The following is a 144,179-nucleotide window of genomic DNA, read 5'->3' as shown; positions in this document are numbered from 1 at the left end:
GTCGAGCTTTTGTTCATATGTTTGTCAGCTGCATAAATGTCTTCTTTTGAAAAGTGTCTGTTCATATCTTTTACCAGTTTTTTGATGGGGCTGTTTGTTTTTTCATTGTAAATATGTTTAAGTTACTTGTAAATTCTGGATACTAGACCTTTGTCAGAGAGGTAGATTGCAAAAATTTTCTCCAGTTCTCCAAAGTATCTGTCCACTCTGATGATAGTTTCTTTGTCTGTGCAGAAGCCCTTTAGTTTAATTAGATCCCATTTGTAAATTTTGGATTTTATTGAAATTGCTTTTGGTGTTTATGCATCTTTCCTTCTATCAATAGCTAATCTTTCCATTTGTGCTCTAGATCTTCTTTCTCTTATCAAGGGATAGTTTTCTTCACCTATCCACTTTCACTTTTACGTTATCAAGCTCTGCCTTTTTCCTGATACATCCTACAAAGAAACACATTAACTCTGAATTCTCCTGTTTGAATAAAACAATCAAACCAAATCAAACTAAAAACAAAAATGAAATGATAATAATTTTTCTTTGATTCCACCTCCGTTTGCCACAATTTCGTGTTCTATTTCTTTGCTTTTTCTAACTGTAAATTTCAAAACTGTTGTCCCCAATTTTTCCATATCAATTCACTTTTAACCCAATATGATCTGGTTTATACATATTCTATTCCAATGAGTCCATAAAAATAGCTTTTGTAAAGGACACGATGGGTTTTCATCTTGAGAAATCCAGTGGACATTTTCCTGAACTCATTTTATTCTACCACTTGGCAGCTTTCCAGAGAATTGAACTTTACCTCCTTTCTAAAATGTTCTCTTGGTTTCTATGAAACTTCAACTATCTATTAGTGTGTCTCCTTTTCATTTTTTTCTCTAACATTTCTTCTTGACTCCAACCTTTCCATTATGCTTCTAAAAGATGCAACACCTCAGGTTATGTGAAAGGAATTTTCTCTACTCCATCGACCTTCTCTTCTTAGGTAATTTTGCCATTTCCCATATCTGTAAATAGCATACATATTCTGATAACTTTCTAACTTAACTCTGTGTTTTAGACCTCTCCTGTGAACTCCCCACTTATTTATTCTATTGCCCATTTGGCATTTCTGATTCAATGCTTCATAGCTGTCTCTAAATTAATATATATAAATGCGATTAGTTAATCTCTCCTAGCCTATCCCAAACTTGTTTTCCCTTCAGTTCTAGTAAAGCTATCAAATTGATTAAACCAGATATAATAACCCATAATAAATCCAATAATTTCCTCACTTTTCTTTCAACCCCTCTGCAAATTCTATCAGTTCTATTCTTAGAATAAATATTGTATGTTTACTTCTCTACCCTCTCTACTACTGTTTTTCCAGGCCAAATTACCACCATGTACTTGCTATGAAATGCATTATGTGAGCCTCCTAATCTGTATTTTTATTTCCAATTTTACCTACTTCCAAATTATTCTACATACACCAGCCAGAATAATGATAAATTACTAAATTAGGTTATACCTCCCTTCTACTTAAATCCCTAAAATAATAATAGGAGTCATTCTTTTTACTATAGACTACAAGGACTCACTGCACTTGTTCAGTTATCCAGAATCATTTCATTCCCCACCTCCTTTGATTACTTTACTCCAGTGGCACTGGCCTGACACCGGAAAGGCTCGTTTACTGGTCTTCTTGAAGCTCTTATATTGTTCCAAGCTCTACTAGAAGTCAGAACCTCTGTACCTACCCTTTCTATGCATGGAATTGTCTTAACATTTCAAATAGCTGGTTCTTTCCAATATTTTTGAAAACCACCGCCCAGTTCTGTTTAGATGAAGGACATGATGTAACTCATATCTTTAATAGATCCTTCTGTCTTCTCTAGGGAAACCGTAGAATTTTATTGTATTGTTTGTCAATGTCTATACGGCAATCAGAAAATTCTGACAGCATTAAGGAGCAGGGTAGAAATAGAGTGCAGAGAGGGATTAATTACTCTTTACTGGAGATTGATAAGTAGACACCCAGTTGTAACTAAATAAAAAAATTTGCCCTAGTACTGCCAAGGACTCTTTTTCTTTTTGTCCTTTTGATTCTCAGCATGACTTTGCCTTTTTATTCATTACTTATATCAGTGGAACAGTGACTTTTTTTTCTACTAGATCGTTTTACATCAATTATAAAAAGTGTTCTCTTTCTGACATTACTCAAAATAGAGCAAGAATATGTTATATCCATTAACTCAATCTTCATTTTTTGTTCACTTCTACAGAAATGTGTAATTTACATATTTAAATTACTCTCTTAAAATAAGCCTCTTGCAATACACCCATTGTCTTTTGCCCATAGAATTGTGTCTCCCTTCATATTCTTGGCACATGTTCTCCAATTCATCTTTTTAATTTTCATTATTCTGTTATGTGAAGTGTGTCTCTTATTTTGTTGGTGGTTGGTAAATGTACATAAAAGCTGGACTTGAAAAAGTCTCTACACTTAAAGAGGTGGAGACTCAAACCAGGCCCACCCCATGGATTTAGGCACTAGGCCAGTTTTCATGCTAGGATGGTTCTGCAGCCTCAAGCTCAAAGCCTGCCCTAGTATAAAGTCAGCCACTATGGATCTAAGCTTTAGCCCCCAAAGACAGACTCAAAGCCCATCTCACAGACTTACGTTCCTAGCATGTCCCTATGAACTCAGTAGACAAACCTACCACACTGGACCCAGATGCAGGCCTGCATGAATAGATTCAAGTTGCAGGCCCATCCCAGTAGACTTAGGGTCCAGGCCCAACCCTGTAGACCCAGCCAGCAGGCTGGCCTTTGTGGACCCAGGTGTCAGGCTCACTGACCTGCTTACACAGGTACCGGGCCAACCCACCTGAAGACTCCAGCTTCAAGCCTTCCCTTGGACCTGACAAATGGTCAGTCCAGAATCTGAGCATGTTGACTTGTAAAGGGTTTTTCTATTAAAGTCAGCCTGTAAAAACTAGAAGAAGTGCCTAATTCTTCAAACATAAAAACACCAATGCAAGACCATAAGGATCAGAAATAATCATAGAAACATGACATTACCAAAACCATAAAATAAAACATGATTAACTAACCCTGAATAGATGGAACTTATGAACTCTCTGACAAACAATGAAAAATAATCATTTTAAATAAGCTCAGTGAGCTACAAGGGAACACGGATATACAACTAAAAGAAACCAGAAAAACAAAACATGAAGAAATGGAAGTTCAATAAAGAGATAGAAATAATAAAAAAAGGTAAACAAATTCTAAGCTGAATCACTCAACAACGGAACTAAGAAATTCCGTAACAACTGCTATGATTTGAATGTCCTCTCCAAAACTCACATTGAAAAATAATTGCTAGTGTCATGTTATTGAGCTGTAGAATCTTTAAGGGGCGATTAGACTATGAGGGTTCTACCCTCATAAATTGATTAATGCCATTATCATGAGATTGGGCTGGTTATTGTGGACATGAGCTCCTAATAAAAAGATGAGTTTGGTCCAATTTGTCTCTCTCATTCAGCATTTTATCCCTTTTTCCATGTTGTGATGCAGCAAGAAGGCCCTCACTGGATGTGGCCCTTTGATCTTGAACATCCCAGCTTTCAGAACCAATTGCCAACTAAACTTCCATTTTCTATAAGCTACCCAGCTTGTGGCATTCTGTTTTAGCACCAGAAAACACACTAAGACAAAAAGCTTAATCAGCAGAATTTATCAAATAAAAGAAAGACTTAGTAAATTCAAAGACAGGTCATTTGAAATGACCTAGTCCAAAGGACAAAACGATAAAAAAAATGACAGTGAAGATAGCCTACAAAACTTACAGAACATCATCAAGAAAGCCAATATATGCATTACAGGAGTCCCTTAAAGATTAGTAAAAAGAATGAAGAAAAAAGCTTATTGAAAGAAATATTAAGAGAAAACTTCCTAGATCTGGTGAGGGAAATAAATATTATAAGCAAATAAACTCCCCCAAACCCCAAATAGATTAAATATTTTTAAAAATTCACCAAGATCATATTATGATCAAATTCTCAAAAGCCAAAACAGAATTCTGAAAGCAGCAAGAGAAAAGCAACCTGTCACAAACAAAAGAACCTCCATAAGACTATCAGGTGTTTATAAGCAGAAACCGTTTAGACCAGGAGAGAATGGGATGACATATTCAAAGCGCAGAAAAAAAAATGCTGCCAATCAAGAATACTATACCTGGCAAGGCTATTTTTCAGAAATGAAAGAGAGAGAAAGATTTTCCCAGACAAACAAAACGTGAGATATCACTAGTAGACCTCCATTAAATGCTAAAGATAATTCCATAACTTGAAATGAAAGGATTTCAAATACAATGTGAAAATATATACAAGTGGACAACTCACAGTAAAGGTAAAAATAATATAAAAATCATAATGGTTTAATACTATAGTGATATACATAAATGATTTTAATTCTAGTACAAACGTGAAAAGACAAAATTATTAAAAATAACTGCAATATTTTTAATGAATACATGATATATAAAAGATGTAAATTGTGACATCCGTAACATAAAATGTGAGGGGAAGGGAATTTAAAAAGCAGAACTTGAAGTTTTTTTTATATAAACAAACAAGTTGTTATAAGCTTAAGACATACTGTTATAACTAAGCTTTTATGTATGCCACCTGGTAACTACACATACAAATTCTTTAGTAGATAGTGAAAAGAATTAAAAAAATAAGTCAAAGCCAACCAGTAAAAAACCATCAAATAATAAAGGAAGATAGTAAGGGTGGAAGGATGGAACAAAGAAACTATAAAACAGTCACAGTAAAAATAACAAAATCGCAATAGTAAATCCTTACTTCTCAATTACTTTAAATATAATTAGATTAAATCGTCCCATCAAAAGACATAGATTTTCTGAATGAATAGAACAACAATCATCATCACAACAAGATACAACTATATGCTAATAAAAGATGTACTTTAGTTTTAAGAACACATAGGCTGAAGTTGATGAATTTAAAGTAAAAAAAATCCCATGCAAATGATAACCAAAACAGAGCATGGTTGGCTATTCTTATATAAGAGAAAGAATAAACCTAAGTCAACAACTGTAAAAGAGACACAGAAGAGTATTATAAAATTTATAAAAGAGTATATTCACAGAGAGGATTATATCATTGGAATAGTCATTCCCTTCAAAAATCATATTGAAATTTAATCTCCAATGTGTTAATATTGAGATGTGAGATCTTTAAATATTGATTGGATTATGAAAGCTTTACCCTCATGTATAGATTTATTCGCTCATTTATTAATGGGTTAATGTGTTAATGGATTAATGGGTTATCATGGAGGGGAACAGGTGGCTTTATAAGAGGAGGAAGAAAGATCTGAGCTAACACATATACAGCCCCTCCATCATGCAATATTCTGCACCACCTTGAGAGTTTTTAGAGTCTCCATCAGAGAGAAGGCTCTTACCAGGTGTGACCCCCTTGATTTCTCTGCTTCAATAACTGTAAAAAATAAATTCATTTTTTTCTGTATGAATTACCCATGTTGAGGCATTCAGGTATAAGCACCAGGAAATGGACTAAAAGACAAGATAGCTATCTATCTATCTGTCTAGATATAGATATATGGAGATATAGATACCTACAGATACATATCCATAGATAGATATCTATATATCTATGCTACCAAAACTATCTACATAGATATATAGATCCATATATAGAGATAGACATATCTATCTATAATTTTATAACATACTTGTTACCATGAGGCATACATTGATAGATAGATAGATAGATAGATAGATACTAGATAGATAGAAAGATAGATATGTCACCAAAATTAAAGCACCTGAATATATAAAGTGAACTGAAAAGATAAATCAAAACTGAAAAGATAAATAAGAATACAATAGTAGAAGACTTTAATATCCCATATTAAACAAAGGATAAATCATATAAATCATCTAGACAAAACGTCATAAGAAATCTGTAGAAATGAATAACTCTATAGACCAAATAGACCTAACACATACAGACTATTCCATCCACCAGCAGCACATTACACACTGTTTTCAAGCACACAGAGGACATTCTCCAGGATAGATTATGTGTTAGGAAAAAAAAAAAAAAAAAAAACAAGTCTCAACATACTTAAAAATATTAAAATCATATGAAGTATTTTTTCATAAATAATTGTATAAAACTAGCCATAAATAACAGAAGAGAAATGGGAAAATTCACAAATATGTGGAAAATAAGCAACGCACTCATGAACAACTAATTGATCAAGAAAGAAATCAATAAGGTAATTAATATCTTGAAACAAAGGAAAATAGAAATATAACACATCAAAAGGTATAAAATGCAGAAAAAATTCTAAGAATTAACTTTATAGAAATAAATGCTTACCTTAAGAAAAGAGAAACTGAGATTGAAAGGGTAATTACAGAATCTAGGAGTGGAGAAATGATTAGAGGGTACAAATTCTTAGGAGGAATATGTTTTATTCTTCTTTTTAGATATATTGCAGAGCATGATTAATAGTGTTGATACAGTATATTTCAAAATTCTAATTAAATTTAAAATGTTCTCACCATAAAACATGTAAGGTATTTGAGGTGAAGTGTCAATTCTTCTACATTACATTCATAAATCATAACTTCACTTTATACTCCATAAATACATACAGCCTCCTGTACATAAATATATAGACAATTATGAATTGTCAATTTCCAATAAAAATTAAAACTAAAATTAAAAGTTTGTCAGAATAAAATTTGGATCTAACTCTTCTTTTATCAATTGGTAAACTTTTATCAGTAAGTTATACTGCCACTTTACTAAGTTCTAAAATGAAAGGTATAAGATCTTTGTATGTGTGCATATGTGTATATATGTGTGTGTGTGTATTTATGTGTGTTTATGCATATGTACACTTATTACATTGTGTGTTGTGTCTACATGTTAGTATCTGGCATAATCATCCAGAAACCCCTTAAGAAATTCTATTCAGATTGGCTTAGATAAGTGAGTGCTCATATAAATTATGAAAATATATAGTGAGTAAGCAAATGCCTTTAGTTCATATGACTTAAGAAAACTTTTCATTAATAAGCTAGTTTTAAATTTGTTGATAAAATAAAAATATTTTCAGAATTCTCACCATAGGTTTTTGCCTGGGTTTACTATTCACACAGATTTACATTTGCCTCTTCTAATTGTTTGAAGGTGACACAACTACAACTGCACTCTAAAAAGAGAATAAGCTTTGTTTTTGTAACTTTGATAAGTAAGACTAGTTTAATATTTTTGGCTTAATGAAAACAGTTGTTTCTTCTAAGATATTGGCAAAATACTAATTTCTATAACTACAAGGAATTTACTTAGGTGAATACCTAATATTCACCAGCTATAAAAAGAGTTAACAGAGAAGTAACTTAGAATGATGACTAGCTTTGTCTCATATCTCAGTTTTAACAAGTGGTATAGTTATAGTTGTTAACAATATATACATTTGGTGAATGAAAATGGGAAAAAATTTGCTAATAAACTTTTTATATAATTTGAATTCTTAAAATTATATTTTATTATGTTAAGTAACCGATATTCATTACATCATTTTCAAATAAGGTGGAATACTAAAACATAAACTAATATATAAATATAAGTATGTTCTCACTTAAATTTTATAGAAAGACTAAATATATTTGGGTCTATTAACACACACAAAATTTTTCTCATAGGGAAATATGTTTCTAATATTTTAAATATGAACATATGTGACAGACAGTTCAAAATTTTTTGCTTCCCTTGTTTTCTTTTTTTTCTTTCTTTCTTTCTTTTTTTTTTTGAGATGGAGTCTTGCTCTGTCGTTCAGGCTGGAGAGCAGTGGCACGATCTCGGCTCACTGCAAGCTCCGCCTCCCAGATTCACGCCATTCTCCTGCCTCAGCCTCCCGAGTAGCTGGGACTACAGGTGCCCGCCACCACGCCTGCCTAATTGTTTTTGTATTTTTAGTATAGACGGGGGCTTCTCTCGTTTTCAACAGAAATTATGGTTACTAAGAGTTAAAAATTCTAATTAATCTATAAAATTTTGTATACAAAGTCTACCAAAAAAGTAAGATGTGTTTTTGAAGAAAAAATTATTACAAAGGTATAAACATGTGGGTTTTTTGGGAATTTTTTTTCTGAAATTCAGATGGTATTTAAAGTTGTTTCAAAGAGTAATTTTAGGAAAGAAATAGAAAAAATATATAAAGAAACAAGGACCACAAACAGTGGCTTACACCTGTATTCTCAACACTTTGGGAGGCTGAGGTAGGAGGATTGCTTGAGGCCAGGAGTTCAAGACCAGCTTAGGCAATGTAGCAAGACCCTGTCTCTAAAAACAACAACAAAAAAAAGTTATAAAAGGAAAAAAGAAGTACATAGGAGATAAGTGATAAAAGTTTTAAATATTAAGATGTATTTTTGATGAGGAGATTTCAAATAAGACCCTAATTTTTCAAAATGATTTTAAAAAAGGGAGTAAATTTTTCAAAAAGCAAAATGACTGGTTATTTTTTTTTTTTTTTAAAAAAAGAAAAAATAGGACCAAATTAAAGGTCTAAGCACATCATAAAAAGTGTGAGTACATCATGAAAAGTAATGAATAACAAATTTATGAGAGAAATTTGTGTCTGATCAAGCCAGCTATAATTAAAAGAGAATTATTTATAAGTCTTTCTAAAGATTGAACTTTGAGATATGTACACACACATACTGATACAGAATTAAAATTGCGGTCCCCTATGTTAGAACAACAAGGTTTTCTTGAATTATTGATATTTCCTTATATAAAATTGCCAAGAGGTTTTGATTTAATACGCAATTGGTTTTCCACCATCATCTGTACTGCAACTTTACAGTGTAGATCAATGTTTTCCACCAGTATAACTTGATTTTGTACTCTTGGCTTTTACTTTTGTATTTGAATTCTTCCATGTAATCAAAAAATCTTCTTTGCTTTTACTAAAAATCATCTGTGCCCCTGCTTAAAGTAATAGTTTTCTGCTTTACATCCCCAATAAATATGGCAAATTGTACATGCATAACCTTAGACATACATTCTTTTTGAGTCTGATTAAATTTAAGTGCCTCTTCAACAGGTTCAACTTTCAAATTATCTAAACGGGCTTCTTATAAGGAGAACCAATCACAGTAGAGGAAATTTTCTTTATCATTTTGGTAACTAGCCTGAGAAACAAAGATTTTTAAATCTTTCCAAGATAATTTCCTGTGTTTCATGTTGGTCTTATTGGGTTTCTTTGATTACTTAGACAAAAATGAGCTTTGAAATGGTTAGGTTTTGTTTTTTTGTTTGTTTTCACATATATATGTAACTTTCTTTATTGTTCTAAAAATCCTTCGTCACTCTGGTTAAGTGAATGACTATTATATCCCAAAAACGTGATTCTATTTGGGAGAAGTGTTTTAAACTTTTTGACATTTTGCAGGCTTCCCAAGATCAAGTTCTAAATTAAGTCATTTTTTATCTCAAACTCATTTCACAGAGCCTAGGAACTTTTCAGATGTATAAAACAGAGTTATAAAACAGATTTATCAACTAAAACAACTTATTTGAGATGTTGAATTGTACATGAATCTTTATCAAATGATGAGTGATGCCAGATCTTTCAGTTATATGAGTATATTATCGAATTAATTTTCCAAAATTGTATAAAGTTTTTAAAGATCTAATATGCCAGTCATAATTCTAGTTACTATGTTGTTTGCCAGAAATAACTGTATTTTCTTATCAGTTTTGAACTCATCAGATTTTTAACCATGGCTAATATAAAATTTTGTCATCTACATTTACTGTTTTAATTTTTCTTTGAAAGCATCTATGATTAGGATCAGAGAAAAGCCTCTAACAATTACTCTTTAATACACATTTCTGATAACTTTAAGAACATACCAATAGATGAAGTAAAAATTTTCAAAACTCTAATGAAGAAACTGATGGGTACATAAAATTGTGAATCAAGATTTAGCAAATATTTTAATTCTACAAGATTGGATAACTGCTGAATATAATGTTTTTACAACTTTTGTTTGTTTTTGAGCCTGAGTCTCGCTCTGTCGCCCACGCTGGAATGCAGTGGCGCGACCTCGGCTTGCTGCAAGCTCCGCCTACCGGGGTCACGCCATTCTCCTGCCTCAGCCTCCGCAGTAGCTGGGACTACAAGCGCCGGCCACCACGCCCGGCTAATTTTTTGTATTTTTAGTAGAGACGGGGTTTCACTGTATTAGCCAGGATGGTGTTGATCTCTCGACCTCGTGATCTGCCCGCCTCAGCCTCCCAAAGTGCTGGGATTACAGGCGCCAGCCACTGCGCCCGGCCTGTTTTTAAACTTTTCTTTGTAACATTCTGTGATCCTTAGTTAAATGTTTTGTTTTCCAGATTTATGACGTTTTGTCTTAAGCTATCTATAATTTACATCAATTTGGTAAAGTTTACTTTTTAAACAAAAGTGATAACATTTACTTCTCCCTACTTGATCTTTCCAACATTCAGAATGTATTCATGAGTATTCTTATTTCTATGGCAATATCAGTTTTTGCATAAGTTCAATAAGAATCTGCTCTCTTTAGTACAGGATATAGTTGAACACACTGGTTATATTACCAAGGTTTTGACCGAAATGCCATAATTTAAATTGTTTATAAGTACTGTGGGCAAAATCTAAAGTCTACATTTATTTCATATCCTAGTCCCAAGAAGTTCTTAAATTTGAGATTTTGATGTAATTAATATCTACCTTGCTGCCCTTATGTAAATAATCTGACCAAAACTGATGAAACTAAACTTATTTTACAAATTTCTTTTACTCATATTGTCTTTGGTAGAAATTGAGATATCTATGGAGAGAAAAGTTATATTTCTAAAGAAAAGCTATAATACATCTGCTATTAGACTGTAGCACTGTGCACTGTTTTCAAGGTTTTATTATCTATCTGTAGAGTAGACTAGATCCTGAATTCTTCTAGGTTGCTGCAATCTAACTTTATTCTATGAAATTAGTAAAAAGAGAAACTACTCTGGTGCTAAAGCCCTATAAGCTGAATGAATTTTAATAAATAAGTCTTGTGCATGATACATGGACCACACAGAGTGCTGACTGAACTGCCTGCTGTCATAACCAGATATATTCAAAATGCAAACCAAAACGAGAAGTTGATGGCTTCACACTGTAGACAGCTCTTCCTAAGATGGCAGAGTAAGACTCCATATCATAATTAGATTCTTATCTGTCTTCCTGCCCACATTTTTTTACTTGGCAAGATAATGGTATAATTGAAATTTTAAAACTAATTGCTTCCACTGGTAACTTTATAGCATCTTATCTAAGAGATTCTTTATTCCACCTAATGAGTAATTTTGGCAACATCCCTAATACAACTATTGCTCTCTCTCTGCTTTAATTCAACCCAGTCATGGGATACTAGATGATAAAATTGCTGCATATTGGTTAAATAAGAAAATGTCTGGACTATTGCTAATACTACATAATGTACCACAATAAATTCCTCTGGGAAAGTCGCGACCTATATACACAAATAAGAAAACAGGCCACATAATGACAATAGGTCTCACCTAATTTCTCATGGTCTTTTGATTAAATTGGTTGTTTTAAAGCCTAGGTTCATGGCTCAGAACTATCATGTAAATGGAGATGATCTTATTACTATTAATTTTACTTTGTGTGTGTGTGTGTGCGCGTGTGTTAATTTTGTACGTTACTTGTAAAATTTCTGCAGAAGTACAACTCCTAACAGAAAGCACTCACCCGGAACCTTAAGATTACAGTCAACTGCTATGGAACAGACAAAATGAAACTTAACAATGGACTCCGGGTAGACCTAGCCCTAACCTGAGAACCACTTCCTCCAGAGGTCCCTTAATACTCAAATGTGGCTAAAAGTGACACTGACCCTTATTTGCCAATTACACCCTCCAATATGAAACAAATCAACAACCTGGGCAAGATCCATCCCCACACCAAGGGACAATCAAAGGCTCACTACAGGATAACTGGTCAGTGATACTTTTAGAAAAAAAAAAATGTTAACCAAAGAAAAAAAAAGAAAGAAAAAGAAATGTCAAAGTTATTAAGAATTAAAATGGTCACTTGTGTTAAAAAAAAATGACGAGTGGAGCCAGGGGAGGCTATAAGGTAAGGTTCTCATAGATGAACACCTGATAAAAAAAAATTATCACAAAAGACTGTAAAAACCACAACCTTGTACCAGGGCAATCAAAACTTTATACACAAAATGATACTTCTGTGAGGACATCTGCTCAGCAACTGCCTGTCTAAACTTGGACTGGTGCCACCCTTGTTATTGATCTTTGTAGCAAGGATAATTACCTCAAAACAGTTATGTAAATCCTCCTCATTTTTTTCTTTAAAAACCTTTGGCTTCCCTTTCCTCCCTCAGTATGTATATAGTTTAATATGGCATGCATATTCACATTGCAATGGCCACTTCTAAATAAATATCATTTTCTTTTAGGGAGCTTTTGTTATTTAGGTTGACATCCACATCATATTTTAGACCTGCTATACAAACATCAGAAGTAGTAGAAACCTTGGAAAATCAGAAATACTAAACAGATTCACATTCATTTACATTGGATTTACTTTTAGCACAATATGCATACACAATATGGGTTAAAAATTTTCTGTAACTATAATTTTGCAAACTCTTGTTCCAAGACAGAGGGACTTTCCTGGCATACGACACTTTAGGTTCTAGGACTAAATCCACCGCTATTAGGTTGTATCATTTAGCCCAACTGGAAGAGTTCATTCACCTGTAAAATTACCTGGTTTAAGTAGGAAATCTCATTGCAAGTGATTTTTGAGTAGGAAATCTCATTGCACGTGAAGAGCTGAGTAAAAAGAATTTTTATTTAACATAGGCACACACTAAATCAATAATAAATAAACTTTGTCCCTAGAAGGAATAATTTGTGTGTAATAGAAGAAAATAATATGATGTGTGATTATTCAGTCATTGAAAATTCTAACGCCAACGTAATTTGACATTGAAGGAAATTAGTGTCAAATTCTAAGTCTGGCTTTAAAAGTTTATATTCAAACTGACACCTGGACAGAGTGATAGTTTGAGCTGAAGGTTAAACTTTATTTTATCATATTCATTTTGAATATTCATTTGTAATTTATTGAATTAAAATGATATTTGGTATGTTAATGTTATATAAATGTACCAGATTGGAGTTTTGGGAAAGCAACTTTTCTAGATAGAATTGGATAAGTTCGTTTTATTTTTTAATGCATTTTGTTATATGGGCCTCATTGGTAACAGATTTAAATGTAAAATACAGTGTTTTGATTAAGTTACACCTTAGTTCAAATACGCTATAAATCACTAAGCTTTGCTAAATGTTCACCATTTTTTCAATGAATTTGTTATTCAAATATTTTAATTCAGATCTCCCAAGTGTTTATGTAATGACTTAGAATTGTGTTAAATATTGCTCTCCAAAGTATTCATTTCGAATTTTCCCAAATGTATTCTGACTGTCATGAAAATTCAGTGAATTGATATCTGCATAATTTACTTTGCCACCTAAACCCTACCATATAAACTTAACACCTGCTATTATAAAAAGTGGAGCTACTGAAAACATTCTTAAAATCTTACTGTCACAGTCTGGTATATTTTCAGTAGATGCGAAAGTTTACAAACTGGGAACTCTCATTAGGTTAGTCCAAAATCTGCATTCTGTATTTTTCCTTCTGTGCTTACCAAACCTTTAGAAAATCATTTGTGTGATCCACTTAAGTATCATCTCTGCTATACTGTTAGGTCTTGGAGGATAGAATTTATATTATCAACATTTTTTACTATAGCAGCTACTTATGATTAGCAGAATGATTTGCACAGTCTTATTTTAGTCAATATTTATAAATGTATATAAATAAATGTGAATGCATGAATAAATGAATCCCAATCCCTTATATTTAGAATGCAACATTCACACTACTGCAACATGTTGACACAGGTCTGGTTGGCAACATTTAATGCAGGCAGGTTCTGCTGTAAGAGTGTATAGAACTTCATCTGAGGGCTCTCAAGAGTTTCGTTTTAGACTTCAAATTGTAAAAACCATAAGGTTTCTATGGGCAATGATGAGCTCACTCAATAAAGCACAGCTTGTCTATTTGATTTATTTAGGCCATCGGATTCTTAATTCCAGGTGTTTTACAGTATTATATTGGCTATCACTACTCTTCTCCCTCTTTATTCTGTTTTAGTATAACATGTAAGGTTGCAAAAGGAACCATTATGAGATGAACTTTGGTAAAATCCTATGGCCTTTTGGAAATTTCTCTCAGACTCTCAATTTGGATTTGAATTGATGATTAGATAACCATTGACCGTGATTACGTATCTCAGAGCTTCTGAGTGTAGGTTCAAAATTGGTGCTACTGTTGACTACAAGGAATAAAGAGAAGGGATATCTATAGCACAGTAATATTTTCCTGAATTGGAGTGGAGGAAAAGGAATCAATGAAAGTGTGGTAAACAGTGGCAAAGAAGAGTGTGAACAGTCTATGTTGAAAATTCCATGACCCTAGGAATCATTTTCCTCAGAACTACAGGAAAACAGCAGTGAGAAGTAGGAAGACTCAGTCTGTTATGTTCACAACAGACAGAATTTGGTTAAAAGGAAACACCAGCAATACAAGGAAAAATGTGATAAACTTAAAGACACTTTTTGTCTCTTAGGAAAGTGAATTAAAAAATAATCCAAAATGCTAAAATTCAGCATCCAATATTTGTCCTTAATATGTTAGTGAGGGAATAATGCTAATATTTGAAAAGTTTATCTTACATCTGACAGATAGAAGAGAAAAATAGGGAAGAAAGTAGAATATAACAAGAATTTCAGTCAAGTTGTTTTACTGCACGGAAAGAGAGGTGACCCTTTTATTACAATATAAGAGGTCAAAGCTTTTCATGGTTAAAAAAAAGTAAAAAACTGAGAGGTTTGAGAAAGAACACACATTGGAGGATAGAGGCTGAAGAAAGACAAAACAAAGGCTAAACAAAAACAATTTTAGTTTGACAGTCTTTTCGAGGACATTTTCTAATTTCAGGAAATGGAAGAACATGTGGGACCCACTTCTGGGATACAAGAGAAAAACTGCTGGAGTCTATCTTCTACCATTGAAAATCTCCATTTAATTCAACATTAAAGTACCAGAAGCACAGCAGTAAATATGTACATACATATATTCATTAATTAATTTTAAAAAGGAAAGAAAGACCCAGACAATTACTCAAGAATAAACATATTTCAGATATCACGGCCTGAAGGGGAACCTTTGACTTTCCCAGGAAATGAGAAGACAGTACCCCAATTAATCACCTGATAGAAAAGTTCCATCAATTGAAATTTCTGTTCATGTATTTTACATTCTAAATAGTGCCACAAAGAGGCACTAGTAGTGATTATGCATCCAAAAATGTTTTTACTGTTTTTGTTTACGTTTGTTACTTTACTCCTTTTCCTGAAACAAGTTTCTCCTGTAGTTGGTGGCTGAGAAGCATAGGCAAGCATTTCGCAGTAGGAGTTGGATGTCTAAGAATCACTTGTGGAGCTCTTAAAAAGTACAAAATACCAAGTTCAACTTGGAATCAAATATGTTGGAATAAGCTGTGTACATGTGCATATTTAAATAGCTACAAAGGTGACAGCTAGGTGAGGCTCGGACTTAATACCTTATAACTAGTTGCCTTAAACATTGTTTTTGAGTGTTTCAATTTTGCACCAGAAATATTATTTTCTATGGGAATTTGTGTCTAGATCATAAAAAGCAGTAGCTGTTTGCATTTGTTTCTAGAGAATTGATTTTTTTTTTTCCTAAATATTGTGGAACTTATATTGGTGCTAAAATGCCCTTATGTGTCTTGACCAGCTGCGACGTCAGCAAAGCAGACACACAAGACTGACTGAAGCTAGACTAACCGACTTTGCAGATGTTAAATGAAGATATGAGTCTAATTACGATAGAGGATGACTCAAGTGGCTACAGCTGGGGATAAAATCCAGGCTCTCCTTAGCCACATGAGTGTGTCATTATAGCAAGGACTGAGTTGAATAAAGACATAATAGTGGAGAAATTATTTTTGAAAATAAATTTGAAAGGAAGAAGAATGTTTATTTAGGAGGCTCTAATTCCCCTGTAGAAATAAAATGTTTACTTAGGAATATGTTTTGAAATTTACTTTTCTCACATTGCTTAGTTGCTGACAAGGCATGACAGTCAAAGCTTTTAAAATTTACTTTTATGTAACAATGTGATAGATTAACCAATGTTTTATATTCTTTTTAATAGTCATGACAATTGGGCTACTTTTTTGTTTGTATGCTTATCAAGATTATGTTGTATTATTCCCATGACTGTTTGTGTCAGTTTTAGCATGTATTTGATTATACAGTTAAGTAGTATGCAAAAGAATGATGCATGAGTGTGGGGAAAAAGGATTTATTTTGTTCTATATGCACTAAGTGAAATACTTTGCAGATATTCCCTTTAGGCAAATCATTAAGAAGAAATCTCTGTCAAAGTGGTTGTGACAAAGAGTTTTAAAAGACTCAGGAGTGGTGGGAGAGTAAAGTGTATAGAAGGATTCTATATTAAGAATTATTTTCCAGTTATCTGTAATGTCTCTTTATATAAGTAGCAAACTGAAAATAGATGTATTATGGGAGTCATATACAAGAAATATTTTATTAAGATACATTATCACTGATGAATTATGTTTTTAAAGTTAAAATATAGAAATGGCATGTGTATCATCTTAATTTATGAATTAATGTATTTGTTCAATTTCTGCACCAATACATCCATTAAATGAGAGAAGGATTCTATTTTCTGGAGGCAATGTTAAGGGGCATTTAGATAAGCCCTTGATCAATGTGATGTACTGCTTATTTCATTGGTCCCAGAATGATCAATAGAAGACATGGCAAAGAGCAGGGAAGTGGCCTCACCACAGTGTTTGCAGAAATTCTCTAATTCTCTGCCTATCTCTTCCTCAGAGTGGAAATTAATGTTCCTAATTGATAACAGGTTTTACCAACACAATAATAAATTGGAGGGAAGGTTGAAATAAAATGTGCCCTCTAAAGTAGAAGATAAGATATTTATGGGTAGCATCCTACTCTTTCTCCAAAGAGAAGTGTTTCTTTGAATGGCTCACATCCAAGACACTGATAACGTGCATTTTATAGTGAAGTTTAAAGTTTAGCATGCATGAGCATGACTCCTTTCTCTCCTTTTAGTTGAATGAGTTCATGAGTGCTAAAGAACACTCTCATATGGGAGGTTTTTGGCCATCAACATTTCTGGGTTTCAATCATGGAAGTCAAACTACTAAAGTCACTTGGGGATTGTCCCTTGACGTAGTCCTGCATTAGCTCCTGCTCTCCTCAAGGACAATTTGGAGTTAAATATTTTACCATTTTACATGCAAAACTTTCTACTATATTGTGACTGCGAAAGATTTGAAAAGATCGTCATTAGAAAAGTTTTTAACAAGAAATGTGTATACTTCTTAAATCATAGAAACATGTATAAAGTTATAAAAGAAGCTTGTAATTAATAGTTTTGAAATAAAAATTGAATCAACATTTAACATCTTTCCTTATACCTCGCTTTAATAAAAAATAATTTCATAATACAAGAAATCTAATAAATATAATTATTTTTAACAAATCAAGATTTGTATAGGTGCCTGCAAATTCTCTCCAGAGTACATTCTCCTCTCCCCAGCTTAAATATAATATTATTATTTTCTTAGTGTGAAGACACTGCTAAAATTGTTAGATGACCTCGGGCCAAGTAGAACTTATACTCAAGTTTCTTTCCTTAAGAAGTTATAACGTGAAACAAGAACCCATGAAGATTCCAGAACGGAGGTTTGGAGCTTTACTTTGGAGTAGCAGACACTATTCATTCCTCTGATTACACTGCGTTATTGTTTTCAGGCTGATTCTTTAATTTATGCCTTTGTTGTTGGTATGGTAATAGGAGCATGCAAATATCCACCAATTGAGAAGTGTGCTAACTCATATATTTGCAAGGACAAATGAGGCTCCAAAAATTTAAAACATGTATTGACCACTCAGTCCAACTTTTAAAGCAATGATTTTTTTTTTACTGAAGTTAGAATACTAAGGATATAAATCATCCAAAGCTTCACAAAACGAGTCATTCATCTTGTTTCTTTTTCTAGTCTTGACATTAAAAATTCAGATGTGAGTTTGGTTTAACTCATTTTCATATGGCAAAAGAATATGAGGAATGTTTTAGGAAAATCACAAATTTTGATTTTTTTTTTCTTCCTGGAATACTCCAATAGTATCTGTTAATTGTTCAAGTGTTGAGTGTATAATTACTGAGCTTTCTGGGAATTTCAAATCAGGGATCTGACCTTGCTTTCTTAGGAGGTACAAATTTATGAATACCCACTGAAGATAATGATTTCAATTGTATTTGTATTAGATGGTGCAAAAGTAATGGCAAAAACTGCAATTACTTTTGTAGCAACCTAGTACCTCCGACCTTACTCCCCTTTGGGGCAATTTTCTTCTTTTTTCCAATGACAATGAGCCCATTCCAAAAGGATCCTTCATCAGCTGTCTTGTCCTAGCGTTATTTTGGTAACTTCAAAAATTTTGAACTACATTTTGGAGAACTGACTACTTTTATAAAATAACATAACTTTTGCCGTATGATTTAATTTTGTCTGATGTTTTTCTAGGTCATTCAATACTCACAATAAAAATAACCATAACTACCTCTCTTTGGCTTAACCCTACCCACTGCATTTTGGACACTGGAGTCAATTTAAATTCTTCAGGTGATGGCTCACATGTGATCAGTCACATGGACTATATCCCAGTATCTGTCATTTCCTCCTCTCTGTTGTCCACAGACATTATTTTATGAAACCATTGAGTCCTGCTTGCTATATAAATTTTCTCCATCATTCCAAAGTGAAACAGGTTGCTATACAGAGATAAAACAAAACAATAAAATTTCAGGCCAATATCCCTGATGAACATTGATGTGAAAATCCTCAATAAAATACTGTCAAACCGAATCCAGCAGCACATCAAAAAGCTTATCCACCACGATCAAGTTGGCTTCATCCCTGAGATGCAAGGCTCATTCAACATATGCAAATCAATAAACATATTCCATCACATAAACAGAACCAATGACAAAAACCACATGATATCTCAATAGATGCAGAAAAGTCTTTCGATAAAATTCAACATCGCTTTATGTTAAAAACTCTCAATAAACTAGGTATTGATGGAACGTACCACAAAATAATAGGAGCTATTTATGACAAGCCCATAGCCAATATCACACTGAATGGGCAAAAGCTGGAAGCAGTCCCTTCGAAAGCCAGCACAAGACAAAGATGCCGTCTCTCACCACTGCTATTCAACAGAGTATTGGAAGTTCTCACCAGGGCAATCAGGCAAGAGAAAGAAATAAAGGTATTCAAACAGGAAGCGAGGAAGTCGAGTTGTCTCTTTTTGCAGATGACATGATTGTGTATTTAGTAAACCCCATTGTCTCAACCCCAAAACTCCTTAAGCTGATAAGCAATTTCAGCAAAGTCTCAGGATACAAAATCAAGGCGAAAAAAATCACAAACATTTCTATACGCCAATAATAGACAAACAGAGAGCCAAATCATGAATGAATTCCCACTCACAATTACCACAAAGAAAATAAAATACCTAGGAATATAGCTAAAAAAGGACATGAAGGACCTCTTCGATGAGAACTAAAACCACACAGGGTGGGGAAGGACAAATACCATGGCCTTTCAGGGGGTGGAGGCTAAGGGGAGGGAGAGCATTGGAACAAATACCTAATGAATGCAGGATTTAAAACCCAGATGACGGGTTGATAGGTGCAGCAAACCACCATGGCACATGTATACCTATGTAACAAACCTGAACGTTCTGCACATGTATCCCGGAATTTAAAGTAAAATAAAATTTAAAAAAAAACAAACAAACAAAAACACGCTGCCATGTATTTCAACCAATAAAAAGTCATTATGCTTAACTGGGAAAAATATATTTCTTCCAAAATTTTAAAGCAAATTTATCAAGCTGACAAGTCTTATGTTTTCAGTTGTTTATAGAGACTTCAGCGATGATAGACCTTTATTAATTTAGAAATGCTTCCAGGCTAGTGTCATGTCCTTGGAATCTTGGCAGGAATCTGAAAAGTGTAGTATAAGAGTAATGCACAACTTGCGACAGGCTGCAATTGTAAGTGACCCTACCCTTTCATAGTTGCCTTTGATCCTTGCACCAAGTTTAATCTCAACTTTCTCTTTCATTAAGAAGAGGTTTTTACTAACAAAATTCCAAGTCCTTCATACACATAGGACCTTAGTAGGTTCACCAAGATAATTTCCGAGGTGAAGATATTCCTTTTTTTTTTTTTTTTTTTGAGACTGAGTCTCGCTCTGTCGCCAGCAGTGGTGCGATATTGGCGGACTGCAAGCTCCGCCTCCCGGGTTCACGCCATTCTCCTGCCTCAGCCTCCGGAGTAGCTGGGACTACAGGTGCCCGCCATCACGCTCAGCTAACTTTTTGTATTTTTAGTAGAGACGGGGTCTCACCGTGTTAGCCAGGATGGTCTCAATCTCCTGACCTCGTGATCCGCCCGCCTTGGCCTTCCAAAGTGCTGGCATTACAGGCGTGAGCCACCGCGCCCTGCAGAGGATATTTCTTATTTACAAGATACTCAATTCTTAGTCTTTCTCTCTGGAACCCCCAATACACTGTCAATACTGTGAGATTGCTAGTTTCGTATGATAGTACATTCTGTTTTATCTCACTTTACTCAAAATATAAATATCTTATTTAAGACAATTACTTATATTTATTTTGGAGTGTATGGAGTTGTGAAAGAAATTCCAGCTGAGATCCAAAGGTATTTGTTGACCTTTTAATAATATGTTTAATCCCCATTAATTTTTATGATAATTATATAGAGAGAGCTTTTGAAGTTACTAGTTATTAAACTCAAGAATTTCTAAGCTCTTATACATTAAAAGTAAAGCACTATTATTTACCGAACTTCAAATCCCTGATGTAGAAATTATGTACGATTTATTTTATTTTAATGTGTTTTATTTTTTTGAGACGGAGTCTCGCTCTGTCGCCCAGGCTGGAGTGCAGTGGAGCGATCTCAGCTCACTGCAACCTCTGCCTCCCAGGTTCAAGCGATTCTCCTGCCTCAGCCTCCTGAGTAGCTGGGATTACAGGCGCACGCCACCATGCCTGGCTAATTTTTGTATTTTTAGTAGAGACGGGGTGTCACCATGTTGGTCAGGCTTGTCTCAAACTCCTGACTTTGTGATCTGCCCGCCTTGGCCTCCCAAAGTGCTGGGATTGCAGGCGTAAGCCACCGCTCCCGGCCCATGTACGTTTTGTATGTGGGACAGACACCTATGTCATTGGGAGTATATAACAAAAACTAGTGCAGGTGCATCAAAATGTGTCCCTGTTGCAATATTAAGTGAGAAAAGTGTATTCTACAATATTTTGGTTATTTGAATTACATAAACTAAAGTCATAAGCATTTAAAATCCTGTTCTATTATAATGAATTGTTTCATTCTTCATTCTCATTTTGTTTCAATACACTCCATATTCCCATTAGTTGAATCTACTTGGGAAGTTGTCATTTGGGGATTCAAGAGTGAATGAATAATACTTGAAGGGCAAGAAATCTGGACAAGGATATTATCTCATGTTTAAAACAATGTCTTACTGCAATTTTACACAGATAATGGAGAGGTATCATGATTCTTAAAATCCCAATCCCCCAAAGAAGAGTGAATTATAAGTTCTTTAAAAGACCTTTACAACATAGGTTACATAAAATTAGCATTAATATTAGAGTGGCTATGAACATTTACATTGTGTTATAAAATATTGTCTACAACCAAAACCAGTATATCTTTTCTGACATATTTAAGATTCATATGTATATTTGATATGTTTACATGCAAGGTTAGTCTTATTCATGTGCAAAATATCAAGATTCAGATACTTTACAATCTTTATAAGCTCAGTGAAATATATATGCACCCCATATTTCCAAAAACAGAGAAGAAGAAAGGAATGAAAAATAGGCAAAAGGAAAAGAAATAAAGCAAATTGCCCCAAACACAATGATTAGTCATGTCCCTTCCCAAAGCCTTGATGTTTCTTATAGAAGAAAGGTCAATGATTTTTAGTGTATAAGCAAAATTAACAATTATAATTTATCAGAATTCTAAGTGAGTTAGAACACTGCTGAAAATGTTTGACTGGATTTTAGATTCAGAGCAAGTTCTGATTATGGAATATGAGATTTTGGGTGATAAGGGACATCATGATTCAGCTTCCTTATGGCTCAGGGGAATCTGGTACCAAAGGAGAAGAGAGGTCTATATTTCACAATTGTAAATCCAAGATATGCTTGCTCACTTCACATAATGTCTGATCATTCCTGATAATGTAGATATACTTGTATAATGTCCATATGTTTAATTTTGAGCTTTAACAAAAATAATTCTGCTACTTTTGATAACAAACCTATATATATAGAAATTCAGAATATTAAACTAGTAAAATGTTAGAAAAATGTGTTTTGCCATTATTTTGCACGAAATATTGGAAATGTTTTATTGCTGAGTTATCAATTTCTACAGTTATAAAAATAATCACTTAATTAACTTCCTACTAAATATATGTTCCCATTGCAGTGCGTTCTATTTTGCGGGGCAGGAGGGGGAGATTGGCTTTATTTGTATCACTGACACACAAATGGCTACATCTGGAGAAAATTTTGAGACCTACTATATTATCTAGAAAATCTTTGTATACATAAAATGAATTCCAAGCAATTGTAAAAGAATTCTAGTGTTAGAAACACTACTTAAATATGAGTAGTAAAATATAGGGCAAGCTACCAAGAAATATCATTAATAATAAACACTTTTTGGAAGAGAGGGACATTTTTCCAAAAGAAAAAAAAAGTCACTTATGTATTAAATCCAGAAGGTGGCAATCTTGTACTATTCATTGTATTATGTACACTTTTGTCATTTTTCTCTTCTCTCTTCTGTACACACATACACACACACACTTAGATGTACATATACATATTTAGAAGTCTAAACACATAAAACTGCATGCATGCATTTATACAGTGGACACTTGTTCACATGGCAACTTTGTAATATAATGTATATCATTGTCCTATTTTGCCAGGTATATGGAGTTAACAATATATTTTAGTACTTAATTTGGAATATTTTCATAAATATATCAAGAAATAGTTTTTGATGCAAAGTTAGTGCATACATGCATTATTGAATAATCATTTTATGTTTCATCAATTATGCAATACAGTATTAAGGCAAAAATAATTTTGTTATGGAAAATTCATTTTCAAAATTGAAATATAAGATGTAAATGCACCCACAAACTGGTATGTACGATTAAGTATAAGTGAAACATTTCAAAAGCTGAATTAGATACAGATTCTCCCAAACTACTAAGTGGTATAATTGTTCTGGATAGGTTTCTTGCATTAATAACCCAGTCAATAGAAACATTTAATTTCCCAGAATGAAAACCTGATGAAAAAGAAAAAAGTGGTGGTTGGAGGTGGGGGGATTGTGAAAAGAACTGTGAGCCACAGTAATTGACAATAGCAGGATACCTTTAAACTTCAATTTCTGAGGTTTTTCTGAGAAGGAAGAAAAATAAAGTTAAACAGCATCCAGTTCTCTAGCCCTATATAGTAGCATAGACATTTTTAATTACTATTAAATAAATTCAATTATGTTACTTTGAAGTTTAAATGCCACTTCCAACTTTTAGTAATTATTGCAGGTAGAATTGCATGATAATTTTATATATTTAATTAGGTATTTTTTTGGCTATTAGTACAACTTATTTGCCCATGAAGAATTAATGAAAATTAATTTTGATTTAATTTGTCCCAATAAAATAATATAACTTTATTTTAAGCTATTTTCTTTTTATGTAGCATATAAAATTATACTGAATTCTAAATAGCTTGAGCTTGACATAATTTTTAAAAATATGAATTTGATGCCTCATAAATTAGTAAAGATTTACTGTAACAACCAGTATCAAGCTTTTTTAGCCATAAAATATAATGCTATAGCAGAATTTTTAGATAGTAGAATCTATTAATAATATTTGATGATATTTCTTAAACTGTAGTTCATATATAATATATTTGAACTAGTATACAGGTAATTTTTGATCAAGGTGACCCCAATCTTCTTTTTTTCTTAATAAGAAATGTACTCTGGGTATACCTTACTATTAACATGGGAAAGTGAAACAAAACATTATGCCATCATTTTTAAATTTTCACTAAATAATAATGTACACAAGCACTAACTTCAGTACAGTCTCTTTGAAAACTCTGCAGATTTATGTGAACTCTATTATTTGGTAAAATAATGCAACACCTAGATAGATATGCTAAAGAAAAATTTACAAAGGCTATATATATATATATTCATTCAGTATTCTCTCTTTTCATAATTTTTATATAATATTTTTTGTAATAGATGAAGTGTCACTATGCTCCCCTGGCTAGAGTGCGAGTGCAGTGGCTCTTCACAGGTGCCATGATAGTGCACTGCAACTTTGAACTCCTGGGCTCAAGCAATCCTCCTGCCTCAGCCTCCCGAGTAGCTGGGACTCCAGGTGCATGTCACTATGCCCAGCTTTGCAGCATTATTTCTAGATGCAAGGAATTGGAAATAATAGTCAACAATATTGGAGTGATGCTTAGTATGACAAAATGAGATGACAATCCCTTAAGAAGCCATTCAAAATCATAATTTTGAAAAATATTTGAGTGTATAGAAAATACTTGTAATAATCATTCAGTCATAATTTTACAAATGTTTGTTAAACATCCCCATGGGCTGAGCCCCTTACTGAGCTCTGAGTTTGGTGTCTTGCACATTGCTGACACTCAGTAATGTGAAGACCAAAACAGAGTCCTTTAGGCAGTCCTTCAGTTTGGTGTGCATAGAAAAAAAGACATGTAATTTCATTTACACAATAAATTTATTAGTGGGGTGAATTTGGGTGATTGTAATATTTTCATTTACAGAAACTTTCAAGTCTCAATAATAGGCATATATTAATTAATGTGATAAACATAAGAAAATAAATATAGACATACATACAGACAGGCAGACACACACACACACACACACACACAGTGCTTATACCTTAAGCCACAGATTTTATCAGAGTTTAGATTCCAAACAAGGAAAGTAAATAATCCTCCTATATCAACTGTAGAGCTATAACACTAAAAGTCAAACATCATTAACAAAATAGACACAAGCCCTACTACCAAATTGCTCTCATGATGTTAGAAAAAAATTATATTACAAAAAACCCACACATAAAAAAACAAAAAAAACCCCTAAACCCAGAAATCCTGTTACTCATGTAGTTCTTACTGCTTTTTATTTGAATTGTTATTTTTCTTGATAACTTTCTCCTCTCTGAATCGGCACTGATATGTTCTTTATTAATATTTTCATTTCCTTCCCCATTAAACTCTTTGCTGTATTAGGCTCTAAAAATATTTTATATCTAGTTTGAATGAATACAGACAATTTTATATCACCTCTTACAGTATCATCTGTGTTAAATCATATAATATTTGCAAAACTTATTTGGCAAGGGATTTTATTAGAACAATGGCACACAAACCAGCATAAAGCAGTGTTTATTTACAATGTTATGTGATTTTTTAAAATTTAAAATCAATTTGCTAAATATCATGACATCCACATAATGTGAATGTTGCTGTTTAGGTTAATTCATTTTTTCCTTTAAACTTCTTAATATCTTAACTTTTTTTCTATTCAGAACTCACCTTATTGCTTCTAGAATAATGCAAAAGTATGTTAGATAACTTTTTACACAATTTCCAATGTAGCTTTCATATTCAAGTTTTAAAACTGATTATGTAGTAACAACTTTTGATGTACTCTGTTGGAATGTCAAATCCAGGTCCATCTGAATCGAAGATTTAAAAAAAAATAAATCTGAGGATCACAAGTTCAGAAACTTAGAACCGTATTTAGAAATTGCAAAGCATCTTTATTTAGCCACGATTTCTGCTGCTTTCAGATCAGTAGATGAGTAATACTAGTATGCAACTGAAATTCTGTGCATGGGGTGTTCTGAAAACCACGACATCTCACTTAGAGAAGGAATGGCTCATGATTTCTCAATCAGATGTTGCTACCAATTGTACTGGTACACCATCTAAAAAATAAATGCTTCTTGCCATTGCTACTCTCTATTAGTATTATTGCTTTTATATTATTATTATTATTATTGCTGTTATTGTTCATATATTTACAACCTGTGCTGATGGGACTCTGCTAGTCCTGGCACACACATGTTCATGATCTTCATGGAAACGGCTATACAGAGGAGAAATAGATGCTAAAAACATTTGGGCTTGCATGGTACCCAGAAATCAATTGGTAGATATATAATAATGAAGAGATATTTGCACACATTCAATACATATACATTTTAGAAGGTATACAAATTCACAAAGAAGTCACTCTTCATTTTGATATACTTCACAATACACATAATTACCCATGGTGTATGCTGGCTGCAATGATTAATTTTATAATTGCGATTATTAGCTCTCATGAAAACAAGACCTTCTCACAATGTCATAATAATAAGTCTTAAAGAAAGTTCTTCTTTAACCATTCTTCTTAATAAGTCTATGGCACTGTTACTTCAAACTATTTGACTTTTTGTATTTTTTAAAAATACCATTGTCCTCCATTTCCCTTACTCTATCTTAGTATTTATTCATTTATTCATGTATTTAACAAATATTTTTGTGTGTCTATGTGTGACAGACCACCTTCTGGCAAAGATAATATAGCTATGAACAAAATATATAAAAGCCCTAGCTTTCAGAAAGATTTAACTGGGGCAAGACAAAGAAAGAAAATGAACAAGGTATACAACACTTATAATGTGGGTACAGGGGAGGAAGATCATAAAAATGGAAAGATGGATTCAAAAGGAATGGAGGTCAGGGGACTGATCTGTGAAAATGTGATATTCCTACAGAAACCTGAAGGAGGTGAGAGAGTGAACCTTGTCAAAGATACTGGGAGAAGGATATTCTTGGGAGAAGGAACAGAGAGCGCAAAGGTATCACAGTTTATTGTTTCTCCAACAAGAACTTCAAAGTAATAAATATGTTCAAAGTAAAATATATAGCAATACAGCTTTATTTACATAAACTATAATCTGAAAAGCCAAAGCAATTATCTAGATTATTAACACATTAATATCCCTATAGGTTGATTAGATGGGTTTTGCTAAAGTAACCTGGGAGAACATAATACATTTTAATGTTACCTTCTGATACGCTAATACTTCATAAAATTAGCAAATGTGTACAGAGAACCTTTGTTTTTCCAGTAATTCTTTTGGGCCTCCAAACTCTCAAGGTAAATAAGTCCCAGGTTTTGCTCCCTGAAGAGTCATTCTTGTAGGAGAGAGAGACACAAGTATAATTCATGGTAATATAATTTAAGTATCACTATGGAAATGTATACAGAATGCTACTGCGAGATGGATAGTTAATTTAGCTTAGAGAAGGATAGAAAGTGCTTCATAAAGAAAGATATGTTCTAGTGTGACCTTGTAAGAGGCTGGACATATTCAACGCCAAGTAAAGCAGAGGTAAGAAAATTCATAAAGCAAACAAACAAGATAATTCAACATAATTGTAACATAACTCTTTTGAGGAGAGTAATTAAAGATACTTTATAGGAATTGATTATTATGAGTTAATGAGTGGTCTTGTTTCCACATCAGCTAATGAAAACAATCATTATAATTAATTATAAAAGCTTATATTGACTGAGTGCTTTGTATGTGCAAATTGAGTTTCATTAATCCTCAGAGCAACTCTGCAAAATGGGCACATTTGTAACTCCATTTTGGAGAACAGAATATTTAAATCAAGTAATCATTTAAAGGTCAAGAGAGTACCTGGTTGAAACAGGAATAAACTACTTGTTCTTTACTATAAGGTCAAATTCTTAAGCTTTGCTTACTATAAGCAGTGGGGAAGGCTCTGAAGGTGACTCACTGAGCTGAAGGACATTATAGATGACTGCGTCCTATTCGTTTTACAAACAAAGAAAATGGAGTAAAATGAATTGGCTCCTTCTCCATATTTACAAATTCAAAGGCAAAACTGGAAAACGACTCTAGTCTCTTTATTTGGTATTTCATATTTGGCAAGATTTTCTAAAATAGTATTGTGCCCATTTGGAAACAGATCTCATCTCCTTCCTTCCTGTCAGCACATTTTCAGAACATATCTGCTTAGTAAATCCTGAATGATTTATTTTTGAAAAAAAAAAAAAATACAGACCAGATTCAAGAAACTTTACCCCAAATCTCTATTTTTGAGACCTTGGATACATTTATCTCTTTGGCAGTGAGTTCTTCATTTTTATAAAATAAAAAGTTGAATCGAATGTAATATCTTATACCTCTCAAAATCAATTGTAAATGCTGCTACTTTTCATTCTTCTAATTGTGCCCTTGGGTATTGCTGAAATGTCAGTTACCATTGAAAATAATATTTTACACTTGTCCAACTGAAAGGATCATGCAAATTTTAACATATTCGCTTTTTTAAAAATAAGATATCTGCAGATTTTGTTATTTTAAAATTCCCTGTACAGTGGAGAAAGCAGCTATTCAAAAGGTTAATTTTAACACTACTCATTCAGTAAGTGGTAAATGGAAATTCAACCACAGTTCTTCTGATTCAATGTCCATTAACTACTCTGCTAAGTTCAGTGGTCTTTTGAATGTAGCACAGTTTTACGACCTATGATGTGACTAAATGAGAAATCAGAGCCATGAAACATGAACAAAAATCAAAAAGAGCAGAATCTGTAATCAATTTGGGAAAGATGTTAAAAGTAAAATAACTACTGATGGAAGGATTTGAAATTGCTTGGAAAAAATGGAAGCCAGCATTTCTTAATCAATCTTGGGATAGTTGGTCACCTGATTTAAAAGGACGACTGATTGACTTCAGAATCTGGAAAGCTGTCGGTGAAATTTAGTCATTAGAGTGTTATTATTTTATTCAAGGTTATTAATTCACCTTTTAACATAACTTTAATGCCTTCTCTTCATTTGTCAGTTATTAGCTTTTGCCCTAGGTTGGATTTTAATTACATTTACTTTCTTTGTCATTAGATGTGATTTGCTGGGTCATTCTGCCACTTCAAAAATCAGTTGATGAGACAGCTGATGATGTACTTAATGAAACTTAGAGATGATTTTGTGTGAAATGATTCTCTCATTGTTATTTCAGTTCAAAATATGTTATAGTTTCTTTCTTGTCATATTCAGGATTAAAAAATTAATATGTGTGTCTGCAAGAAAGAATGTATAGTCTACAACAATATTTTGACTGTGATAATGCCATTCTGCTAAGATAGTTTATTATGGTGAGAGTATTACCACAGAGAAAATCTTTTTTGTCATTGCCACTCAATACTATTGAGAAACCTTTTAACCCAAATAATTAGTGATAGGCAACTTAAGCCAAAGACAATATATACTTTGTCCTATAATTTTTTCTTATAAAAGTTTTTGAGTGTTTATCCAGTTATGAGTTAGATCATTTGATACGTATGTGCATAATACTTATGTACATATAAAACAGTGCTTAGGGATATACCCTTTAGGATTCTTATGACATTTTATGTGTGTATATAAATATAGATATATGTATGGCTGTTTGCAGCATACTAAAAGAAATACCAGTGTAAAAAGTAGTGGAATGTAGCATGAGAACTGAATTGCTTTGTCTAGTGTCACTAGCCACATAAGCATTAGACAACATGGGATAAGATGGCATAGCGATGCAATGAGACAGTGGTGCACGCTCCTGAAGCAAAATATTTGAATTCAATTTCAAACTTTTGTACTTATATAAAAATGAATTGACAGAATTTCTTCTCTTTGTCTTAGTTTCCTAATCTGCAAAATAGGGATTATTTTATAGACTAGGAGATATTTTTACGAAGCTAATACAAACATGAATTTTGATGAAGCTAATACAAACATGAATTTTTTTCCTATGTAGATACATTGCTTATAATATTTCCTGGAAAAAATAATCACTCCCTGAATGTTATCTATTACTGTTATTACTATCACATAGCAACATTTTAAATTTTAATGTCAATTTTTCCTCATAGATTACATGCATAAGTTATAAGCCAAGGTTGCTTGCTAAAATATCTGCAATCTGTAAAGCATTTTTTTCTGATTTGTCTCTGCCTCCAATCTCTAGTCTACCTTGGGATGGTCTTAGGACACAGCTGTAGCACTAATGACCTGGAGGTCAATGACACAGTTCCTATCTCTCTTAATCTGTGAGAGGCACCAAAATGAGGGAGAACTATCATGATCTAAGAATATATCCTTTTTGTATTGTTCAGTAGCAAAACTTTGTAAGGAGCACAATATGGGAATGTGATCATTCAGTTTATGGTAGTAATTATTCAGAGACCAAAGTAGATATTTTTTTCAACAGTTCAGGATTAGTAAACTCTGGTTCTCAGAGTGAGAGATGGATTCTCAGCAACACTCAGTCCTCTGTTTTGTACCTGGATATTGATTCTCATAATGTCATTGATGGACATTAAAATAGTATTCTTTTTTCTCCTTCTTGGCTCTGAGTCAGCTCTTCAAATGACCGTGAATTTATACTGAGCCAGAAGTGCTGAAGAAAGCTTCATTACTGGTGGATAAAGTGCAACACCATCATTCATTTTTTAATTTAGGCTCTGCTTAAAGTGTTGGAGGTTGTAATCAATTACATTAACACATGATGCAATTTGACTCATTTGAGCAATTTTAATCAGGATTTCATCCTCATCATAGTGCTGAGACTGCTGTATTGAAAGAAAATAATGACCTTTTGATTGCAACAAGGGATGTTGTCTTTCATGATTTTGTTGGACCTTTTGGCAGCATTTGATGCAGTTAATCATGACATTTTATTGGCTGGTTTATAGATTTTGGTAGAATTTTCTCAAATAAAATTAAAACCAATTCAAATGTTATCTCTCAGTGATCTATTTAAATGTCTGTTCAGTAAGGTTCTTTGATCTCTACTGTAGGATTCTGTAAGAAAAGACCACCTTGCTTTCCTATTTATATTTTGTACAAATGCACTTTCTTACAGATGAGTATTTTGGACTTTTATAACATCATAGAATGCTTTGGATAGTATTTAACATCTCTGGTTGAAAAATTAGTGAACCGTGTTTGCTGATGAAATACCTTATGTTGGCCAATTGTATTGCTGTATTAGGTATGTCTAGTTACATATCTCTAGCTCCTAATTTGGTTTTTTAGAGGGAGAGTGAGATTATATAGCATAGACATGCAATAAATAGGAAACACAGTATTCTTCTCTAAGTCCAGATATTTTCAGAGGGGGTCTTAGAGGTCACAGTGACCAAACTATCAATAAGGTAGCTCTTGACATCATGTAATACTTTATTTACCTTGGATGCTTAACCGTACTGACATTATATTTGCAATTATGCAGAAAGCAGCTAGAAGCTACTTGATATTGTTTGGCTCAGAGGCACAGGGAAAATACTAATGTCTTTCTTCTTTCATAATTTCATTGATGAGAAACTTAAAATTTAAATGAATATTAAAGGATCACCAGTTGTCAAATATAAATGTGTTTCTGGAAGAAAATGGTTAGCAGTAGGCCTATAGATGATTCCCTCAATTCAATGGAGGGGTGGCCCCACGAAACAAAGAAGATAGCCTGGTCAAATACTCTCATAAATAGTGTAATGACAAACCTGTTGCAAACATGTTACTGGTATTTGCTGGTGAAAAAGCACTTATCTATAAAATGTTCTTCACATGTTGTGCTTGTTTTTATTGCTTAGTATAAGCACATGTGGAGCATAGGGATTTAAGAGCATGGCTCCTTGGTAAAGGTCCTGTATGTTATGTAAATATCAGAGTATAAAATGGGATGTATTACAACTAAAACAACTCACTTTTTATTTTAATCAATGTAGTTGCGAACATTGTTTAGAGACTTGATATGCTATTCTGTTCTGCTCTTATGTAGCAAAAAAAAAAAAAAAAAGCCTCAAAACAAACAACAACAAACGAGACAACTGCAGTGGCAGTCCCTGGACTTCTCTGCTTTGCTTGTACATTGTGATCATTTCTATGGCTCAGATTTTTCATAAACCTCAAGCTCTGAGTGAGTCTGATTAGACAATGCAGTTCTTCTTTCTATTTCAGTATCTCAGAGGATTGCCAAAGAAATTATGTTTTTACTTATTTTCTATGTCTTTTCTGGAAATAATATAGTATGTATTCCTTAAGATAATGAAATTAAATACTAAATATGATTCATGGATAATTATTTTAAATTGTATTTTAAATGAATTTGGAATTTTGTGTGAATAAGGATCCTTATATAAGTGGTCCTTTTCATTATAGTGGCACTAGTGTTAAACTGCTAATTATATTAACATATTATAGCTAAGCATTATCTTTTGATAATATTTCTGAATATGTACCTAGGGATTTGTAATTTTCAGAACATATTTTTCATTATATTTATTCTAAACAATCCTTTCCTAATAGTAATTTTTTTCACTTATTATTTACAGTATTCTGTCGCCCAAACATTAACACTTTCTTCCTTGGTTGTCTGCCTCTTCAACTCCCTAAGCCTGCATATTGTTTTAATCAACCTATTGCTTTTCCCAATCTTACTTCTGAATTTAATGAGACAAAACCACGTGACAATGAGCTCTAAATTCACAAAAAATTTCAATTTTATACAGCAATTCTTCAATATCCTTTAATCAAAACCCTCCTTGATTCTCAAAGCTTGCACTTCACAGACTACATCTTAAACAGCAGATATCCTTATTTACAATTAAATAGCTTTAATGAGATACAGACTCCATCAATATTTTACCCTTTCAAACTAGAAAATTACTTGCATTGTAATACCACTTTCTCCTTAACCTTCTATCTGAAATGAAGGTGTTTTTGTTATTCTGAAGTGTAATTTCTCCATTTAAAAAAATCTGAAACACATACCTTCTTCCCAATGGGAGTCTTATTCCATCAGTTGTCTTGTCTTCAGCTTGTCCTTTTTTTCCCTGTGTAATTATTCTGGCCCCCACCTCCGTTTTTTAAATACAGTAGAACTTAGATATAAATACAAGTACTGTCGTCTTATCATAATGCATCTTGTGTAGCTACTGAAGTATTTGTCTTTTCCTCCAAATCGTACAAGTTCTTAAAAGAGTAGCCTATGGTCTATAATCTCCAATCTTATATTTATTTAATTTTTTAGTACCTTGCCTATTACCCAGCTAGCACTGTTCTTCCCGGTGTTACCAAGGACTTTTCAGTTTCTGATTTCAATAGTTGTGGTGGTGGTGGTAGTTATTGTTGTTGCTCTGTATTACCTCATTTTTCTGAAGCATTTACTATTGGTGACCATCCATGTTTTATCTAATTTCTCTAGTAAAATGTCTGGTCTCCTCTAACTTCTTTGTATGTTTATTGATTGTGGTCTTTCTTAGATCCTCATCTCAATTTGACCACTGAAACTTTAGTGCTTTCTAGGTTCTTTCACTGACCTACTCAATTCACTTCTTTCCTTTGTTATCTTAAGAAGGCTCATGGCTTTTTGCCAGTGCCTAAATGTTGATAACCTCAAATCTCTCTCTTCTACTGCTGTCTTCTGAAATGTAGAACAAAACTTGTAATAACATGCAGGATATCTGTACTTGGATTTATTTAGCTTGTCCAAAACTTTACTCATTAGTTGTTACTGTCCTCAAAACATGCACTTGAAGGTGCTAACTTTAATCCACTTACTTACATAAGCAGAAGCCCAGAAGTAATCTAGAGAGGTTTCCATTATAGTGTGTCCCAAATTGGTTGCAGGTATAGATTGATATTGCTCATCTCTGCCCTTTTGTCAGATGATTATCTCTCATTAAATGTAAGTTTATCTGTATATTCCAAAATATTTTGAAATATTATTATTTTGTTTGTATTTTATGGTGTAAAAAATGCTTAGATTCTTCTTATATTCTCATTTATGATATCTTAACAAGTCATTCAACTTGGTCACATCAATATATTAAATACCTCTCAAAACTGCTCCATATTTCCTATTACCTCCACCCCCAATTCTTTTGTTAAGAGCTTTTTCATATCAACCCTGGATTATGGCCAGAGCCATTTAATTAGCCTCCGTGAATCTAATGTACCTCCAAACTCAATCCAATCTCTGTAGTGCTACCAGAGAGCTCTTCAAAACCTAGCATTCAATTTATTTGTTTAAAAATATCTCCAGATCATTATCCACTTTTAAAAGAGAAAATCAGTAAGCCACATAAGAAACACCTTCATATTACAGCAGCTGGCTGTACTGGCAGTCTGGTCCTTTTACCCAAATATTCTAATGGTTCACAACACTTTTCTTCAGGAAGACCTTCACTGATTTCCCTAAGTTGGGAGAGGCATCATGGTGTTTTTGTATAATCCTAATTACAATAATATTTACCCTGTAATGTTTCAGTTTGCTTGTGATCCAATTAGTCCATGGTCCTTTCAGAAACTGTGAATCTGTATGAATTAACAAATATATCAGCATTAAAATGATCCTGTATTTATAAGTTAGTAATAGAAAAGCTTAAATATATAGACCATTTGTTTTAGAATGTCATTTTCTTTTCTACCACTTGACTATACTAGCTGATATATCAATTTATTCTCTTTCAAGCAATGTCCATGCACACTCATCTCTAACATTTTGTATTTTGTTTCTGTGTTTTTTGCTTTAGAAACCACTATAGAAACCACCAGATTTCTAAGCAAAGAGAAACATAGTTTTGAAAGTAAAATTTGAGCATAGACTTTGACGTGAAACTTGTGATGAATCATTTTAATTTGTGTATACTTGTGGAGTAAAATGTCATGTTTATATATATATATATATATATAAATAAAATATAAAGATTCAGTCAAGCTAATTACTATATCCATCACCTCATCAACTTAACTATTTTTATAGTGACATCATTAAAAATATTATTTTAACAAGTTTGAAAGATGTAATACATTATTATTAACTGTGGTCACCATGCAGTGCAGATCACTAAAACTTATTTTTTCAGTCTAAATGAAACTATGTACCTTGTGATTAACATCATCCCTATCCCCACCACTTTCCAGGCCCTCCATCCCAACCCAGACTGTCTTTCTACTCCCTTTCCAAGAAATAAACCGTTTTAGATTCCACATATAAGGTAAGATCATGCAATATTTGTCTTTCTGTGCCTGGCTTATTTTACTTAGCAAGATGTCCTCACATTCCATCCATGTTGTCATTAATGATAAAATTTCTCATTTTTAAAGGAGAGATGAGTTTTTGTTAGAAAGGAGTAAAATCAATTGAGGTCATGTCTCAGGGGAGGAAGAAGATTGGCATGGCATGGAAAAAGTCGAAGTCTGAGCAGAAATAAAGAAGAAATATATTTCAGACAGGAAGAACAGAGTACAGAATGTATACAGAAACAGGAATTAAAATATGATTTATTAAAATATTTCCTAAACCCTTATGTTAAAAATCTTTCATCTTTCAGTTACAGTTCATCTTAGACTTACCTACACCTTCTCATTTAATTATAAAATATTGTTTGCTATTTCTCACATGATAACAGAATTAAATCTTTTAAAGTTTAGCTGATTATTTTTGTTATTAAAAATAGCAAATGCTCACTATAGGAAATTGAGAAAATATAAACAATAACTGTATTTCTTTTCAGTTTTCCTAAACAATTTTTGACATTGATACATTAAATGTTTTAGAGTTCATTTGGGCCTCTACTGAAGCTCCCTGCTTAATTTTATAATCAGCAAATCTCAAGATATAAAAATTTGGTAGAAAAAGAGACTAATTTTATTAACATTTATGTGATAAATAAGTGATATAACTCATTTTATTTTGGAAATTAGGAATAACGGTATGCTGACGTAAATTTCTCAAGGCTTTAAATGATTTACCATTGTGAAGTTATTGGTAATTAAAATTATGACCATAAAATTTACTAATATTTAATGTGTTCTAATTATATTTTAATACCTTGGGGAAATAAGACTATATACAATATAAATAACCTCAAGCAAAATTTGAATCAGAATTTATTTCATTTCAATTTGAAATAAAAATCTACTAATCCTAAAGGAATACCTACCTTCGTATCTATTTGAGATTTAAAAAAAAATCCTAATTAAAACAGTATTTATCACATAAACAGTTGTTCAGGCTTAATAATAATTTATCAGTAGCCTTATGACATTTTAACAACTTGATTCTCTAAATACTTAATATGTGAATCCAATCATTCTTTACACAAACATAGAATCAGAATTTGTTGGGCTCAATGTTTCCAGTGTTGAATCCTTTGAAAAGCCTTTGGTATGCTTTTACTAACTTATGCTATCTTGGACAAGTTATTCAAACTTTTTGAGATTTAATATACTTATCTATGAAATGCAAACATTTGCTAAATTAATATAATAAAGAAATCAGTTAATGAATATAAAGCTTCATTACCAGGAGAAGACATTAAAAGAAGAAATGTATTAAATGTAAATTTCTTCTTTCCAAAGTACCTATTATAATCACACTTTATTATGCTCATATGTATGTCAGTATGTCCAGCTACTATCTATCTATCATCTATCTATATCTCTATAATCTATCAAGAGAGTTTCAATGTTCAGACTCCCATCATGTGTTTCTTCCTTTATTGTTATATTTTTTTGCCAGCTTCTTTTCCTGAATGATAGACTCATATCTAAAGCTCCAACTTGATTTTGAAGAGACCAGATAAGGACCAAATTAGTAAAAATAATAATCAATAAAATGATAAAGCAGAAAAAAATGAAACAAAGGAAAGCTAATTCCGAAGGGTGTACTTTTCCTGCAGGCAAAAAAATAGCCAAGTACCGTATCTTGGTATTGACAGATTAATCAACAGTTTATAATATATTATACTATCTTTTTAGTACCATCTCCCTCTGCTCCAGCAAAAATAAAATATTCACTCTCTTCTTAACTCTCATGGGATAAGAAACATACAATTCTTGCCACATGATCATTTTTTTCTTATTGTTCTTTTCCTCTAATGCATTTGAAGTCTTATGGAAGCCCATCTTTTCCATCGCATTTTTTTCTCTAATAATATCAATCTATTTTTTCCAATCACAATGTAACAGCTTCCCAGGACCACTGTATTGTCCCACCATATTCTGCTTTTTATTGTCAGTTTGTTTTAATGCACTTTATTAAATCCCACTTACTTATAGATAGAAAATATACCTTATGCATTTGGTAACTAAGACATGAAGATTTTCCTATTATATACACTAAATACCAAGAAAAACTATATTGTCATTCATGGAAAAGGTATATGTAGTTAATGATAATTTTATGAGCTAGATGTAATTTACTTACTGTATAATAGTGTAATTATTTACTTCTGTTTATATTTGTAAATTACATTATTACATGGAATCAAGTATTATTTTACCAAGGATATGGCTATAAATAAGATTTATAATGTAGTTAACAATAACTCAATTAGTCAGATATACAATAATGCCTATAAAACTATTCTGGAAACATGTTTTAATTTAAATTGAAAGCAAAAATATGGCTAGCTCATAGAATAAGCATCCCCTAATTAACACCTTGAATAGGTGAAATGTACTAGAGATGATGACCAACAGTCAGAGAATTGCCTATTGGCAGAAGACATTCAAAAAAGAACGAATTCATACTTTTGCCTTAAGAAGTGTAATAGTGTACATTTTTTTAAAAAGAAGGCTTTGCCACACAAAATAACCTTATGTTTTATTGAAGATTTGATGAGATACTTTGTGACAGTATCTCATAATCATATGTTTATGATAGATTAAGTGAGCTTAAGTAAATGTATAAGATGAGCATGTCGTCATTGAAATAAAATTTTCTGAAAATCTGTGTGGAATGTTTATTACTATTGTTTATATTTAATCATTTAAACAATTTATTTTAATTTCAGCATACTCAATATTTTAAAAGAAATTTTTAAAGAAAATGTACAGAAATAGATATTTCTTGAAATTATTATTTCAAGAAGATAGTGTATTTGGTACTTTCATAAAAATAGCTAGTTTAGGAGAAAATATTTCTAGTAAGATCAAAAGTTTTATATAGATATGTTCAGTTAGTTTCAATATATTTTATAGTCACAAAATATCCCATTATGTGTCATATTCCATAGGCAGCTATGATAAGACAGACATTTAACTGAAGTTCTGTTGCTAGGACTGAGTAAAGAACATAAAATCTGTGCCTGCAAACAGGCTGACAACATTGCAATTTTGATATATTAGCTGCTCTTTAAATTATATCATTAATACATATTTTTAAGACAAATATGATAGTAAAGCATTTTTAGTGAATTATATTCTATAGAAAATTTGCCCATTTTAAATGTTGTGTTTCATGCATGATGAATTCAAAAGTACTAAGGAAATATATATTAATGTGTAACTACTGTTTAAAAAGAAAAGCAATAGACATACACACAGAGTAGTACTGCTAAAATTATCTTGAAGACTTTTAGAGTTAACTCATGAAATAAAAATTTTCATTTTCTGTCCAAAATTATAATAATGTTGGGATCCCAAAGTACAATTTATCTAGAAAGATTGCCTCTCACTCAGCTGCATAGATCAACGAAAGCTTAATATTTTTTTTTAATTATATATTATACATACCTCAGAGACATATGTTAAATAATGTCATTGAGTAAGCTAAGAGATAGTATATAAACAATAGAAAATAAGTATGCATCTATACTATTCACATTAGTAGGACTTTCTGCCATCACAAAATTCCCCAGAAGATGTCAATGCAAGGCTGTAAGATATTACATTCTAAACAGAAAAGTGAACTAAATCAATGAAAGTCACTGGGGACATCAAGAGTATAGCTACAATGTCAACACCAAATGACAAGATGCCAGTAAATTTGTTTGGAGAAAATTTGTTAGGTAAAGCAAAATAATTTTAAAAGATAGTTACATACTAAAGATATACTTTAAAAAGTAACATCACTATAAAACTGTAAAATGTACTATATATGAAGGTCTTTTAAAATATAATTTTTCTTTTAAATATACTAGTGACCAAAATCATCCAAATTAGAGAAATGTTGGGAAAATTATTTGAGAAATGGGTAGCTGAAAATTTCTACTTTCAAGATTAAATATTATAACACTTCAAATTTCCTTTTGAGCATCTATGTGTCTGTGTGTGTGTGTGTGTGTGTGTGTGTGTGTATTTAAAAGACACAAAACTCCATTTTATGAGAGAGAAGGAGATAGAGTGAGAGAGAGAGATGGCTGTACAACATGACAATTTATACAGCCATCCAGGGACCACACAGGGCTATTTCTACAAATCCTTCTCTACAGGGAGAACTTTGTATCTCTTCAGTACTTGTTCTCCCTTGCCTTTCTAAAATCTTTTCTAGACCTTACTAACCTATTTACTGCAACATAAATTAATTGTGACAGAAAGAATGGAACTCTATATTTTTTTCTGTAAGAAAAACCATGTTATAAACTTAGTAGCCAATGACAAGTTTATAACTAGATGATATCCTAATATATAAACAAAACAAAAAAATGGAAAAATTCACATGTCTCTTAGCTATGCACTTTAGAAAAAGCTCCAAAGAAGCATATAAATAAATCTCCAAATAAAACCAAGAATAGACATATATCTGGAAGACAGCCAGTAGTAATAAAGCTTCTCAAATAGAACTCCAGTGCATGTCACATTAGAGAAATGAGGCCATGCAATGTGTTACTTATAGTCCTCTATAAATAGTTTAGTTTACGTGTTGTGTGTGAGTGTGTGTAACAAAAGATCATTTTAATTTTTGTTAGTAAAATAGGAATTTTACCTGATAATGTATATTTTAGTTAGGTTTCTGGTTATATGTGAGGTTGAACTTACATTTCTGAGTTATAGATATCATAGAACTGCCAAAGTTAAAAGACAATGGTGACCATTCAAAAATCGTTCTCATAGCAGTTTATACTAAATGTGCATACATACTGCTGAAACTAAAATCAACACAAGAAGACATTTGGTCAGTGCAGAATGTGTAAATATTTTGATTACTGAATTCTTAATAATCTTAGCAAAACTACAAAATCACAAAATATAAAGAATCGTACTTGGAAAAATAAATTGAGTTTACACTGGGAAAATTTCTTCAAAACCTGCATGCTTTTCAATTTCTCATTTATTTCAGTGTTACTCGGGACATTGGTTAACCGTTTAATTCTATAGGTCTACCAGATTTGCTAGATCTTCAGAACCTCAACAATATCTGGTACAAACTGAACAACATCAATGCATACTTATTGAATGGAGTATGTAATAGTTAACCATAATTAATCTTTAGATACTTTTGAAGATTTTACTAGATTTTTCTTACCTTTGTATAATACAAATTGTGATATAATGTATTGATTTTAATGATCATCATAGTACATATTTTATTCACAAGTTGTTTGATATTGAACTTTTTTCATATTTTATTTTGGGAACAATTACTTTATTTGATAAAAATTTGGTATTCCCTATAACACATGTTATTTGAGGTAGTGATGAATATTTAGAAGCTGAGTTTTAGAATCTAGTATCCTTGCCTCTGTGTGTATCTTTCAACTTCTGAGATAACCTGAGCTTCTAAACTCTTTCATTTAAAGAAATGACTTCTTGGTATCAAATATATGTGATGACCAACACATTGAATTAAGGTTTTTGAACACTATGGTTTGCAAAGCTAGATAATGTTGACAATATAAAAACTGCAATAAAACCTTATGAATAGACAAACTCCAGTAACACCTTGTCAATAGACAAACTCCAATGAAACCTTGTTTAGTTGGCAATCATTCTCAATGAAAAATGTGTTCATAAAAAACAATGAAATACTTTCATAAATAACAATGAAATAACTATATATTCTCAAAGCATTTCACAGTATTGATATTTATTACAGTCATGCGCCGCTTAATGGGATATGTTCTGAGAAATACATCAATAGGCAAATTTGTTCTTGTGTGAACATCATAGAGTGTACTTACTCAAACTTAAGTAGTGTGACCTACTACACACCCTGGCTACATGGTATAACCTATTGCTCCTAGGATACATACCCATATAGCATGTTACTGTACTGAATACTGTAGGCAATTGTAACACAATTTTAAGTATTTGTGTACATAAATATATCTAAAGATAGAAAAGTGACAGTAAATTATGGCATAGAAGATAAAAATTGGCGCAACTAAATAGTACACTTACTGAATGAAGGTTGCAACATTGTCAGTTGTTCTGGGTAAGTCAGTGAGTGGGTGAACGTGAAGCCTAGGGCATAACTGTACATTACCGTATTCTTTATAAAGACTGTACACTTAGACTATGCTAAATTCATAAGACATTTTTCAAGTTATTTATTTTCTAATAATTAATCTTAGCTTACTGTAAGTTTTCCACTTTATAAGCTTTTTCCTATTTAAAATGTTTTACTCTTCTGTAATAACATTTAGCTTAAAACAAAAACACATTTACAGATGTACCAAAATATTTTCTCTATATTCTTATCCTATAAGCTTCTTTTCTTGTTTTTTTTTCTTTGTTTTACATTTTAAAATTTTTGTTAAAAATGAAGACACAAAGACACACATTAGCCTAGGCCTACACAGGGTCAGAATCATCAAGATATCACTAGGCAACAGGAATTTTTCAGCTTCACTAAACTATTATGGGATCACCATTGTATATGAGGTCTGTCATTAACCAAAACATTATTATTGCAGTTCCTGATTGTATTTCAAATGTATTATTATTTGTTATCACTACATCCTTACCTATAGAAAGTCACCCAAAATAGAATTAAAACTGATAAAGATCAAGTTAACAACAATAAAAAGCAAAATAATAGAATAGCAATGCTTGTGTAGTAGTTTACTTATGAGAGAGTATGTTTGTTATCATGGTCAATTTTCCCCTTCTTCTTCTTCATCTTGTTATTGAGCATATTTTGGTATCAAATACACATTTGTTAATATCACACATGCTCATATAAAATAATTTTAGGCAATTTATATTGACAGTTATATAAAACCACCAAACATACTAACAAGAAGCCAATTGTTGACTGAAGCTCTATTTTGTATCAGGCAATGTATACACAGTTTTTTATTTAATTAGCAAAATGGAATAAAACAAGGAAGAGAAAACTCTGTGATATATACATTCTTCCATTTCACAGAAAAAAGAAACGGATCACACTTGGATAAGTAACTTGATCAATTGTAAAGTGTCAAAGACCACTCGCATTCAAATTCAGAGTTCTGCAATGTAAAATTCCATGCTTTTATAAATGCATATTAGTCCATCTATAATGTATTGCCAAAAATTAATTACTAAAGACATAAGAGGAGGAAGAAATCCTATAGAGGACTCATTTTATTAATGATAAAATCCAAAATTTAGCTCTGAACATCTGATGACCTAAAACTATTATCTACCAAAATTGTTTGCATAGCTGTTACTTTTTATATTCTTTAGGTTAAGATATATCTTCTGGAACATTCATTTTTTTTTCAACTAAACTTTTGATAAGAGCAACTTATTGCACAAAGCATTTTAAATCTTTGGCAAAATATATACAAGAAGTATTTTCTTGATTTTACTTCAAAAAGATCTGTATCTTCTGAATACCAAGTGTATATGCAGACAATACTAGTGATGCTTTATTGAAAAGGTGAGCGCATTTGAACTCTATTCTGGTCTTGAAGGGAAATGGAGGGTGTCAGAGATACACATGCTTAAGAATATTAACAATATGAATCTGACCTCTTCTTGTCAAGCAGGGGTCAAATAAGCTCAAGTATCCGAATGGGTGATGGGTTAACACACTGTGCTGTGGGCCTTATTCTGGAATCTCCAAAGGGCTGTACTGTGATGGTGCTCCAGTATGTTTCTTTCTCTATTTGATGTTAAAGGGATCAGAAATAGAGTTTCAAAGAGCAATATGAAAGTGATATAAGGTGTTCAATCCAAAGGTTATGAAAGATGATTTTATGAAGAAAATCAAAGGTGCTCTATTTGCAACCAAGGCTATTTCAAAACTATTGAAAGTATTTCTTTGGAATCAGAAGATATATATATATATGTAATCTGCTATAATGAATAGTAGTTACAGGTGAAATCTAATTAAATAAAATATAATTGCAATGAAAACATGTAAAATATATAAAACTTCACAGGTACATAGTGTTTCACAGTTTGTAAACACTTTTCTGTACAAGATCTAGTTCAAAATAAAAATCACTTACAAAACTTAGAAACAATAATAATAATGCTCAAAGATGGGGAAAAGGTTTAAACTTTTAGGTTGATTGATGCTTATGTTTTTAAAACCTCCTCACAGATAGTATTTTTTTAGATTTAAAAAGTATGACTTGCCTGAAATCATAGGGAGCAAAAGTGTCACTCTTTAAAATCGGATCGGAGTCACCAATTTCCCTCTGTAAAACCTACTGTTGCTAATCATAACAGGAACCACCCTGTGTATGTTCAAATGCCTTTTTAAAAAACACATATTCATGAATTTAATATTTGTAATAGATTTTTTTCAGGTAGATACTACTAGTATCCTAACTCTATGTTAAGAATACTAAAAGTCAAAGAAGTTTAACACTTCCCTGCAATACTATTTGCCAAAATCAGCCCTGAAATCCAGGTCTTTATTTGAGATCATATGTTTTTTGTACTATGCTGGATTGCTAGACTGTACTTCACAGTCAAATCACTCCATTAATTTCAGCACAGTATAGGAAATTTGTAGGTTCTTTGAAGTTTCCTGTATTTAATTTGATAGAAATAATACACAGAAATAAAGAATTCCAAAGTTAGAAGAAACTCTTCTTGTAATAAACTGTATTTTTAAAATGATCAAACAAACTTTAGCTTTCTTTATCCATTTACCACAAAAAAATCCTCAATACTAACCTTCCTTCGTCATCCTCACTTTCACGTATTCCACAGACCACTGTGATCTGTCTCTGCTTCTATTAATCTACTAAAAGAGCTCCTATTTAAGTCACTACAAACTTGTTAATTGCCAAACATAACGACCTCCTCTCAGTTTTTACCTACGTGACTTCTCTGAATCATTTTCAGCGTCATTCACGTCATTCACAATCTTCTACTGAAAATTCTATTTTTGATGTTGACTCAGCCTTTCCCTTTTAATTTTTGGAAGAATGTTTTTCAAACTTGTTAGATGGGTCCTCTTATTCCGTATCTCCAATCTGCCTACTGAGCTGAAGTCATACCTTCATTGACTTAGTGGATGTTTCTCTGATGTTTTACTCAGGAAACTAAAATCTTTCCAAAATCCAACTCATAATCTACTCACAGAGTAAGGATTTACTTCTGATTCTGCAAGTAAATTAAAGACAATACTGGCCTGTAGGTATCTCTACTCTCTGACTTTACTTCTCTCTACACTCCTCCTCATCCACTCTGCTCCATCTAAATAATAACTTTTTATTTACCTTTCCCACTAGCTGGAATGCTCTTCCCCGGGTTTCTGCATGACTCTGTCTCCCAACTTCAAGTCCTCACATTTACAATTCCTAGTATTCTTTTGTTCCCATCTCCTTTCTTGCCTAATTTTCTTCACAGACCTTATCATCATTTTTCAGATTATATATTTTTTGCATATCTGTTTAATGCCTGTCTCCCCTACCAAAACTTAAGCACCTTCTGATCAAGGGCTGTTGTCAGTTTTCTTTGTTGCTCTAGCCATCTGATATGACTTGCCCGTGTCCCCACCCAAATCTCATCTTGAATTGTAGTTCCCATAATCCCCACATGTGGTGGGAGAGACCAGGTGGAGATAATTGAGTCATGGGGGTGGTTTCCTCCATCATGTTCTCATGATAGTGAGTGAGTTCTCATGAGACCTGATGGTTTTATAAGGGGCTTTTCCCTCTTTTGCTCTGCACTTCTTCCTGGCGCCATGTAAGACATGTCTTTGCTCTCCTTCATCTTCCACCATGATTGTGAGGCCTCCCCAGCCATGTGGAACTATGAGTCCATTAAACCTCTTTTTCTTTATAAATTACCCAGTCTCAAGTATGTCTTTATTAGCAGCATGAGGACAGACTAATACAGCATTTATAGCACTTTGCTTGGTAAATTCAACTCATTGTTGAATAAATTGATGAAAGAATATTTGACCCCTTTCTTTTACATACTTTCCACATAAAAATAAATATTATTTGTGTCATATCATTTTGCAACATAACCTAATTCAGGCCCACAGCATCGTATTTTGTTCTTTGTCAGTGTCCCTGTCTAAGTGGTATTAGTGACTCTGCTTTTTTCTCAGATCTAGTATCACAGAAACATGAGTGGCATATTTCTAAAACACAGATCTGATCCTTTTAATCTCTCATAATAAAAGCATTTACCAAAGGACAAAGTTCAAATCTGTTTTCATTTTGTAACAGGTTCTTCACAGTCTTAGCCTAATACACAGTTCCAACTCCTCACACTCTCCAGAATTATTTCCACATTGTAACTATACCAAACTAATTATTGTAACCTGATCATAGTCTTTTTTCACATGTGTCTGAGAGTTTTTCCTTAGAGCAAAGTTAACTATCCTTGTGCTATACAACTGGAAAATGCCCTCTCAAGCTTTCAAAACATCTTTTTTATGATATCTTCTCTGACCTCTTCAGGAATAATTATCACACGTTATGCTGTTCTAAAATGTCCATTCTTCCTGGAATTATTAGCGTCACAATATTGTGCTCATGTAATTCCCTGGTGAAGCTATAATATTAATGAGAGACATTCAAGTGTTTATAGAAAGAGAACAAGTTGAGAGTTGCAAAAAGGTAAAATGACATATATTACGTAGATAGAGAAACCAGAAAAAACTGGAAGAAGATAAAGTATAGAAAATGAAAACGAGTATGTATAGGAAGTATGCTTGTCAGCATGTAACAATATACTTCTGAGGTCTGGACAGACAGCACAGACAATGAGAGAAAAGACAAAAATGAATAATTGAAAGGTTTAGTTTATGTTAACAATTTAATAAAAAAAATTTGGATTGTTATGCTTTTCTAGGACCTATGCTAAATTTCAGTGATACAAAGAATAGTAAGAAAGACTAGCATTCTTCCCTGAGGCCCCAGGTTGGCAGGAAAGTGACTCCTAATTGGGAGATCAGTGAGTTTAAGTAGGGTCCCAGCAACAGGACAAGGTAAGGAAGCAAAACTCTAGCACACCGATAAGGGAAAGGTTAGAACATCTGTTGTAGGAGTCTGGGGTAAAAGGAGGTTATCGAGCATGGAATTCATTAAATAGTGTCAAGTTAGAGCTCCCAGTCAATAGCCAAGATACATCAGGGGTACAATCCGGGAGCAAAGTGTGAGCTCAGTCACTAAAATCGGACTGCTAGGTTCAATTCTGACTAACAGCAAGAGTGATATCATAAGGAGCAACAGAATATGAGCCTTCAGCTAGTTAAATGCCTTGTAATTCACCTCTGGATTACTTCTAAGAACAAACACACTGCAGGGAGTTATCAAGGACTCCCATAATGAAGAAAAGATGAATGAAAGTGTCAGGAAGAAGTACAATCCTATTTCATTTCCCCTTTAGGCTGTGACGTCCTCTGTGTTAGGAACAATGTTTTATTTATCTTTATATCAGGATTTAGAATAACCCAAGAGTACCTATTAAGTACACAACAAATACCTATTGCAGGGATTAAACAGAATTATACCTTCAGTTACTGTGTTTTGTTTAATTTTACCATAGGGACACGGTGATGTGCTATCAAACATTACAATAGAGGCTATAAAGACAGAGTATATCAAAGTAAGGAATGGAAAAAGAAAACAAAACACTTAAACCATATATTCATTTTTCTTGATCTTCTGTGCTATATCCTAAAGCTAAATTTTTGACTGCATAATTGCATGATGACAACATTTTCACGTGATAGGAGAAAAAAAGGGAGATGGAGATAAAAGATAAATCTGAAAATAATATATGAAATAAATTCATGTATCCTACTTTGATCATATGAATTATTTTGAAATCTATGTTTTACATGTAAGAAGGGAAAAAATATGATATTTGTCTAATTAACAACTTGTATATACTTAATGATATGGTGAGGGATAAGGACAATATATTTTGGGGTACTGTGATTATGGCAACACACTGAAATTTGACTGCTAAAATTATTTTCAACAAAATTTGGACTATGAAGGGGATTCTATTGTTTATAAAAAGTTATCTACCGGGCGTGGTGGTTTATGTCTGTAATCCCAGCACTTTGGGAGGCCGAGGTGGGCAGATCACTTGAGGCCAGGAGTTTGAGACCAGCCTGGCCAACATGGTGAAACCCCATCTCTATTAAAAATAACAAAAATTAGCCCAGCGTGGTGGCATCCACCTGTGATCCCAGCTACTTGGGAGGCTGAAGCAGGAGAATCGCTTGAACCTGGGAGGCAGAGGTTGCAGTGAGGTGAGATCATGCCACTGCACTCCAGCCTGGGTGACCGAGGGAGATTGTTTCAAAAAAAAAAAAAAAATATGTCTCTAAGTAGGTGAGTTTCCACAGTCCAAAATTTAAATACTAATAATGTATTTAAAAATAGTCACTGTGTTTCGGAGATAAATGTGCACTTTTACTCCCCCCATGTAGAAGTAGATTTTCTCTGTACTTATTTTGTTCCTATATTATCTATCTTCATCTGACTTCTCTCCCTAAGAACTAGGTATAGGGCAAATATGATCTTTCTGTACTTTCTTTACAACTCTTCTGTTAACATAGATATATTTTAAAATGTAAATATTTATTAAAAAGCAAAAAAAAAAAGGTGTGCTTTCTTACAGTTTTGTTTTACTCTGCCCGTTATTTATCCATGTTTAATTTACCACTAAACTGTGAAAAGCTTCAGATATCATTAAATCAGAAAATATTTCTAATTTGCATATATTTTTTATGTAATGGCTGTATCATATGTTATCTATTTAATATTTTCTATTTTGGGGCACATTGATTTCTTCTATTTTTTTTAAATAAATAACTCTATAGTGAATATCATTCTACATAAATTTTTCTCCTTTCTGGTTTTTGTATGTTTTTGACTTCAATTTCTTTCCTTTTCTTCCTTTCTTTTCAGTCAATTTATCTGAATAGGGTTGTTTATATGTTATAATGGATTTTTTTGAATTAACATTTCTAGGTTATTGGATTACAATTTTTAAGACTGATGCAACTGAAGATTAAAATGGGTGACATAAGTTAAAATAGCCCAAATTAGAATTTTCTTACTTTATCCATGATTCATAAAAATTAAGCATTCTTAATACAAAAACCGTTAAAACAAGAAAAGGATCAAATTTGTTGACTGGCTGATGAAATCAACTGCTTCTTATTTTCTCCTACCCTCCTCAGGGTTGCATCTTCTCTCAGCCCAAGAATTTTCCACCACATAGTTGTATGTGACTAGACACATACGATTGCAATGGATTCTCCTGAAGTATTACTTGAATGTTCACATATGAGGAACAAGTTGAGTCTCAAGATGTTATTACTTATGTATGATATTTGTTTTATTCCCTAATCAGGTTATAGACATTTCTGGTGCCTCATTTTGTCCATCAGAAGCAGGCCTATGACTCATTCATTTATTTTCATTGAGAATTTGACAATATTTTCTTCATTTTCTTCTAAAATTCTCTTCAAACATATGCAGAAGACATATTTACATATGCTTCATCTCAGCTGGGGTAAAAATGTTTAGTAATACTCCAAATTAAAAGAGTTTACTCTACATATACATTATATGACCAACTTATTCAGACCAGTGAAAATTATTTTGACTTTACATAGTACATGAACATATTTACCATAAATTTAACTTTTATCCTACATGTGCATGACAAATAGTTTGTGTAAGAAATGTCCATTCAGAAACTGAAACTTGTTTTTATTTCCCCTTCACTTCAGTAGGTAATTATTAGCGAACATTAAGAAATGGCTTATATTACTCTAAAATAATACTTCTTATCTAGCAAATCAGGTTTCTTGGAGATAGATGCAGCTAACAATAACATCATAAAAATACAATATTATAGAGCATTATTAGGAAAAAATTACACTAAATTCCTTAACAAGTATTCAATACCTGCTAAAATATTTCAATTGAGTAAAACAAATATATGTGCCTATACTCAAAATTTCCAAAAGAAGATGAATTTATGCTGGATAAAAAATAAATTGTTCTCCTTCTTACTTTTAGCATTTCTGGATGTGTCTTTAAATAAATAAACAAATAATGGTCTCCAGATTGTGATGGTCATTTTCTATTTTATCAATTATGAGAGAACAGAATAAAATCACTTTAAGCTATTCATTTCCATCAAAGAAAATGAAATGCCTCCAATAAAAGGCATCTCCAGAATGTTGACAGTCAGGTTTGAGAGCAAACAATAGGCAAAGTGAAATAAAAAAGCAATGTAGAGTGAACACAGTAATTTATTCAGGTAATTAGAAAGAAAATTGCGTTCAACTGAGTACCATAATTGTTTTGAGGTCAGTAAGTAAAATTTGCAATTAAACACACTTTATTTAGTACATGAATAATCATGACATCACTCTTGAGCATCAGAAAAATGTTGAGTAAGGTGAAATTAAAGCAAACTATCAAACAAGATTTTTTAAAGTTTGAAAATCAACCTTACTGAAAATTCCTTAAAAATTCACCAATATTAGAAATTTCTGTTTTATCATCTAGCATTACATATCCAAGAAAGTGGCATTGACATATTTAAATTATTTTCAGAGGTGAAGAAAAGCTATTTATCTTATGTACACGATTTGGTAATTTAGTATCCCTCTCATGTGTTATATTTCTTATAACATTTCTATAATAAAATTCTATAAATCCTGACTTTGCCTGAACGCTGTTCGTCTGAAATATTTAGAACTGTATAAAACCTAAAAAATATGGAAGGGAGAATTTAGCGATTATTATATTCCATTCACTACAATAAAAGTATGCATCACTCCCCTACTGATGTTATAGCAAACTGGCTTATAAATATAGATGACTCATTATTAAACCCAGAAAACGCGTGCCTAATGTTTTCTAATCTCTTAGCTTCCACATTTAAGAATCACCTTTAACTTATACCCTTTCGTTTTTAGATAATTGTAGAGCCATTTCAGTTGATTAAAAGGATATCAGTCTTAGAGGACCAAAGATAATTAAAGCTGCCCCTGATACATGGATGCAAGACTATTTTAGATACCTGAAAAACTCTAAAGTAGATTATAGGATTAGTAACAGATCTTTTCTCTTACAGTGGGAGAAACTTAAGAGTCTGTAATCCAAAAGTGGAGCGTATCAAAAGCAGCACTTTTTACAAGTTGGATATACAACTGCAAAAATTATTTTGCTTTTTCATTCTTTCTCAAAACTTATCTGTTAAATGGCAATAGCTTTAATATTGGTAAGCCTCTTTCGGCTTTCAAAGAGTACAGAGTCTTATGCAGAAGATAGATAAGAAACTAGCACTGAGTCTGAATTCATCACTGCTGGGATCCCAAGTCCTGCATAAAGCTTGGTACTTTGCAGACATTCAATTCATATGTCAAATCAATTCAATATGTTTTATTTTACTTACTTGTTCTTCCATCATATAATCTTTCTCTTAGGTCATGAAATTGACTCAAATATTAACAATATGAAATCTCTTTTCAAGACATTGAGAACCAAGTAATATCCAGAAACTAGTAATAAAATTTACTAAATATTATAATGAATTATGAACAAAATTCTATGGAAGAGCAACTATCAGCCTGAGGTTCAAGTAAGGCTAAGATGCTTTCTAAGGGAAGGTAATTCCTGACCTGAGGTACTGGTAGGGAACATGGGTTTAGGTATAGAAAGAAGGCAAGAAGGGACAAAATCAGGAGGCAGCATGTGTGGAAGCCACAGCATGAATCGTTTGAGTGACTAGAGTTCCAAAGTGTAAGTCATGCAAAAGAAAATAAGAAGGAAGAAAAGGAAAAAGGGAAAGTCAAAGTCCCTCCCATGATACTCTTAGGGCTAATTAATTTGAATTTCATATCAAATGGTTTCTATAGCTAATGGAGTAAGATAATCATGGTAATGATCAGTTGTATTTATGTTTCACAAATATTATTCAAGTTAACATAGCAAAAAGGCATTAAAGGAAGAGAAGACAATGCAGGGAGACTATGTAAAACAGAATGAAGTAATCCATAGGACAAAGTAAGCTATCAGCATTAGGAATGCTAACAAATTTATAGCTTTGCTAAATATTAAGTGATGAAATTAACAAGATTCAGTTATCGATTGGGGTGGATAATAGAAGCCACAAAGCTGTCCATAAAGTTCATGTATTCAGAGCTAAGAGAGTGGTGGTGCTGTTCATTTAGAAATGATACATGTTTGGACAGGAAGATTTGAAGAGATTTAATCGCAAGCTCTCTTTTAACTTACTGTGTTGAGTAATATCTCTGTGACATGCAGGTTATTTATATGCCCAAAACGATTTGATACATGAGTTTGAAGCTCCCCAACCAGACATATAGCTTTATGCCTCTCTGACATAGACTAGTTCAAGTCACAAAATGAGACAAAATTTCTTTGAAGAATATTCAGTGGGAAATACTTATGGCATGGGCGGAATCCAGAGGCAAACATGAGAAGAATCAGCAAACAGAGAAAGAGTACCAGCAGAGTGATTTTTTTTTTGAGAACACAGAAGAAATTTGCAAAAGCGAGAAAGTGGGCCATAGAACCAACAGCTATGGTAATACACTTCGCAATCTGCAAAACATTAAGGAAATGAGGTTATTGGTGGACCTCCTTCCTAAAGTAGTTTCAATGCAGCAGTGGATGTAAATACTTAACCAAACTGATTGGAGGAATGAAAATAAGCAAGAGGAGAATGTGAGCTTATGCAACACTTTCAACAAGCACATTTGAATGGAAATAAGGAAGAGTATAACTAATTTGACATCTTGGGTCAAACATTAATTTTTAAGGTGCCAGAAAATTTAAAGTGTAGAAAGGAACCAAAAAATGAGAGAAAGATTAATGTGATTATATGGGCAGTGGATAATTGAAAATCTTTGGATAAAGTGAGGTCCTGAGAAGAACAAGATTATGAGATACAGAGCAGAGGTGATGGACTTAATCCTAGACAAGAGGAGGAACATGCTTTTCATAGAAATTATGTTCAAAGTTGATTCCTTTGCTTCCTCAATGACAATTTTCAGTTTTTTCATTTGGTTTTGGCTTAATAGGCAAGTATATCTGTTGAGATTCATGGGGAAAAGTCAGATCTATAGGAGGCTATAGGAATATGATAAAGCTTAGAAATAAGCAAAGGTCAAACTGCTATATGTTTGCATACATTTGCATGGGAAACCTGAAAAAATGTTTCTATTAGAAGAAACTTCAATGTTACAAATTATTGTCTACTGTTATATCTCTTAGGTGTCTGTAGGCTTTCAGCTCACTTCCTGTTTCTCTGAACTTGCCTGTGTATTGTGTTTGAAAGGGAAGACTCAAAAGCACATTTTCTAACACTCTTTGCACCTAGAGAATTCCAATGGGAACATAGAGGTAGGATAGGGATTGAATGCAATAGAAAACGGTTTCAGTGCAGCCCTCAGGAGTTCAAATTGCTGTTTGCAACTCCTGGCAGCATGGTGTCAGGCAGAAGCTGCACCTGCAAGAGTCACATCCTTCCCTCCCAGGGCTGAGCCAACCCCCTAATTGCTCATAAATCCTTTTCTCTTTTGCTTCTACAGCACATCTAACAACTTTGCAACTGCATTAAATTTCTCAGTATCTGAAGTTCTAGAGTGATTTCTGCATTCTAGACTTGACACTGACTGAAACAATTGCCAAGAAACAAATCAGAACTACATAAAACATATTAATTGTCCGAATACAGGGTAGAAACAAAGATAATTGATATATATTTTTACTTAGTAATTAAACAATTACTTAAAAAATCTAAATTCCAAGTTCTAAGTTTAACTGAACCAAACACAAATATGCAGTGAACACCTTGCCTTATGAATTAAGTCAGCAGAATTTCACTATTTTTTAAAAAAAATTAAATGTTTAATGAGTCTCATAAAATAATACACCATCCAAATTTAATGAAAGACAAGCTGTATTTTTGAATATATTACATTCTCTGAAATTGTGATAGGTAGTTAATGTTATCACCTATGCTGTTAATAACAAGTTGCATTGGCACTTTTGTAATGATTCCACCTATTTTTTAAGATTCAATATATTTCTAAGTCTAGCTCAGTGAAGGTTTTATTTTATTATCATATTAATAGCATAATAATGAAATGGTAATATCTAAATACAATTATCTCAGCTGTTTAAAGCACTGGGATTGGGAAGACATTGGTCAAAGAATACGATATTTCAGTTAGACAGGAGGAATGAGTTCTGCCAATCTATTGTACAACATGGTGACTATAGTTAATAGCAATGTATGGTATACTTGAAAACGCTGAGAGTAGATTTTAAGTGTCCTCATCACAACAAACTATGTGGTACAATGCATATGCTAATTAGCTTAATTTAGCCATTCCACAGTTTATACCTATATCAAATCATCATGCTTTACACCATAAACAAATATAATTTTTAATTTGTCAATTAAAAATAAATAAATACAAATGTACTTTAAAGCATTGCTGCTGAGAATCTGATTGCACGTGTAATTTTTCATATGGGTGAGGTACATTTCTACGGGGAAAATTCTTTTTGTTGTTTCAACCTGCACTCTTCGCCCCAGCCAGCTGTTTGTTTAAAACTTAACTGTATTGGTTATCCAGTTCTGGGTTATAAATTGCCCCTAAACAAGCCTTTATTATATTACATAGTTTCTAAGGCTCAGGTATCTGGAAGGGGCTTATTTAGGTGGTTCTGGTTCAGAGTCTTTCACGCAGCACTAGTTACGTTGCCAGTTAGTGCTGAAGTTCCTCTTCCAAGCTCACTTGTGTGGATCTTGGGGGAGGGGGAGGCTTCAGGTCCTGGCCTCTTCTGTGCCTCTGTAAAGGCTTCTCAGGACATAGCCTCCCTTACTGAAAGCTATCTGAGACAGAGAAAGGGAATGTGTCAAGGAGATTTTTATAACTGTAGACTCTCCCAAGTGAAAACCTGCAGGATTTTGTAACTTATCATTAGAGGTCACATGCCATCACTTCTTGCATGTGTTTTTGGTCACATGGACCTACCTAGGTCCAATGGGGGAGGAGTTACAAGAGTATAAACACCAGGAAGCAGAGATCATTGTGAACCATATTGAAGGCTGTCTTCCACAATGCCCTTTCTTTAGAATTGTTCCAATGTGAATACAATGATTTGGGGGATGGGAATTGATTAAATGTATATTTTAGGTTGGGAAAATGTAAAACATTTTCTATGTAAATTGCCTGCCATCATTCAATCTTCAGTACCATCTTTGCTTTTGAAAAATGGAGTATTATATATGCACTAAAAATTGTACCCAGAAGTTGGAGAAAACTTTTAATGTGAGAGAGAAATATTTCAAATTGTTTAACAAGAAAAATTATAAAATAATTTGACTCATAAGTATAGTTTTTAGACAAAAATCACTAGCAGTGTATAAGTGCAAAATTTTCTTTCTATAGCTGTTTTGTTATATATTTAGAAGCTTATTTAATTCAGTAACATTTAAATATACTTCCAAACACATATAATCTATGCTTTTAAAAACATTTTTATTCAATATACGAAACTAATCAACACAAAAGATAAATTGTGTTTTGAGATAACAGGATTTTTCTATTTTCTTTGGGTTTCTTAAAATGGAATTCAAATAAAGCATGAACTAAAGATGTCATGTCTTATTAATCATTCCATAAGAATCATAGGTATTCTTCACATCTCCAGTAGAATAGAATATCATATTTTTTATTCCTTTTTTTATGTTGGCAACTAAATACTTAAGTCATTTACTTTCCCCTCTTTGTTAAGTGTCTTTAAGACTGCAAGTTTAGAAGAAGTCCCGCTATGCCATAAAAAAAGAGTTTTTGTTGTTCAATTTTGTAACTTCCACTGTGAATGTATTTGCACAGAGGATATTTAGGGGAAATTTATGTTTTAAAATATATGAAGGTTTTTCTTTTCTTTTATGGCTTATTTGAAAGTTAATTTCAGTAAAAACATATAATAGTATTTGAGAAAAATAAAATATTCTTATGATCAAAAAAGTGACTAAATTGTTATATATTTCATGTATTCTTAAAAAATATAGTCTCTATTTTTGAGAATGAAAGATGCACTATATAGTTATTAGATCTAGCTTGGGATATTACTATTTCAATCTTCTCTATACTACTAATTATTTTGTGTACAGTGAATTATTACCTTCTAATAGAGTTGTGGGTGTCTCAAATTTATCACCATAGATTGACATTTATTTGGTAGTCCTATTAGTTTTGCTTTGTATAGTGGGAAGTTATTTTTAAAATATATTCAAGTTTTATTATTTTTATATTTTCTGAATTATTGTATTATTTGATACCATCTGTGTTTATTTTTATTTGTGTTTTACTGTTAATATTTGACACTTTTTTTTATTTCCTCCCTGGTAGCCCATTCTCTTTTTATTTTTAGCATTAAAGTATTGTCATTTGATTTAGGCGGGTATGCTTAGGTGGGTATCTTCTTGTTTACTATTTTCTAGAAGGTATTTTCTCTATTTTATTTTCTTATAGTTGTGTTTTAGTTTAGTCTCTTTAGAAACCCGTAACTGTCTAGTTCAAATCTAATCTGATCATAAATGACTTACAAAGCTTAAATTGAATTCATTTACATTTGTTTAATTACTGATATATTTAAATTTATTGATTCCATTTTAATCTGTGCTTTTCATGTGACAACTTTTGTTTAGTTCTTTTCCCTTTTTTGTTACATTCTCTTAAAGTGATGGGTTTCTGTCTTTCCATTTTGTTACAGCAAAGGGGTCCTGATCCAGGCCCCTAGAAAGCGTTCTTGGAACTCACGCAAGAAAGAATTCAGGGTGAGTATGTAAAGTGAAAGCAAGTTTATTAAGAAAGTAAAGGAATAAAGAATGGCTACTCCACAGGCAGAGCAGCCCCAAGGGCTGCTGGTTGCCCATTTTTATGGTTATTTCTTGGTGATATGCTAAACAAGTAGTGGATCATTCATGCCTGCCCTTTGTAGACCATATGGGGTAACTTCCTGACGTTGCCATGGCATTAGTAAATTGTCATGGTCCTGGTGGGAGTGTAGCCGTGAGAACAACCAGAGGTCACTCACATCGCCGTCTTGATTTTGGTGGGATTTGGCTGGCTTCTTTACTGCAATCTGTTTTATCAGGAAGGTCTTTATGACCTGCATTTTGTGCTGACTTCCCATCTCATCCTGTGACTTAGAATGCCTTAACTGTCTGGGAATGCAGCCCAGTAAGTCTCAGCCTCATTTTACCCAGCTCCTATTCAAGATGGAGTTACTCTGGTTCCAATGACTCTGGCAATGTTTCCACTCCTAAAGTGAAAAATATAGATCATATTCCCCCCTACGTTTTTCTGATTATCTGCACTTAATATACATATATAATTGTCAATTTCTCCAACAAAAATAAAGTTTGCTGTTTTTCTCTTTCTCCTGAATTATTTTACATGATCTAATTTTTACTTCACATAAAGTTGTCCTGTGAAAATTTTAAAATTGTCTATTAAATTTTTATCATACTTATTAAAGTATCTGCTCATTATTTTTTATTACATCTCACACAATTTGCTTGTGTTCACTTTTCTTTGCAGTACATGCTTTTACAGGTCTTTTGATTGGGGGTCTAAATTTATAGCTAGTATTACTTCACTTTTGAGTGATCTTTAAACCAAGTAGATATTCATTCATTCATAAAAATGTTTACGGTTTCTACTTTACACAGGCACTCTTTTAAGCACTTGGGGATTGGGCAATTGACCAAACATATAAAGGCTGAACCTTGATGTGGCTGCTCTTCATACACGGGGGGGATTAATGATAATGAACACAAAAATAGAACAAAATAAAATAGAATATGAGATAGAATATCAGGTATAAAATCTTTAAAAGCTAAAAAGGAAAGTAAAGACTCAAAGTCTATTTTATTTTAGATACAGCGTCAGGAATGATTTTGTGAGGAAATTGCTTTTGGGAAAACTCACTGAAAAGTGGGAGAAGAAATCTGGGTGCAGAATGTATCAGATCGAAGGAAGATATCCTCAAATACCAGTTTTCCCCTTTGTTGAATAGAAATAAACACTAATAGGCCTGTCATAGTAATCAAATTAGAATAATGATGTTAAAGTATTTTGTAAAACATAGAGTCTCATACAAATAAAAGATAATACTTAAATATCATGCAATTTAAGTCAGAGGCTCTCAAATCTCAGAGTGTAACAAAACAATCTGGCTGGTTTTTATTTCATTTCACTTCATTATCTTTCTGTTTCATTTTGACACAGAAGTTCTATTCACATGGTACAAAAATCAAAATAATAATTTCGAGTGTATAGTGAAAGGTCCAGCTACCCCAACCTCCTCACCCTGACATGTCCTCCTAAGTAATCACTGTTTTTAGTTTTGTGTGTATTTTACTGATATCTTATTTAAATCCAGCAACTAAAAGTTTTTACCCCACTTTCTTACATGAAATACGGTACTTAATATACACTGCTATACACTCCCTTAGCCTTTGGCAACCAACATTTTAATGATTTAATAAATCCGAATCTCTAGGAACAGACTGAGATCAAAAACCAGTGATCAGATATGAATTAGGTACAGATGATCTGCATATCACACTTTGAGGGGTTATGAATTATCAATATCTTTCAAAAGGTCCCCAATATATCAGCATTTGAGTCATTCCAGTATCACGGAAAACACAAACCACTGAGAGTGTCCTGCAAAACAGCAAAAGAATAAGACTGGCCAACACACACACACACACACACACACACACCTTAACTGTATAGCACGAACAGTAAATCATTTTAATTTCTAGAACTATATTAGTCAGGCTTCATCAAATAAGTATATTAAGAATAATATAAACTAAAGGATTTGTTGTAAGGATTTAGCTTTATTCATTTATGAAAGCTCTTCTGTGTTTGGCTGTGTAGTAGCAGGGCAGGCAGCGAGGAGAGCGAAGGGAAGAGAATTTGAATGTGAAGAAGAAAGTGAAGAGGAGCATAAACAAACTGAAATCTGCGAGAACAAGCTGGAAACTGCTTTACTGGTTCCCTTTATTACATACCTGACCCAGGAGCAGAAGAAGCTGAAAGAATATGCACCCAACAGCTGCCCCAGGAGTGGAACATGCTGGCCCAGGATTCAGAAACCCTGAGCTGGAGTTGCTGAGGGCCTGGTGAGGCAGTAGACCAACATGTAGTAGAACAACATGGCTGTGCTGTGCAGCTGGTGCTCTGTGCCCACTGAGCTTTCGTTTTTAAGCATAAAAAGGATATGGCTGCTGCTTCTTGGATGCTTAAGCTCTGTTTTGAGGATTTTGTACAAAATATTTTCTATGGCTGAAACTAACTTGAAGCTGTTTACTGTTCTGATAACTTTAGTCCTACCCTATTTAAACTGACATAGTACAAATCCACTGGGGTTTACTCTTTGTCAATTTGACATCAATATACACCACTTTACCATGCTTCATTTCAAATTAAGGCAACAACAAAATTATGCTCCTGCCTAACATAATGCAATCATTCTTGCACAACTGAAAATATACCAAGTCTTGCCTCAAAGGAGGATATATTATTTTTATCTGTCTTTATAGATGTTAATTATTCTTGCTGAATTATATTTCCCCTTTAATATTCTCAGTAACTTATTTACTGAGATATACAATTAACTATTATGCCACATTATGTTAGATGGCGGGAGATTGAGAGAAGAGAAAAAAAGTGCCAGTTACACACAAAATACTCATATCAAAATAAAGAATAAATACACAGAACTTTTAGGGGCTGTATCAGTTCATTTTCATGCTGCTGATAAAGACATACCCAAGACTGGCTAATTTATATATGGAAAAGAGTTTAATGGACTTACAGTTCCATGTGGCTGGGGAAGCCTCACAATCATAGCAAAAGGCTAGGAGGAGCAAGTCACATCTTACATGGATGGCAGCAAGCAAAAGGAGAGCTTGTGCAGGGAAATTCCCCCTTGTAGAACCATCAGATCTCATGAGACTTGCTGGTATTAATAACTATTTTATTCTACTACCAGTTCTGTAGTCACTTGGACATAAACAAGCTTCTCTGCTGTTCATGGATTTCTGCCTGGTAGTGAGACTCAAACTTTCAATATGCAGATGTTTCAGGTGCAGGTAATTTAAAGGCTATATTTTAAGACTAACTGATTTATGGATTTCCTCCACTACAGTCACAAATAAATTGGATTTATAACTGCAAGGAATATACTACCTCTTGGGAGAGTCCAGCAAATTAACAAAACAACAGAACAAGAATATGCCATATATATATATATATGTACACATATTTATATGTTCCATGATATGTAGAAAGTATAGCACAACCTTGGCATTTCTTTATATGCCTACTAATTTGGGAGATAACTCTTCAAAGCAAGTTGTCATCTACCACTAAAGCATAAGCAAGGGCAACTCAAGAACAGCTAGGCTGTAATATTGACAGATAGATGTCACTCACTATCTTAAAGTTTCACATGTAAATATTGCTCTCCTTTCAACGGTCATATTTATGCCTCACAAAATTACAAATTCAATGCCATTGTTGTTTTCAAATAGTTGAAACTGAATTTTATACATAGTACGTATTTACTAGGTAAACAAAAAATCTCATGTGTTCAATGCTAAGAAAGTAAGAAATTCATGGGGCAGAAAGAGTCAGAGCAGAGGTTTTCCCCCAACAAATGGATACAACTCTATTGTTCCTGACATATGCTGCTATTATTAAGACTATACTCTGCTAAATATTATAATTAGTAAATAATCTGCTGTTTTCTACTGGTAGTCTTTAAGATTTTCTTTTTATTTTTGATCTTTCATAGTTATTATATATTTGATCATATGTATATTTATTTTTAGTTTTTGGTATTTGATCTGTGCTTTTTGGATCTAAGGCATCCTCTGGGAAATTAAAGCAATGATTTCTACAACTTCACCATTGTTTCTTATGTTTACTTCCAGAATTATTGACTCTTGTTGAGATCTCTCAATCTAGTCTAAATATCTGTGGACAGAAAGTCTTTTTGTTCCCCTTTTGTCCTTGGGAATACACTTTTGAAGTGGAACATTTTTAGTGCCCTCTGACTTGTAAGAATCAAAATCCAATCATCGTTGTCAGCCTCAAACACCAAAGAAAATCATACTGGTATTCTCGAACTTATGTATTATTTCAAGTTTATGTTTAATTTTCTGATCAAAGATCAAACAAGATCAAATGATCTTGTTTTTCAGAGAATTCATGACTTCTTGTTACTGCTATTTTAACTCTTATATTTTCTTATCACTATTATGTGTTGGGAACAGAGAGAATGTATCAGAGTGATCTTACTCCACAATCTGAGCCAGAATTCCATTAAATCAACTTCTAACCCTGTATTTATTATTTTCTGTTAGACACATTTCTTATTTTTGAGGTTTTTTTCACTTTCCTTTTCTGTTTCCTTCCTCTTCTTCCCTTGAAAACTTTCTTATTAAAGTGTAAGACTTCAATTATATATCTTTTTTTTTTTTTTTTTTTTAGGTGGAGTCTCACTCTGTTGCCAGGCTGGAGTGCAGTAGCACAATCTCGGATCACTGCAATCTCCACCTCCTAGGTTCAAGCGATTCTCCTCCCTCAGCCTCCCAAGCTGGGATTACAGGTGCATGCCACCACACCCAGCTAATTTTTGTATTTTGAGTAGAAACAGCGTTTCACCATGTTGGCCAGGCTGGTCTTTAACACCTGACCTTGTGGTCCACCTTCTTTGACCTCCCAAAGTGTTGGGATTACAGATGTGAGCCACTGTGTCTGGCCCAATTATATATGTTAAACTTGCATTTATATGTATATATCCTGTTCAGAGGCATTTCCTGTTTGTTCATGTAGCAAATCTCATGTTGGATTAATATGTATTATATTTGATGACAGCTGCATAGTTGCATTTGCTTAGAGTAGAAATGAGAGTTGAGAGTGTTTGGAAAAAAATAGACAAGTTTTAAATGTTAAGGGTAATAAACATGCTATATGAAATAGAGCAGAGAGAATATGTAAGTCTTAAAATATTTAAAAAAGCACAGCATGTCATGGTCAAATCCTACCCATATTCTCTCTGAGGAGTTAAACCCAAAGTAAAAACATTAAAAAAAATCAGAGAAAATGCTACTTTGAACAATTAAATAGGTAATGACAGAATTATATAAACATAAATTTTAAAAGAATCAAAAATAGAGTGAAAAGTGGAGCAAACAGAAAGACCTGTGTAAAATTAATTCCCAGGACAAGAATGTTCAAACATGATAATAGTATTAGGCAGGCAAAGAGAAATGTGTGTCATCCTGGACAAGAAAAGAAATATGCAAATGTAATCTTCACTCAAGGGTCTGCATGTTAACAAGCAAGCATAGCAACTAATCATTCTCCAATATCCTAGTGCGTTGTCTCATGATGTATCAGTAATGACCTACATTGTGCTGTTTTACTGAGATATAAATATGTAACTGGAGAAATTTTGCACAATTATTTTAGGACACCAGGTTATTTAAAAGGTGTAAAAATACTAAATAACGGGTAAGAATGGCTCTGGGTTCTAATGTGTTTTCTTGTTCCTTAAGAAATTAATGATCCCTTTAACCTTTTGCAGTTTTCCTCCCACAAAAACAATAGAAAAAGTAAGGCTGTAATGTCTTTTTAGGAAATTCATCTTTCTGCAGGGAGAAGGAACAGCAAACAAAGAAACAAGAATATGTTTAGCCACAGATCATGCCAACCCAGATGGTAGATAAAAATTGCCACCTTTTCCATATAAACTAGTAAAAAAAAAGTACACTAAATTGTCTTGAAAATAAAATAAATGAAGTGAAAACTAAATTACTAAAGTTAACAAATATGTATCGAGTATCTAGTTTTGTCAGAGATTTGGTATAAATCAGTAGGCAAAGCAAACACAGATGTCTTTCTTCGGGGAACACACATTTTGGTAAGACAGGACAAAAAGTTAACAAGAAGCACCGTAGCTGTATGTTAAGTATATAGTATGCTAGAAGGTGTTAAAGGCTATATAAAAATAAACAAGTAGTTCATACAGACTGGCACCACTGGGGCTGAGGGGTAGGTTTATATTCTAAGGAAGATGCAGGGTCAGCCTTACTGAGAAGACAGTGTTTGAACAGAGATTTGAAGATGAAAGTATAGGGTACTTAGATTTTTGAGTAATAGGAGTTCCAGGCAGAGGCCAAAACTGGTACAAAGGTGTAGATGCAAGAGTGTTCCTGGTGTGTTTGGGGAAAGAGAAGAACTCTGGGGACCAAGTGGATTGAATGAGCGGTAAGTTGAGGAATTAGTGGAAAGTGAAGTTGGAAAAGTAATGTTATTTGTATCATTTGGATAGGGTTTTTCATACTAGGTCATTCTTTGTTGTGGGAAAATTTTTGAAAAAGATTCTTTGCTTGGGCAAACTTGAATCAGGTTTCTGAATCCTCTGGCAGGCCAGCCCATCTGTGCACTTCCTTGTAAAATCTAGTTTTAGCAAAGAACCCTGCTAATTTAGCTTAGCAAGAACCACTCATCCTCAAGAACTGATCATCTTCAATATTGGATTAGGTTCTTCATTTACCACCATCCCTCAGTTGATGTCATCACTGTGGCCTGGCTTCAGCAAGAATGTTGTTGAGTTGATTCAGCCAGAATCCTCCTTACCCCTGATTTTTCTTTTTAGCAATTTTTCATCCACCAATCCCCACCCTGCTCCTTGACTATAAATTCCCACTTGTCCATGCTGTATTCAGAGTTGAGCTCAATGTCCCTTCCCCACTGCGAGATCCCATTGCAGTGGTCCCAGTGCCTATTGCAATAGTCCTGGATAAGCTCTTAGTGACTAAGCTTTAACAAGTGTCATTGAATAATTTGCTTAACAGTTACGGTATACCCCAACATGGATTCATATTGTGAATCACCAAGTAAGGTATAGATTATAACTTTTCTCAAACCAATTTGTGTTTGGATTTATTCATTTATAATCTATGTGTAACATCTTATGAGTCTAATATTTTAGGGAAAATGCTTTGAAATAAATTAGTGGGTCCCAAAATCTACTGTAACTTCAAACTTAGAAAATTCAAATTTTTATACCTTCATATTATTTGACCTTTTGAGAAAAACAAATGTCTTGCTTCATAAAATCCTTACTGTTTTGGTTCTGAGTACTCATGATTTTTTTTTCATTTAATCATATTTTCCTAAGTTTTATATATCTATATATATCTATCTATATATATATAGATAGATATATATATATATCTCACCCTTAAAACAGAAATTTCATAAAATTATATTTTTGGCATGTTTTCAATATGATCCACATAACATCTTTCTTCATTCCCACCACCATCATTATTTTCTCTATATGCATGACTTCAAGTCTAGTTTTACTTCTGACCTCCTGATTTTGAGTTTAATGAATTTTGACCTATTTGCATATTTCCATCTGCAAATTGAAATGTCTTGAATTGTATTTTCTTCTACCTCTTATTTTTCCTTCTGTTGTTACTATCAGCATCAAAATACTTTGTCTTCCAGATTAAAAATATAAAAATAATTTTAGTTTCCCTTTTCATGTATACATAATAATCAGTTGGACTCCAAATTTTGCTGCTCTTAGCTTTAGTGTTTCTTCAAAGTTTTATTTTTGTTACAATTTTTATTTCTGTCCTGGTTTTCCTTAATCATTCTTCTTATGAACTATTAACAGAATTTTGGCTAGATTTTCTGTTTCCAGCCTTCTCTGAATAAATCCTTCAATTCTATTTAGGTATCTCAAATTTTAGAGTTTTAACTTTCTGCTTAACAACTTCCATAACAATGTTTTGCCTTTAAAAATAATCAATGCTATAGTTAAAAGCATTAAAGTCCTATATGTTTGAGTAATATATATATATATACACACACACACATATTTTAAAATTTTCTTTTTTTCTTTATATATGTCTTGTCTATACACATATCTAATTTCCCATGAATACTGAACTGTCACTATCCTCTTCATCTAGTATGCCTTATCCATCGTTATGGGTTGAATTTCATCCTCCCTAAATTCATGTATTAAAATTCAAACCCCAATATATCAGAATATGTCCATATTTCTAGATATGGTTTTTAAAGAGGTAGTTAAATTATGTCATTATGGTGGGACCTAATCCAGTATAACTGATATCCTCATAAAAGGAGAAAATTTGGACAAAATTGACTATAGATGTACAACCATATGAAGGCACAGGGAGAATACGACCGTTTACAAACCAAAGACAAAGGCCCCAGAAGAAATCAGTCTTGCTGACACCTTGATTCCAGACTTCTAGCTTCCAGAATTATGAGAAAAAATAAATACGTTTTTTAAAGCCACCCAGTGTGTGGTACTTTGTTATGGCAGCCCTAGCAAACTAATTCAAACACATTTCTCAGGTGTCCATGGGCAGCTCTTCCTCTTATCTTTCCACTTTCTTCTACTGGGAACTTAAGTTTTTAAAATGCTGATATAATTTTTGAAAGGTACTGATCCTCTGTTTTCTGCTCTGGTTCTCTGTCTGTTCTACTTGTTTAGAGGTTAAGGTTGGTGGCCTTCCTGCTGCTGTTTCATGAGTTGCTATAATTGAGGCAGTTGTGGTATTTCCCCATCAACAAATATTTGGGTTGTTTACACCAGATCTTTCCATCTGAAGTACCTCACTGACTGGGTTCTTATAGGAAGCTTGGCACAGAAGGATAATATGGCAGATTATGTAGTGTACATTAATGATACTAATGCAGCTACATTCATTCAGCACAGGGTGTACTTTGGTAGGATATGTCAACTCAGCAATTTACTCATCAGCAAAAAAGGCTTTTACTTTAGCTCTTAAGAAAGTAGTTTTGTGTGTTTGGACAGTTGATATGGGCAATTGTGTGTAGCCCTCATCACTGACAATTTGAAACAGAAGTAATATGATCATCTGGGTATAGCTTTACAGAATAAAGAACCATTTTAGTTATCTACACATAGTATATCATCCTAAAATCTTGCAGTCAATGACCCTTACTTGTTAACATACCATTCCTGATAGTGGTCATCTTCTAGTTCAGTTTTTGCCTTATGTTGTTCTAAAAGCTGAGAGTGTCAGTGACTGGAGGAAACATTTGGCTTCAGAGTGTGATAAACACATGTCAAGGGCTTGCTGCTTTATGCAGCCTCTCATCTCTTGCCACTTTTTTAGCACAAGCTGTTATTAGCACTAGCTATTTTAATAATGACTATAGCATAAGCTTGAAAACTGAGTAAACTTAGAAACCTATATAGACATTCTTCCTGTCAATTCAACAACCTGGAGTGCTGGGATTCTGGTTGGGAATCTTATACTAGGACTGCCATCCACAATGATTAACCAACCAAATTCACCAGTGATGTTGCTATCTTTTAGCTCCCCCGGGCAGCCTCTAACAGAAATTCTGTTCCCCTAATTGTGCACTATACCCATATATCATTGTGTCTTTGCATATGTGTTTCTATAAATCTCTACTTATCAAAAGTGATCTGATAATTTTATAATCACCGCTTTCTTTCATACTAAAAAAAATCTTTTCATTAAAAACAGGTCACTTCTCTAGCCATCCAAAATACTTTGTTTCTACTGATGTGTTTATCAATCTAGTCACTATAGTAAAATTTATTACTCAAATGTCTTTTTATCCTTTTAGATTGTAAGCAATATGGTGCTCTCGAAGTATATAGATTTTGAGATAAAATACTCTATATGACTTTGTGACTATATTAACTTTTTTGAGTCTTCACTTCTTCATTTGTGAAATAGTAAACAAAACTTCTCATATATACTATAACTTTGATGGGATTTAATAACAAAGTGTTTGGAAAGTCCACTGTATTTAAACTCCAGAGACATCTACAACTTTCTTTATATACACACCTCAGAATATAAATACCAGCCACATACTTCACATACTAGGTACTTAATAGGTACTGTTCAACAAAAGAGTGAAGTTTCATTTCCTTTTCATTCTGTTTCAGTGAAAATACAGACCAGCATTTATTCCATATGACTGATTGTGTACTTTTCAGCACAATATCCTATGAAGAACAGTCACTCAGTAATTGTCTGTTGAGTTATAAATAACAAACTTTTTCACAACAAAAGTAACAAATTTAGTTGACTTTTCTAATCAGTTATTCCATAATGACTTTTCTTTTTTAAAATCATTTTTTAAGAATTATGTTCATAGCTGTAAGGCCAGATAACAATCATTAGCATTTATTGACCTTTTGCAGTAGTAATTTAATCTTTGGGGGAATAAAGTTGATTAATCACAGCTTGACATATTGAAATTTGGCATAATTCTTTCCCTAAAGTGCTTATAGGGCAGCAAGTTCTAGGGCATTTAGTATAATAACTAAGGCACATATTACAAATAAAATGTGTTCAAAAAAGTCTTTCTGAAATTTAAGGTCATCAATTTTAGTAAAGTCCTTCAATCCTGGAATAGCCTTGCAATAATACAGAGAATTGATCATATGTTTTAATCTCACCTCCATTCAAAAATTTCAGAAAAACTGTGGCTTATAATTTAAGTAAAAGAAAAAGGGTAAATGTATAATAAAAACGAGATTTCAAAAGACTCTATCAGTGGGTGGAAGGAAATTTTTTAAAATATGGCCAATATTAAAGATTATATCACTTGACAAACATTCAACATCCTATCTTAACATGAAGAGGCTGAAACACTAAAAACTATATTTTTGGTGCCAATTAGAGAATCTCATAAGATTTTATCAATAACATATACTCACAGTAAACTTAAATTTGGAACATAGTCAAATGGGGCAAAGGGACAGAACTGGACATTCATTTTGCATACTGAACTAGAGGCAGTAAAATTCTGGTAGATCTCCAATTCAGCAAAAACTTCTTTCTGATTATAGAAGACAGGCTGTCCTAGTCCATTTGTACTGCTATAGCAAAATGCCTCAGACTGGGTAATTTGTAAGCAAGTGAAATGTATCTCTTGTAGTTCGGTAGGCTGGGATGTTCAGGATCAAGACTCCAGCATTCACTGTTTGGCGAGAGCTTTCTTGCAGCATCCTCATATGGTGTAAGGGCAAAAAAGGGCCTAGCTATTTCCTTCTAGCCCTTTTCTAAGGTCCATAATCCCGATATGAGGCCTCCATCCTCATGACTCAATCAGCTCCTAGATGTCTCACTGCTTAACACTATTGCATTGGAAGGTGAGTTCTACTATAAATTTTTGAAGAAGACACAAGCATTCAAACCCTAGAATAAACCATGGATTTGGAAGCAATATTTTTATCAGAAATCTCCAAAGTTGGTAGGGTGATTATTGGTTCTACACTAATAATTCTACAGCTTCTGATTACGATAGGGAACAGCTTCTACGGAAACCCATTGCAGAACTGGCTTTAGAAGTCCAAGTTTTTCAACCACCCAAATAATTTAGTAAGCTACCAAACGCTGAGATAAATTGTCCATCTTTATGCTAGCTGAAATGGATTGTATTCTAACCTGTGTTCTATTTAACTGAATAATTGAATCAGAAATTTCTTTAACAGCATGCAAAATATAGAAAATTGGGTTTCGTTTTCTGGATAGTTAGGTTGAAAGAGATTCAAGAGTACATTATAGATAGGATATTGACTTTTCATATTATACAGTGACAAAACAATTAATTCATTATCTCTACCATCTAAAATGTAGTTTCTGTTGAAGGAGATGCTGTATTAGATATGACAGCTGCTATGATAAAACATTATAGTGAAAATGAAGCTTATCTTGCAGATTGTTAAGTTACAGTGGATTTTCAGTGCTTAGTTTTACCTGGTTACCTACCTAACTTTTATTTGAAAGTTAGTTAAGAAAACACTTGACTCTGGAAAGTGCAATGAGGACATTTGGATGGAATTAAATAATGGTGAATATCACAATCTTCTCAGAGTCTCTGAGACTTCCTTCTCATCATAAGAAGCTTTTCTGTCTTTGCTTTGGAAGGCTGTCTTTGTTTATCTTGTAATGGCCTCACTTAAGGTCGAGCCTTCACCAGACACTCACAGGAGATACCAGGTTTCCCTACTTCCCACTTCCATCACTCCTCATAGCCACTAAACTCCAACCTGCCACTTGATGGCCAAGAAAATATCTGACCAGAAAATAAATAATAATTTTACATAGCAAATAACACAGTATTTTGCTTATCTTCAGAAGTAAAAAAATATATGGGGGAATGTATATGAGACTAGTTGAAAATAAACATAATATTAAATTCAATTACCTTATGGAAATGAGAGTTCGAGAAAAGTTAACAAAGACTATGGATTACATATCCTAGTTTATACCACTGACAATGGTATCATATCTTTTCTTGGTTAGTACATTGAACCAAGAATCAAACTTAATCTATGATTATTGAAATTGTCACACCTGAAATTCTTTGTATTATAAACTGAAAGAAACTCCAAAACTTGGAGAGAGATAAATGTTAAATATAATTCACAATATATGACTTTTTCATAATTATGTACCCAATAGGCCAAGGAATTAATTCACAATGAGATTAAGAAATATATCATTTAAAACACTGTAGTGATTATTCCCTATAGCACAACAATAAATATGTGAGATGATTGAAAGTGGCTAATTTTAGTGAGGATGATGGGATCCTAGAGTGTCAGGAGCTAAGAACCATCATCTGACATCTGCAGGTGATGTAATTTCTCACTTAAAGAAAGATTTGGCCATTTAACTGTGTAAATATGCACTCAAGGAAGAAACACTTCCAGTTATTTGGTTGATACTTCACATTGTATCTGAGCTATCAGTAATCCTTAATGATTCAGAAGATGAACACTGTGGTCCACTAGTCAAAGTCCATGTTGGAACGACTCTATCTCACCATGGGTTTTCTTTTCTTTTCTTTCTTTCTGTTTTGTTTTTTATGGAGTCTCACTCTGTTGCCCAGGCTGGAGTGCAGTGGTGTGATCTTGGCTCACTGCAAACTCCACCTCCTGGGTTCAAGCATTTCTCCTGCCTCAGCCTCCCAAGTAGCTAGGATTACAGGCATGTACCACCATGCCTGGCTAATTTTTCTCTTTTTAGTAGAGACAGGGTTTCACTATGTTGGCCAGGCTGGTCTTGAACTCCTGATCTTAAGTGATCCACCCACCTTGGCCTCCCAAAGTGCCGGGATTATAGGCGTGAGCCACCACACCTGGCCAGGTTTTCTACATTTATCAATTTAACCAATGAGTACTTTCTCAGATCCTGAATATGTTATTCATATACATATATTTGACAGTTAACAGAAATACAATCTTGTTTTCCTGACCTTAGACGTGTTATTATAGTAAAATGAGAGAAATGGAACCTCTAGAACTTAACTTCCTTAACAAAAGAGCAAAGTGATAGCAATACAACATTTCTGGGTGAGCTGCATAAATAAGTGCTACTATCAAACACCTGAAAAGTGTACATACCATACCCGTATTTAGCTTACTTAACTGGTCTGTATAGATGTGTCCTGAAAAATTACTGTGGAGAAAATTAATGCATCCCCTGATATGCAACTCTCCATCTGCTAACGGCTTTTTCTCCATTCTTTAAGAGAAAGCACCAGATGTAATTTGATTAAATCTATCAGGGAACAGCAGTGGACCCTCATTTTCTTACCTCTGTGTTACATCAACTCTCCTATTAAAGGTTTGAATTAATCCAGAGGGACGTTGATAATTTCACTACTCCAAAACATAGCATATTGGTCTATAACATTTATAATGTCAAGACCTGGTGGGGAAAAAAAGAAGGAGATATCCTGAATGAGTTGGCAAGACTTACACATTCTGAATGCTGAGAGAGATAAGTCTCAGAGTCTGCCTCCTAAATAAAGTTTCAAGGAGTCATTGTGTGTATGTGTATGCGTGTGATATTTCTTCCAAAGTTAAAAAAAAAAAATACAGTAGCTCCATTCACCCACTACTGCTGAAATAGAAGCACAGTGATTGTTAGGATATTTTTAATTTTGGAAACAAAATATACCATGTAGTTGTATTGTTCTGACCCATTTTACTAGATAAATTGAAAGACTACTAGTATTTATCAGACCCTAAATCAAGAAGATGCTCTCCACCTTGTCCAGAGTTCACTTCAAGCAGCTCAGTCACCAGTATTAAAGACTCAGTAGACTAAGTTGAAAAGACAGGCAGTAAACATTACAAGCATTAGTTAAGCTGTAAAGCAAACACATAAATGTTTATTAATTGCTTTGTAAAATAAGTTGAAAATTTACTGTTACAATATAACAAATGTGACTATAGAGAAAAAAGGTATAGAAAAGAAATATAATGTGTACAATGTAATCTCATAGATTTAAAATGGATAAAGATTGACGATATTTGAGAAATAAAAAGTATTAAACAAAAGGAAAATATGGATAAAAAACTGCTATAGTGATTACACATAAAACTTTCAAGTATTTGTTTAGAGAATGACATGAAGTACTTATTCTATACTTATGGATTGATTTAGAATACTTATTTGTACTTATATTTGTCAACAACTTGTTGAAGATTTACTTGCCAGAGATCTTTCATTCTCATTTTGCCTCTTTACTTAGCTCAACACAACTACTTGTGCAGAATATTCTCACCATTGTGCTGCAGAGAGAGGCGGAGGTTCTCTGCAGTATATAATATAAAACATATATTTTGATATGTGTTTTATATTATATGTAGATAGTGATGAAGCATAAATGATGTCTTCTACCAAGCAATGAGCAATGATCATGACTTCCAGATGGAGATAGGAAAATTTACTGCTACAAGCCCTGAGCAGAGGTGATAACATAATTTTCACTCAGGTGAAGACTAGATATTTAGCTGGTGTGGACTCTGACCCTTCCTCCCCCCCCACACACACTCCTGTGCTCTGAATCATGACCTTTCCTTAGCCTGATTGCTCAATATTATCTTCCAAAGTAGTCACTCTTAGATCATTCTCTCATCTTAAGGTTTCACTATATTCCAGTCATACTTGTTTCTATCCTTCCACACAAATATTTTTCACTTTATTCATTCATAATAGCTTATGATGGAAAATGTAGTTGAAAAAGTGTATTGCTTAGTTTAACTACAAGTCATATCAATAAAGGAAGATGATTTTTCCTTAAACAAAGGTAAGAAAGTTTCATTCTTCATAACAAAAAAATCAGCAAGGTATCAATTCCTAGAGACAAAATAAGGGAGATACTTCTTTCTATACAGGGTATATGGTTCTTTCTGTAAGAACTACTCAAATAATACTTTCTAATGCACTAACATAAGGCTAAAAATTAAATTTCCCTTGCAAGACTATTTGAATATTCACATTCTGCTGCACAGCTAAATAGTTTGGTTTTGTTCTAGAAAACCTGAAGAGAATTTTTCCAGTCATAAGGAAAACATTCTTTTGGAAATTAAAATGATATATATTTTCTTAATATAACCAAGTAATAACTTGAGAAGGGTGTTTTGATTATTAAAAATGCCTGTTTTATACATAACACATTACTTACATGAACTGGAATTTTTTATGACCTAGGGAATACTGAGTTGTATAAGAATTATGTTGGATTTTTGTTAGATAAATGGCAAGTGAGAGAGGAGCAAGAGAGTTTCATTGGACAGTTCTTGTAGTCACTGAGTGGTTTTGTTGACAGATGAAGGCTAAGTGGTTATAGTTATTTGTGAGTGCAGTATACAACACTTTGAAACAAGAACAGCATAAAATTAAAGTGCTTTCATACAGAAAAAAAAACCTACCAACAGGGTAAACAACTAACAGAATGGTAGAAAATATTCGCCAACTATGCATTTGACAAAGTTCTAATATTCAGAATCTATAATCTACAAGGAACTTAATCCAATGAGCAAAAAATAAACAACACCATTAGAAAGTGGGCAAAGGAAATGAACATGTTTCCCACCATGAGAGGATTCACTGCATCTTGATTAAGGTTAATGGTTAAGGTTAGCCTGTATAATTTTATTTCAGACAATCTATTAATCAAATCCTATTGGGTGGAGCTGCCAATTAGCCATTAACTTTGAACAAAGCATATAAGAAATGGCCGTGAATAAATGATTAACAGCTTTTTGAGACATATAATTTGTGGTAACTTGTCGATGGTTTGCTAATATTTTTATTTTCTTTTTTGTTACTTTAAAATTATTTAACTGTAGTCTTCTTTAAATATTACTTTTTGTATTTCTGAAACAATGCTTCCTCCGTGACATTTGTCTTTGAGCATTGATAATAAGTATCCCTTTTATTATTTATTTTTGTGCATTTAATAAATTATAACTTTTAATACATGCATCTTTATCAATTCTCTAATCTCTAGATTACTTCTTTATATTTGTAATCAAAGTGCACCATTTATTATTAATGAGGTTCCATGAAGAATGAGCAAACTGTCTAAAATGTGTTCTGCTTTTTATATAATAACCTATTTTATTTTCATTAAAATTTGGAAGCATTATATTTCCAGTTTTACAAATGAAGAAAAACTATCTTCCCTTTTTCTTCTCTTCTCATTGCCTCCTCCTGCCCCACTCCCATAGATATAGAGGAATTACCACAACCATTGAAAATCCCATTACATGTAAATACTCAAAAGAGGGCATTCACTGTTGAAGAGAACTAAGGAATCGATTAGACAAAATAACTTGGCCAATTGATGGTCACCAACTACCGTTATTGGCTATCCTAGAGTTAGCACAGAAAGCATAAGAATGAAATAAGTACGATAGCAGTAATGGCAGTATGCAGTATCCTTACAGCATGAATTCCAGTAGTGAAGTTATTACCACTTTTAATGTTCAATCTCTCAGCAACAAAAACACACACTGAGTCTACAATCCTTGAAGAGAGACTCTGGATACTTGGTGGCAAATGGACTATTTTGGATCTCTTCTACCATAGAAGGGGAAGCAGTCCACTTTTGAAAGGAAGAAACACATATTCTAAGAATAGTAATTATGTTCCTGCATTCTGACCCTTAAGTAGCATCTGTCCCCAGAGACTTAGAAATTTATTTACCTGCACAGAATTTCACATGACATGTCAGATCAATGCACTTACTTTACACAAAAAAGATGCATGAATGCATCCATGTCCATGGTATCCATTGAGTATTTCACAGTAATGACATCCAAAATCTAGAGGCCGACGGGAGCAATGGAATACCTAGGCAAATGTACGGCAAAAGCACCAACTTGATACTAATATTTTATAAGAGTGAGATACCACCCTGCAGAATATATCAAAGACTTTTAAATGGTGATGCATCCCAGCAGGAAGAATGCATGGTTCAGAATTCAAGAGCTGGAAGCAAGTATAGGCCTACTTTTTAAAATGATTTTTTTTTATTTTCAGTTTTCATGGGTACATAGTGTGTGTATATATATATGAGGAATTATCCCACTTACCACCATCCTATGTAGTGTTCTTGGGATTAATATAGCTGAAAATTATAGTAAGGAGGCAGGATTAGGCAGAAGGAAAATCTGACTTGTGTTACACATGCAGCAAATAGCTTTAGATGGTGCAATTGAAAGATCCCTTAAGAGTTTTCCCATTTCAGATGGAGAGAGCAATGGACAGCCTAGGGAACAGGCATGAGTGAAGTATTGCAGTGATTCTTGTGGGTTTGGAGATTTTTTATTCTAGAGGGGAAACATTTCTATTGTGGGAAATACAGCAAGAAAAACTACCGCTTTTGTTTAGGTATTTCAAGGACTTAGTGCCAAGGGTCCGGCAGGCAAAAAGGGAATTCTTCATCTTGTCAGAGAGAACTGAACCTGATTATCAAGAGGAGGTAGGGAGGAATGTATTTGACATTCAGGTGGGCAATTTTTGTGCTTTTTGATACTCCTTTACCTAATTTTGATGTTTAGTGAATAAATCCAGCAACAGTGAGCTACAAAGATTATGTGACTTATGGCTCAAGTTTCTCAGGTATGAGGATGCAAGTCATGCCACCAATAAGCCCACAAAGACCATTAGAAGTCTTGTGTGAGCATAAGAGGAATCTGAGACAGAGAAAACTGTGAGTATTGGTTATAGTTCCAAGGGCAGCTGCAATGCCAGGGGCTCTATCTAGTTCAAACCCTAACCTGTCTTACTTCAGTTTCACCCAAGAAGTCATACATGAGAGGGCTGAAAGAAATGTTTCTGGACTCTATATGAAGAGTGTATCTGAGCAGTACAAGAGTGGATTGTGGAGCAAGCTATGATGTACTATGACTCCACTACTGAGGATACTGCCAGAAAATTGCTCTCAGTTGTCAGTCCCCTTTTCACTGATGAAAAAGTACATCACCTAGGGTCAGACCTCTTTCCTTGGACAGTCTTCATTCAGTGACTAATCAACCCAGATTAGTCTTCTTGTACCATATTGGAACAACTCTGAAGGGGGCTCCCTATTGGGCCAGCCACATCATTATTGAGCCTGCACCCATAGCTCTGCCCAATCCTGCTTTTTCACTCTCGTTTCACAGCTACAAAAATCTAATAAAACTCTTGGGTGGTAATTGCCATCTCAATGTCTGCTTTTTGAGCAATCCAACTTAAAGCACTTATAAGAAATTCATTGGGAGGCCGGGCGAGGTGGCTCACATCTGTAATCCCAACACTTTGGGAGGCAGAGGCGGGCAGATCACCTGAGGTCGGGAGTTCGAGACCAGTCTGACCAACATGGAGAAACACTGTCTCTCCTAAAAATACAAAATTAGCCAGGCGTGGAGTTACATGCCTGTAATCCCAGCTACTTGGGAGTCTGAAGCAGGGGAATCACTTGAACCCGGGAGGCTGAGGTTGCGGTGAGCCAAGGTAGCGCCATTGTACTCCAGCCTGGGCAACAAGAGCAAAAGTCCGTTTCAAAAAAAAAAAAAAATTCACTGTGTACCCAGCAATGTTCCAAATATTATATATATGTAATATATATGTACACAAAACTATATATATATTTTATATATGTGTATTATATATGTAAATTCCCTTTGTCAATAGAAACATGTATATGAACATATGATTTAATCAACTAGATAAGAAGTCTATACGATATTATAGAAAAGGTCATCAACATAAACAATGTTTATAAAAACTAAAAATAAACTATTCTATACATCATGTATATAGACACTCATTTAAAAATTACTACATGTGTAGTTCAAAATTTTAAAAATTACTACATGTGTAGTTTAAAAATGTGTATTATTGGATTGTATTATACAGTATTATGTGTATTATTGTAGTCTCTGTAGTCATAATCATTTGATGTATTAATAACTTTTTTGAACATATTTGCCGGGAATTCAGATTTTCTTTGGTGTGACAAGTATATATGAAAGGTAAAATAACCTTATTTTTTCAGTACCTGAAAAAGTTTTTGCAGGCATGAAGGTTATTTGTTGTAATATTGGCTCTATTCTTAATATCTGTGATAGAAAAATAGGAATATGAAGTAGTATTTTCTAAGAACTCAACAGTACTTTCTATTATTTACTCTTCATCATAGTTGCTAATACTAACTCCTTTATTTCCATCAAGGAAACATTATTTTGAGTAAATACTTTTTAACGCAATGCTAATTTATACTAACATGAAAGTGAAAATAAGGTGTGACAGAAACTCAGTAAGGATTCTTCCAGGAGGATAAAGAAACTACAGAAATTAACACAGTTTTATTTTAAAATTAAAATGCATTCAATTTAGAAAAAAAAATTAGAAAAATAACTTTCTTTCAGTAGAAAGTTTTTTTTGGAGTAAACTGTTCCAATTTAGAATTTTCTTTTGTTATGATAGCAAGTAGAGAAAAATGCCAAAGGTGATAAAATGCATAAGCCTTAGATAAAAATCACCGCTTTACTATTTAACCTTTTCTCCTCTCTCCAAGGTGATGTACAATAGTTTTCCTTAAGAAATTGTAGGTAAAAATAACATTTATGCATGCAAGAAATATATGTCTACTCTGATTTTTCCAAATTGACAGATAGCATTGTGTGTTTTTATTGTGTACAACAAGATCCATTAAAGTATTCAGTGTAAATATACATTTTGGAATGTTTAAATCTAGCTAATTTACAAATATATTACCTCAAAAACTTTACTGTTTTTAAGATCAATAACACAATTTATGGTTTCCAAGTAATCAAGTATTATTATTCCTTGGGCCTGAAGAAATTTTCAGTTTTATATTTATAAAATTTTACATAGAAAACAAAGTACTAATGCCTCTGAAAATTTCTTCCAAAGTAAGAAGTGATTGTCCAGAGCTACATCAATAACAGTAACTTAAATGACATAAATTTTAATGAGAAACATCAGTTATCAATTTGTTAAACATTTTAATAAATAAATGTAGTCTCAATATTTTTTTCTTTATAGTATGGAGAAGAAGAAGAAGAAAGAAATGTAAACTCTTCTATTATTTAGCTGAAAAAAGCATGGAATTATGTATAATCACATATGAAAACTTCTTCTTGCTTATTGATATACAGATGAATAAAGGTTTACTTAAATTTATATGAATGTTACCCCTGGGAAAGATTTTTTTGGGGTAAGATATGGTAACAGCCCTGTCATTATGCAACAATCACTATGAAAGTATAAATCTAGGAGAAGCTGTAGTGAATAGCAGACTTCTTCCAGTATTTCATTCCTTTGTGTGTTCAACAAACAGTGCAGAACCTTATCCAGTAGACATTTCAAAAATAACCTACATTTATCTTTTAAAATATGATTCCTTTGTCACATTATATAATTTATTTATATTATTTTTCCTCAGTGAGTAAAATAAAAAATATACTCATTTTGTACTCTGTGAAAACTTAAAAGTAAATGATAAATACATATTTGATGAATTTATTCAAATAAAATACAAATGTCTTGGGAATTCAGAAAAGTATATGTATTCAAATGAGCTAGATTAGCTATATGGAACATAAGTCCTGAGTTCTTACACTTTGACAGGAATTGTACAAGTAACATCACTTATAACAGGCACTTTGAAAGAATAGGTAAGTTGGCCAAGAATGGAAGAGGGAAAGATGAGTATTTAGAGAAAGGTAACAGTACTAACTGATGTGTGTGGTGACAAAGGCCAGTTTTAAATAAAGTGTTAGGACTGAGGAATACAACTGGAAAGGTTTGCTAGGACCAATTGTGGAGGGCTCTGGATATTAGGTGAGTTATGTTTATAAAAGCAGCTATGTTTTAGTAAGTAGTTACTATGTATTTTAATATATATTTCTATAAAAATTGTGTAAACTCTAACAATTTTTTGATATTAAAAATGAAATTAAGAATACATTAATTAACTTTCTTGAGGTCATATGGCTACTAACTCCTACAAATAAAATTTATACCCAAGAAATCTGATGACAGAGCTTCTACTAATAACCACATAATACATGGCCATTGAAATGCATTTTGTCTGGACTTCTAGTTTTGTTATTAATTTTATATAGAATGTCTCTAGTTATTCTACAGGCAGGTTATCTTGGATATTGGTTTTAAATATATGTTATCTATAATTTGAGAAAACATTTTTAGTTTATGGTATTGTTCACAAATATAATTGAATTTTTAAAACAGCATTTATCCATATGATGTTTGCTACTAGAGATTAATGTTATAATTATAATTTTGTTCCTTATTTGATACTTATATTCATTTTCTCATAAAATATGTTATATAAATATATACATGAGATATTTGATTAATATTTATGATTTAAAGGTATTTGTTATTTTAAAAATCAAATAAAAATTCACCGACATTTTACAGTGCTGAGTTTTCTATATGGAAGTCAGCCAAATTAAGCCATATTTTAGTTTACTAATATGTTTATTTTTTACTTATGTTTATATAACAGATATATTCTAGTTATAAAAATGCCATTTATTATGGAAATATTAGAGTGAAAACAGAAAGTTTATTTTCAACACCTTCAATCTCCAAAATCAAGAGCCAACTTCCCTTGCCAGAAGTAGCTATTTCCACCAGTTTGCCATATATCATTCTGGAAGTGTTTGTGTGCATCTATAAATATCCTTCTGTGTATGTATACATATATAAAATAACTTCTATTTTATGAAAAGAGGGTTACATTATGTATATTGATTTCTGTTCAGATTTCTTTTAACTTAATTTTATTGGCCTTAGGTTTTAAATATTTATAGATCTACATAAGTTTTATAAAGAACGCATTGTATTCTACATTATGCATGAAACAACAATTTATCTATTGATGCTCATTTGGATTGCAACCATATGCATATTGTATTTGTATCTGCAACATTGAATAATACAAAAATATTTAGCAAATGTGCATACAATTTAGCTTTTGATGGCTATTGTGATTAAAATTTCCCTTGAAGTAGAATTTATTATACTTCTATCAATATGCATATAACATACACACACGTGTGTGTGTATGCTGTTGTCAAGCTTTAAAATTTTACCGATATTATTTCTCATTTTTTTTAAAAAAAAGCACAGTCAACAAGCAACAAAGGCAAGTAATGATTGTATAAAATTTTACAATACATGTAAATGATGACTGAATAATATCAATCATATATAAAGATCTTGAATCAACAAAAAACAGTTAAATCACCCAGTAGTAAAATTGTCAAATAATACAAAAATACAGTTCAGAAAAGATAAGGACAAATACAAATAAGTATATAAAAACATACTCATGTTGCAAGAAAATAGAAAATATGTAAATGTGTGTGTGCTTGTGTGTGTATGTTTGTGTGTATCTGTGTGCTAACTGGTTTACTATGCTTTCCCTTTACTAAAAAAAAGGGTTTATTGTCTCTGTTATAGTGTCTTCTTCTCCAATTATCTAGTGATTTGTTAACCACTTTCCACAACAACAATAGTGATTACAAACGTGCAAGAAATAACCTAGAAGTTTTGCAAAAATTCTGAGAAGGATATCACAAATGTGATATTACACATAACATTTAAGGTATTTTGAGCATTTATCAAATAGTTGAGAATATGGGAAATGGGATGCATACATATTTTTTCAGAAATTTGTTCAGCAATTGTGTGAATAAAACAAAGAATAAAGGGTGACTACAATGTTATTAATTGGCTGATGTAAAGAGATTCAAATAGTGACAACAATAGAAATGCACCTCCAGAAAAGTTTTTGAACACTACTTGTTAAAATATCTCATAGGTATTTTAAGAATTATATTGTTGCATGAAACATAAATGTTTTCTCCATGCAGGATCTACTTAGTAAATGTGGTATATAGAAAATAAACTGATTTTTATACATTAACTGTACCATTTCAATATGGTATCCAGAAATTTCTCAACTTATTTTATTGGAATATTCATGTATAAAATAACAAATAAAATGATTACTTTGAATTGTACTTGCCAAATTTCACATTATTGCTTCTCTTATTACATTAGTTTCTTAGGTAATCTTTGAGTAATAATAGACTATTCGGGTTACATTCATCCAGTGTTGCATTTTTAAGCTAGTTTCTAATTAGTTATTTGACATAGATCTATATATCTAAATATCTATCTGTCTATATTTTATCAAAGGACATTCTGCCATCATTATAGATTGTTTTTTCTATTTCTATTATATTTTTCTAATAGACTGTATTTTCCATTAGCTTAATATCTTGAAATATAGAAATGTATTTCCTATGACTGAACTATGAAATAAAGCCCAATTTACTATGTTGCATAATCCTTTGAAAGTTCTTCTGGCTTCTACTTTCTAATATTTTATTTAAGATATTTGTTTCAGTATTGTTTTGTACTTTCAGATTTTGGCATCAATATAATACCGAATCTGTTAAAGGAATTTCAAAGCTCCTCTTTCCTTGCTGGCCTCTTAAACAGTTTAAATAACATTTGGCATTATCTATACCTTGAAGTTTTCAAATAATTGACTTTGGAGCCTGATGCTTTTTGGGAAAAGTAATTATTTGAGAATATTTTCAATTGCCTCTAAACTAATTGCTTGCCTGGATTTTCATTATTTTTACTGAATAATAATACTAATAATTAGAATATATAAAATAACTTCAGTACATTTGGTTTATTTTATAATATTTTCCTAATATAAAAGACATTACTGAGAACCAGCAGTAACTATAGAGAAAGAGTAATTTAAAAAACTACTAACCAACATAAACATGGGTAACTCTTAAAAACGAACTTAAGAAAAGTTGTGTAGTACCTATGTAAAAAAGCAACTTAGAAAATATTCATAAGAAACATAAATATACCAGGCCGAGGCAGGAGAATTGCTTGAACCCAGAAGGTGGAAGTTGCAGTGAGCCAAAGTCGCAACACTGCACTCCAGCCTGGACAACAGAGCAAGACTCCATCTCAAAAAAAAAGAAAGAAAGAAAGAAAGAAAGAAAGAAATAGACATATTTTATGGTTAAGAATATTTTTAATTAGGGGATACCAGTTATTCTACTCATTAGTGAATGTATTAGAAAAAGTAGAGTTACATGCATAACACATTATTAAGAAATTAATAACAGTGAAAAAGAAAGTGAATATAACCTTAGAAATATAAAAATAAATTAATTATTACCTAGTATAGAATAGGCAAGACTAATGTAGCTCAGACCTGCTAATTAGACAGAGCTAAGAAAGAATTAGGCACAATCACTGACCCTTCATAAAATACACTATCATTCATGAACTATTCTGGTTCCTATGTTGTTTCCTGGTTAAACTGTAGCACTGATTTTTGTTTTTTTTTAAACATAAGCTTGTGTTGTGTTTTGGACTTTCTGGACTACCTGTGTTCAATTTTATATTAGGCTTATTTCTGCTAAATGAGATTTTACATTTTTTTTGAATTCTGGAAACATTAAATAACAAGAATAAATATATCCCATGGTTTAGGAAAACTACCTAGAAACTACCTACAATTTATTTTATAATGTAGCCAGTATTTATAATTCCTTGTCAGTGAATTTTAGTACTCACTTTCTAGTAAAACATGTATTTAATTTAGTTTTTCAATACACAATTCTGGATTTCTTCAGGTTATGGTGTTAAACATTGCATGAGATCTTCTCATTCTAATCTTATGAAAACATTTGATAAGCTACAAACTAATAGCTTCTTAGAAATATAAATGAATAAAATTCCAGTGAAACCCTTCTAAAAAGTGTCTAGGCCAACTAATCTTTACGTTGCAGACTCGGTGGAAAGAGGTGCAAACTAAAGGGTGACATAGTATACCCTCTAGTGTAAAGGCAAATTTTCCAGCTTTTATTGGCAAGCATTGACTATTGTGAGAAATTAGAGTCCAAAAGAGTCTCAGACTTGAAGCCAATTCAAAATTATTTTCCAATTGTTTCCCACTGTACTGTCACCAAGCACACAAAGCTGAAGACTGGAGAAGTGTAGGTGTGTAGAAAGAATAGTAATACCTATTTGAATAGATAAAAGTGTTAATGCAGGATATTTTATATATTATCAAAAAAACAGAGTAGAATAAAACTTAAAATGGTTTCTGTCTTCATTCATACCATTAGTAGTTACAGTATTTTCATACCATAGCAATATGTTTTAATTAAACTTAGCATATTAAATGTAACATAAACTACATATTAGTGTTATAGCATCATTAGCTATTAATATTGTTTTCTTGGTAACAAAAGTAGAATCTTTATATTCAATGGTTGAAAAAATTATATAAAATGTATTATTAGCAAACAGCAAAAATTACTATATAATATTAAGTAACGAGTTAAAAATATACAATAAGGAATATATGCTAGTGAAAAGGTATAATTATTAATTACAGATTCTAGAAATGGTAATATTTCTTTTATCAAAATATATTAAATTTAAGTTTAAGTACAAATTAATTGTGAAGCCCCATTAATGTGTTAAGCCTATGAACTTTGCTTCATATGTTCTATCCTTCAATAAAAGATTATGGAATGGGCATTGGGTCAAGACAGCAAACTAGAAGCAGCTCATGAGTGTTGCTCTCACTGAGAGGAAACAGAAGGATTAGTGAACACTGACCGTACAAGCCAATCATCTAAGAAACCACATTGGGATCTATCAAGGCAGCAATGGGAAACAGAGCACAGAGGAGCGAAGCTGGTCAGCAGCCTATCTGGGATGTACACAAAGCCAGGAGAAGCTCCCTAACACAGGAAAGTGTGAGTGAGTGAGCGCCCCCTGGGGGATTCAAACTCCCCACAGGTACTTGTGCAAGCCTGGTAACAGGAGAATAATCTTGGCTTCCACAGCAGACCCCTCACCCTGCCTAACCCCCACATGCTTCTAAACTGAGGCAACAGCAGAGAAGCAACAGGAGATTTTGCAGAGGCAACTCTCAAGTCCAAGAGGACTTCTACAAGCCTTGGACCCCAGATCACACTGGCATCAGTGCCAAAGCCCCAGTAGAGGCTACAGTTGCAGTGCTTGGGGCAGTAAGATTGCCCCACAAACCCCTCGTGAGATGACTCATCCTTGGCTTTGGCTTCTGGCCCAGATGTCCCACTTCTGTCTGAACTCAGTTGGCAGCTGCAGTTTCCTCTTGCCCTGGGGAACACCTGGATGGCAGATTAGGTGACTATACCCAACCCCCACCACTGATAACCAGAAAGGCAAAGCCTGATAAGGCTTCTATTCCAGGGGTCATGCTTCTGTCTGGAATCAGCTAGTGAACAGATCCTCTTGTTGTTCTGGGAAACCCCTGGACCTCAGGGTGGGTGACTCCACCCACCACTGCCTTTTGTAGCAGTCAGGCCACACCTGCTAGAAGTAGTAGTCCTAATTCTGCCTAAATTCTGCCAAGGAGTGCAGCCTCCTGTTGCCTCAGGAAGCACCAGCAAGGCAGAACAGGTAACTCCACTCACCCCTGCTTCAAGTAGTCAGATGACCCATACTGAACTACAATTTCCAGCCCAGCAGTCTCTCTTCTGTCTTAACGCTACAGGAAAGCAAATCCTCATGTTCCCCTGGGAGGTACCTGAACAGCAGATTAGGTGACCCAACACACCCCCACAACTTATAGACAAATGAGACTTGCTACCTTGTAGCAAGTAGGGAGGAGCCCTCAGTCTCAAATAACTGAGAAAGGTAAAATGCCTGGTTTTCAGGCTGCTGGAGAAGCAGGGTGTGCCTCACTCTGTAGAGCTGACCTGGCAAGTATACTGCCTGCCTGCCAACAGTGGCCCCTGCCTGAGGGAACCATGTGGACAAGAACATCAAACAAAAGAAACATGGGCACAGAGCCAGTGATCAGAGGGGTCTCCTCTGAGGCCCAGGAGTGAGCTAGATGAGGGGATCATCTCCCCACAACAGAGTACTACTGCCAAGTGCACCAAGACACAAAAGAGCTCTGCAGCAGAGTAAGATCTTATCTGCTATCTAACACTCTTAAGCACTACTTACTGGGTTGCAGCCTAAAAGACAACACCAAAACATTTCACCAGTATATGGAATCTGTGAAAATTAAAACAAAGGCTCTCGCCAGCACCACACTCCAGCCAAAGCATGTGCACCTAACTGCCCTGCCATGTCTTTCAGAATATGTGAGTGAGAAAAAATGCCACTGCCACCACCCAGATGAAACATTTTGGCTGGCACTCCATCAGAATATTGAGGCCAGTGGACCCAAAACACCTTGGCCCCTTCAACACAGCAGGTTCCTAACCCAAAAGGCCAGAGAACAAAGTTGGCAGCGCATTATCAATCCCCAGAGTTAGAACATGAAGAACATGCAGCACAGGAGTGCTGAGCTGAGCCTTGGCTCAATGGACTATATATTTAAGTGTGTTTTTGTGGTGGCTGTTACTAGTCTTTTGATTTCATATTTATAACTCCCTGAAGGACTTCTTGTAAGGCAGGTCTGATGACAATGAAATCCCTTATCATTTGCTTGTCTGAAAATGATCTTATTTCTCTTTCACTTTTCAAGCTTAGTTTGGCCAGATATGAAATTCTTTATTGGAGTTTCTTTTTTTTTAAGAATGCTAAATATAGGCCTTCAGTCTCTTTGTCTTTTAGGGTTTCTGCAGAAAGGTCCACTGTTAGCCTTATTGAGTTCTCTTTGTAGGTGACCTGCTTGTTCTCTCTAGTTGTAATGGTAGACCTTGGAGAATCTCATGAGCATTTGTCTTGGGGGTAGTTGCAGTCTATAGTATCTCGCAGGAGTTCTCTGAATTTTTTCAGTTAGAGTGGTGACTTCGTTTGTTAAATTGGGGAAAATTTCCCTGAGGATGCCCTCAAATATGTTTACCAAATTGTTTGCTTTCTTACTTTCTTTTTCAGGGACACCAGTGAGTCACAGATTCAGTCTTTTTACATAATCTCATATTTCTCAGATGTTTTCTTCACTCTTTTTTCTTTTTTATTTATTTTTGTCTGACTAATTCCATTTGGAGAACCAGCCTTCCAGCTGTGAAATTCTTTTCTCAATTAGTTCTATTTTACTGTTAATACTTGCAATTATATTACAAAATTCTACTAAATATTTCAGCTCTATCAAATAAGTTTAGTTCTTTGTTAAAATTGCTATTTTGTTTTTTAGATTTTGTATCATTTTATGGTATTCCTTAGATTTCTTGAATTAAGTTTTGACTTTCTCCTAAACCTTGAATATCTTTGTTCCTATCTATATTCTGAACTCTACATCTGTCATTTCACCCTTCAGCCTGGTTAAGAACCATTCCTGAGAATTAGTGCAGTTATTTGGAGGTAAAAAGACTCTGTCTTTTTTACTTTCCTAGGTTCTTGCCTGTTTTTTTCTTTTCTGTGTGGGCCAATGTTAGTTTAATCTTTGAAGTTGCTGTCCTTTGAATGAAGTTATTTTACTTTTATCTTCTCTGATGCCCTTGGGGGTTTGATTTTGGTATAAGATGGATTCAGTTGACTGGCTTTGATTCTGGAAGATGTCACAGGGCCAAGACTCTGGATCACAATGAAAGCAATGTTAAGAGGGATGTTTATAATACTACATGCCCACATCAAAAAGTCAGAAAGATCTCAAATTAACAATCTAACATTGTACCTAGAAGAACTAGAAAAACAAGAGCAAACCAACCCCAAAGCTAGCAGAAGATAAGAAATATCCAAAATCAGAGGTGAACTGAATGATACCGAAACATAAAAAACCATACAAAAGATCAAAGAAACTAGAAGTTTGTTTTCTGAAAAAATAAATAAGATTGAAAGAAAATTATCTAGACTACTAAAGAAAAAAAGAGAGAAGATCCAAATAAACACAATCAGAAATGTCAAAGAAGACATTACCACCAAGCCCACAGAAATATAAGAAAACCCTCAGAGACTATTACAAACTGCTCTATGAACACAAACTAGAAAACTTACGAGTAATGGATAGATTCCTGGAAACATACAACCTTCCAAGATGGAACTAGAAAGAAACTGAAACCCTAGTCAGACCAATAATGAGTTCCAAAATTGAATCAGTAATAAAAAGCCTGTCAATCAGAAAAAGCCCAGGAACATACATATGCACAGCTGAAATGTACCAAATTTTCAATGTACTCCTACGGCAACTCTTCCAAAAATCTAAGTTGGAGGGATTCTTCCCTAACTCATTGTATGAGGACAGCATCATTCTGATGCCAAAACCTGGCAGAGAGGCAACAACAAGAACCAAAAAAACACTTCAAGCCAATATCCTTATGAACATCGATGCAAAAATTCTCAGCAAAATACTAGCAAACAATAATCCAGCAGGATATCAAAAAGCTAGTCTACTATCATCAAGTAGGCTTTATTCCTGGGATGCAGGGTTGGTTCAACATACAGAAGTCAATAATGTGATCCATCACAAAAACAAAACTGAAAACAAAAAATCACATGAGCATCTCAATAGATGCAAAGACTTTCAATAAAATTCAGCATCTTTCATGTTAAAAACCATCAACAAACTAGGCATTGAAGAAACAAACCTCAAAATAGTAAGAACCATTTATGACAAGCACACAGCCAACATCTTACTGAATGGTCAAAAGCTGGAAGCATTCCTCTTGAGAACCAGAACAAGATAAGGATACCTACTTTCATCAACTCCTATGCAACATAGTACTGAAAGTCCTATGTTAGAGCAATTGAGAAAGAGAAAGAAATAAAAGGCATCAAAATAAGAAGGGAGAAAGCCAACCTATCTATCTTTGCAAAATATATGATTTTATGTGTAGAAAAACCCGTAGTGTCTGACCATAAGCTCCAAGATCTGATAAACAACTTCAGCAAAGATTCAGGACACAAAATCAATGTATAAATTTGTAGCATTTCTATGTAGCAACAACATCCAAGCTACATACCAAATGAAGGACACAATCCCATTATGTACACACACACACACACACACACACACACACACACACACACACAATACCTAATAATACTGCTAACCAGGGAGATGAAAAGCCTCTTCAATGAGAAATACAAATCACTGCTTAGAAAAATCAGAGATGACACAAACAAATGGAAAAATATTCCATGCTCCTGGATAGAAAGAATCAGTATTCTTAAAATCACCATACTGTGCAAAGCCAATTATAGATTCAGTGCTTTCCTATCAAATACCAATGGTATTCTTTACAGAATTGGAAAAAAATTGTTTTAAAAATCATATGAAAGGAAATTCTGTCCCCAAAGCCAAAGCAATCATAAGCAAAAAGAATAAAGCTGGAGTTGGAGGCATCTCATTACCCAACTTCAAACTATACTACAAGTCTACAGTAACCAAAACAGCATGGTATTAGTACAAAAACAGATAAATAGACCAATAGAAAAGATTAGAGAACCCAGAAATAAAGCTGCACACATACAACTATCTGAACTTCAACAAAAACAATCAATGGAAAAAAGACTATTTTATTAGTAGTGCAGGGATAATTGGCTAACCATATGCAGAAGATTGGATTGGGACCTCCTCTTTACACCATTTACAAAAATCAACTCAAGATTCATTAAAGACTTAAATGTAAAACCAAAAACTATAGAAACCCTTGAAGAAAACTCAAAAGATACTATTCTGGACATAGGCCCTTGAAAATATTTTATGATGAAGATACCGAAAGCAATTGCAAAAGCAACAAAAAATTGACAAGTGGGACCTAAATAAGCTAAAGAGCTTCCATGGAGCAAAAGAAACTATCAACAGAATAAACAAACAACCCAAAGACTGAAAAAAATCCTTGCAAACTATGCAGCTGAGCTTACAAAATTTGATGTTATTTGTGTTTAATATTTATTTTTAAAACTTGTATTTTTTTAATTTTTGTGGATACATATTGGGGTGTGTGTGTGTATATATATATATTTATGAGTAACGTGATATTTGTTGACACAGGCATTCAATATGAACTAATCATGTCAAGGTAAACAGGATATTCATCACCTCAAGCATTAACACTTTGTGTTTCAAACAATTCAATTATACTCTGAGTTAGTTTTTAAATGTAAAATTAAATTATTTTTCACTGTAGCTATCCAGTTGTGCTAGCAAATACTAGGTCTTATTTACTCTATTTTATGTACCCATTAGCTATTTCCCCATCTACCCCTTCACTCATTCCTGACTATTTTTCCCATCTTCCGGAAATCTTCATTCTATGCTTTATATTCAGGAGTTCAATTGTTGTAAATCTTAGCACCCACAGATGAGTGAGAACATGTGATATTTGTCTTTCTGTGCCTGGCTTATTTTACTTAACATAATGACCTCCAGTCCCATCCCTTTTATTGCAAATGGTAGGATCTCATTCTTTTCTATGGTGGAATAGTGCTCCATTCTGTATATGTACCACGTTTTCTTTATCCATTCATCTCTTAATGGACAAAAGTTGCCTGCAAATCTTGGCTAATGTGAATAGTGCTGCAAAAAACATGAGGTTTCAGATATCTCTTCAACATACTGATTTCCATTCTTTTGGCATTTACCTAGAAGTGGGATTGTTACCAGAAAGGGATCCTGATCCAGACCTTGAGAGAGGATTCTTGGATCTCACATGTGAAAGAATTTAAGGCAAATCAATAGAGTAAAGTGAAATCAAGTTTACTAAGAAAGTGAAGAAATAAAAAATGGCTACTCCACAAGCAGAGCAGCCCCAAGGGCTGCAGGTTGGCTAATTTTATGGTTATTTCTTGATTATACTCTAAACAAGGGGTGGATTTTTCATGAATTTTCTGGGAAAGAAGTGGACAATTCCTGGAACTGAGAGTTCCTCCCTTTTTTACCATATAGGGTAACTTCCTGACATTGCCATGGCATTTGTAAACTGTCACGACACTGGTGGGAGTGTCTTTCAGCATACTAATACATTATAATTAGTGTAGAATGAGCTGTGAGGATGACCAGAGGTCTCTTACTACCACTTTGGTTTTGGTGGGATTCGGCCAGCTTCTTTACCACATGCTATTTCATCAGCAAGGTCTTTGTGACTTGCATTTTGTGCTGATCTTCTATATCATCCTAAGATTGCCTTAACCTCCTGGGAATGTAGCCCAGTAGGTCTCAGCCTTATTTTTCTCAACCTCTATTCAAGATGGAGTAGTTCTGGTTCAAACGCCACTGACAGGATCCCTGGATTATATGGTAGCTCTATTTATAGTATTTTAAGGAAACTCCAAATTGTTCTCCATAGTGGTTGTACTAATTTACATTCTCAACAACATCATATGAGTGTCCTCTTTTCTCCGTGTTCTCACCCGCATTTGTTATTGCCTGTAATTTGGATATAAGCCATTTTTGCTATGGTGAGATGATATCCATTTGATCTTGGCAAACACTTCTTGTGCAAAACCCAAAGGCAATCAAAGTAAAAATGGAAAGATGAGAGCACATCAAGTTAATAGGCTTCTGCAAAGCAACAATCAACAAATTTAAGAGAAACCCTGCATAGAGGGATAGTTTATTTGCAAACTACCCATCTGATAAGGGATTAATGAACAGAATATAAAAGGAACATAAACAACTCTATATAAAAAAAACCTCATAATTCAACCAAAAACTGGGCAAAAGGTCTGAATAGGCATCTCTCAAAAGAAGACACACAAATAGCAAACAGATATATTAAAAGGTGTTCAACATAATTGATCATCAAAGTAACACAAATTAAAACTACAATGGATATCATTCTAAAAAAAGATAAGGTCACTGTAGATGTATGGATATGTTTCTGCGTTATTTATTCTCTTGCACTGCTCTATGTGTCTGTTTTTGTCCAGTACCTTACTGTTTTGGTTACTATATCTCTGTAGTATAACTTAATGTCAGGTAATGTGGATACTCCAGTTATGGTTTTTAGTTTGTTTGTTTTTGCTTAGATTAGCTTTGGCTATTCTGGGTCTTCTTGTGGTTCCATATGAATTTTAGGACTATTTTTCCTATTTCTGTGAAGAATGTCATTTGTATTTGGTGGGGATTTTATTAAATCTGTAGATTGATTTGGGTAGTATGAATATTTTAACAATATTAATTGTTCCAATCCATGAACATTGAATATCTTTTCATTTCTTTGCATTCTATTCCATATCTTGCACCATTATTTCATAGTTTTTATTGTAGAGGTCTTTTACTTCTTTGAATAAGTGAATTCCTATTCATTTTATTTGCAACTATTGTAAACAGGATTACTTTTTTATTTTTCAGAATGGTTGACACTGGCATATAAAAATGCTACTAATTTTTGTATATTGATTTTGTATCCTGAAATATCACTAAATGTATAAGTTTTAATAGTTTTATGGTGAAGTTTTAACTTTTTTTCAAAATATAATATATCATCTCCAAAGAGGGCAATTGGACTTTTTCATTTTCAATTCATACATCTTTTATTTGTTTCTCTGGACCGACTGCTCTGGGTAGAACTTCCAGCATTACGTTGAATAACAGTGGTGACAGTGGGCATCATTGTTGTATTCCAGATATTAGGGGAAAATTTTCTCTTTTTCCCCATTCAGTATGATGCTAGCTGTGGGTCTGTCATATATTGCTTATATTATGTTGAGGTATGTTTCCACTATACTCAGTTTTATAAGGGTTTTTTAATTAACAGGGAATATTGAATTTTATCAAATACATTTTCAGTGCCAATTGAAATGATCATATATTTTTTCCTTCATTTTATTACTATAATGCCTCATATTATTTAATTTGCTTATGTTGAAGCTTCCTCGCATCCCTGGGATAATTCTACTTGTCATGATGAATAATTTTTTAATGTGTGGTTGAATTACATGTTCTAGTATTTTGTTGTGCAGTTTTGCATTAATATTCATCAGTGATATTGGGCTATAGATTTCTTTTTTTGATGTCTTTTTCTGATTTTGGTATCAGAGTAATGCTGATTTCATGGAATGACTATGCAATATACTGCCTTTATTTTTCAGAATAGTTAGAGTGGCACTGGTATTAGTTCTTCTGCAATGTTTGGTAAAATTCATCAGTGAAGTCATCAGGTCCTAGGCTTTTCTTTGTTCAGAGATTTTTCTTTATTATACTTTCTGTCTCATTACATGTTATTATTGTGCTTAAGTTTTGGATTTTTTCATGGTTCAATCTTGGTAGGTTGTATGTGTCTAAGAATTTGTTGATTTCTTATAGATTTTTGCAATTTATTGGAATTTAGTTACTCATAATAACCACTAATGATTCTTTGAATTTCTATGTCAGTTGTAATGTCTCCCTTTTCTTCCCTAATTTTCTGTATTTGAGACTTCTCTCTCTTTTTCTTAGTTATTCTCACTAAAGGTTTCTCACTTTTAATTTTTCAAAAACTAACTATGTTTCCTTGAACTTTTGAATTTTCTTCATTTCAATGTTATTTATTTATGCTCTGATTTTTGTCATCACTTTTTTTCCACTAATTTTGGATTTGGTTGGCTCTTTTCGATTTCTGTAAGATGCATCATTAGGTTGTTTATTTGAAGTTTGTTTTTTTTTTAAGTAGACACAACTGTAAAGTTTCCTCTTAGCACTGCTTTTGCTGTATTCCACAGGTTTTGGAATGTTGTGTTTCTGTTATCATTTGTTTCAGTAAATTTTTTCAATTTTTTTTAATTTCTCCAATGACCCCTTAGTTATTCAGGAGCATATTGTTCAATTTCCATGTATTCGTATGATTTCCAAAATTCCTCGTTATTTATTTCTGATTGTATTTCATTGTTGCCAAAGAAGGTACTTAATATTATTTCATATTTTAAAAAATTAAGATTTGTCTTGTGACCTAATATATTGTCTATCTAACCTTGAGAATAATCTATATGCTGAAAAGTAAAATGTGTATTCTGTAGCCATTGGATGAAATGTTCTGTATATATTAGGTTTGTTTGGTCTATAGAGCAGAATAAGTCTGATGCTTCTTTGTTGAGTTTCTTTCTGAAATATCTGTTCAGTGCTAACAATGGGTTTCTGAAGTCTCCAGCTGTTATTGTATTGGGGTCTATTTCTTTCTCTAGCTCTAATAATTCATGTATTATATATCTGATGCTCCACTGTTGGGTGCATGTATGCTTACAATCATTATATCTTCTTGCTGAATTGACTCATTTATCTTTACATAGTCGCCTTCTTTTTTCCCTTCATTTGTCTCTTCACAGAATTTTGGTCTCTATTTTGTGTGATACAAAATCAATTTTGTGTGATATAAGTATAGCTACTACTCTTCTTTTTGGGTTTCCACTGGCATCAAATATCTTTATTCATATTTCTATTTTCAGTCTATGTGAGTTTTCCTAGGTGAAGTTTGTTTATAGTAGGCAACAAATCATTGGGTCTTGCTTTTTCCATTTATTCAGCCACTCTGTCTTTTGATTAAAGAGTTTACTCCATTTACATTTAATGTTATTATGATATATAACAATTTACTCCTGCCACATTGTCATGTTTTTTGGTTATGTTGTGTTCTTCTCTTCCTTCATTCCATTTTTCTTGTCTTCCTTTTAGTGAGGATAATTTTTCTCTGGTGATATAATTTAGCTTTTTGCTTTTAATTTTTTGTGACTTCATTGTATTTTTTTAAATTTGAGGTTACCATGAGGCTTGCAAACAGTGTCTTATAACCCAAGGTTTTAACCTGATAACAAATTAGCACTGTTTTTTAATAAACAAACAAAGTAAATAGAAAAATTATAAAGACTCAATATTTTAACTTTGTCCTCCCACTTTTTAACTTTTCCTTGTTTGTAGTTTTATCTTACTGTACTATGTATTGAAAATCTCTTGTAGTTATTTTTGATTGGCACATTGTTTAGCCTTTCTACTTAGGATAAGGGTAGTTTACATACCATAATGACAGTGTTATAATGTTTTGTGTTTATATGTGTACTTACAATTGCTAGTGAGTTTTGTACCTTCACATGATTTCCTATTGCTGAATATTGTCTTTTCTTCTCTGATTGCAGTTCTCTATTTTGCATTTCTTGTAGGATGCTGTGGTGTTGATGACATCCCACAGTTTTTGTTTCTCTGGGAAAGCGTTTATTTCTGCTTCATATTCGAAGTATATTTTCACTGACTATAATATTCTAGGGTAACAGTTTTTTTTCCCTTCAGCTCTTTAAATATGTCATGCTCCTCTCTCTTGGGCTGTAAGGTTTCTACTAAAAAGTCTGCTGCCAGATATATTTGAGCTTTGTTGTATATATATGTATGTATATGTGGGTGTGTATATATATATGTATATACACATATACGTATATACGTATATATATATACATATATACGTATATACGTGTATATACGTATATATATGTGTATATATATATAAATTTTCATGGTTAAGACGATTAGAATCCAATGCTTGTAATCAGTAAATATTTTAACTGTTACATTTTTATCATACTAATTTAAGAAGGTAAGCTTATAAAGATAATGGATATCCTTAACTATTTGAAGAATTGTATTGTAAAACTATAAACTTTCTTTAGTGTAATGTATCATTTTCTCTGATAACCACTGAAAATCATGACTCTGTTTTTCATCTCTATAATGTTATGTCAAACTATTATACAAATGGAATCATACTATATATGCTTTTGAGGCTTTTTTCTTTTACTCAGCATAATTCTCTTGATATCCGTCTAAATCGTAGCATGTATCAGAAGTTCATTTTAATTGTTATATGGTTATTACACATCTGGTGATGAACACAAGGAAACTGCTTCTAGAAATTATACTAAACTGAATATATTTCAGCAGATTTTGAGTTTTATTTTTCACTAGTTAATTTGGATCACAATCCAAATAACGTTAAGTTTATCCCTTCATGACCATTTCTCACAAATAGACCATGCTTTTATGAAATTTTTATTCAGTTCTTTATAAATATATGTACCACTATCTAAAACTAGAAAAATTCTGCCAAGAAAAATTTCTGTAATAAAAATGATTCTGTAAATTTAAATGATTGACAATGAAAGCTAAACATCAATCACCAAAGCATCATTGTTTTCCTATTTGAAAAATTTACCAAACATTTTTATTCTTTATAATCTCCCATCCCTTCCTATCAAGTGCTTATTTTTTTAAATTGTCTTAATTCAGAGAATCGTAAGATTAAAAAAAACAACAACAACACTATAACCAAATAAAGATTTTGATTAAGACCATGAGCGCTATCAGGTGTTCTCTGTTATATTATTGGGCTCTTCAATTAATTATCCAATATTAAAGCATTAATTAACCCAATAAATGCCTTTAAAGAACCATTATATATTAATTATTGTTCTAAGCTCTGGAGATTTTTTTACATAAATGTAAATATTACTGTTGTACTTACAAAGTTCCGTCTATTGAATGAAACAGATTTTAACCACATAATCAACAAATACATAAAAAAAACTTAAAAGCAACACAAAAAATAAACATTATGTTTGGAAGAAATCCATAAGAAAAATGGCAGATTTTAAATTAGAAGCAATAGACTTCAAAAGACAATAAAATTGCACCTCAGCCTGACCTTTTAATAAGCATGCTAATGACTATAAAAAAAGCTTTCTACACACATGTGAAGAGTATCTGCAGGCAGAAACAAACTATAAGAAGTTTATATTCTTTAATCTTATTTTTAAACGTTTATTTATAAGATTTTAAATCTTATAACTGGGTTTCTACCTGACTTATTGATAATTAAGTGCAAACTTACAGATTTATCTGGCATAGCAGGCTGAAAAATAAAAAGGGACACTGGCATGTTAAATATAAGTAACTTGATAAAATATAAAATGATTTTTTTAAGTAAAACAATATATTTTGAGAAAGATGTTTCTGCACACATTGTTCAGAACCCATGTTTTGTTCATCTGAAGGCAAAGATAGCCTGTTGTGGGAGAAAAGGGACAATTTGAAACTTCTGACTGATATAGCTTCTCCAGAAAGAATTTCTATTTCCATTTTCTTGTACATTTTAAATATTTAATAAAATCAGGTATTGTGTCAGAGTCACAATTATATATCTATTTTATTATTGAAAATATTGTACTAACAAAATAGCATTTATTCATAGATGATACAATTGTGCATGCAGTAAATCTTTAATAATTAAGAAACAACTAGTACAATTAAGAAATAAATTTAATGAGACTTGTGCATACAAAGTTATCACAAAATGTTCACTTTGATTTATATATAGCAACAAACATTGGGAAAACACACACACACATTAAAAACAGATGCCTAAAAATAATTTGAATAAAATTGATGCAAAACTTGTTTACTTCAAATGAATAAAAAATACTGCACAAAAATGAAAAAAGTTTAATAATTTGAAGAAATAATATAATTGTAATTAGGAGTACTTAATATTGTTAAGATGTAAATTTCCCTGAAAATAATCTATAAAGTCAATTAAGTCTCAAATGGAGATTTGAACTGATGTTAAAATCAGGTCATTTTATAGAATTTGGCAAGCTGACTCTATTACTCATTTGGCATGCAAAGGACATAAGAGGCTAAGACCTTATTGAAAATGAAGAAGAAAAACAATGTTAAAGGAAATACAATACTAGATTCCAAGACTATTAACAATACTTTAATTTAGAGATTATGGTATTCAAATGTGGATAGTCAAAAAGATAAATAAAATAGAAATATACTATTTTAAAAATAGACCTGGCCAAGCACAGTGGCTCATGCCTATAATCCCAGAACTTTGAGAGGCCAAGAAGGGCAGATCGCTTGAGCCAAGGAGTTCAAAGACCAGCCGGCACAACATGGTGAAATACTACTTCTAGAATTTTACTGAGCTGGCCATGTTTTAGCAGACCAGTTTCACTAGTTAATTTCTGTCTCTACAAAACATACAAAAATTAGCCAGGCATGATGGCACATGTCTGTAGTTTTAGCCACTCAGGAGGCTGAGAAGTAGGAGGATCACTTGAGCCTAGCTGACTGAGGCTGCAGCAAGCCATGATTGAGCCGCTGCACTCCAGCCTGGGAAACAGAGTGAGACTTTGTCTCAAAAAAAACAAAAAATATATATATACATATATATACACACACACAGATATGATACTCCATATTTGACAATGATATCAATGATAATTAATGGGACAGGAAAATCTTGTTAATAAATGATGATGGATCAACACAATATCTGTGTGGCTAAAAGTTAACCTTGTTCCCTACCTCATACCATGTACAAAATTTAATTTGAAATTATTCATAAATCTAATTATGAAGCTTAAATCTGTAAATCTTCTAGAGTATAGTAAAGAAGAATATATTTGTAACCCAGGTGTGGGAGATTTCTTGGTCAGGTCTCAAAACCCTATTAGGAAGATTAGACTTATAAATTATTTTTAAAAACTATTATTTGTGAAAGGTGTTATTAAGCAAACTAAAAGGCTAATCAAAGACTGGAAGAAAACAGATGCAATATATTTACCAGGCAAATGCTTATACTTAGAATATTTTAGGAACTTCTACAAATTGATAATAAAATTTTATATAATCCAGTTTAAATAATGGATAAAAGCCTTCAATAAGCATTTCTCCAAAAAAAAAATCATTAGTTAACAGTATTACTGAAATGCACATTTAAGCCATATTGAATTACCACTATATCCCATTAGAATGACTAGAATTAAAAGAATAATGAAACCAACTAAATAAGTGGAATGTTAGCTGCAAATAATACAATTTTTTTTTAGCAGGTTCCAATTAATTTGGGCACATACCTACTGTAACCAAGCACCTCCCCCCACAGGTGAATATACACAAGAAATGAGAAGGTATTTACACCAAAAAATATCTATATTTTCAGGATGTTCCAGATTATTTACAGACATTTCTTTTGTAATAATCCCAAATTGGAAACAGTCAAAATGTTCATCATCAGGAGAACAGATAAACAAATTGTATATTCATCCAAATTCATTCATTATTAAACAAAAATTAAAGTGATACATACAACTGCATAAATTTAAGTTAATGAAGATAACTTGAGCCAAATAAACTGCCCACAAGGAAATTAATGTTTATATTATATGATTATATTTGTAAGAAGTTCTAAAATAAGCAATATTAATCTATCTTAACAGAATTCAGAGGAATGATTATAAAGGCAGGTGGGAGAATTGAATGGCAAGGGTATAACAAAATTCCTAGGTTAAATAAAATATTCTGTTTCAATCTGGATGGTTGTTACCCAGGTGTAGACATATACTGTATAATATTCATTAAGATGTACAATTAGGAATTATGCATTTTGTTTTTGTAAACTGTTCTCAATTATTTTAAAGGAAAGGGAGAAAAAGAACAACAGCAACAACAACAAAAGCAGCCTCCTGCCTGAGAAGTCTCTTATAAATAAGAAGTGGAAAAGAACAGAAGAAAAGCAGGAATGACAAGATCACATTCCAAAAAGGCTTGAATACATGGGAATTTATTATTAGCTACCTTGATCTGCAAAAACAGAGAGGATATATGCTTCCAGAAAGAGAAAATGACTGATTCTGTAAGAGGAATTTAGCTGCTTGAGCTCAGTATATCACCTCCATTTATTCTCAGCATGCCATCAGCAAATAGCTATCTGTTCTCAAAGGAAGTAATAACTTGAAAGTAATCTTCATAAACTTTTTTTATGCTATGCTATGCTATGCTATGCTATGCTATGCTATGTGATGTAAAGGTACTTTAAAGGAATAAGGTGGCATGAGAAAAGAATATTTAGGGATATCAGAAAACTACCCCAAGAAACAGGAAAATTATCAAGAAATAATTCTATAGATTCTCAAAGAAACTAATGGCAAGATGGTTTTATTTTAAAAAGATGAAAGTAGAGCTACCAAGCAAAGAGAATCCAGGAAACAAACATATAAATGCAACTATATTAACTTACAGCCATTGTGAAGCCTCTACAAGAAAGAAAAATACAACTGAAGCCTTGCCAGAAAAATTGAAGTCATTCTTGAAGGAAATACAAAGGTAAATGAAAATAAAATAAATTATCAAATATAAATATGAAATAAGTCTAAAAGAGGGTAACTACATGCACAAAACTTATTCAATCTTCTATTCACTATGCATTTATTGGACAACTAGTATGTGCCAGTCATTGTTCCCAGTACTTGAATACAAAAATTTCTGTTCTCATATTGCTTACAGTGTAGTAGAGAATGGAGTATTCTAGCTTTGGAGATAGGAGGAATGGCTAATACTTGAGTTCTCACGTGCCAGGAGCTATTCTAAGATTTGTATGCATAATTTTCACATAAACTCACAAAGCTGTATATTATTGTTCCACTTTACAAATCAAGAAAATGAAATTCAAGAAATTTAAGTAACCAGTCCAAGGTTATGGAGACAGGATTCAAAACTAAAGCTATCTGTTTCTGTTGTCCAAATCCCTAGCCATTAATATGATGTAACACCCTTCTAAGAGCAGAAAGAAACAAATGAATATGGGGCTACTGTTTAATAAAAGAGAAAAGGAGATTACAGAGACGAATGTAAATGACATCTATATTTATAGTATATATATTTATGTATAGTATATGTTTATATATACTATATACATTTATATATAGTATGTATGTTTATATATACTATATATTTATATATGCATATATTTCATTAATGAAATAAAATTGTAATGTTAGACAAAGATAGGTTGTAATGACCAATGTAGAATTGGGGAAAAAAATCGATATACAAATTTACCCATGTTTCATAGCAAGAATTAGATTTTTGTGTGTGTGAAATTAAATGTGCAGTTAAAACACAATGTTCTCAGCCCATTAATGTTTCTTCTTACTACATTAAGCATGAGTGCCAAATACCTCTCATAAAACAAATATTAAACAAATCTTTAAACTTTTCCCAATTCCATGACAGTTTTCTTTTCTTCTTTAAACTCATTAAGAAATAAAAATAGCAAAGATTGAATAATTATATTTGGTTACTTCATTTCTATTTTTTCTTCATTTCATCGACTGTAATGTTTTATAGATAGGAATCTAATTCAGTAATTTTGTTTTAATACTATTTTAAATTTTTCCTTATAATATGTCCAAATTATTGAAAAGAAAACTACTTAAAAAGACCACCTTGACATATAGTCAACATAGCAAGATTTTACTTTTTCAAAAACATTTTTTAAATGTGCTATTCTCTGGTTTTGATTATATAATATATATCTCTTCCTTAAAATAAATAAGGGATTTTGTATTATTTATGTCTTCTATTTTAAATTAATTTTATGTATAATCGAATCATGCACATATGCATACAATTTTAGGTACATAAATACATATATATACATATATGTTGTATATTTCTATTTGTCTATTATTATATTTCTATTTGTCTATTTGTCTATTACATGTCTTTTATCTCATGTAAGTAAAATGTATTCATTAAAATGTGAAACATTATTAGTTTTCTCTTATTCGAGTTTTGTAATCAAAATTAATTAAAAGTTTTTCTTTATACCTCCATGACATGCCTTTTGTATGTGTTTTTTTTGGGGGGCCTCTGAGAAGCATCAAGAAATAATTAACAGTTGTTGATAGTTAACTTTAGGTGTCAACTAGACTGGATAATGGAATATCTAGAGAACTGGTAAAGCATTATTTCTGGGTTTGCCTGTGAAGGTATTTCTAGAAGAGACTAGCACAAGAATCAGAGGGGAAAATCAAGTGAGTGGGGAAGACCAAGCTTCAATGTGGGTAGTCACCATGCAATTGGCTGAGGGTCCAGATAGAACAAAAGAGGAGAAAACAAAATTTTCTCTCTTTCTCTCTCCCAGAGCTATGATATTGTCCTCCTCTGACATGTACTACATGTGTATAGACATCAGAACTTCAGGCTGCCTGGCCTTAGAACTCCATGACTTATATCAGTGTCGCCTTGAGTTTTCAGATACCTGGCCTTGGAATGAAACTTACACCATCAGCTTTCCTGGTCCTGAGGCCTTTGTACTTGGACTGATCCACGCCATAAGCATCCCCAGGTCTTGAATGCAGAGAGTCATGGTATTTCTCATCCTCCATAATCATGTAAGCCAATTATTTTAATAAATCCCCTTTCATATATCTATATCTATCTATCCTATTGGTCCTGTGTCTCTGGAAAACCCTGACTCATACAGCAGTGCAAAGATTTTACACAGAGGCATGCTACCATAAGACAAAAAATGGAAAGGGGTTCTGGAATGATGAAAGAACAGTCAGACTTCGATGCAAGTATATCTATAAATAAAAGAAAGAACATAAAATTGGATGGACACATCCTAGATTGCCAGGTTGTCTAATAAATGATTGGTTTGGGTGTCACTGCTCTTTTTTGAAAGTGACCAGAGGAGTTTGGTGTGTCCCAGGAGTTGACTTGCCTTAGTACACTCCCTCCACATTTTGTAATTAGCTGGTAGCAGTGTGGGGGAGGCATGGGTGCTAACAGTGTAATAGATTTCAGAGAGGAGAGCTGCCGATGGAGACTTTTGTAAGTTGCACTTCTAGTAGGTAGAGAATGGAGGTGCATTATCCTCCAAACTAGACCGTATATGTGTATATATATATATATATATATATATAACAAAGATCAAGATATATATATGTACATGTATATGTATACATATATGTATGTGTATGTATATGTACGTATGTGTGTATATATGTATGATGCATGTTTATTATGGAGTGCTACTTCATCAGTTCCTTTGTGTCCTTTGGAGTATTTTACCACTCGTTATACCATGTTTATCCTCTCAGTGTATCAACCATTCTTACGATAACAAAATTATCAACAAATGTTTTTTACTTCAAAAAAGAGTAGGTAATGCAAGCCAACGAATTGGTCTTTATACCTAATGACATACCATAAATTTATTTTCATGTCAGTACTTATATAGCCATTGTGTTTAATGTTTAATGGCTGAGTAGTACTTTATTGAATAAATTTTCTAAGATATATTTATTCTTGTACTAATAGTTTGTTTCTAGATATTTGCTGCCAACACACTTAACTGAACACAGACATACACACAAAACACACACAGATTCACATACTGTGAGTCTATCTATAGGGTAAAATCCAAGCATTATTGAATACAAATGACCATCAGATTTTATTTTTAAGACTTACAGATTTAAAACAAGAGTAGTATCTTAAGACACTAGTATCCTACTGAAAATTTACAATGTTTACCTTTCTCCCAGCTTTCCCCAAAGGGACTCTGGCCTTTTACCAGAGACCTGTGCATTGGGGAAGATTAAGTCTGCCTTTAGGGAATACTGGACAGTGGCTTTAAGTTGACAATGATTCCAGGAGACTTAAAACATCACTGTGGCCCTACAGTCAGAGTAGGGGGCTGATGAAGGTCTGGTGATCAATAAAGTTTTAACTCAAGTCCAACTCACAGTGGGTGCAGTGGGTCATCGAACCGATTTTCTGTGATTATTTTCTCAGTTTCAGATCCATAATTGAAAAAGGCATACTTAGCTGCTGGCATAATCCTCACATGGTTTCCCTAACCTGTGGAGTGAGGTCCTTTATGGTGGAAAATGTCAAATGGAAGCAAGTAGAGTTTTCTCCCCCTAGGATGATAATAAATTGGTAAATTAAAAGCAATACCATATTTTGGAGGAATTTCAGAAACGAATGCCACCATCATATATGTGAAAGACGCAAGGTGGTGATTCCTACCATATACCTATTTAGTTCTCCTATTTGGCCTGAACAGAAAATAGATGGATATTGGAGAATAACAGTGAGTTACTGTAACTTTAACCAGTGGCAACTCCAGTCATAAATGTTGTACCAGGTGTGGTTTCATTGCTTGAGCAAATAAACACATCTCCTGGTGCCTGGTACACAGCTATTAATCGGCAAATGCCTTTTTCTCCACATCTGTCAATAAGGCCCACCAGAAGCAGTTTGCTTTCAGCTAGAAGGGCCAGGAATACATCTTCACTATTCTACCTCAGGGGCATATCAACTCTCCAGCACTGTGTTATAAGTTAGTTCATGTGGGTATTGATCACTTTTCCTTTCCACAATGTTTCACATTGGTCTCTTACATTGATGACATTATGCTGACTATACTTAGTGAGTGATAATTAGAAATGGCTCAGGACTTATTGGTAAGACATTTATGTGTCAGAGGGTGGAAAATAATTCTTCTAAAATTCAGAGTCCTTCTATCTCAGTGAAATTTCCAGGGGTCCACTGGTGTAAGATGTATTGAGATGACTCTTCCAAGGTAAAGGATGAATTGTTACATCTAGACCCTCCAACGACCAAGAAAGAAGCGCAATGCCTAGTGGGCCTACTTGGATTTTGGAGGCAACATATTCCTCATTTGGGAGTGTGACTTTGACCCATTTACCAAGTGACCCAAAAAGCTGCTAATTTTAGGTGGGGTCCAATATAGTGGAAGGCTCTCCAACAGGTCCAGGCTGCTGTACAAGCTGCTCTGCCACTTGGGCCATATGAGATAACAGCTCCAAATGTACTTGAAGTTTCAAAGGCCGATAAAGATGCTGTTGGAATCTTTAGGAGGCCCCTGTCGGTGAATCACAGCACAGTCCTTTAGGTTTTGGGATCAAGGCCCTGACACTATCTGCAAATAACTACTCTCCTCTTGAGAAACAGTTCTTGGCCTGCTATCGGCCTCAGTAGAAACCAAACACTTCACCGTGGGGCATCACGTTACCACGACACCTGAGCTACCTACTGTGGACTGGCACCAACTATAAATCTGAGCTACCAAGCCATAAATTGACGTACACAGCAGCACTCCATCAGCAAATAGAAGCACCATATATATGAGCATGTCCTGAAGTAAGTTAGTTGAAGAAGTTGGCCAAATGCCATGATTCCTCTTCCTGCTATATTGCCTTCTCTCTCCCAGCCTATACCTATAACCTCTCAAGGAATATCCTATGATCAATGGAGAGAAGAATAGAAGACTCAGGGCTAGTTTACACCTGTGCTGCACAATATGCAGGCACCATCTGAAAGCGAACAGAACAACAGTGGCACTACAACCGTTTTCTGGGACATCCTTGAAAGACATTGGTGAAGAAGAATCTCCTCAGTGGCTGGCACTGTGTCCAGTGCACCTGGATGTCACTTTGCTTGGAAAAAGAAATAATCAGGCTTTCGATTATATACCAATTTATGGGCTGTGGTTTGGATGGATGTTGAGGGATTTGGAAATAACATGACTGGAAAATTGATGAGAAAAATACTGAGGGAACAGCATGTGGATAGATTTCCCTCAGTGGGGCAAAGACATAAAAATATTTGTGTCCCACGTGAATGTTCACCAAAAAAATGATCTCGGTAGAGGAGGACTTTAACAATCAAGTAAGCATAATGACTTATTCTGTAAATACCCATCAGCCCCTTTTCAAGCCACCTCTACCACCCAATGAGCTCACGAATAAAGTAGACATGGTTGGCAGGGATGGGGTTATTCAAGGTTCAGCCTTGAAAAGTCAAGGCTTCAGCCACACGAATTTTCACTTACCAAGACTGACTTGGCTGTGGTCACCACTGAGTGCCCAATCTACCAGCTGTAGAAATCAACATTAAACCCTTGATATATCACCATTCACTGGGGGTAATCAGCTAGCTACCTGGTGGCAGGCTGATAACATTGAACATTTCTATTGTGGAATGGGTAAGGTTTTGTTCTTACTTGGATAGACATTTACTCTGGACATGGATTTGCTTTCCTTGCACACAATGCTTCTGCCAAAACTACCATCTTGGCCGGGAGCAGTGGCTCACGCCTGTAATCCCAGCACTTTGGGAGGCCGAGGCGGGCGGATCACGAGGTCAGGAGATTGAGACCATCCTGGCTAACACGGTGAAACCCCGTCTCTACTAAAAATACTAAAAATTAGCCGGGCATGGTGGTGGGTGCCTATAGTCCCAGCTACTCGGGAGGCTGAGGCAGGAGAATGGTGTGAACCCCGGGGGGGCGGAGCCTGCAGTGAGCCCAGATCGCACCACTGCACTCCAGCCTGGGTGACAGCGAGACTCTGTCTCAAAAAAAAAAAAAAAAAAAACTACCATCCACAGACTTACAGGATGACTTATCCACCATCATGGTATCCCACAGGACACTGTTTCTGATCAAGAAACTTACTTTACAGTCAAAGAAGTCAGCAATGGGCTCATGCTCATGAAATTCACTGGTCTTACCAGGTTCTCCTACCAACCTGAAGCAGTTGGCTTCATAGAAATTGGGAATGGCCTTTGGTAGGCTCAGTTACAGTGTCAGATAAGTGACAAATCTTTGCAGGCTGCTGCAAGATTCACAAGAATGCTATAGATGCTCTGAGACAACATTCAATATATAGTACTGTTTTTTTTTTCATTGCCATAATTTAATGTTCCAGGAATCAAGGGTTAGAAATGAGAGTGATACAATTCACCGTTATCCCTAGTGACCTCCTAGTAAAATGTTAGCTTCCTTTTCCTACAACTTCATGCTCTGAGCTGGCCTAAAGGTCTTTGTTCCACAGGGAGAAGTGCTTGCACTAGGAGACACAACAATGATTCTGTTGAACTCCAGATTGTGACTGCCACCTGGCCACTTGGGGCTTCACATGCCTCTGAGTCAGCAGGCTAAGGGGGAAGTAATGGTGTTTGCTGGAGTGATTGATCTAGAATATCAAGTGAAATCTTGGATTGCTACTTCATAATGAAGGCAAGAAAGATTATATCTTGAATACAAGAGATCCCTTAGGGTTTCTCTTAATATTACTATGCCCTGTAACTAAGATCAGTGGGAAATTATAACATCCTCATCCAGCCAGGACTACAAATGGCTCGTGCTCAGGAATGAAGTTTTCAGTTACTCTGCCTAATAAAGAACCATGATTAGTTGAGGTGATGATTGCTGCCATCCAAGAGAATACAGAGTGGGAAGTAAAAGAATGTATGTAGTTTTAAATACCAGGTAAGATAATGTGACCAGTTACAGAAAAGAAGGCTTTGAGTACCGTCTATTCTTTCCTATTCTGGTCACAAGTGCATTTATGTGAATATATGCATACATTAAGCAAATATCTTTTCCTCTCTTTTGTCTTGTACTGATATTTTCAGATATATTGGGTTTATATCACTATTTAAGTATGGATACTCAACTTACAAGGCAGCTATGTTCTGATAAACCCATGGTAAGCTGAAAATACCGTTAAGTCAAAATGAATTTATAATACACTGTTGAGTACCGGTTGTTTGGTCTCATGGTAACATGGCTGACTGGGAGCTGTGGTTCACAGCAGCTACCCAGCATTCTGAGAGTATTGTACCACACTGATAGCCTGGGAAAAGATCAACATGCAAAATTCAAGGTACAGTTTCTACTGGATACATACCACTTTCTCACTACCTAAATTTAAAAAAAATTATAACTTGAACCATGACAAGACAGGGGCCATTTTTATTGTTAATTTTTCCTCATGATATTTAAGCTACGGACTATCAGGAGAGGAGTAAACATCACTCAAGGACCTTACCTCCTCTTCTGAGAAACAGATTAGTGTGTTTCCAGTGTACACAGGGTAGTTGTATTATGCTAGGTGAAACTGTGACCTTGTTATTGTCTTCATTTGGAGATTAGGTACTATTTAAGGAAATACACATGAGTGTCCAGGTAGATTTATTATGATTGCTTTGGGGGTGTCAAATCAGCTGAGAAAGCATGATTTATTCTCAATGCTTCAATAGGCACTGAGCCTGTCCCTCTTCTGCTGAAGAGTGAATTTGCTCACTCTTCTGGAGCTCAAACACTCTTTTTCTGCTGTTCATGGATGTTACAACTCCAGGTTCTCCAGCTTTTAGACTTTGAGACCCACACTATGGGCCCTCCAGACTCTCAGGCATTTGGACTTGGACTGAGTTACTGGTTTTCCAATTTGCAGATGGCCTATCATGAAACTTCTCAGCAACCGTAATCAAGTGAGCCAATTCCCCTAATGAATTTGTTTCATGTTTCCCTACACATCCTACTGGTTCTGTCTCTCTGAAGAACCTTGACTAAAACAGATAGTAAAGAGATATTCCTTATATGTAACAACTCTAATTTATTTAATGTAACTTGTAATAATATTTTAAGTGACTTTTGATATTTGGCCAGTAATTCCAAAAAGTCATATTGAGTTTTAGCATATGTGCATTTTACAATGAAAATTCTTGTTAAAATGCACAAATGGAATTTATTATTTTTCAGGTGTAGATTGATTTTGTGGAATATATAAAGAGGTGTAAAGAAACATTCCAAATTTGTTGCTTAAACTGATATAAATGTATACTTGCACTTTCAAATTTGATATGATGAGATCTATTTGTGTACATGTTTAATGGGTGTTGGGCATAATTTAGCTACATCCCTCAGAAGCTTTTTTAAAACTTTGGTAAAATTATATGAGACTCTCAAATAATATTTCAAAATTTTTCAACTCTAAATTATAACAAATTTATGTACAAATCTGTCATTTAGACTATAAATTGTAGATTAGTTTTACCCTATCTACTTATAGTAACATTTTTAATGTGTTTAACAGTGTGGGTGAAAATACTTTGATCTACATTTCACACATTTTTCTAATTTTTAAAAATAGTAAAATCAAGAGAAAATTAATTAAAAAGGATACCTCAGATCAAAATGTCACATAAATGTTGCCTATATATTGCAGATTACATTTCAAAACATTCATGTCTGCTTAGTACATAAATTATATCTAATCAGAATTCAAAACTATCAGATATGACATTTTATTCTTATTTTCAAAATTAGTATAAAATTTACACTCACAAAAAGGCAGCTATAAAATATTATTACAGTGGTCCATTCATTTACTGAAAATCTTTAGGAAGCAAAAACTACAAAATAACATTTTATAGTTTCTTTTTAAAATATATCCCATGTAATGTACTAAATATTATTCTTCATTACCACAAAAATATCAATTAAATTCAAGGAAAAATTTTTCTGTTGGAGGAGAAGATTTTCTTAAATGCTGATGGATGCATGATAAGCTACTGAGGATAATTTGAAATCAATTTGAATTATTACTTATCGGATTTTTACAGGTTTGGATCAGTATGTTCAAGATATGATAATAATATTAGAAGGCAGAAGCTGAAAAATCTTTTATGTAATCCTAAAAGAAAGGAAAAAGGGAATACTGACATCAGTTTTTATATTTTGAAAGAATCTTTAGCACTTATATATGGATTTATTTTTTAATGGACATTTACTTTTTCAGTTCTTAAATGTGATTAAAAAAAAACTTAGGTTCCTTGTCACTGAACTTTTTGTCACTATCCTTTTCTAGTTTATTTTTATATCAACTCATTTTAACTTGCTTTTTCCATGTCCATTTATTTTTCTCACATGGATAATTATTGTAACGTGTTAACAGCTACACTTTTGTTAATATGTGCTCTTTTAAAATATATATTGTATTTATGTGTAATGCGTTTGTATTTTCATCTTGTCTATTGCTGCTAATATAGCATACCTCATGGTATATATCCATATATGTATTTTCCATTGATGATTACCCAATTTTGTGGCTATTATATTTAGTTTGAGTTTAATAGAAAGATTTATGTTGACCACAATTATACGTAAGTATCATTCAGTTATTGCTGATCATCCTTTTACGGTACTGTCTTCCCACTGTGCATTCTCATTTGACATCGTGATAGGCATGAGTGGGATGTATTGTGATTACTGTGACCTATGTCATCCAGCTCTGAATAATCTGAAATGCACAGAGCAAGAAAACATGGGATGGAATTTTTCCCTTATCATTGGATGTATAAAATTGCTTGAAAAACATGGTTTTCTTTTACATCTTTTCAAAAATTGAAGTTCCCTTTGTCAGAAATACATTTGATAATGCAGTGCAAACAATCTAAATACACTTATTTATACTTTACGACAGAAATCAAGGAAAGTAGGATGTTTCATTTTTTGGAGAGTGCAGGTGCTATGCACAGTAGTATGTCTGTGTGTGAAATCTCATGTTTATGCATCTCAATATATCATATCACAACTTACCATATCTGACACAACTTGCTTTAAGAACTTCCAATTACAAATTAAGTGCCATATAAGTCACTGCTGAAACAAAAAACTGCCTAAAGATAAAAACATTCAGTGATAAAAATTCCTACACATATCCATTAATAAGCAAATGCATATAATGTGGGGATAATTTGGTGACACAAATATATAGGCAGATATAGTATAAGGAAATCTTAAAATGCATTTGCCTACACACACACACACACACACAGAGAGAGAGATATACATACATATAAATATGTATGTATATAAACATTTTAGAATATTTATAATTTTAAATAAATTACTGGTAATACTAAAATTCGAACATGTTGGTAGTGTCTCGGGAAGTCAAAACGCAAACTGAATTGTGGTATTTTTCAGCTTTTTCAAATCTGTGATTTGTTGTAATTTCTCTTCTCTTAAAATAAGTGCTTTTATAATTTGTATTTAAATTTTTTTTTTCCTTAAAAGGAGATATAAAAGTTACATATGCTTCAGACCTCATAAAATATGGATCTCAACTTGAAAATATATTAATTTTGTTCTGTATCCATAATACCACACTTTCTTTTGGCCTGTGGATTATCTTTTTTGTATAATTTCATTTTTTAAAGTTAAAATCTGAATTTTCTGTAATTTCTCACATCTCTCATGGAATCTTCCTGTATTATTTCTCTTCCTATTTTAGAACTTACTTAAAATGTTTCAATGTAGAGCTTTTCATAGTACATAAATTATTGCACATGTCTGAAAATATTTAAAATACAGAAATCAAAGATGGTAAAATATAGAATTCTAATTGCAAATCATTTTCTTTTAAGCCTAAATTTATTTCACCATTTTTTCTTTACCCCTCTTTCTGAATCTACTCAGACAACTTTTTTACATGATCATTTATTTCTCCCTGAAATAATTTAAAATATTTTTATTAAAATTGAGGTCTTAACTTTATAACATGTTCAGGACATGGTTTTCTTTACCTCTCATTTGTAGCTTCATACATAAATAAGGACATTCCTCTATTTTGACTCTTCATTTAATTTTAAATTCTTTGTTCTGCCTTTGAAAAACTATTAATAACTGTTTGAGATTTTCAATATTCAGATATTAGAATCTTTCCTTTTTCTTGCTCTTTACTTAATACTTATAAGAATATACTTTCTGTGAATCCCTTAATAATTTAATTTAATAATTTATTCACAGAATATATATATATATTTTCTTATTCTGCCTTACTCAACTTCATTCTGCCTTACTCAACATTATTATTCATGGTGTTATTATTACATATAATTATTTCCTAGTTTTATGTAGCATTTTTCACAATTAGCATCTACTTTGTATTTTTAATGACTTTAGATTCTTGGATAACATTATTGATAATTAAGTTAATTTTCTTAAATATAGCTAACATCTTTATTTTTAGTATATCTGCTTTTATAATTTCACTTTAGATAGCATTTACTATGGACAATTTGTATGTTATTATATGAAGGCATTTTATTACTTTGGTCTTGGTGCCTATTTCAGTGGTGGCATTAGCTCTTCCTTCAGGAGGAGGCTAATGGAGAAGCACAGAAGGGCAGGACCTATTATGTTTCACTTAAAGTGATTTTTCAAGAGGAAAGAGATGAGCCACTGAGCAGAACGTGAAGGTGCTACTGAATACTGTCTCGCTTACTACTACATCAAAGATAATTATCTGATAGTTTAATTTTTCTTGGAAGAAACCACATTTGAAAAATACATTCACTCTCATAGTCATCCATCTGCCCTGGATATTTTGAGGATTAAATATTGAAGAAATAAAATCTAAAGGCAAACTCATTGAGTGTCACATATTTTCATCAGTTCTCAACAGTAGCAGGGACTTCTGTGACTGTAATATTACCTATGCACTTTGACATATGGAATGCCAATCCCTTTGATAATGAAAGAACATAGGTGAGAAGGAAAGATATTAAATATTGTAAACCAAAAACTCTCATTGCCGCCTGCAGAAGGCATCTGCTGAAAGCTCAAACCCACTTCCCCAAATCTAGGTTAATTATACACATTAGAGTGATAAAAACAGAATTCAAATTGCTCTTGCAGTTTCTCACAAAACTGTTGTTGTTATGATATTATTGTCGTTGTCATTGCTTTTAATTGCATAAGGCCAAGCTCCTTTATTTTTTTATTAATTTTTAAATAAAAATTGTATGTCACTCAGGTGTACAGCACTCTCAAGCTAATTATCATATTCATAACCTTATATAGTTGCCAGGTTTTGTGTGTGTATGTGTGGTTAGAGCACAGAAATCTGCTCTCGAAGTTTTCAGTATATAATACAGAATTATTGACTGTAGTCATTGTAGCATTATTCACAACAGCCAACTTGTAGAAACAACCTTAAGCGTCCCTCATATTTTATTCAAACCAATAATAGTTTATTTTGTTGACCTTTAAAATATATATATACATATGTAAATATACTCTATATTCATATTGTCAACTATCGCAAAACTTGTATAATTTTTAAAAATATGTAATCCTGGATATGAAAGCCAAATAAAAAATAACCAAAGGTTAGAAATAACAGATCAAATAACAATAAAATAATAAAATTTCCAATTCCAGATTTCTAACAGTGGCAATCCCTTAATAATTTAAGATACTTATAACTTTAACTCTTCATTTGTAATTGGACTCCTGTGTTGTGAGCATTACAATAAATTAAGTCTCAGTGGTACATAATTTATTACTCATGCAGTTGTAAATTAAATGGAAAATAAATTAACTTCAACATGAATTTCTAAGTGTATTTTGTAGTACCTAGTTCAAGAAAAAGAAATTGCTATTAAAACTTTGAAATCATCCATTAAGTCAGATTTAAATCAGTCATGTTGAGAAGAGATGACAATACCATAGCACTTAAAACAATTATGCTCAAAATGTACATTAAAATTAATGTATATGCATGTGTAATATAATTAAATATATTGCATAAAATGTAAATAAATTTTAAAATAAAAAACAATAATGAGATAAGAAATATTCCTGTTATGTAGGTATCTGGTGGAAAAATAAATTTATATGTTAGAGAAGATGTTGATTATTTAGTTACATAGACATTTTACTTATATTTAGAATTTCCCCTTTTATTTCACAGAAATAATATTGGAAGACACACATAACTTAAAATTTAAATTAAATAAATACATTAAGTATGAAGATAAAATTGTGCCTTGTAGATGAGGAGATAATTCTGGATTTTCTATATGGGCTCAAAATAATCACATTAGTTCATGTGAGTAAAGAAACTTTTCCCAACTCTGGTAGGTGGAAAGATGTGATTATGAACTATGGTCAGAGAGATGCAACATAGCTGGTTTTAAAGATGGAGTAAAAGGGCCACACGCCAAGGAGTATTGGAAACTTTTAGAAGCTGGAAAAGGCAGAAACATAGATTTTCCCCAAAAGCCTCCAGAAAGGAATGCCCCAAATTTGCCTTTAGGCCAGCAAGACTTCTGTTGAACCTCTATGCTATAGAAATGCAAGATAATAAATTTGTTTTGATTTAAGCCATGAAATGTATGGTGATTTGTTAAAGCAGACAAAGAAATCTAATATAAAGCTATCGATTTTCTCATTTTCTGTTTATTCAGAAGACCTGAGATATATATATAAAAGTAAACAGAGAAAATAAAAAACAATCAAAAAACCCTCTAGCTAAGAATTTTCAAAATTTATTTCAAAGATAAATGGTTTTCTAAAGATTTATATTAAAAAGGTGCTCATATCAAATAAGTGTATTAAATTGAACATACAATTTACAATTTTGAAGATCAAAATATATTTTGATATTATATAGCAAAATATTACCTATTATTATACATTTTATTATATGAAAATAGCTAATATTGCTGCATTAAAGATACTGGTTTACTCTAGACAAATCTCAGACAAAATTGAAGAGATGGAAAGATAGCCAACTAGCCACAGCTGGGAAATGCCTTTTCCACAGAGAGGAGTCAAAATATCCAGTAAACAATTACATTTTGAATGGATCTTTAAAGAGGAAAAATCAGAAATCAATAGAGAGGTGACAGGCACTGCAGTTTAACAGTGAGGAAGCTGGGAAGCCTGCATGGAGTCGTCAGGTGCCAGGATTGGTCCCTGGACCCAGACTGGACCTAGAGTGAAAAAATCCTAGGACACTACATTCCCACTATGGACCTCTGAGATCCTAGTGACAGGAATTCCCAAGACACCCATAGTCCTTTGGAATGGCAGAAGGAGCCACCTGGAGAACAAGTAGAGGCAAGGTTGAACCCATGCACAACCTAGAAGGCTTCACTGTTTAGCTGCAGTGAAATGCAATAGGCACCCAGACCCAAAGACTCTCCATCTTTCACTGAGCGGGCACAGCTCCTGCTCTCTGCCAAGCTAAGAGAAAGCAGGGCCACCATTGCTATGGGACTGAGGTGCTTCTGATCCATGCACCCCTTTGCCTGCCAGCTCCACCCAAGACTGCCTGCTTGGCTGCTTTTGTAGGTGGGTCCTCACAGCACAGCCTACACTGCCCCACCTGGATGTTTTACTGGCAGCCTAAGATCAGTTCATCCCCCCATTATGGATGGTGCTTGACTTTAAGGGGACAGAGGACAAAACTGTGGGCCAAGTCTCAACTCCCCAGTACTCAAGCACACCAGCTTGGGTTATCAAGCAAACATGTATGCCTTGAGCTCAAGTAGGGGAAGAAATCTCACTGTCAGAACACAGAGAAAAGTATGGCACAGGTCTGTGTGCCAGCAAGGGAGATGGGCAGCACTGCTTTTGCAAGACCAGACTGGGAAGTATAGGGCTTGATAGCTGTGGCTTCTCTCCCTGGGAAGCCACAACCCAGAATGTCTGGAATGGCTCAGAAATCTGGGCACAGATGGCCTGGGACAAGCCTAACTTATTGGGAATGTTCCCAGGGCAGACACTAGAAGTAGAGCCCCTGGCTTCAGAGTGTGTGAGTTGGGCAGGCCCCACATCTGTCTGTGGGCTGAAAACACTGGGCTATGGGTATCATACTGGTTGAACATCCACAGTGCCTATGCCCAGCCCTGGGATCCCCTGCCCTAGAGCCACTGCATCACAAGACCACTGGCAAACATACCCCAAAACCCACTCTGACTTTGGCAAGCACAAGGGACTGGTAGATTCCTGGGGAGTCAGAGATCTCCTGGGGACCTAACCCTCAGTGTGTACCACCCCTACAGCAGAGGGAAGTACAGCCTGCTAAAGCCACCCTCGGGGGAAAGGAAACACTGGCATAATGCCAGCAATGAAGGGAATACAATGAAAGCCCAGAAATGGACTTGGAGAGCCAGTCTTCTCTTGTCCTCTTTTATCTCCTCCCCAGAGCACTGTTGCAGATACACTGAAATACAAAAAGTACAAAAAGCATGGCTGAGTAAGAACCTGTGTGTTGGCCCTCACTCTTAAGCACCATCTACCAGACTGCAGTCTGGATTACACCACCAAACGAAAATAATTTGCTACAACATACAATGCCTGTGAAACCTATAACAGGAATCTATCTACAATCAAGGAACCTGTACAGAGCTTTGGCTCCCTTAAAGCACCCAGAAACAAAGCTAATAAATTCCATATAACATACATCACAATCAGGCTATAAAGGGAAAAAAGAATAAAAATTCAAAAAGCTTCATCCAAATGACAGCAATTTCAAAAAGAAAAAGGAAGTGTTAGCTTCCTCAGATGAAAAGGAAATAGCTCAAGAATATTAGCAATACAAAAAGCCAGTGTTTTGTTGCTCCCAAAGATCACACTAGCTCCTTACCAATAAATCTTACCAGATTGAAATATCTAAAATGGCAGATACAGAACTCAGAATCTGGATGGCAAGGAAACTCATAAAGATCCAAGAGAAGATTGGAAGTCAATCCAAGGGAAGCCAGAAAAATTATCCAAGACTTGAAAGCCAAGATAGCTACATTTAAAAAGAAGAAAACTGAACTTCTGAAGTTAAAAAAAAAAATTACTATAAGAATTTCAAAACACAGTTAAAAGTCTTAACAACAGACTAGACCAAGCTGAGTAAAGAATTTTGAAGCTTAAAGATGGGTACTTTGAATCAACCTAGTCAGACAAAAATAAAGAAAAAAAGATTTTTAAAAAATGAACAAGGCCTCTGACAAACGTAGGGTTATCTAAAGTGACTAGACCTACAACCCATTGGTTTTTCTGAGAGAGAAGAGGAGAAAGTAGGTAACTTGGAAAATATATTTGAAGATACAATTCATGAAAATGTTCCCAATCTCACGAGAGGTTGACATACAGATGCAAGAAATTCGGATAACTTTGAAAGATACTATACAAGACGATCATCTCTGAGTTATATAGTCATCAGACTACCCAAGGTCAATACAAAAAAAAATTAAAGGTAGCCAGAGAAAAGGGCCATATTACCTATTAAGGGAATCCCATCAGACTAACAGCAATTTCTCTGAAGAAGTCTTACAAGCCAATAGATACTGTGGGCTTGTTTTTTTTAGCATCCTTTAAAAAAAAAAATCCACCCAAGAATTTTATACCTCAACAAACAAGCACAAGCAAAGGAGAAATAAAATCTTTTCTAGGCAAGCAATTGCTAGTGGAATTCAGTGCCACCAGACTGGCCTTATAAGACACATTTAAGGGGGTTCCAAATATGGAAATGAAAAACAATGATACTGGCTACAACATCAACAACAACAAAAAAACGCATAAGTACATAGCCCATAGACCCTATAAAGCAACTAAACAATCAAGACTACAAGCAACAGGCTAACAAAACCACACAGGAACAAAACTTCACATCATTTTTAACCTTGAAAGAAAACAGTCTAAAGGTGCCACTTAAAATCAAAAAGTGGAATATTGGATTAAAAAATAAGAATCTTATGCAGTCTTCAAAAGACCCATCTCACATGTAATGATGCCCATAGCGTCAAAGTAGAGTGATGAAAAATGATCTTTCGGCTGGTTGTGGTGGCTCATGCCTGTAATCCTAGCACTTTGGGAGGTTGAGGTGGGTGGATCACCAGAGGTCAGGAGTTTGAGGCCAGCCTGGCCAACATGATGAAACCCCATCTCTACTAAAAACATATTAGCCAGGCGTGGTGTACCTGTAACTCCAGCTACGCAGGAGGCTGAGGCAGGAGAATCACTTGAACCGGGGAGTGGAGGTTACAGTGAGCTGAAACAGTACCATTGCACTCCAGCCTGGGCAACGAGAGCAAAACTCCACCTCAAAAAAAAAAAAAAAAAAAAAATCTATCACAGAAACAAAAAACACAAAAAAGGCAGATAAAACAGACTTTAAGCCAGCAATGGTAAAAAACAACAACAACAAAAGTCATCCCATAATGACAAAACATTCAATTTAACATGAAGACTCAACTATCCTAAGTATATATTCCCTTAACATTGGAACAACTAGATTTATAAAATAATTACTTCTAGATTTAAGAAAAGATTTTGACACACAATAATAATGGACTTCAACACTCCATTGACAGCATTAGACAGATCATTACGGGAGAAAAGTAACAAAGAAATTCTGGACTTAAATTCAACACTTTACCAACTGGACATACTAGACAGCTACAGAATACTCCATCCAACATCCGAAGAACATACGTTCTTCTCGTCTATAGACTGAACATACTCTAAAATTTACCACATGCATAAAGCAAGTCTGAACGCATTTTTTTTTAAATGAAAATATACCAAGCCCCTTCTTAAACCATAGTGGAAAATAGAAATGAATCCCAAGGGGAACTCTCAAAACTACACAAATGTGTGTAAACTAAATGACTTGCTCCTTAACAATTTTCAGGAAAACAAATTAAGGAACACATCAAAAACTTATTTAAAAACATGAAAATAACACAACATAATAAATCTCTGGAATGCAGCAAAAGCAGTGTTAAGAGGAATGTTTGCAGCACTAAACACTTACCCCGAAAAGATAAGAAGATATCAAGTTAACAATCTGCTGTCAAACCTAAAGGAACTAGAAAAACAAGAGTGAAATAAATGCAAACATAGAGAAGAAAATAAATAATTAAAACCAGAGCAGACCAAATAAAATTCACACCAAAAAAGACAACATATCAAAGGAAAAAAAAAGTTGTTCCCTTGAAAGGATTAATAAGAATAATAGACTGCTAGCTAGATTAACAATGCAAAAGAAAGAGAAAATCCAAATAAACACAATCAGAAATGACAAAGGTGATATTACAACTGATCCCATGGAAATACAAAAGAAGTTCAAGGGTTAAAATAAACAATCTTTATGCACAAAACTTACACACTCTAGAGGAAATTGATATATTTCTGATAACACGACCTTCCAAGATTGAACAAGGAAAAAATAGAAATACTTAGCAGATCAATAACGACTTACAAAATTACATCAGCATTAAACAATCCTACCAAATAAAAAATGTCCTGGACCAGATGAATTTTCAGGAATTCTACCAAGTGTACAAAGAAGAGCTGGTCCCAATGTTAGTGAAACTATTCCAAAAAAATCATGGAGGAAGAGATTCCCCCTTGACTCATTCTACAAAACCAGTATCATCCTGATACCAAAATCTGGCAAAGACAGAATAAAGAATGCTACAGATAATATCCTTGATGAACATACATGCAAAAATCCTCAGCGAAATATTAGCAAACCGAACCCAAGGGAACATCAAATATATAACCCACCAAAATCAAGTGAGCTTTATTTCCGGAATGCAAGATTGGATCAACATATGCAAATCAATAAATGTGATTCACCATATAAACAAAAATAAAAACAAAAACCATATGATCATCTTAATATACAATAAAGCAATAGATGAAATCCGCCATTCCTTCATGATAAAAACCTCCAACAAAATAAGAATTGAAATAACATATCTCAAAATAATAAGTACAACCTATGACAAACCCACAGCCAATAGCATACTAAACGGGCACAAGTTGGAAGCATTTCTATTAACAACTTGAACAAGCCAATGATGTCCACTCTCACCACTCATATTCATCACAGTACTGGAAGACCTAGCCAGAGTGATCAGGCAAAAGAAATAAAAGTTCTTCTAATAGAAAAATAATGTCAAAATACATTTCTTCATTGATGCTATGACTCCATACTTAGAAAACCACGAAAGCTCTGCCAAAAGGTTCTGAGAATTTATACATGTCTTCAGTCAAGTTTGAAGGTACAAAGTCAATGTAAAAAAATCAGTAGCATTTCCATACACCAATAATGTTTAAGCTGAGAGCCAAGTCAAGGATGCAATCCTATTTCAAATAGCCATAAAAGATACATAGAAATACAACTAACCAAAGAGATGAACGATTTCTACAAGAAGAATTACAAAACACTGATGACAGAAATCAGAGATGATACAAACAAATGGAAAACATACCACGCTCATGAACTGAATCAGTATCATTAAAATGTTCATACTGCCCAAAACAAACTACTAGATTTAACAAAATTCCTATCAGATTATCAACATTATTTTTCACAGAATTAGAAAAATCTAATCTAAAATTCAAATGGAACCAAAAAAGGGCCCTACAGCCAAAGAAATCCTAAGCAAAAAGAACCAAAGCCAGAGACCTCACATTACCTGACTTTAAACTACAAAGCTACAGTAACCAAAACAGGATAGTACTTGTTCAAAAACAGACACACAGACCAATGGAACATAATAGAGAAGTCATAATAAAGCCACACACATACAATCAACTTATCTTTGACAAACTCAACAAAAATAAACAATGGAGAAAAGATAGCCCATTCAATAAATGGTGCCAGAAAAACTTGCTACCCATATTCAGAAGAATGAAACTTGACTCCTTCTTCTCACCATATACAACTATTAACTCAACATAGATTAAAGACTTAAATGTAAAACCTCAAACTATCAGAATCCTAGAAGGAAAACTAAGACATACTCTTCTGAACATTGGTCTAGGCAAAGTATTTATAACAAAGTCTTCAAACGCAAATGCAACAAAACCAAAAATTGACAATGGGACTTAGTGAAACTAAAGAGCTTCTGCACAGCAAGAGGAACTATCAATGGGGTAAACAGACGACCTACAGAATGGGAGAAAATACTTTCACACTGTGTATCTAAAAAAATCTAATATCTAAAATCTATAAGGAACATAAATTAACAAATAAAAACAAGCAACCCCATTAAAAATTGCCAAAAAATGTGAAGAGACACTTTTCTAAAGAAACTACGCAAGGGACCAACAAATGTGGAAAAATGTTCAACTTCACTAATAATCAGAGAAATGCAAATCAAAGCCACAATGAGAGATTATATCACACCAGTCAGAATGGCTACTATTAAAAAGTTAAAAAAAAAAAATAGCTTTTGACCAGGCATGGAAAAAAGTGAATGCTTATATACTGTTGGTGGGATTGTAAATTACCTGAGTCCCTGTGGAAAGCAGTTTGAAAATTTCTCAAAGAACTAAAAATAGAATTACCACTTTGCCCGCCAATCCCATTACTTTCTATATGCCCAAAGGAAAGCAAATTGTTCTATCAAATGCACCCCCAACAAAACCAAACACTTGCACTCTCACGATTATCATAGCACTATTCAAAATAGCAGACATGAAATCAACTTAGGTATCCATCGATGGTGGACTGAATAAAGAAAATGTGGTACATATACACCATGGAATATTACACAGCCATAAGAGTATGAAGTCATGTTTTGCAGTTACACAGATGCAGCTGGAGGTCCTTATCTGAAGTGAATACAGAAACATAAAACCAAATAATGCATGATCCCAGTTATAAGTGGGAGCTAATCATTGGCACACATGGACACAAAGATGGGAACATTAGACACTGGGGATTTAAGAAGAGGTGAGGGAGGGAGGGGGAACAGGGTTGAAGAATTACCTATCAGGTACTGTGCTCACTCACTCACTGGGCTACAGAATCATTAGAAGTCCAAACCTCAGCATCACACAATATACCCATGTAACAAACCTGCACATGTACCACTTGAACCTAAAATTTTTTAAAAAATCAAAACACAAACAACACCATGGAAAACAAAAAATAGTCTAATTGTATCATACACACACCACTAATATCTGAATATATAAAGAACTACAAAAATTTAGGAAAGAAACATTGTCATTATTAAAAAATCTTTGGAATTTATAAACAATTAGTTCTCAGGTAAATCAACGCAAATTATTGTGTCTATGGAGAAAATGTTCAATAACACTCATGATAAGAAAATGCAGGCAGTACTGCAGAAGAATATAAGTCATTTCTCTCTTGGCATCTGAGGGTCAAATTGGTCCTAATTCTCCAGAATACATCTTAGGGGTGTTTTTGCCTTGGGGGAAATGTTTCCCATCTGAAAAAAGAACATAAGGATGCCAGCACCCCTAGTCATTTTCCGATGAGCATTAGTCCTAGAGCATCCTCTAAGGGCCTAATGCTTATTTTTTTCCAGGGTGTGTAACCACCCATGGACCTCTGCTTATTGGATTAGTTAGGCTCACCAATGTAGCAGTCCTGCACTCCTTTTCCCGCCTTTCTTGACCACAAAGAAAGGGACCTGGGCTGCTGGATTCTAGTGGTCCTTTACCAGCGTGCCCAGCATTGCCTTTGTGCTCAGGGGTGAGTCCTAGAGCTGGGCTGGGTTCCTGAGTATTTCATAACCCAGCTGCCCCATCAAGATGCATTCCCATAAACAACAGTTCTGCAAATTCGTTTCAGAGAGGGTGTAGCTAACCTTTTGAGTCACAATTGAGATAGTCTTTTGATTCTGTAAGTACTTTAAGGCTTGGCTGAGTGCAAATAGCTCGCATAGTTGAGGAGACCAATTATTAGGCAAATTTTTAACTCTGCTTCCACAAGAGTCTCCGTATCAATTGCTGAATACCCATTGTAGTTTTTTCTTCAATCACCTGGGAGGAACCATCTACCATCCTGTCCCGAAGGGAGTTCCTCCTAGGTCTGGTCGGACCTTTGTGTGGTAATTAAGATTTAAATCCCCTGTTAGGAAATCTGCTGGGTTAAGGGAATTATCAGTGGTTGGAGTTACATTACCCTTTTCTAACATAATAGCCCCACACTTTAAGATTATTGAGTTAGTTAGCTTTTTGCTTTTTTTTTTTTTTTTTTACTTAGACTAACTCTGAACTGGTGAGGTGTGCTCACAACGAGGTTTCCTCTAAAAGTTACTTTTCTACTTTTAGCAAAGCAGTTGCTGCTACCGAATGAATGCATTTGGCCCATCCGTGGGTTACTGGGTTAAGGATTTGCTACACCCTTATTTACACTGACAACAAAGTGGCAATTATCAATTACAGGTTTTAAATTTACCCTGGCTTTTAAAGGAATAGGGCACAGTTTTGTTTTTTTTTTTTTAACTATTTCTATCTTTTTCTTTCTTTTTCTCTTTGACTCCCTCTTTGTCTCTCTCTCCGTCTCTCTTTCTTAGCCATTATAAACTTGGGAACCTGGCAAGGGTGGTGGGGAACGGGTCCCACATAACTGCCCATGTCAAGAGCTGTGTACCTAAATCGGGAGGGATACCAGGGATGAGACTCCCTGGGTTATAGCCTAGGTGCCTAAAGACACAGCCTAGAACCTCCTTAGATCCCTTTGGAGATACAGCTTGCTAGAGGAAATGAAAGTCTGAACCATTAGTACCTAGGAGGCAGGGATCAGAGGAAGTAGATTCAGAGGTAAGGAGAATTTTGGGGCTAAACTTTCAAGAAAGTCATGTTCAGGACCCCGGAGGTATAATTCAGAAGGAAAGGTAGGGGCAGACGCATGGGCGACTGCTGCGTAGAGACTTCTTTTTTTTAGGACGGATTTTGCTTGTCCCGAGGCCTGATCACGATCCGACTCACTGCGACTCCAATCCGGTTCACCGATTATCTGCCTCAGACGGAGTCTCGCTCTTTCACCCAGGCTGGAGTGCAGTGGCGCAATCTCGGCTCATGCCGGCTCCGCCCCCCCAGGGTTCATGCCATTCTCCTGCCTCAGGCTCCCGCGTAGCTGGGACTACAGGTGCCCGCCACCTCGCCCAGCTAATTTTTTGTATTTTTAGTAGAGAGTAGAGACAGGGTTTCACCGTGTTAGCCAGGATGGTCTCGATCTCCTGACCTCGTGATCCACCCACCTCAGCCTCCCAAAGTGCTGGGATTACAGGTGTGAGCCACTGCGCCCGCCCCGTAGAGACTTCTGGCTGTGCCATGATCTCAACCAGCTACTGCTGGGAGTTCGGGAAAACAGCTTTCTGCCTCTAGTCGGCCCTGGCTTCCCCAAGAAAATTGAAAGTGGAAGCTGGCTCCAGGCAGACCAGCATCCCCAATAGAAGGGTTCGGGATTGTTAGAAAGCCCTTCCCCAGATAGCCTCACACCTGAGTCTTAAGTCCGGCGGCCACGCTAATCATTTTTAACTGGCGACAGGTGCCCAGTATTTTCCTCCAGTTCTAAGGAAGGATAGAACACAATAGCAAGCGAAAGTGATCCAATATTACTCACAGCTTTGGATGTCCCTTCGTGGTCGCCAAAATACCAGGGGTCCTTGCTCACAGAGCTCCCAAGATGGTGGCAGGCTGCTTCCAAGACGGTGGCAAGCCTCGTGTTCTCTGACCGGGAGTTCTTGGCCTCACAGATTTCAAGGAATGAAATATTGGGCCACGCGGTGAATGTTATAGCTCTATTAGAAGCCGTGGGTCACGGAAGAGAACTGTGGAACCCAATGACTAGTGTTCAGCTGGATTAGGACGAACCCAGGCACTTAGCCGTGCAGGAACAATGGCAAGCCTTTAGCACAATTGGGAGTGGCAGTGGGAGTCTCGCTGGATCAGGAGCACAGTGGACACCCTGCTGGATCCGGAGGGATGGGAGTCAGCAGTGGAGTGGGAGTCAGCGGCAGGTCTGCAACAGCGGCAAACAGCAGTGGTGGACGGCGAGCAAAAGCTCAGCTCAAGCCGTAACAAATATGGACCAGAAAAGTGCAGTTGCAAGATTTAATAGATTGAAATACAGTGAAAACAGAGCTCCCATAAAAAGGGAGAGGAGCCAAACGGGGTTGCCGTTGCTGGCTCAAATGCCTGGGTTTATATCCTGGTCCTTGTCCCTCCCACTGTGCTCTCAGGCAATAGATGATTGGCTATTTCTTTACTTCCTGTTTTTGCCTAATTAGCATTTTAGTGAGCTCTCTGATTGGTTGGGTGTGAGCTAAGTTGCAAGCCCCATGTTTAAAGGTGGATGGGGTCACCTTCCCAGCTAGGCTTAGGGATTCTTGGCCTAGGAAATCCAACTAGTCCTGTCTCTCACTCCCACATGTCCCCATTCCAAGTTTCAGGGTTCCATTCTTTTCCAATCAATGCCCTCACTTTAACAGTAGACACCTGGCGAGAGTGAGCCTGCATCTTTCATTGCAGGCCAGCCACTCACATGATAAGAGCTTGTGTCTGATTTTCCCCAATTACATAATTCTTTAGCACCCAACATGTCTGAGAAAACATTTCTTCTGACCAAAGATGTCACTTCACAGCAAAGTGTGGCAATAGGCCTAGGATCCTGGTATTTATTGATCCTATTTTGTTACCCAACATACGGAAACAGCTGGCTTGAGAGAATGATAGAATGTTCTTTGGAAGACTCACCAGTTGCCATTTAGGTGGTAATACCGTATAGTAGTGTAATAATGTCCTCCAAGAACCTTTATATGCTATAAATCAACTTCCCATACATTGTGCTATTACTCCTAAAGCCCAGATTCATAGGCACAAAAATTAACGTGTGGAGATTAAGCACCATTACCATTGGTGATTATTGAAAAATTTTGCTTCATCTCTCTAGGATCTTACACCCTGCTTAGTTTCAAAGGGAACAATGATTTATTAGGAAATAAAATGATAATTCCACTAATTTCTAAGTTAAGACTTCCATTCATTTACTTTGGCCTCCTTATTTCTTTGAATCTTAGTAATTTTCCTGGACTGCATATATTTCTTGTTATATATTTAACTCTATGTTATCTTATGAAATTCTGAATCTAATTGTTACTTTCCCAATCTAACTAGAAATTTAGAATACTTTAACTTTCCTCTGGTCTTTCCGTTCTTCTTGTTCATGTACTTGAAATCTCAGGTTTTAGTTATATCTTATTTTCTACCCATTCAATTTTAATACTAATTCCAATTTTCTTTGCCTACAAAGTGTTGTCAATTTCTATGTCCATCTTTGAGTCTTGTGTTCAGTTTTTTTCCTTCCGAATTTAACATTTTTCTTTCCTGAATTTCCTATTAAAATAGTTATATAATAAGGTCTTTAATAAGAACAGCTAGGTAAAATATTCTAGACAATATTTCACTCTTAGTTCTTGGGCATTTCCCTCTATTGCTACTGATTAGCCTTTTGTAGGTCTATTTTCTATTATTCCATTAAAAATATATGCTTTGTAATTCTATTCTGTGGATACTTTTTTCTTTGTAATATTCTACATTTTTGTATTTTTTGTTTTGTTTGCTTACTGTTTTCAATCTGAATGTCTTTTCAATTCTAGAATATTCTTCAGCACTATATATATATACACACACATGCATGTGTGTATATATATGTGAATATGTGTGTGTATATACATATACACACACATATATAGTTCTGAAGAATATTCTAGAATTGAATATATATCTAGAAGTAAATAATTGAGAAATGGAAAATTTTTTTTAAATATTTTAAAAGATAGTTATGCACACACATATGTGTTCTTTTAGAATATACGTCTAAATATCCATCTGTATCTATCTATCTGTCTATCTTTATATCTATCTAATCACTCACAGGGTTTTTATTTGTCAAGTGCCCCAACTGACTTCTTAAAATTTCCTATCTCTATGCCTAACTAATGTGTTTTGTTGTGTTTGAGCTCTTGCACCAAGCCATCTCATCTATTACTTTTCTTTCCATGTTTATATTTATATCTCCATGTTTACATTCATGCTATTTTATTTTGCACTTTTGTATATTTCTTGATTACATTCTGTAATATATTTTTTCCAAGATGATTCTCTCTGATTATTGGCTTCTGAGTGGTCTCTAAGAGAATGTATTGTTTGCTATTAGTAAGTTCTTATACTTTATAAGTCTTGGAGCAGCTACCTTTGTTATCTAATGAGTGCAATTTTTGTCCTTCCCTCACTGATTAGAAAGCATTCATAGGGATATAGACAGCAGCATAAGTAATAGCTACTTAAGCTCTTGTTCACTGCCTTGGCTTTAAAATTCTTTTGCAATTCAGGTCCTCAGGAATTTATGTTCTTCTTTTATCTGAAATATGAAAGAAATCTTGTATATTTATATATACATATTTAATATATGTAAAAAGTATAAAATATATAAATGTACTTATATGTAAATACATATATAATCTGTAGCTTTTGCCTTGTTTGCAACTGGTTTTATTTTAAGGCCACTTTGAGGAAACATGAAGGGCTAGTTATAGATTTATAGCTCAGTTACAATAAATATTTAAAATGTCTATATTCATTGTAGGCTAAATCAGAATTTCAGGTCAGTAGAAGTATTTTCTGAATTGTTTTAATATGATTCTTGCTATAAATTGCGGAGAATAAAAGTAAGAAAGCAGCATAATTAACAGGGACATTTCCCAGTAATATAACCTGAATATTGGTCTATGTAAAAGAAAAGTGCTCAAGCTAAAATATATATGTTTTATATTAAATCTGAATTTATATTTATACACCAGTTTTTAAATATTTTTATCCCCAATTTTTTATCCCAATTATTTTTATATTTATATCCCAATATTTATTGGGATATTATAGCCCCCCATCAAAATTTTTAGATTCAATTTTATTTTAAATGACAGCAGGACAAAATTAAGATACAAACGTGTAATATCTAATTCTTCTAACTGAACAAGCTCGATTTATTGAATAAATAAGACACATCTAATAAACAGGTTTGAGTAGAACTGAAATGAATTGTTAAAGTATGATAGAATAAATATTTATATGGACATTTATACCCAGCTACCAACGATCTTCCTTATTTTGTTGTGTTAATTTCACACCTACTTTTTGATTGAAGCAAGACTTTTAAAGAAATAAATAACATAGCATTGTATCTGTGGCAGAAACCATGTGCACAACAGGCTAGGAGTGAGAGAGATGAGATTAAAGAAAAGTGAAAAAATTCATTGATCTCTTACCTAAATTTTAGGATTGGCCATGGTTTGTCATAGTTTCAGCCATCTCACATTGAAAATTATGATTTAGCTATAATTGATTAGAGAACATTACAACATATGAAATAATCATAAAAATACCTGGACTTAATTGCAAATTATTTATATCATTTATACTTGTTTCGTTTCTGATCATTATTTCATCAGGAAGAGAAGCGGAAAAATAATTAAACTCACACTGGCCATCTTGGGTGGAAAATAGATTAAAGCCCTAACTAAAATGGTTTTAAGTGTCTTCCATAAAGTGCTCTTCCCATAACCAATAAAGATGGCAGAATTCGGTGAGTTAACATTCACCTATTACAAAATGATTTATACTTGATCACTGATAAAAACTGAGCTAAGAATGGTACCAGTTATTGAAACATAACTTCAAACCTGAGGCTAGCCAAAGGATTTATTTTCCTCTCCCAAATATAATTTACAAGAGTAACAAGCAAGTAATTTGATTAATTCTTATTCCACTCACTTTAGTTATTATTTTGCCCAAAGCACCGGTAATTAAGATAAAAATAATATGAGATGAGAAGCAATTAAAATGGTATAAATTTTCCTTAATTAAGTCTCTCAACTTAGCAGGTTATATTTTGGCATTTTTTATTCAAGTATAGCTGAACAAATTGTCATATTTCTTAGGGAAACTGGTTTATCAAATATATTTGCACATGTGCTGGAGATACATACCTTTTGCCAGAATAGAATAACAATTTATTTCAAAAAAATTGTTACTAAGTTAACTCATTATAAAATAATACAAAAAAGTGTTATTTTTCCAAAAATAAAATAAATATGAATCCAGTTTTGCCTAGAGTGTTGAGGCCCCCAATGTTTGCGATTATTTGCATCTTCATCCAAACAGATGGCATGCTTAATTTCTCCAAGTATTGTCACCTCTCTGCCTTTCCCAGTTTTCTGTCAAAGCAAACAACAGTAACTCTTGATAGAAAACAAAGAATCATAATGGATAGTACAAAGTGAGTGTTAAACTTAAACTTACCATGTTTGTGTCAGAAACATTTATTGATAAATTAAACTATTAAAAGATTAAATTATTTTAACAAATTAGCACATTTAACAGATTTAGCTATAAAGCTACATTAACTAGAAATATAAAAATAATGGATAACTGAACTGGGTCCAAATATTTAACCATTTTTTAGTCACATCTCATTTTGGAAAATATTGCTTAGGAAGTGTTCTATTATGATAACAGTTATTAAGCTGAGCTGGGTCTTGAATTTTATCAGTGATTAAATGCAGTAAGGTATAGAAACACCAGAATGTGAATTTATACATGTCAGCATCTCTTTTATGCTCTTTCCTTTTTTCTCCTTCTCCCTTTTCTCTGCTTTTTCTCTTTCTCTCCCTTCCCTCTGCTTTTCCACACACACACACACACACACACACACAAACACAAACACAAACACATACACACATACAAACGAGTTGCTAACCATTTTGAGAAGCTTCATTGACTTCTTAGATTGTATACTTAGACATTTATTTTAGAACTGAAATGTAGGTTAAATGTTATCATTGTAAATATTACTCTTTTAGTCATTCTTCCTCCATCAAATCACATCCCACCACTGAGTCTATATCATCACATGGTTTTGTCCATTTCTACATTTAAGCCTCAGATGAGGCATTATCACCTACTGTGTATCTCCTAGGCAGAGTAGGCAAGTTGTTAACCAGCACTCTATTCCGTTATCCTTTTTACTTTACTTTTGATTACATATTATCATTTGAGATTATTTTTATCATTCATTGAGTTACTTATTTGCTTCTACTTACCCTTTGTAGATTGTAAATCACAAGAAAGAATGAAAGGTTTCAGTTTTGCTAACTGCTACATTAATGGCACCTCTAACAATACCAAGCTTAGGGAAATGTTTGATAAATTCCAGGTGACAAAAATAAAAATGGAGAAATATTATTTCTTCAAAAACATTAATGAAAGTTACTAATAATAAATAATTTAATCATGTATAAAATTATTTATTTCATGATTAATAATACCTTTTCTTTTAAAAAGAAATTTCTTTACTAAATACATCTGTCCTCTCTATTTTATTTATATATATAATGTATGTGAGTTTAGCCTTCTCTACTAAGCTGATTCTAAAAAACAACCTTAACAATATAATTTCAATATTCCAGACAGACTGTGTTCACTGTCATGGGATATTGACTCACTAAAAATCAGTGTCCATTGATGGCAGAAAACATGTGTTATAATTAACATAAAATATTTGAGTGTTATAAGGACAAAAATATTAAATACATGACCTCAATATTTGAATAACAATCACTTTGTGCTCTTAGAACTTTCTACCTATTTCTTCCCATGGATTATAGGGAATTGTAATAACTATTTTTACTTTTTTTGGATAAAATGAGGTCTGAGTGTGTCTTTGCTATTACCTTTCATGTCTAACACAATTTATGGGGCTTTGTAATGTCTCAAGAGCTGTATGTTAGGAGGAAAATATTCTTACGCATTATCACTCCACACCAAAAGTTCTTAGGCTTGAAATGTAGCAGAATATTAAAGCCCACAAAATAAATTAATGGAGCTGGAAATGAATATCAACACAGATATTTTCATGATTTTGCAATTATGCATGAGAAATTAGATTTCATTATTTATATCTCAAAACCTTCCAAAGTTTCCAGTCAACATGGTGGACTGGAAGCAGCTAGTGTGTGCTGTTCTCACAAACAGGAAACAAAGTGGTGAGTAAACACTGAACCTCAAGCCAATTGTCTAAGAAACCATATCAGGATCCATCAAGGGAGTGAAAGGACACAGAGACTAGAGGAGAGTGAAGCTGGGCAGCAGCTCATCTGGGATCATCATGGAGGTAGGAGAAGCTCCCCAACATAGGAAAACAGTGAACTAGTGACAGCCCTCAGGAAATCCACACTTCCCACAGGAACCTGTGCAATCCTAGGAAGAGGAGAATCCTCCTCATCCCCTCAGGCCTTAGAATGATACAGAGCGGTGCCCAGAGTTTTTGCAGAGGCAACTCAAGTCCACAGGGATATCCACAGGTCTTGGACCCCAGAGTAACCTGGTGCCAGATGCCATAGCCTCAATAGAGGCCACAGTCATGATGCCCAGGAGCAGTAAGATTGCTCCACACCTCCTTGCCAGACAAGGCTTGGCACAAGCTTCCAGCACAGTAGCCTCACTTCTGCTTGAACTCTGATGGAGATAGCTCCATGTTCCCATGGGAAGCACCATGCTTGCAGAGCAGGCAACTCCACATATCTCTGCTGCTCATAGCCAGGTGGTCATGCCTGCTTGCCTCCAACACAACAAACTGGCTTCTGCCTGAACGCTGCAGGTAGGTTCAGCTTTAGGTTTCCCCGAATCTCTGCAGATGAGTGTAGGTCTGTGTTCTCCTTGGAGGCACCCAAAGGGTACAATGGGTGACTCCATCCACCCCTGCTCCTCATTACCAGGCAGTACATATCAGTTGGGTATGCCAACACAGCATGCCCACCTATGCCTGAACTCTGTGGGTTGGTAAAGTTCTGTGTTCCCCTGGGAAGACCCATATGGTTGATACGTGACTCCACCCACCCGTACTGCTCCTAGATGGGTGAGACATAGTGGCTTGGGCTTACAGTCAAGGAAGAATCTGGATGGCAAGGAGGCTCATGACGATCCAGGACAAAGGCTAAACCCAATCTGAGGAATCCAGAGAATACAATGACACTACCTAAGAGCTACAGGATGAAATGGACATTTTAAGAAAGAAGCAAACTAAACTTCTGGAACTGAAGAATTCACTTCAAGAACTTTATAATATGACTGAAAGCACTAAAAGCAGAATAGATCAAGCTGAGGAAAGAATTTCAGGGCTTAAAGACCAGTACATTGAATCACCTCAGTTACATAAAAATAAATTTAAGAGATTGTTAAACATGATCAAAACCTCTGAGAAATATGGGATTATGTAAAGAGACAATACATATGACTCATTGGCACTCCTGAAAGGGGAGAGTGAGCAACTCTAAAAATATATTTGATTATATAGTTCATGAAAATCTCCCCAATCTTGCTAGAGAGGAGGACATCAAAATTCAAGAAATACAGAAAACTCTATACAAAATACAGGCACGTAATGGCAAGATTCACCAATATCAACACAAAATAAAAAAAATTAAAGGCTTCTAGAGGGAAAGGCCAGGTCATCAGGCTAGCAGCAGACCTTTCAGCAGAAACTTTACAAACCACATGAAATTAGAGTCCTATTTTCAGCATTTTTTTAATTTTTATTTTCAGCATTCTTAAAGAAAAACATATTCCACCCAAAAATTTTATATCCTGCCAAAATAAGCTTCTTAAGAGAAGGGAAAGTAAAATCCCCCTCAAGCAAGCACTAACAGCATTTGTTACCACCAGACCAGCCTTATAAGAAATTCTTAAGGGAGTACTAAATATGGAAACAAACATTAAAACCTGCCACCACAAAAACAGTGAAGCATATAGCCTGCAGACAATATACAGCAAATACACAATCAAGTCTACAAAAGAACAACAACGTGATGACAGGATCAAAATCTACTATATTGATACTAACCCTGAATGTAAATGGCCTAAATGCTCCAACTAGGCATATGGTGGCAAGCTGGATAAAAAAACAAGAATCATTTGCTGTCTTTAAAAGCTGCATCTCACATGTAATGACACTTGTAGGCTCAAAGTAAAGGGATGGAGAAAGATCAACCATTCAAATGGAAAAGAGGAGGAATTGATTTTCTTACATCAGATAAAACAGACTGTACACCAACAACAGAAAAAAGGACAAAGAGTGGCATTACATAACAATAGAGTGTTGGATTTAACAACACTTAACTATCCTAAATATGTATACACCCAAGATGAGAACACTTAGATTTATAAAACAACTTCATCTTGACCTAAGAAAAGATTTAGACAACCACACAATAATAGAGGGGGACTTCAACATCCTGCTGACAGCATTAGACAAACCATCAAGACAGAAAACTAACAAAGGATTTCTGTGCTTAAATTTGACACATGACCAATTGAACCCAACAGACATTTACAGGATATTCCACCTAACAACCAAAGAATATTCATTCTTCTCATCTGCAGAGAGAACATAATCTAAGATTGACCACATGCTCAGCAATAAAGCAAGTCTAAATAAGTTAAAAAAAAATCATACTGACTGGGTGTGGTAGCTCATGCCTGTAATCCCAGCACTTTGGGAGGCCGAGGCGGGTGGATCACGAGGTCAGGAGATCGAGACCACGGTGAAACCCCGTCTCTACTAAAAATACAAAAAATTAGTCGGGCGCGGTGGTGGGCGCCTGTAGTCCCAGCTACTCAGGAGGCTGAGGCAGGAGAATGGCGTGAACCCGGGAGGCAGAGCTTGCAGTGAGCCGAGATTGCACCACTGCTCTCCAGCCTGGGTGACAGAGCGAGACTCCGTCTCAAAAAAAAAAAAAAAAATCATACAAAGCAAGCACAATCTTGCACCACAATTACAATAAAAACAGAAATAATACCAAGAAGATATCTCAAAAACACAGAAAAACGTGGAAATTAAACAACTTGCCTCTGAATACCTCTTGGGTAAACAACAAAATTTAGGTAGAAATCAAAAATTTCTTTGAAAGTAATAAAAATAGAAACACATCTTACCAAAATTTTTGGGATATAGCTAAACTAATGTTAAGAGGAAAGTTTATGGTGCTAACTGCCTTCATCAAAAGGTTAGAAAAATCTCACATTAATAATCTAACATTGAACCTGTAGAAATTAGGAAAAAAAATACAACACTAAAGCTAATGGAAGAAGAGAAATAACTGAAAATTAGATAAGAATAAAATGGAGGCCCAAATGTTTATACAAAAGATCAATTTACTCAAATATTAGTTCTTTGAAAGAATAAACAAGATTGATAGACTGTTAGCTAGATTAACAAAGGAAAAAAAAAAGACAGAAGACCCAAATAAGTGCAATCAGAATTTAGAATGATGAGATTACAACTAATTCCCCAGAAGTACAAAAGATTCTCAGAGACAATTATGAACATGAATTAGGAAATCTAGAGGAAATGGGTAAATTTCTGGAAAGACATAATCTCCCAAAATTGAACCAGAAAGAATATGAAAACCTGAAGAGATCAATAACAAGTTCAGAAATTGAATCAGTATTAAAACAAAAAACAGAAAAAAAAAATCTACCAATCCCAGAATGTCCTGGACCTGATGGATCCACAGCAAGGTTATATCGCATGTACAAGGAAGAACTGATACCAATCCTACTAAAACTACTTCAAAAAATTGAGGAGGAGCGGTTCATCCCTAACTGTAATTCTATGAAGCCAGTATCATCCTATTAAATTCTAGCAGAGACAGGACCAACAATGAAAACTACAGGACAATGTTGCTGATGAACACAGATACAAAAATCCTCAGTAAAATACTAGCAAATCATATCCAACAACAAACCAAAAAGTATATTTTATTCCTATAATGGAAGATTAGTTCAACATATGCAAATCAATAGAAGCAATTCGCCGCATAAACAGAATAAAAAGCAAAAAACATATGATCATCTCAATATATGCAGAAAAATCTGTGATAAAGTCTAAGATACCTTCATGATAGAAACTCACAAAACACTAGGCATTGAAGGAACATGCTTCAAAGTAATAAAAGCCATGTATTCATGTGTGACAAATCCACAGCCAACATCATACTGAAGTGGTAAAAGTTGGTAGCATTCCCTTGAGAACTGGAACAAGCTAAGGATAGCCACTCTTACCACTTCTACTTAACATAATACTGGAAGTGATAGCCAGAGCAATCAGGTGAGGAAGAGAATTAAACTGCATCCTAATAGGAAAAGAAGAAGTCAAACTATCTGTCTTTGCTGATGATTTGATTCTATAAACAGAAAACACTAAAGACTCTGCCAAAAGACTCCTGGAACTGGTAAATAAATTTAGTGAAGTTTCAGGATACAAAAATCAATGTACAAAAATCAGTCAGATTAATATATACCAATAACATTCTAGCTGGGAAGCAAATCAAGAACAAAATTTCATTTACAATGGCCACAAATACATAAAATGCCTAGGGAGTCATCTAACCAAGGAATTAAAAGTTCTCTACAAGGAGCTCTACAAACACTGCTGAAATATATCTGAGAAAACACACATAAATGAATAATTTCATGCTCATGGATAGGAAGAATCAATATTCTTTAAATAGCCATACAACCCAAAAAATTACAAATTCAATGATTATCAAAAGACCAAAGACATTTTTGAAAGAACTAGACAAATCTACTTAATAATTCAATTGGAACCAGAAAAGAGCCCAAATAACCAAAGCAGTTTTAAGTAAAATGAACAAAGTCTGAGGCATCACATCATCTTACTGCAAATTATACTATAAGGTTACAAAACAGCATGGTGCCGATATAAAACAGGCACATAGACCAACGGAAATGAATAGAGAGCCTAGAAATAAAGCTGCACACGTACAACCATCTGATCTTCAACGAAGTTGAGAAAAAAACAGCAATGTGGAAAGGACATCCTGTTCAATAAATGGATCTAGGATAACAGGCTAGCCTCATATGGAAGAATGAATCTCTTCCCCTATCTATCACCATATACAAAAGTTAGCTTGGGATGGATAAATCTTTAAATCTAAAATCTCAAAGTATAAAAATCCTAGAAGTAAACATAAGAAATATAATACTCATCATCGATTTTAGCAAATAATTTATGGTTAAGTCCCCAAAGGCAACTGCAATAAAAACAAAAATTGTTATGTGGGACCTAATTAAACTAAAGAGCTTCTGCACAGCAAAAGAAATTACCAGCAGAATAAACAGACTGCCCACAGAAAGAGAAAATATATTCATAAACTATGCATCTGGCAAAGGTCTAATATCCAAAATCTGCGAAGATCTTAAACAATCAACTAGCCAAAAACAAATAATCCAGTTAAAAAATGGTCAAAATACACAAACAGACACTTCTCAAAAGAAAATAAGCCACAAACAAACATATGAAAAAAGGCTAAATATCTCTAATCATCAGAGAAATGCAAATCAAAACCACAATGAGATACCACCTTACGCCAATCATAATGGTCATTACTAAAAAGTAAAAAAATAACAGGGTGGAGAGGCTGCAGAGAAAAGGGAATGCTTATAATACACTGTTGGTGGGAATGTAAATTAGTTCAGCCATAGTGGAAAGCAGTTTGGGGAGTTCTCATTAGAATGTAAAATAGAGCAAACATTGGACCCGGCAGTGTCATTACTGATCATGTACCATTGCAGCACTGTGCACAATAGCAAAGACATATTGTCAACCTAGCTGTCCATCGACAGTGGATTGGATAAAGAACATATGTCACATATATACCATGGACTACTATGCAGCCATAAAAAGGAATGAAACCCTTTCCTTTGAGGCAACATGGGCAGAGAGGAGGTCATTGTCCTAAGCAAATTAATGCAAGGACAGAAAACCAAACTCCACTTTTGTTCTCACTTATAAGTGGGAGCTAAATATTGAATACACATAAACATAAAGATGAGCATAATAGACATTGGGACCTACTAGATGGAAGAGGGAAGGAGGGGGATGTAGGCTGAAAAACCAGCTATCAGGTACTATCCTTACTACTTCAGTGAAAACATAATTTGTATCCTAAACCTCAGCATCATGTAATATACCCATATAACAAGCTTGCACACATACCCTATAATAAAGGTTGAAATTACTTTTAAAAATTTCCAAAGTGTAATTATTAGTAAATTTTAGTTCTCAGACTTTCGTCTCATTTGGGGCACTATAACTTGTGTGCTTAATATACACACATGATACATTTTTGTAATAAACTTCAATGAACTTTAAATTCTTTAAAATGCTAGTTGTATAATTTACAGGGTTTGCACTAATTAAATCTTTTGAAAAAATCAGATCAACATCTCTATATGGCATATATATTTTTCTCAGTATTCAGCATCTTAAATGTTATTAAGTCAAAAGATTTTATATAAAATTTCATATATAGCACATATACTGGCGTTTCTTTTTGCTATCCAAAAGAAATGTATAGCAAAATTAACTTGTATTGAAAACAAGACAACTGCTTTTGCTTTACTGTTTTAAATATTTAAGCTTATCCAAGTTTTTAAAATTACAATTCGATACATTTTTAAAATCAAAAATTAATATTGCTTCCTGGATATAATTAATGACAACTATAAAGTGGCACTATCTGCTAATCTGCTTTTTGGAACTAACCTATTCAGTTCACTAAAATCTGTTTTCATAAATGCTAAGCCTATATATCTTTAAAAGGTTTTAAGACATCTAAATGTAGACATCTGATGAAATGAGTAGAATTTTGCAATTAATTTAGGAAGCATATATTTTTTTTTTTTTGAGTCAGAGTCTCTCTCTGTCACCCAGGCTGGAGCGCAGTGGCGCGATCTCGGCTCACTGCAAGCTCCGCCTCTCGGGTTCACGCCATTCTCCTGCCTCAGCCTCTCAGAGTAGCTGGGACTACAGGCGCCCGCCACCACGCCCGGCTAATTTTTTTGTATTTTTAGTAGAGACGGGGCCTCACTGTGGTCTCGATCTCCTGACCTCGTGATCCGCCCACCTCTGCCTCCCAAAGTGCTGGGATTACAAGCGTGAGCCACCGTGCCCAGCCCAAGAAGCATATTTTTAAGATACACATACGGCCAAACAGAAATGGAAAAAATACCCTAAGACAATTACTAATCCTACTGTACTATAATTGCCATTGTGACTATTGGTAATAAACACAATGTTGCTAACAAGTTACTAACTGAACTGTTTCTATGAGCAGGAAATTGTTCCACTCATTAAATTATCACAATAAATCATCTCCTTTTTATTAAGTAGAAGGAGAGAAATGAAGGACTAACTCAAGGTCAGAAGTTAGGGAGATAGAAATCCAACCCAGGAATTTTAGTATGCTCATATCAGCCTCCAAAATAATTATTTATATTCACATGAATATATTAACATATTTCCCAGAATATAGTAATTTATTTCATATTTTTCCTTTATGTTTATATTTTATTTGAAAATTTTAGAAACCTTTAGATCCCAAGTGTTAAGATCTGAGCCTTCCAGCCTCCCTTCACACCTAAATAAGCATCAGAACTTCACAGATCCAGCTGCTCTTGGATTAAGTAAATGTTTACCTTTACAGAGTGACTATCAATTAAACAAAACCCCACTGTGGTAAGCTACTCTCTTTCATTTTCTCAGAATAAGTTTGAGTCCCCTATTTTATACATAACAAATTTTGGTATTCATCTGGACAAAGTGAAGGAATGTATCCTAAAATGGTAGCAAAGTATCTCTTTCTGGATTTATGGTTTATATAATCCTAAGTCACCACAGGAAAACAAAGAATCTCCACTCAAAATGACTGCAAATTTGTGTTCACAAACATATTTATCTGCTTCTCTTCATTATAGTTCTTCTTTTTCAGGCTTTGCTATCATATATTGTAGATGATTGTGTTATGCTGAATTGGGAGGTGGGAAAAATGCAAAATATTCTTTTGAAAGAAGGAGCTTTTTACTAATGACCTAAGTCATTTAAAACAAAAACAGGCCTTAGTATTGCCTATATTCTGTAAGGCTTATTTATTACATGAGGATAAAAACTGAGATTGGTTATAAATTTATTTTTAAGTTACCTTTCACCAATAATCAATTTAACAGAAAGTAAGAATATATTGTTAAAATTTTTAATGATGTAATTGCCTGAAATTTAAAATTTTATCTAAGTGATTTGTAAGAATGATACACTTGAAAACCCATTTGTCAGTTCACTATTACATAATATTCCATGGATTCAATACATTAATTGAGTTATGCTATCTGCAATTATAAATTAATACCTGTATATTTGTGGCCTAATATGAATGTGTTTTTTTTAAATAAATCTAGTAATATTCTAATGATGGTTTTCCTGCCCGGGAAATTTGAGAGTTTGGTCTCTAAAGTTATTAAAATACCAAAGTTGCCCTGGAATGAGGCATGTAACCATCAGAAGGTGAAAAAGCCTAAAAGAGAGCTTGTGAGATGTACCCATGGGGCCATGATGGACATGGCACACTGCCTCTCCAGTGCACACCAGCATACTGCCTGTCATGGCTCAGATGCAGTCACAAAGAAACAGCAAAATACAAGCTTGGAAAAAAGACAAGATGTGGAACAAGGAGGAAGAAAACCATGGATTTTGTTAAACAAAATCTTTTCTGAAATTTCTAATTACACTTATTTTATTTGTATATGGCAAATCTGAAAGTAGTTTTTTTTTTTTTTTTCCGATGAAGTTTGCTCTTGTTGCACAGGCTGGAGTGCAATGGCATGATCTCGGCTCACCGTAACCTCTGCCTCCCAGGTTCAAGTGGTTCTTCTGCCTCAGCCTCCCGAGTAGCTGGGATTACAGGCATGGGCCACCATACCTGGTTAATTTTGTATTTTTAGTAGAGACAGTGTTTCTCCATGTTGGTCAGGTTGGTCTTGTAACATAGTCAACAACGATCAGTATAATAATGCCTTTGAATATGGCTATTAAGAGTATTGCAATACATATATTTAATATATTGCCAACATGTTAGTGCAGAAAAAATTGTCTAGAAATGTTATATTTCTCAAAATAATTATTAGATGTACTTATTTTATTTTATAGAATGTGATTTGAGAAGACTTGTTTCTAAATCAATAATTTTAATCATGTAAGTTTTAACTAAATTTAGATACTACTTTGGACACAATTATTTCCCAGTGCCTAATTTAAGTGTTTCATATAATAAAGAGAAAAAAATAGAAGCGAGATATTTTTGAATTAAGATGGGAAAATCTAGGATGAATAAAGCATAAAGAGAAATCTGAGGTTCAAGGGTGTGAGATAAGGTAGAATTTGGTTAACAGAATAAATGTGTAAGGAAGCTTTTTAAAATTATTATTATACTTTAAGTTCTTGGATACATGAGCAGAATGTGCAGATTTGCTACATAGGTATACATGTGCCATGGTGATTTGCTGCACCCATCAACCCATCATCTAGATTTTAAGCCCCTTGTGCATTAAGTATTTGTTCTAATGCTATCCCTCCCCTTGTCCCCCACCCCCGCGACAGGCCCCACTGTGTGATGTTTCCCTCCCTGTGTCCATTTGTTCTCATTGTTCAACTCCCGCTTATGAGTGAGAACATGCAGCGTTTCGTTTTCTGTTCCTGTGTTAGTTTGTTGAGGATGATGGTTTCCAGCTTCATTCATGTCCCTGCAAAGGACATGAACTCATCCTTTTTTTATTGCTGCATGGTATTCCATGGTGTATATGTGCTGCATTTTCTTTTTTCTTTTTTGAGATGGAGTCTCACTCTGTCGCCCAGGTTGGAGTGCAGTGGAGTGATCTCGGCTCGCTGCAAGCTCCACCTTTACGGTTCACGCCATTCTCCTGCCTCAGCCTCCTGAGTAGCTGGGACTACAGGTGCCTGCCACCATGCCCTATGTGCCACATTTTCTTTATGCAGTCTATCATTGATGGGCATTTGGGTTGATTCCAAGTCTTTGGTATTGTAAATAGTACTACAATAAACATACATGTACATGTGTCTTTATAGTAGAATGATTTATAATCTTTTGGGTATGTACACGGTAATGAGATTGCTGGATCAAATGGTATTTCTAGTTCTAGATCCTTGAAGAATTGCCACAGTGTCTTCCACAATGGTTGAACTAATTTACATTCCCAACAGTGTAAAAGCATTCCTATTTCTCTACATCCTCTCCCGCATCTGTTGTTTCCTGACTTTTTAATGATTGCCATTCTTACTGGTGTAAGACGGTATCTCATTGTGGTTTTGATTTGCATTTCTCTAATGACCAGTGATGATGAGCTTTTTGCATATGTTTGTTGGCCACATAAATGTCTTCTTTTGAGAAGTGTCTGTTCATATACTTTGCCCACTTTTTGATGGGGTGGGTTGTTTGTTTGTTTTTGTAAATTTAAGTTCCTTGTAGATTCTGGATATTAGCCCTTTGTCAGATGGATAGATTGCAAAAATTTTCTCTGTAGGTTGCCCATTCACTCTGATGATAGTTTATTTTGCTGTGCAGAAGCTCTTTAGTTTAATCAGATCTCATTTGTCAATTTTGGCTTTTTTTGTCATTGCTTTTGGTGGTTTAGTTATGAAATATTTGCCCATGCTTATGTCCTGAATGATAATGCCTAGGTTTTCTTCCAGGGTTTTTATGGTTTTAGGTCTTACATTTAAGTCTTTAATCCATCTTGAGTTAATTTTTGCATAAGGCATAAGAAACAGGTCCAGTTTCAGTTTCCTGCATATGGCTAGCCAGTTTTCCCAACACCATTTATTAAATAGGGAATCCTTTCCCCATTGCTTGTTTTTGTCAGGTCCTTTTAATCACCCTGTTGACCAGGTAGAACTCCTCTGCCTTCCCCTCCTCTCCCCTCCCCTCCCCTCTCCTCTTTCTCTCTCCTCCAGCAGAAATAAGGATTTGGATAAACCTAATACTTTTATATGGGACAGAGCAGGAAAATAAAGAATCAAAAAAAGAAATTCTTTTTATAAGATCCCAAATGAGTTTCCTGAGACTTTTCAACTTTTGCTGAGCAGAATGACAATAGAAAAGATTTTTCAGATTGTTTACTAGAAATTGGTAGCATTTTTGTCTTAAGCTATTGGAATTAATATATTACTTAGTTGGTTTTGGCATACATGTGGGCCATCAATTTTAAGTGACATAATCTTTATGCATAAAATCTTTATGCATAAAATGAAATATTTATGGTAATTTAAAATAAGTAATAATAATCAATGCATATGAATGTAAGAAGAAAACATTTTTGCAATAATATTCATCCATATGATGAGTAGCTAAAATTGAAACTTCTGTTGTACTCTAGCAGTTTATTTATTTTCTGGCACTTTATTTCCGTTAAATTAGGAAATACCAATTTAGGTTGTTAAGTTTGGCAGTACATATGGGTAGCTTGTTCAAATAATGCTTTGTATTTTTAACAATTATACAGGGATTTTTCATTGAATACCACTATTATCTGTCTGTGAGCTGATACATAATACATTATACACAAGATATAATATTTGGTGGCAGAGGAAAATAGTTTTAAATTTTTCTCTTTGAGACCAAGATATTGGAATAGGAGATACCAGCTTTCATCCAGCTACTCTCTCTATATATAAATATATTAAGATACTCTCCCTTATTCTCTCTCTCTATCTCTCTCTCATTCTTTGTTTCAAGAATAGTTCATATTAAATATGCATACACATATTTAATAAAAGGTAAAAATGACACGATTGTCTCAACATACAGAAAAAGCGTTTGACAAAACTCAACACTCTTTTATGATAAAAATTCTCAATAAACAAGAAATAGAATGAATATATTTTAACATAGTATAGACCATATATGGAAAGTTCATAACTAATATCATACTCGATGAAAATCTGAAAGCTTTTCCTCTAAGATCAGAAACACAAGGCTACCAATTCAACATAGTAATGAGTGACCTAGCCACAGTTTAGACAAAATAAATACTAGACATCTGAATTAGAAAGGAACCAGTAAAATTATCCTCTTAAAAGACCATCTGATCTTTATATAGAGAAAATCCTAACTCTCACAAAAACAAAAAAAATCTGTAAGAATTAGTATATATATAAATATATATACACACATACATATATGTTAGTATATATAAATATATATACACACATACATATATGTTAGTATATATAAATATATATACACACATACATATATGTTAGTATACATATAAATATATATACACACATACATATATGTTAGTATATATATAATTTACATATATATGGAATATCAGTCATTATGTATGCTTCACCAGAATTACTTCAGTTTTTTAAAGATATATTTCTGATGATGTACTATTAGTAAAAAATAATTAATAATGTAACCACCTGACCCCCTCAGGTCTAAGAATAACACACAAATTCACTGAAAAAACAACTAAAATATAATGTATAATTCTTTATAACTTTACACGAAGATGCATCAATCTACTGTTTAATGACTATCCAAACTTACGAAGACCTCTTTCCCTGGGCCAGGCCACAGCTGTTTATTTTTTCAATTGTAAAGTGATAGAAATTTAATGAAACTAAAATTCAGACAATAGTCTAAATATTTTATGTATCCAGTGAATGTGATGCCATGCAATGATCAGATATTGTCCTTATTACCTTCAGTCCTCTATCACAGATGTGAATCTTTGAAATGCTCTTAAATCTTAGAGCTGATAGTGCTCAGAAGCTGGCTCAGGGATAACTCCAGAGAGATTATCCTCCAGTTTACATCAAAGAGTCTTGGAGAACAGCTTAGTTCGCCTTACAAAAGAGAGAAGAATTTTTCTGATCTATTTACTACTTTTTCCAAGGCTAAATGCATGGTTTTTGTGAAAACACAACTGCAACTTTCTCTTGCTCTATTAAAGAGTGAATGTCACAAAGTTTCTCTCTAAACAGTGGAGATGAGACATAGGTATAAAAACTGACAGGTAAATAGGATTTATAAACCACATGGTTTAGGCAGTGGGTTTACAAACGATGTACATCTGGCATCAATGTTTCACATTCAGGCAAAAATGTAATGAACTGTTGGTGATTATTGTGTGCAGAAAAAAATGATTATAACGTAGGGTCCATTTTAAATACTACAACATGAATGACAAATTCTGAAATCGTAATATGCACAACCTAAATAACTGTGAGAAGTGGCCAATCTCAGGCCCCAATTTGGGAAAATTTCCCATAATCTTTTTATTTACTTAAGTATGCTACTTGAGCAAGAAACTTTAAATTATATACATGGTCTCTGCTGACTCTAATTTACTAGAGTTAAAAAAAAAAATCTGTTTCACATTTTAGAAATTCATGTCTGTTTTCACCTTCCATGCACTCCTCTAAGGGGAAGCCTGGTTTTTCTCACACTACAAGAATGCACTTCAGGCAGATGTAAAGACTGGGATGGCTATTAGTGGAGATGGTGCACCTGGCAAATTAACCTTCAATTCACTCTTAGAATCAATAATCGGGAACCTACGGCTTTTTAAAATGTTTTGATTTGTTTTCTGGGTACTTGCAGTATTGTAGGCAAACTAATATGTAGTCAGACTTCCCAGAAAAAGAAAAGAAGACCAAGAATTTATATCAATACACATTGAAAGTGCAATACAAACTTCTTAAAGGACTGAAGGGTTTCTTACCTGTATCAAATGTCGACGTGTAGCATATCTGTTTGGGAAGATGAGGGCTAGGGAAACATGCTACTCTAAACAGAATTATATTGTACCTTATTCTTGAACACCTTTCATCATTGTTATTCTTGTATAATTTACATAAAGAAACAAAGAACCTTTATATTTGTATATTTCAGTGACTGAAAGCAAAGTCTGTGAAAAGAAGTTGGGTATAGTTGATTGTCTGGAGGTGATCCAAGGAAGCAGGAAGGGTGCAAGTGTGTGAGACAGAGAAAATGGAAGAATCACAGGAAGGTGTCTTGCTTGGGAGGCTACTGCTGTAGACCACTGTGACCCAACTCTCCTGAGCCCTCTGAATGTGGATCAGAGGTACAAGAGGTCTGAAGTACAAGAGGTTCTGATGGCCCTTCTGCAGATTTGCACACCAGCTCCCATTCTCACATTGGATGAGGGTACTTGCCGGAAGTATTAATTGCTTTCCACTTCATGGAAAACTCTGATGAAGAAAAGCAGAAAGATGAGAGTTATGCAGGATGTTTGAGGTTTCATTCTTTTTTTGTACAAAACATTAATCCACATTGCTTCGTTGGTGTCAGAATTGAGCTGAGGGAAGATGGCAGAAAAATGACTAGTTCACGCAATACTCTTCCATTAATCACTGTCCTGCTTTTGCAACTGTACACATACTGCATCTTATGGACTGCATATTTGTGTCATCCCCAAAATTTCTGTATTGACAGCTTAACACCCAAAAGGATGGTATTAGGAGGTGAGGCTTTTAAGGTGTAATTAGGTCCTGAGTCTGGGACCCCAACAAACTCCATGACAGAGTTAGTGTTTTTTTTGGAAGGAGAGAGCTAGCCCTATCTTATTCTCTGCCAATAAAACAGCCCCTTTAAAGATCAATTAAAAACTAACTCTTGTAGGTCCATTGGTTGAAAGATTTGTTATTATTGATTACAGTCAATAATTATGAAATACAACTTAAAAAACCTGCATTTTGAATCCAGGTTTTATATAATGGTAATGTATCTAGAATAGGTGGTTATTTTGAGGAATAAAAATTACATAAAAATAAAAATTTAAAATTTATACACTATAAATATAAAAATAAATATATTAAATACAAATGTATTTTAATATAAACCAATATTTCTTTACTAGCTCATCAGGCAGTTATGGGAAATTATTAAAAATTGTGATTTAATTATTATAAACATTGGAATGTATATCAGCAAAACTATAAGTTTATTGTCTTAAAATTTAAAAGACAATCATTTTCCCGTGTATTTTTTCACTAGCCATATATCCCCCAAATACTGAATACATCCCTCAGGTATTTTAAAAATCTATTAAACATTTACCCAAAAGAGAACATCTTTTTCTGTATATCATCTAAAGTGAGCAATTAACCTTGTCTTTAATGGTATATTTACACTATTATACATATCATATATATACTATCACTTAAGGACTTAATTTGAGCTCTTAAGTAACTGGAGGACCATTCATGTGTTTCTTTTCCTGATAAACTGAAGTGAGGCTAAATATTATAAAGTATCTTTTGCAAAATTTGTTTTAACATCTATATATGTAACTGTATATACACATACAGTGAAATTTCTTAAAATAAGATGCAGTACATTTTTCAAAAAGTATTGTATAAGAAACTTAGAAGCACACAATATAACCACTTGAATGTCATGTATATTTTCCTTAAGAAATGGCACATGGATACATATGTAACAAACCTGTACATTGTGCACATGTACCCTAAAACCTAAAGTATAATAAAAAAAAGAAATTTAAATGCTGTTACCCCTTTAAAAAGATATATCATAAAATAAAATATTTCACAGAAATAAAATATTACTACTTAGATTTTCTTCATGTTCTTAACATTTATTGGACACGTACAATATACTAAGTTGACTAACGTGTTCTTATCTTTTGGAGCATAAAATATAAATTTTACTTAATTGCTTGAATTATGTCATTATTAAATAGAATATAAATCATAAAGACAAAAAGAAACTTATATACCTTTATAATTTGAACAGAAACTGTTCCATATTGCATTTTAGAAAAACAAG

The 144,179-nt window shown here is 33.7% G+C and overlaps 1 long non-coding RNA gene across 1 annotated transcript; it reads right to left on the bottom strand.

The window, feature by feature from the left end:
- Positions 1–24,159: 24,159 nt before the first annotated feature.
- LOC131383290 (uncharacterized) lies at positions 24,160–122,093 on the bottom strand. Its single transcript, XR_009213199.1, has 4 exons — positions 121,997–122,093; positions 70,940–71,064; positions 34,863–34,924; positions 24,160–24,916 (listed from the first exon to the last, which is right to left on the bottom strand). It is a non-coding gene; the product is annotated as an uncharacterized LOC131383290 (long non-coding RNA).
- Between the last annotated feature and the right edge of the window lie 22,086 nt (positions 122,094–144,179).

The sequence above is a fragment of the Hylobates moloch genome, unplaced genomic scaffold (genome assembly GCF_009828535.3).
Source record: "Hylobates moloch isolate HMO894 unplaced genomic scaffold, HMol_V3 SCAFFOLD_4, whole genome shotgun sequence".
NCBI classification, from domain to species: domain Eukaryota; kingdom Metazoa; phylum Chordata; class Mammalia; order Primates; family Hylobatidae; genus Hylobates; species Hylobates moloch.
This window is presented reverse-complemented; position numbering and strand designations above follow the sequence as displayed.